The 144,179-nt window shown below is 38.3% G+C and overlaps 1 long non-coding RNA gene across 1 annotated transcript; it reads right to left on the reverse strand.

Moving 5' to 3' along the window:
- Positions 1-50,592: 50,592 nt before the first annotated feature.
- On the reverse strand, positions 50,593-107,519 carry LOC138918133 (uncharacterized). Its single transcript, XR_011427129.1, has 3 exons — positions 107,309-107,519; positions 103,226-103,307; positions 50,593-51,573 (listed from the first exon to the last, which is right to left on the reverse strand). It is a non-coding gene; the product is annotated as an uncharacterized lncRNA (long non-coding RNA).
- Positions 107,520-144,179: the final 36,660 nt, after the last annotated feature.

Below are 144,179 nucleotides of genomic sequence, written 5' to 3' on the forward strand. Positions count from 1 at the left end.
TTGAGCCCTCCTCCATCCCTCCATCCCCCTGCTTTCTTTTTCTTTAGAGCAGGTAACACCACTCAATGTGTTATATCTTGAAGTGTTTCTTTGTTTACTGTCAGAAATCTTTTAGAACGTAATCTGTGAAAGCAGGAATTGGTTTTGTTTAATGCTGTATCTCCAGCACCTAGAACAGTATCTGACCCGTAATGGGTACTCAACAGTGTTGTTTGAATGAACGGCTAGATGAAGGAGTCACCCAGCACACACACAGTGTAGTGTTCGCTAACTGAGAGGCAGCCTAGCATACAGGCTGTGCGTTCAGTCTCTGAAGTTAGACTGCCTTGGTTTATTTCTGCCCTGCCACTTATTAACAATGACTTTGGGCAAACCATCTAAACCTTTTCCCCTCAGTTTCTTCACTTGTAAATTAGTAATTACAATAATACTATCTACCTCAGGGCTTTGGGAGTCTTTTGAGGGTTAAACGAGCTAAAATATGTGAAGTGCTTGGCACGGAAGAAACACAGTTTGAGTGTTTTCTGTTCTCTATCTCCATTGCTTCCCCAGCCCCCTCCCACAGACACATGACACTCCAGCTCCTTCCCTGCTATGCTCTAACAGGATTGCAGCAAAATCAGCCAACTGGATATTCTTCATATAGAACGTGAGCACTAGCACGTAAAGTAACGTTGTGTGAACTAGAAGAGGTGGCTACTCTGAGTGGATAAATTAGTAAAAGAGATCCCTTTTTTCTAGGCTGATGCAGGATCTGTTCCTCCAAGCGGGTGACCTTATGCAAGATAAAACGCACAACTTTACCCTGCCCTTGTAATTTTCCTTGCCCTGCCAATTTTTCCTCTCTCGTTTCTCCCAAAAGGTGAGCTTCAGCTAATTCAACACAAGCCCTAGCAGGTGCATCGATCAGTATAGGCAGTAACAGAAAATCTCAAATCTCAGTGGCTTAAAAACACAAAGCATAGTGTCTTCCTTCTGCTAAGTGTTCATCCCCCATCAGGAGAGAGACTTTGCTTCATCTGGTGTGCGGGGGCTGAGACTGAGTGACCGGCGTCGTGAAATCTCCATGTCAGAGGGAGGAGAGCGCTCTGGACGGTCTCACGGCAGCATTAAATGCTCTGGCGTGGACATGGCACTTACCACCTCCTCTCACAGCTCATTGGCCAGCTCTAGTAACATGATTCCATCCAATCACAAAGAAGTAAGAAATTACATTCCTACCACGAGCCTGGGGTGTGGAGAACCAAAAATATTTGGCCAGCAGCACTAATGAGTGCTGTAGAAACTGAGTCTCCGTGTCAGCTTGTTCTTCCCTAGGATTGCTCCAACTCTGTCCCGGGATATAACAATAATATCAAGTCGTTTCTTTGGGCATTATCTCCCATCTGTTTTCATGTCCGAAACTAGACTTCACATTTATTGAAGACAGTAATTGAGCTTTTTCACAGTCATTCTCATAACTGTACATTGTCATACACAGAAAACACAATAACAATAATTTTTTTACATACGCATGTGTAAAACAGTGACTTCACATTTTAGCCTTAACTTTGATAGTAAGTGCATTATACAAGGTTCTCCAGAGAAACAGAACCAATAAGACATATATAGAAGAGGAGGAGTTTGTTATAGTAATCAGCTCACGCGATTATGGAAAACGAGCAGTACCACAATCTACCAGCTGCAAGCTGGAGACCCAGTAAAGCCAGTAGTGTAACTCCATCAGAGTCCAAAGGCCCAAGGATCAGAAGACTGATGGTGTAAAGCCTCGTCAGAATCTGGAGGCCTGAGAACCAGGAACACCAACGTTCAGTGGATGTCCCGGCTCAAGCGAAAAAAGCAAATTTTCCCTTCCTCCACCTTTTTGTTCTACTTCAGTCTGTAGACTAGTGGCTGCTCACATAGTGGCTTCTCACTCCTGCCTTCCTCCTTGCCCGAAAAATTACCACTTAAAAACTCCGATTCCATAGTCAAGTTCCAGGTCTTCCCCATATCTCTGTTCCCTTTACAATAAGTTGTCTGGCCCCATTATCACCAGTTTCACTACTTCGTGGTCACTTGAAGCCATGCCAATCAGGATTTTACTCCTATTACTCCACCAAGATACCTCTTGTCAAAGTCACAAATGACACCCACATTGCTAAATCCAATGAACACCACTTGGCTCTCAGTTTAACTGATCTTTTAGTAGCAGTTGATACTGCTGATCACCTCCTTCTTCTTGAAGCATTTCTGCGCTTCACTCCCAGGACAGCACTCTGTCTTGATTCTCTTCCCGTCGTCCATTCCTTTGCATTTTCATGGCATAGAATTACTAAACAGATACTTACCATGTGATTGAGCAATTGCATTTCTCAATCTATACCCAAAAGAATTGAAGGCAGAGCTCAAACTGATATTTGTACATCCATGTTCATAGCTGAAAAGTGGAGCAACCCAAGCATCCATTCAAGATGGATGAATAGACAATGTGCAGTATATACACAGTGGAATTTTATTCAGCCTTAAAAAGGAAGGTAAATCTGACACATGTTATGACATGGATGAACCTTGAGGACATTATGCCAAATGAAATAAGCCAGTCACAGAAGGACAATTATTATATGATTCCGCTTACATTGGGTACCTAGAGTAGTCAAATTCACCGAGACAGAAAGTAGAACAGTGGTTGCCACGGGCTGGGGAGGGAGAGGCAATGAACAGTTAGTGTTTAATGAGACAGAGTTTCTGCAGGAGAGGATGAAAATGCTCTGGAGATGGATGGTGGTGACGGTTCCACAACAGCATGAACGTACTAATGCCACAGAAAATGTGCTGAAAGATGGTTAAAATGGTAAATTTGAGGTTATGTATATTTTACCACAATAAAACAAAACGAACAGGCATTCTGAATGCATTTTGAAGGTAGAGCCCCAAATCTGAAGGATTTTATGTGAGTATGAAAGAAAGAGGGGTTTGGAGTTTGGGCCAACAAAATAACTCGGAAGACTGCAGGAGCTGGAGATCTGGGGAGAAACTTGGAGACAGCTGAGACTGAAGTGAAGCGGACAACTGGATCGTTGTCATCGACTGACTGCTCACTGGCTTTCCCAATTCTGCCCTTGCCGTAAGGTCAAATCTCAACAGAGGACACATCCTTTACCTCGTGTGTCTTCTTCACAGAGTGTAAACTCCTTGAGGGCGGGGATATTCTGCCTAGCTCCCTGACGTCTCCAAAGGATAAAAGAGTATCGCATCTGACAAATGCGCGCTCTTCTGTCTCAGTGTTAAATGCGCCTTTTCTGACTGCTCTAGAGAGTGTTCAGAGCTGACTGCTCCCTGCTCTTAATTTCTAGTAAAATAAGAACTGGGACTGCCCTGCTTTCTTCTCCACTGTTTCCTTTAATTATTTACTACTTAATCTTAAATAGATTGTATTAGCAATATCACACCTAAAATAAGATGAAACATCTGGTCAGTATTTACATTTCCACTGGTCTCAGAGCTGTAACTGTACAGGTTATTTGAATCAGGATCCACATGAGGCCCTTACATTGGCTGGTCAGGCTTCTAAATCTCTTTTCAATTTTCCCCTGCCCCATTGTTTGGCTTATAATTTTGGCTCGCAATTTTTTTTGTTGAAGAGATTGAGTTATTTACCTACGGAGTTTCCCCTAGTTAGAATTGCACTGATTACACCCCCATGGGAGGTGTGAATTGTTCCTCTGTTCTCGATATTCCCTATGGACTTGTCATCAAGTCTCAAAGCTTCATCAGATCCAGGTGGGATATTTTTGGGCATCACCACTTCTGAGGGGGTGCAGCGTTCTCCCCTCAGCCAGCACTTCATGTGCTCTTTCCTCCCCTTCCTAATTCCTTTCCCATTTTTCCTTTGTCAAGGGTACTTTCTTTCTACTTATGTTTTTACACTTTGACTATATACTCATGTATCCATAAATAGCTTATTTTATATTAACAGAGTAGTATATTTATACTATCATAAATGATACCATATTTTATGTCTGATACTGAAACTTACTTTTCCCACTCAACTTTTTTTGCCCATCTATTAATGCTTTTATCTATTTCACTTATTTTAATAGGCATATGATATCCCATAATATGAATATGCCATGATATATATTTGTTTCCAATTTAATTAATGCTGCGATATGTTATTTGATAACGTCTTGCCAAATTGTTTTCCAAAGCCTTGATACAAGTTGAAACTCCCACCAGCATTGTTCTCCCAAATCTACACTGATGCTTGGCATCGTCAGACTTTACATTTTTGACAATCCGATATTTCTCAAACGTTTTATCATTTTTGTTTTCCTTTGAATTTCCCTGCTAATGAAATTGAGCACCTGGGTGTGTTTGCTGGCACTTCAAGTTTCTTTTACAAGTGACCTGTTCATATTGTTTAGCCATTTTTTTCTGTTAAGGTTTTTAAAAAAATCTTTTTCTTATTAATTTGTAGGAGTGCTTTATTTATTCTGCGAAGCAATCCTTGGTCAGCTATTGCACTGAAAATACCTTCTCCTAGACTTTACCCTGTCTTCTCATTGTGTTTATGTTGCTTTTTGTCGAGCCATGTTATTTCTCCCTTAAGATTTGTGCTTGCTGGCTTGTTTAAAAAAACTCTTGCCTCCCCTAAACTCATAAAAACAGTCTATATTTTTCTTAAAGATTTTAGATTCTTTTATTCCAATTTCAGTCCTTAGTCAATTCTGTTTTTTCCTGTGGCGTGACATATGAATTTTCTTCCATACAGATAACCGAACGGTCCCAAAATGATCACTGGTCAGTCTTTCCCTTCCCCCACTGATTCGTAATGCCACCTCTGTGGTTGACCAGTTTCCCAGATAATGGGGAGTCGTCTGCGATCTCTATTCTGTGCCATTCATGTAATCGTCTATCCTTTTATGCAGGCACTATTTACTATTTTGGATGAAGAGTGCACAAAGAAATTTTTTTAACTAAGACAGCCAAACATTAAAGGTCCTCTCATAGCTGACATCTCTGTTTCCAACCATCTACCAATAAACTATCCAGTAATAAGCGATTACTTCATCTATTTGTGTGTCCTTGTGTACTTGCCCAAATCCTGGACGTGCTGCAAGTACATACATTGTGTATTCCCTCTCTCCGACAAATTCGCCACCTGACATCTCTCCCCTCCCCCACCCTGCCGGCCTGGCCAGGCGGCTTACATATTCATGGCTCACATGAGCCAACACATGTCACAGTTCACCAACTTCCCTGGATTATTTACTTGGTTTTCTTCCCCCATGAACATTTTTTTTTTCCTGTTGCCTGTGAACTCTGAAATACGTGTCACGACTGAAGAAATGATGAACACAATATCACAAATCCGGCCGTGTTTATTGAGGGGCACATCTGATGAACATGGGACATTTGTGGTTCAAGATTTATACTTTCGCCAGAGAATGAAGGGAAATTTACCTATATAATTTGTATGCAAAAAACCTAGCAGAAATGAAGATTGCTATAAATATTTCCTTTCTACTCCTTTTTGGATTTATCTATTCGACCTCCTTTCTAGTCGCTGACATTTTTTTGGCCAACTTAGTGCTAATATGTCACCAGTCAAGCCAGCAACACCAAGGAAATCCTATTGTAGGAAAAAAAAAATTAAAGGCTTTAAAATATTGTTGATTGAGGAACATAGAAAACATCATTTAAAAGCCTTTTAAATTACCATTCCCTCCATTTCTGCTAAATTTCCCTTTGTCTCATTTCATGCAGCTGGTCTGAATGATGACAGAGTGGCTTGTGATTATGTGGGTAACATCAGGCGCCAGCTGAAATGGACACTAAAGGAAGGATCCAGCATCCTGCATTTATAATTCCTGCTACATTTGGCGCTGCACCAACTTTACAAATATGCCGCCCCCACCCCCCCTCTTTTTTTTTTTTCTTTCTTGTAAATCCCATGGCCAATGAATGCTGCTATGGCAACGAAAGCCGGGGAAAGCCAGGGGGGCCTTGGCTATAGAAAGAGTTTTTCGAGCATCATGGTATCTGGGAGCTAGTGCAGACTCTCAGGCAACCACACACTGTCAAGCGTCCTGTCTAGAAGCAAACGCTTCTACCAAATTTATTTACCTGTGTTGTTGAATCACTTGCTCCAGAATTCTAAGGGCTCTTATTGCTATGACGGTTTTCATTGTCAATTATTGTATGCTTCATTCAAATCACACAGGTACATTTCCAACAGTTATAAGAAGCTTCCTAAAATAGACTTTTAGAAACTGAGCACAGCTGTCAAAATAATGTTATCGTCTTCGAGAATCTGTTTTGAAGATAGTTATTCCAAAGAAATTTAAAAGTTATATTCCTATATTAGCACACTAAGTAGTTCATACCAGTTTAGTAAATCAAATATTCCATACTGCTACCTTAATAAGATGGGGAGTCATGCATGAAATGACTGCCAGGTTAATGACATAGGGAGCCATGCATGGCATGTATTTGCATATAACAGCACAGAATGTTCTCCTAAATCCTTTAAATTACTCATCAATTCTTAAACAGGCATTTAACTAAATCCTCATTCAGAATCAGGAAGAAAGTTTTTTTTAGAAAAACACCTACATGTTCAAAGCGATTAGATTGGAGCTAAACAAAACCTAAAGGATTATATTTGGTTGGAAATTCTAGCCTTGGGGAAAGAATTACAGATCTTCACAAAGAAACAAATACATCTCTGGGGCCAGGGTAGGGCACACACCAGCAACCAGCCTGTCGCCCAGGACTGCCTCCACCATATGCACAGTGAGCGCACGTCAGAAGTTTCACGCTAGCCTCAGAAATAAAGATGCATACCTAAAGCAGGGCAAAACATGCAGATTACATCTAGAATTGTTTATTGTACACAGTGTTTGATGGCCCCAATTCTGAATAAAATGAACAGGTTTTCTTTCACCTGACAACCTGTACTTTCAAGGTATTAAGGAACATTTTTACTCCCAAATCACCTTGTTTTTACTGGTTGTGTAACCTTCTCTACAAAATGAGCAGACTGTTTACAATCAGAACAGTTATAAGCCCCAGCTGTCACTTGGAAATCAGGAAGTACCCACATCACACAAAGGCTATTTTCCCTGTTTGAGAGGGACGGTGTACCAAGAGCGTCATTAATCCTCACAAATGCCCGTTGTGAAATGAGATGTACATACAGCTCTAAAACCAAAGCCCATCCAATGAAGGAAGGGAAAGAAAAAAATGCAAAGACTTAGGTAATTGGTCTTCTCTTCCTTCAGTGTCTAATAATAATGGCGACTAAGCGCTGAGCACAAATTCTACGCCGAGTGCATCGAGTGCCCCCCGACACCTTCAGTGTACTGTTATCTCCGTTTTACAGATAAGGAAACTGAGGCTCACAAAGGTTAAGTAACTTGCTCAAGTGAGGCTGAAGCCCAGATTTAAACTCTCTTTTGTCTCAATTTATATTCCATTCCCTTTCCACTAACCACACTCTCTCTCCAAGACACATTGATTAGCAGAGAATAAATCGTGTCTTGAGAGACTAGGAGAAATAGGCTCAAGAATTTTTAAAGAGTGTTCTTGATTTGCTAGATTTCTGACACTATCATTCATATTCTGTGCCAATACGGAGGAAAGATGAACCCCAACACCAATCCCTTCCCGTGATATAGCTACTCTCTCTGGGAGTTGTAATTGTTTTTAAGTGATTGATCACAAGCTAAATGGGCAATAGGGTGTATTTTGTTACTCACCAACATCTTGAAGCAGTTCTAAAGCACAGTTCCAGAAATACAAAGCAGAAGCCCACTCATTGACAAAAAAGGCAGGAAGTGTCCGTGTGAATATTTACGTATGGTCAGTGGGTTGACGTAAATTCCACGAAGCAATGTTCCCCTCAAGTACAGCACTTCCTCAAGTGTTCGTTATGTCTGATTGAAAAACGAGCTCCTTTCTAGGAAGATGAGTGGCCTTGCTGTCGGACGAAATAGTAGCCATGGCTATAGCCACATGTGTCTCTGACTAAGGTGGGTTGGCAGTCAGCTGCTGGAACATAAATGATCTGCAGCATTTATTTCATATTCATGCAATAAACATAACTGTGGATTTTTTTTAAGTTGTAAACTATAGCTGCACAAAAGTATAAGAAGCATGGTGTTTTTTTCTACTTGATTCATAACTTGCACACAAAGAAATGCATTTATAAATGAAGAAAACATAGGAATCTGATATGGAGTCAAACAAAGACGATAAAAAAATGAATGAAGCATAGTTCTTTGCTCTTCTGGAGTAGACAGCCTAACAGTGAAAAAAAATCTCAAAACATTTAATCTTCTAGATTCTACAATATAGAGGTACTGGAGCAGAGAGAGAGAAATTTAGCCCAGGCAGATGGGGGTGGTAGGGAGGTTGGGGAAGGTTTCCCAGGTGACATCTAGGTTGGAAATGACAGGATACAGAGGACTTAGGCAGGCAAGTGTAAGGGGAGGGAGCGTAGTGTGTCAGTCACACACTTTGGAGTGAGATCCAGCCAGGAAAGCGTGCACGGGAATGACATGTGGCTCAGGGATGCCTGGAGGAGCAATGGTGGTGTCAAGACCAAGGCAGTGTTCACCTCTAGAAAAAGCTATAATGGCATAAATGTTGAAACTCAGCACTTAGTTTTGTTAAATGTCGTTATAATGGGTATATTTTCTGATCCAAAAAAAGTGGAATAAATTAGCTCACAAGGTTGACCACTGTGTGCAATGGGGTAAACTGTTGAGGTCTGACTACCTCATTGCTGTCAAAGAAAAGTAAATTTGAGCTGCGTTAGGTGACACATTACACATAATCTCTGTTCCTTGTATAGTCTAGAGATACTAGTTTCTTGTTGATTTAACTTCATATATATATAATTTATCTTTATTTTTTTAAATTTTTTTGCTGAGAAAGATTTGCCCTGAGCTAACATCTGTTGCCAACCCTCCTCTTTTTTTTGCTTGAGGAAGATCAGCCCTGAGCTAACATCTGTGCCAGTCTTCCTCTGTTGTTTTGTATGTGGGACACCACCACAGCATGGCTAGTGGGTGGAGTAGGTCCACACCCAGGATCCAAACTCGGGAACCTGGGATTCCACAGCAGAGCACACAGAACTTTGACCACTTAGCCACAGGGCTGGGCCTAACTTTTTTTTTCTTAAACTGCAATTCAATGCACAAAATTGGGCTATCTGTGATCCTTGATTCCTGCTTACCTACAATTGGACTATACATGTCCTGCTTGCTTGCTTTCACCCATTTAGTCATTTTTGGTAACATACTAACCACCTGGAAACCCACCAACCCAAAAGAAAAGCTGAGACCTAGATAACCTACATCTGATTTTAGAGTATCACCTCAAAGCAGGTGACAATCGACCTCAATCCTATTTGTTATTTTTTGTATAATAAATGTAGGCGCTGTGGCCAATTAATCTGGGATGAAAGTCATAAACAAGAACACGTGATAACTCTTTTTATAGATAATTCGTTGAGTTTCACTGAAATTTATATTTGGCCCTTGTCAACCCCTTCAAGCTCGCAGCTAATCAGAAAGAAGCTCCTTCAACAGTTCATCCTCGTGCACAACTTGGCAGCTCATTTCAGTAACTACTCAGTATTTTTCCATCAGTGCCTTTTCTGCTCAGATTAGCTAGAGTTTGTTTCTGCTCTTTGCAAATAAGGACCCTAAGTAGTGCAATTTCCAAAACTGTAAAGGAAAAAATATGTGGAAGAAATGAAACTTAAAAAAATCTAAAAGAAGCTAGAAAAGAAAAGAAAAAAGAAACAAAGAGGGAACAATAATCAGAAAACACAAAATAATATGGCAAAAATGTGTATAAATACTTTTGTCTAAATATAAATAGAAAAATATCTCTAAATATAAAGCACAATAAATGTGACTGGGTTAAATCTAATTATTAAAAGACTAAGACTCAAATAAAAAGTCTAAGACTCACAGACATGGTTTTTAAAAATTTGACTCTATGCTATTTCTATTTACTAGGTTCCAACCAAATGCAAAATAGCATATAAAGTTTGGAGATAAAGAAATGAATATATATATATGTATATATATAATAGGAAAACTGTAACTAAAAGCACATTTTTGTTCGCTTTCTAAAAACAATTACTGAACTTGTATTCCATTTGCTCTTACCTCTGCCCACATTTTTGCATACAGCATCGAATTATCACACTCATTATTTATGTGAAATAATGAGGCTCTTCGCTTTGTTAGTTGAAATAGGAACATTTTCATTCCCAAACTTCCCTAACACCTCAATTAAGTTAAATTGTTGATCCTTATCTTAAGATTTCTTTTTAAGAAGGGGAAATCCTAAAAAAGGGCCACTGAGCAGCACTCAGAATCCTCTTATCTGAGAACTTCCATTTTGGAGTGCAGACAAAAGAGTTGACGTTCTGTTAAGGGAGCTTAGGAAAAAGAACACGGACTCTGAAATCGGACAGACCTGGGTTTGAATCCAGACTCTGCCGCTGACTGGGTATGTGACATTGACTAAAGTCTCTGATTCTGTTGGACCTAGGTTTCTTCTGTACAAAATGGAAATGAATATTTCTACTTTCAGGGTTTTTATAAAGATTTAATGAGAGAATTAATCAAAGCAGTTGTTCTCAACTTAATTGGAATCACCTTGGGAGCTTTAGAAAGTACTAGTGCTGAGTCCCTCCCCCAGAGATTCTGATGTAATTGGTCTGAAATAGAACCTGGGCCTTTGGTTTTTTAAAAGCTATCCATGTGATGCTAACATGCAGCTGAGGTTGAGAAGCACTGATCTAAACATGTAGTCCAGCCACTGCGTGGTGTGCAGAAGGCAGCCGAAATTGTAACTAGGGAGATGATGAGGAGGAGGATGATAAAGGTGATAAATTTCAGCTATAAAATCAAGGCTGTGAAATTGGTCTCCTGTGATTATTCCTCCACAGAACTAAAGAGAGAAAGAAGCCACCTAGCAGGGAGGTTATCAGAAACTTCAAAATAGTGTATACATATATATGTATATACCTAATAATATATATATTATTTTCATAGCTCTTAACTTCTAATCTTCTATACAGCCTATGAGACAAATATCACAGGGGTTTAGGAGTGAGAAATACTCAGAAAGTTTAATTGCTTTGAAAAGGAGATTGGTTAGGGAGTAGCTGGGCCAGAATGCAAATTTCACATCTTAATTCCAAATTCAGTACTATTTCCACTGTGCCACAATTGTCCACAGTGGGCAAAAGTAGGGTCCTGCTTATTCATATATAGAGTTTGTAGAAAATTTTCTAAGCTTGGAAATCACTCCTAAATCACATAATGACTGGAGCAAAGTGTGCAATTACTACAGTCGCTAATGACCTCATTGGCTTGTGAGTAGTTTGAAACCAAAGACTATTTTATTCATCATTACATCCCTAGTGACTTCACAGTGGCTGGCACTTAACTGGTGCTCAATAAATGTTTGTTGAATGAATATGAGAATGGTCTAAAGCAAATCGCTTTTAACAATTTAAGAAAAGTCAGAAACAAAATAGTGTCAATATCTGAGAATAAAAACTTTAAATTCGTTATTTTCAATTAAGATTAATGATCATAAGAATTTATTCCAAGTTTATCAATCAAAGAAAATTTTACAAATCTTGTATGTTATCATTAAAACATGTGCATGATGCTTCCCCTGCTTCAATTATTGATTGAAATTAGATATGTAAGCTTTTTAGCTTCAATTACTGTAAGACTACCTAAGATTTTACCTATAGATAGGAATAAAAGTCAATATTACTGCCTACATAGATGGAGTATAAAGTTGTTAGACAGCTAAAATTAGAAAAAACTTTTAATGGAAATGAAAGGTAAGTAGGAAGCAAACTTGTTATTCTAAAGAAATGTAATTGCCTACCTAAAGCAAATTATTAATAAAGATGTAGATGCTTCGCCTATAATATAAAGAGCCACAATAATATGAAATATACAGCACATGAGCTTTCTGTGTAAATACTAAAAATGTACCACATATATCACAGTAATTACACATCATTTAGCTGGCATTATTGATGTGATGCATTTGTGTGGTGGTCTTTTACCATCTCTAGTGAGATGCTTGAGAAGCAGAATAGGCACATGGTTTCTCAGTGAGTAAAGAATATAAAGATTCAGATAATTCAGAAACCATACTTCAGAATATAGTAATACAGCTTTTTGAGGGCAAGGAGAAAGGAGAATCGTAATGTTTTATCCACCACTTAGAGGCAGGCTTTCAGTAACATGGATAGTTCACATGATATCACTTGACTTCAAAAGGCCACCTGACCTTGGGGTGGTCAGGAGAAACTTTGTGGACAAGGCAGGACTGAGCTTGGCTTGAAGGAAGCAAAAACTTTGAAGGAGAAAGGAAAATGGGTTGGGAATTCCAAGAAGTATAACAAAGTGATCAACAGTGATTCTGGAGTAAGTTACAGAGGAAGGAGAGCAGATGTGCAGGAGATGGGCTCATCCAAGAAAAGAGTTGGACACAGGCTTGGGAAGTGGAGTTAGGCCCACGTGGAGGGGGATTTTGAAGGAAAGACTCAAGAAATTTAATTTCATCCTGGTTCCAGTTAAGAACCTGAATGACACAGGGTAGACTAAGTCATGCTGAGGTTTAAAACAAAAATTTTAGTAGCTTAAAACAAAAGAAAAGGTTTATCTGTGGTTCCTGCTACATGTTTACCTCAAGTCGGTGAGGAGTTTTCTTCATGTGGTCCTCATCCAGGATGCAGTCTGAACTACTTAAAATGTCTCCACCATCTAAAACATCATTATGGAAGGGGACAGGAAAAGCTATGCATGCACACATGAGCGCTATGGCTTCCACCCATAAGTGACGTTTACTCACCTACATCTCATTGACCAAAGCAAGTCCCACAGTCATGTCTAATTTCACGAAAGAGGGAAGGGCAATTGCACCATAAGCCAGAGGCAGGAGAAGTGGGCATATTGGTGAAGAACAACAATGACCAGTCTGGTGGCTTTGATAAGGTGTGTTGTATTATATAATTTGAAATGTTTAGGAAGAATACTTGACTATGGAGTGCAAAATAGATGGCAGGAAAGAGCTGGAGAGGAGGAAGCCAGCATTACAATCATCTAGGTGTAGCACCGAAAATCTGAACTGCAGAAAAGGAAGGAAGTTCACCGTGAGAGACATTGTGAGAGAAGAAATGAGAAAACCTGACTGACGGGCATCAGATGTGAAGGAAAGGAAAATCTTGATAGGATCAAGAGATCTCAAGCTTATATAAATGATGTTTCCCTTAAGAGAGAAGAGAGGGCCGGCCCCATGGTGTAGTGGTGAAGTTCAGCGTGCTCTGCTTCAGCAGCCCGGGTTTGAGCATTCAGATCCCAGGCACAAACCTACACCACCATCAGCCATGCTGTGGCAGTGACCCACATACAAAATAGAGAAAGATTGGCACAGATGTTAGCTCAGGGCAAATCTTCCTCAAGCCAAAAAAAAAAAAAAAAGAGAGAGAGAGAAGAGGTAGTAGTTTTGGGGAAAGATGAGTTCAGTTTTATACATGAGAACTTTCAGGTGGAAGAACAGGGAAGAAGCGAGACTGGGCAGCTGGAGAATTCAAGGTGCACAGTAGTCTCACTGGAAGCTTCAGGTGACCCACAGGAACTTATGAAAAAGGGAGGTCCCTTCAGAGCTGGCCTGGGCCAGGGCAAGAGGGTGGGCCTCCAAATCTGTAAGAGGTGTGGCCCCAGGCAGTGTGGCTCTCTTGACTGAGACACTCCCCGAAGAGGGCCGACTGCTGGCGGTACTCTCACCAGCTGGGGTGACAAGCCCTTCTCCCTTGAAGGGACATCTGAGCAGCATATCACAGCATCCGCGCCATTACGGATGCCTAGATTTAACACAGGTGAAGATGGGAGACAAGACTGGAGGAAAAAAATGTTTAGAATACCTAAAGAAAATATAAATATTTTGTGAGATAAACCATTTTCTTGGGATTGGTATTCCCATAGGTTAAACTTTCACTGATCTGAGGAGATCCTATGTATAATTCACAAGCATGACATCCCTCGGGGCAAAATCATAGAGCATGGCCTCCATGTCAAGCAGCTTGAGAAGTAGATGGATTCAAGCTATCAAGCCTTCTTGTTATGTTAATGGCTCCCTCAGGTCTCACCGCTGAGATTTTCGTCAAGCACCTATATGATCTCAGGACTAACAGACTGGGCATATTAAAATTTGATGGAGTTGGTTCCATTTCTTGGGTGGCTTAATTACTATCTGGCATTTAATATTAATTGAGGATTTGGCGATGAAACATTGGCAGAAGTAATGAGGAATCTTTGTCTTTACTGCTCAAACATCAGGCACGTGCTCATCATTCTCAAGAAGTGGGGACTTAAAAACAGAGGGAGAATTTGTTTCGAGGTCAAGGGAGAAGGGCGTGCTAGGGTAACGGCCAAAGTAAGGGACACGCATTTAAACAAAAAAGAAAAAACGCAATTCTAAAAAATATCAAACCAATTTGTATTATTTATTTCCATTTTGGAAAAATTTGTGTGTATCAAAGCAGAAAAACCCATAGATGAATATCTACTGATACATAGGTTATCTATGATGTACCAAGGGAACCAAGGCAGAAGTAAGTTGAAAGGAAATGCGTATTTTATGCTACTATTCTGATAATAAAATAACCAACGTACCAAACTACATTCTTTTTTTCCTTTGCATTTATGTGCTTGTATTCATTTGCGTGAGCAAGTAGAAAAGCAAAATTAGTAATCTTTCGAGAATGGGAGTGACAGGAATGTGTGACAATTGGCATTTTTATCACATCTTTGTTATATGTTGTTTCATCAGTTTCAATAAGCAAGTGTTCATTTTTTAAGTTGAACACAAATTCACAGAAAGGCAAAAAAGATATAACACTTGAATCCTATTCTTGAAGTCTGAACTTGAGAACCACTTTTTAAAAGCAAAGCTGGGAGCCGTTTAGAAGAACCGGAACCCCTCTCAGGAGCTTGACATGCACAACAAGCACAGATGGTGCCCGGATAAATACGAGCAGTTTGGTCTAGAGCAAGCGATGCAGCCCTGATCTGAGTAGCAGCCAAGCTCACCAGCCTGTCCCAGAGCTGTAAGACCAAAGGCGGTTCAGAGTGGACCAAAGTTTTACCAAAAGTGGTGCAATGACCAGAGGAAAATAATTAGAGAATGATTTCATGAATTCAGGGTCAGTTTGGATAGAAGGTTTGTTTCCGATTTTCCTCCTGAAGTACTTTAGTTCAGTTACTGTTGCTCTGTAGGAGCGGCTTAAAGATCTTTAAAAGAATGTAATGTGAGTAGAAAAATATGAAGAAGGAGCTTTCCAGATGGGAAATTCTAATGGAGGAGGAAAATTATGATCGCCAGTGGAAAAACGAAATGTACCGGGTTAACTGAGGCTTTACGTGGACCAATTTAAAAGACACTGGATGGCCCCTCTTACAATTCCTCTAAAGGGTCCATGGGTGGATCCCGTTTTGTAAGTGGAAAACCTGAACGGCACACAGATGTCTGGATTATGAATTATAGCAAAACTCTTTAAATCTATTAGAATAAATTAAAATAGAATGAGCCTCATATATAAAGACTGCACTAAATTTCTTTCAGTGTTCAGAAATTTAAACTTCATAATAATGTTTAAAATATCCCCAAATGTCAGTTTTCATAGTTCCCTGCTTAATTCAATGTGAAAGTTTTCTTCCAAAAATGAATTGTGCACAATCACGTTCCATAAAGATTTCTATATCAAAAATACCTAATAAATTTGGTGCTATCTTATGTATCTGGCTCCTACCTAGCCAGGCCTTCAGTTTGCATGGATTTAGTAATGAAGTAAATCTATTTTCTTAAAAACGTGGCTAATACATAAGAAGAAAATTCTATTAGGGAAAAGCACCTATAATCTTAGCTGAGTGATCTAAAAAGTTGCATCCACTTTTCATGAAATGAAAACCACGGGACTTTATAAATTCTTCCTTCATAGAGTACAACTTGGTGTGTCTGAAAGCATGGTCTATCTGTACAATACATAAAAAGAAATCAGAACAGACCAGGCAAGCCAGCCAGGGCGAGGAGAGGTCCCCCTGTGCCAACCTGAATCCCATGCAGACAATTCCAGGATTATTTATTGCGCCTTAGTGTCGCAGGGAATAAAGGCGACTAATTGTGCACAATCGTTTTTCAATGGCTTCCACATCAAAAATACCCATTAAATTCAGCACTACATGATTTTTCTGGTTCCCAGTTATCCAAGTCTCTAGTTTATGTTGATTTATTTCTCCTGCAACCTTCTGAGTCCTGCAAGTGCCAAGCACTTGGCTAGGCACGCTCGCATGTACGTTGTCTGTTCCATTATGGGTACGTTATACGTTATGTAATTCAGTCTCTAGCACAGACCTCCCATGTGGGTTTCCTTCTCCCCATTTTAGAGTTAAATAAACCGAAGGCAAGAAACATTAAGCAACTTGTCCAAGGTCATACAACTGGGGGAGTTTGGAGCCTCAGTGACTCTGACTTCAAAGCCTTGCGTATTTCCACGGTAGCACGCTGTCTCCAGGGAGTATCTGTTCAAAGCACCTCTCCTGTTACACATTAAAAAAAAAATCAAAATAGTTAGGTTGAATTCTTAGCTTTCCTTTATTTTTATTCAGGAGATGGATGGACAAATGAGCCTGGTATGACCACTTAATGAAACCACTGGTCATTCAATGAAGACACTGCTGAGATATTTTACAGAATAACCAAATTCGCTGTATTTCATCACATTTTAAAAAAATTCTACAAATATGCCTATATACATAATTTTACACAATTATATACATAGAATCCTCCCTCTCATCCAGCCACCACCAGACCCCTACCCTCACCAGCAGACGCCTCCACATTCCCTCTCCAACACTTGGCAATATGTTGTTGGCCTTTGAAGTACAACATTTTGGTAGTCCTCTCTTCCTCTTTGCCTTCTCATCTTCCCAGTCAACAATGTCCCATGTTAACAACCTAGTAAATATCCTTCTATAATTTTCCACATTCATATAATTATGTGAAATACATGAATATTCATACCTACCATTACATATAATACCTACAAATGTAGGAAGGCATGTCCTTCTTTTACAAATATTGGATGCTATCATACCCGCCTTTTCTCTACTCTTTCTCACTCAACAATACCTAGGGCCAACTTCTCCAAGTTGACTCATGTACTCTCTAATTCATTATTTTTGTTAGTTTCATGATATTTACCAATGCAGTAGTAAACATCTATGTATGTGTATTTTTATTTGCTGGTGTTTTTGTTTCTGTGAAGGAGCTTCCAGGAATTGAATTGCTAAGATACAGTCTCTGTAGTGTTAATTTTAATAGGCACTGTCAGATTGTTTTCCCAGAAAGCTGTACCATTCACATCACCAGCTGCAATGTAGGAAAGTAACTTTCCCTCTGCATTCTGGCAGCAAGAGTTCTTATAAAGTTTTGCCAGGTTGACGGGAGTAAAGTGATATATCCCTGTTACCTTAATTTGCATGTCCCTTGCTACTATTGCATTTGGACATCTTTTCACAAGATTTTTGGCCACTTGGATTTAGTCTTTGCTCATTTTCTATAGAATTGTTTATTTTCTTATTCTATAAGCATTTTATTTTGTATATTCTAGACAGTAACCCTTTGCTCAATAAAGACATGCTTTCTTTTTGCTTTGTTTTTTAGAAAAGATTATCATTTATCTACTGTTTTTGAGGGATCTGGCAGAAATTTTAAATTTAATTTAGTCAAATAAGTCTATCTTTCCTTTTTAAAATTTCTATGTCTTCTGCCTTGGTTAAAAAACTTTTCCCTACTCGTATGTTATCAATACTATCGCCTAGGTAGTATTTTAAGATTATTCTTGCCTTATTTTTTACATTTAGATCTTTAACTTAATCTGAAATTTTAAAAAATAGTATAGGATAGGAAACAAATTTTATTTTTTTCTAGATTGATAGCAAGTTGCTGGCATTGTTTATTACATAAACCATTCTTTCCTGCTGAATTGAAATTTTAACTTTCGTTGTACATAAAATTCATAAACATGCTGGCATCTCTTTCTGGAATGTTGTAATTTAGGATCCCATATTATCCCAAAAGCACAAGTGGCACCAATTTTCCTCCAGACTTTGTCACTTGCCAAGCATGAGTTGAGTGTAACATGGAATAAGCTATTAAAATACAAGGGAGCGTGGTAACTCCTGTCCCACAGGGCTTTATCAGCTATTTGGCCATAACAAGATGATATATTATACACACATGAAATGTTAATCAGCAGTACCAGGTGTAATCTGTGATGGCAAGATACAAACTTGGGAGAGGCAGTTAGTGATCTACGGTTTCATATCAGGAGTGAACACAGTGCCAAGCGGGATGTGCAGTACACTTTGGAGGAAGGGGGACTGACATAGCTCTTGAAATGAAATTAGATGATTAATAGCAGAATTTAAGAGCTTTGGATTTTTTAGCACCCAAATATGTTCCTGTCGTTCTGTTCATGTAGGAAAAATAAGAAAATATTTTTATGATGATAACATCATAGCTGATAACTGATATCAATTTTCCATTTGGAATGCATAATTTAAACTAATATTCAACAGTGATGGCTTCATTGTTTACAATTTAATCTTAAAGGTATTTGTTCATACTTTTTTGAATTATGATATTGCCTTAAAATCCTATTTTATAACCTTTAAAAAATATCAACCTAAGTAAGTAATGGCATCTCTGAAGAGTGAGATACAACAACTTTCTACTCTCATTTATGTAAAATTCTGTAATACGTGGGAACAGGAGAGGACAGGACTCAGCCTTGGTTTTCGTTTCTGTTTTTTTCGCTTGTGGTGTGTGAAGACTGCCGCCAATTGGCCGTGGAGGTACTCCATCACGACACCATAATAGATCTCACCAGAACAAGGGTTCATTACTGTGGATATTGGATGATGCCCTGCCAGAAGGCCTTCGATACCCTAAGGATAAGATGCGCTAAGTCCCCAGATTAGGTCCAGCAGTCTTTGGGTAAGAATTTGAGGGTTTATACTGAGTTCGAGGAGCCTTGATCAAGATATCTCCCTAGGGTGACAAACCTATAATTGCACTTATCAGCTCTAGGCTGCCTTGATTAATGCCACCATCTGTGATTGATCACCTAGACTATTCTTAAACAGGTGCTCTCCTCATTGAATAGACTAGAGATTTTCAAGAATGACCATAGAGGCTTGTTTCATTTATTTGTTTGGTGAAATTTCCTGAGAACGTATTACAAGCAAAACTATCCAGTCATTTTGTAGAAGCTTGGGGTTAGCTGATGTCAGACTGGGCTGTTTCCCACCTAGCCTCCTGAATGCTTTAAAAGGAAGTCTCTGGTTTTTCTTGTGCTGCTCTCCTACCACCACAAGGCTGTCCTCACATTCAAAGCACAGTGCTTTGGACCCTAGATTTTTCTATCCTTGGGCAATTTTTCAGATCCAGGAAAGTTGCCTAGTGAGTAAGAATCAAAATGTAGCATACTAGAGAGACTTGACAGAAAAATCACACACACACACACACACAACACGGGCCCAAATTAATGAAAGATTATAAGCTATGGAAGAATGTATTATGCATCTAAGCTGAATGTGCAGATGGTATACAGCCACGCACACCAATTTTACCATTTGAGCACTATGTGTAGTCCGGATCCAGCTGCAGTTACAGATTCCATTCGACTACTTTAAAGTTCTGTCAAACATATTTCTATAGGGCAGCAGTACATCATACTGAGTGGCAAATGTCCCAGCTTGTGCACCTGGCTCCACCAATGACTAGCTGGGTGGCCTTGGGCAAATTACTTAACTGCTCTGTGCCTAAATTATCTCATCTGTGAAATGGAGCTGATAACTATCTACTTCACGAGGTTATTCTGAAGATTAAATCAGAAAAGATATGTGGAGAGCTTTTGCTATTTTAATATTTTTTAAAAACTGGAGCACCATTTAACCTACCGAGGGACTATGAACTGTCTTAAATTGCAAGCACCTTCTATTTGCTTAAAATCAATTAAAGAGCAGCTGACTTTGGTTCTTATCTATTCATTAAAGCAGGTCAGAGGGACAATACTTATCAGCGCTGTGGTATTTAATCCATAAACTGGGACGCAATAAAAATTTTATTTTTAAAGAACTGGTCTGTCTAACCTAGGCTGTCATTAGAAATGCTAGTTTCTCACTAGGGAAGAGAGAGTTTGACATAGGCTGGTACTACACCACATGGGGGTCTTGACATTTTAAACTGTGTTGAAAGAGGAGATGATGTGTCATCAGCAAACCTGAGACTTCTAGAAAGCCCTGTGAGCTAAGCAAAGACGTGATTATTTTCTGGTCGTGAGAGAAGAAAGGGAACATTTAGCGGTTCGGGTTGCCCGCCAGTTCTGGGAATTGTATGCAGTCTACAGTGTGACTCCACAGGCTCATCATGCCCAAAGCTGCAGCGTGTCAGAGTCTGGTCCAGAGTTTCTTAGAAGTAGTGTCTTGAACTCCACCCAGAACTACAGAATCAGTATCTTCAAGGATGTGACCCTGAAATATGCATTTTGAAAAAATTCTCACAGTAGTTCTTGTGTACAACCGTATTTGGGAATCAAGAAACAATAAAGTTATTTTTTAATAAACTTGTCAACTTAAGAATAACTTTAGATTGACAAAAACGTTGCAAAAAGAGTAGAGTTTCCAGATGCCTTTCACTGTTTCCACTAATGTTAACATCTTATATGATAATCACAGCATATTTGTCAAAACCAAGAAATTAACATTGGTAAATTGCTATCAGCTAATCTGCACACTTTGTTCCGATTTCCCCATTTTCCCACTAATGTCTTCTTTGTTGTTCTAGAATCCCATAGAGGATACCGTGATGCCTTCTGTCATCACATCTCCTTCATCTTCTCTGGTCCATGGCAGTTTCTCAGTTTGTCTTTGTTTTCATAACTTCGAGAATTTTGAAGAGGGCTGGTCATGTATTTTGCAGAATGTCCTCAGTACAGGCTGCTGTGATGTCTTCCTCATGTTTAGACTGGGGTTCTGGGTCTTGAAGAAGAATATCCTGGAAGTGAAGTGCCCCTCTCATCACATCATATCAGGGGTTCATGATATCCATATCCTTATCACTAGTGATGTTAATCCTCATCACTTGGTTAAGGCAGATCACTCCACTGCAAAGTTACTGTTTTCCATTTCCATTCTCCGTTCTAAGAAGTGAGTCACTGAATCCAGTGAAGGGTTGGGTGTTTGCTGGGGAGAGGGCAGGGGGTGGGTTAAACTCCACCTCCTGGGTGGAAGCGTATCAGTGAAGGTTTTGAATCAAAGCATTACTTGAAGAAAATTGAATTGAGGTCTGGCCCAGTGGTGTAGTGGTTAAGTTCATGTGCTCTGCTTTGGCAGCACAGGGTTCGTGGGTTCAGATCCCGGGTGTGGCCCTAGCACCACTCATCAAGCCACACTGTGGTGGCATCCCACGTACAAAATAGAGGAAGATTGCCACAGATATTAGCTCAGCAACAAAGCTCTTTTTCCTCAAGAAAAAGAGGAACATTGGCAACAGATGTTAGCTCAGGGCCAATCCTCTTCACCAAAAAAGAAAGAAAGAAAGAAAGAAAATTGAATTGATAAGATACACAAGAGGGGAAGAGACTGCTGGTTGAGAGATCAGTCAAAAAATTCAAAGCCTGAAGAGATGAGGCAGTGGTGAAGAAAAGCACACATCTAAAAATATTATGGAAGTGAAAGAAACCATGGCTACTGATTGGAAATGGAGGGGAAGTGAGAAAGGAAACCCCGAGACATGTTGAGGTTTGAGCCTGAGAACTTAGACAAGGGTAATATGATAGAAAACAGAGAAGGTGGACACTTTTGGTTGGGACATACAGACTTGAGGTTCCTGGGGGCATGGCAGAGAACACATGGAACAAGCAGTTAGAAAGGGAACCACAAAACAATTCACCTCCTTGGGAAATTTGCTACCTTCTAGGACCCATTCCATGGCACAGGGCTGCTCTTTCCTGCTCTCCAGTCACACTTTCAAGAACACTGTTCGCTCCTCCAGGCAAGGCTCCAGTTCTGTGTTAGGGATAGTGGTAGCGGTCAGGAAAAATACTCAAAGGATTGATTTGGATCATCCCATCTCTCCTATAAATGAGGCTTGGCATTTGCTCAGTAATCACCACCTCACTGTAAAAAATAATGAGTCCACCTTCATCATGAAAATTTGGGGCCTGTAATTAATGAGTACAATTACCTTATAGATGGGACATCCAGGAGTTTTCATTACCTATGTGAAGAGATGGTCCAAAGATATTTGCCATCTAGCATTTCTCAGCTCGGGGAAAATGGTGATAGACAGGGAATCTCTCATTAGCATTTCCATTTTGCATTTCAAATAGAAGGGGTGTGTGTTAAAAACTGAGCCTGCTCAAGCTTTAAAGCATTCTTTAATTATATGTTTGGTAACGCCTGGAAGGCAGCAGAGTCCCTGGAAAAAAGAAGAGTGTTGACTAAATATCTGCCTTTGCAGGGTGGATGGGAAGAACGGGAGCAATCTCAAAATCCCAGGGTGGAAGGAGGCTGCCAAGGTGCCTTGTTCTTTTCCATCCCGCGACCCTGGTGAGGGCAAGGGAGAGATGGAAGGCTATACACTGTCCCAGGGTAGTGCGGCTCTGCCCAATTTTAAAGGGCCATCTTGCTCAGAGACCCACAGGCTTCTGGCAGGCTGCTCCAGCATCTGCTGACTGAGCTCCAGAATTCACTTCTCTCCTGTCACTTAAATAGCTCAGAGTTTATAATCGCTCCTTTTGTCCTATTAATGATAAACCGCTTGTACAGACCACTTTAATTTCCAAAAGATATAGTGCAAAATACAAGATGCACGGATCAGGCACATAGACTTTGATTTCTTTCTTCCCATTCTTTCTGTTTTACACAAACCATTTTTGCTTCTTCTTCTCTTTTCCTCATTTATCATTTTATTTCTCATTTACAGTGTTACTTTTCTGTTTGTCTTAATAACAGCATAGTATCAGTTCCAAAGCCTCCAATAACGTACTTTTTGTGAACTTAGAAACTAAATAGTAGGTGTCTGGGAGCTTTTCCTAGAAGTACCTGATATTACAGAACTTTTCATGCAAATTGCCTAGATTAAGAACAAATGAGAAAGACTTCCTGAGAAGGTTGACCTTATGATGTTATATCTTGTAAGCATCCTGCAGCCACTGGCCGCCCACTTTCTCCCAACTCTACCAGCCGACCACTGCTTCCCTTTCAGCACTGTTCTCCCACTTGCACTCTGCTCAGCACCTCCAGCTGGTCCAGCCACCACCAGACGGCTATCTTCACCTACAACCTCCTCCACGCCCACTCTCCAACACACGGAACTTCACGTTTTGTTATTTTTCTCCTGCCTCTCATTTTCATTTTCACTTGCTATTACCCTTTCCTACTTCTCCCTGACCCTTTCTGGGCACATTATTAATGTGTGACTGTCCTTCTCAGCCGCAGAATGGAGCCTGCCCTCCACTTCTCCTAAAAAATTCAGTAGGGATTAAAAAGGAATAAACCATTGAAAAAGAGATCGCCCGAAGGATATACGGTTCTTTCAGTCTAGACCAGTGATTATTAATTCTTTTGCAGTGATGGAGTCCTTTGAGAATTTGCTGAAAACTAGGAACATTTCCTCAGAAAAGTGCACACAATTGCATAATATGCAGATCTGAGTACATAGATCCCCCGGCACAGGTTAGCGCTTCTTTTCCAGGTGTGCTAAATTACATCTTGGATTAAGAGAGCCAGTTAGACGTCCTTGTCCCTGGAGAGCATCGTTTATTGCTCCCTCATGTGAAGCCTGTGAGGTACAGTGGGAACGCCTTAAGAACACCACGGGACAGACTCAGGATTGTGGGCGAAGAAGAGATACTGTTGAGGAGGATGTCCGCTGGCTCACATCTCCTTCAGCGGCAGAAATCCCTCTTTGCTTATCACCCAGAAATCTGGGCAAGAGACTCTCCCACTGGCTAATCCTGCTGACTGCCTTTGGGTTCCTTCAGAGATCTCAGTGTTGACACTCTCACTTCCTTGAGGTCTTTCCTCAATGACCACTTTCTCAGTGAGGCCACCTCATTTTAAAACTGCAAGGACTCCCACCCCCAGCACAACTCCCAGCTTCTCTTCCTTGCTTTGCTTTCCCTTGTGGCGCTCTCCAAATCCAGAGGCCCTGAGTCCACTGAGTTTGTTTATTGTCTCTCTCCTCCCTCTGAATGGGAGGGTGCTCTGTGTTGTTCACTGATCTATCCCCAGCCCCTAGACTAGTGCTTGGCACATAGGAGATGCTCGCATATTTGTTGAAGAGTAAGTAGACAGTGAGATGAATGTATCACTCTTTGCACTAACTCCAGGAAAGCTCAGGATGAAATTTTCAGTTGATTGATACAATGTGTGCAGAACTTTGTTTGGTGTGCATTTTCCATATTCACCTCACTTATGGCTTCATCTTATTTTTTTCTACCTTTTTATGCCCTTTCCATCATTTTCTCAGTCGCATGTTTTGTATTTTTGCGTACTATATATAATCTTGTAAAGCCTTTCAAATCTGTTTTTAAGGAGGCATGGGATTGATGCCATCATTGTTTTCTTCTGTCATTGTATCTCTCTTTACGTTTCTCACCACTTGTGTATATTTAAAAATATTTCTCTCACTATTTTCTGCTCTTTCCCACTATTTTGCATTTTTTTTATCACATTGTCTGATGTATAGAAACATACATGCTAACGTGAGTAGTGAATGTGGTGGTCTGTGCGTATATATATAGATAGAGATCCGTGAATAAATGCCTAGTAACAGCTGCACTCTAAATAGAGAGAAGTTTTCATTTCTAAATTTAACTGAAAAAAAATCTGCTTTTCTAATAGTCCAGTGAAAATGATCATCCAAAGGCTTCCCTTCCTTCTTGTGTGACTTAGTGAGGTGTGTTTCCAAAAACGTCTCCACCAACGTGCCCATGATGGCAGAAAGAGAGAGCAATGGTGTGACTGCAGGATTTTTATTATAAGACCCGTATTTTCTCTTAAAAATCCATACGAAGTTGGCTTTCTATTACATTTTATATAAAGGGAGTACTTTAAATTACTTGTCATTGAAAGAAATGGACTGTTCATGAGCATGCATCCAGTAGGTCCAGGCCTTGTGATACTGACCCAGTGCATCACTAGAGAGGAACCCAGCACATCACTAGAGAAGAACCTAGCACATCACTAGAGAGGAACACAGAACATCACTAAAGAGGAACCCTGCACATCACTAGAGAGGAACCTAGCACAACACTAGAGAGGAACTCTAAGGTTCTTGAGTTCCATGGAGAAAGAAGAGCTCAGCAATAGAAGAGTCACTGCCTATTATAACTCTTGTTTTTAAGTCTCTAAATACTTCTATTTGAAAACAATTTTTGAAAATTTTCTTTAACTCTATGTTCACGTGAGAAAATCCTTCTAAGTCCAGCACCAATGTTGCTTCTTCCATGACCACAATCCATTTTCTAATTCCCATGAAAAGAAGTAATTGCACCTTCTCCTGATAAGTAAGTGAATTAAAATTAACTGAGATGGTAAAACGTAAAAGAGCTGATTGAGGAATAGGAAGTAAGCGCACTAACATTTGCTGAATTCCTGTAACATACCAGCATGTTCATAAATGATCTTATTTAATGCTTGTACCAATTCCATGAGATTTCTACTGTTATTCTCAAAGAAAGAAGCATAAGCCGGAGGTTGAATAGCTTGCCCTGACTCACACTGCTAGAAAGTGGCAAAGATAGTTCGACGTTTGGGTTTGTTTGGTTTCAAAATCCCTAATTTATTACATCTAGGTCAGCTCTTTGGCCTCGATAGCATTTGCCTCTCGTAAGGCCCTATTACTTCTAAAAATAGAAATGCTAATTAGAGTTGATATTGATTTTGTATTTTAGCATGTTTCATCAATGAAGGAATCACTTTGTAAGCCACTTTTTACTTCTTTGCAAAAATTTCTCTCTGCACCGTTTTCATCCATCAAGAAGTAGCATATCACTAAAGAATGCAAAGTAGAATGGAAGGAACTTGCTTCACAATTTGTAGCTATCGATGCTCTGGGCAGCCTGAAGTACTGCCAGACTCCTTAAATCTCTACGTGCGTCTCAAATTGTTTGCAAGTTGACTAATGCGTCTCATGGAAACATTAAATAGTCTGGTTTTATGTTATTTAGCAAATGTTCAAAGAGATATACCCAGTTATAAATACAAATTTAACTAAACATTTTACTGAATTGAGAGGAATTTTTAGGCCTTGAGTACTTTCCTCCTTTAATGGATGTTTAAAGGATAACTGACAACACAGACACAATCAAGAATTTTATTTTATTTTAGAAAGTAGTTTCAGTGCTGATAAAGGTTGGGGACTCCTAGAATAGAAAAAAAAATAGGGAATTTTGTCCCATGTGGTTTTCCAAAGTCAACGCAATTTCCTTCTGCACTGCACTGCATTTTCTCTATCTCTGCAAACATTCTGAAGTACACGGTGGATTTAATCCGATTAATCTTTGGAAATATGATGAGTGGTTCAGTTTCTGATTTTCATAATCAGCTGTTCTAGCTGTAAGATATTACTGCCTTATAGGGACATCTGCTGGTAGGTAAATAAAGGTCTGGAACAATAAAATACTCGTCGGAGTCTGCCGGGGCGTCCTTTTGAGGCGGCAGCCTTCCTCGTAGTCATCTGTTTTAGATAGCGCATGGCCGTTAAAATTCTAAATATTCTCTCCTTTCATGGTCCAGTCCTTCTCAGGTCACATAAAACTTGCCTTCACTACACATGTGCCTTGTTTCCACAACAGATTCATAAATGTATTTAATTTTCTTTTCAGACTGACCATATATTATCCTGGAAGCTTTGGGCTTTCTGGAAGCTTACGTGCTCTGGGGCAGACGGCGTGAAAATTGTGGCACTTGGAGAACGCACTCTCCACAATAAGCCATCACCTGTGCTGTTCCTGGCCTTGGATTTCCAGGTCAGCATCATCATCTGGGACATGCAGGGGGAAAAAGAAGGCCACTCTCTTTCAGTTCCTAAACTGCAGAAACGAAAGTAAAATAAATTTGATGATGTTATAAATATCTTAAGTTTCACAAGAGGGGGAAAAGCACCTTAATAATTTTATCGTTCAGTTGAAATGGTCCTCTTGCACTCAGCTACGCAAGCTTTTCCAGTAATAATTAGCTGCAGCGAATTAATTATCACCTTTCATTTGAAAAATGATTACTTGGTGAAAGCAAAGCAACCAGTAGTATTATTTCTACTAACTCTAACCATCACCAGAAGGATGAAATAATTTATTTTCTTTGGGTGTTTCATTGAACAAGGATCAACTCCATACTCCATCTTTGGAAAAGCAGAACTGTGTTAAATCATACATTGCAGACTTAAAATTAAATTGCCCATGAAAGCCAATATTACCAACAGGACAGTGTGGCAGCTTATTCATGTCACTTCTTTAAACTCACCGCACATTAATGTGCTAACGTGATGAAAAATAAGGAGACATCACGTGCCTTCCAAGGGCTTTTTTTCTCTATTGTTTATATATGTATATTTTTAAAGTGAGTAGAAGATTGTTTCATCAGTTAAGGCATTCCCTGCCAAAAGAAATGACACAATCATTAACTAATTACAACTAAATAATAGCATTGCACATTTTGACAGGTTAACGCACATTCTGTGAAGAGTTGAAAGCTCAAGAAAGAGAATAACAAAGCTACTTCTCTCACAAAATCCTCATATGCCAATATGGGAAATGAACTCTCCAAGGGTTTTCACCAACCATATGTCTTCCTTTTTCCCTCTTGCTCTCATTGTATAAAAGAGCATCTGAATTTGTATTAACGTTCTAAACTAACTCACTAAGCAACAACTCATTTTTACCAGTTTTATCCAATCATAAATCACAGAATCTACTGACAGTCACAGTCTCGACATGCTAAAATCGTCATTTTAGCTGCTTCCCCATCACCAGGGAGGCAGCAAGAAACACACCGTGACTCTCAGATGCAAAAAGAATCAGGACCCAAGTCAAGAGAGGAAGATCAGTGTTTTCAAATGCAATCTAGCTCGTTCCAACGCCATCAGCGAAACTCAAAGACACTGAAATATCAGGCGCGTGACTGATATTGTCTCTGAAGAGCCTCACAACTCAATTGAAAAATAATTTTGGAAAGATTAATGCAAAATTAACTTGTCTATTTTGTGATTTCTTACACAATGACTCAAATATGTTTGACTATAGCAGAGTGTATTATTGTTTTCCATCTCCTCACACATATTCCACCAAAATTCTTCTGAAAAGAGAAAGAAAAAAAAAATAGAGAATTTCTTTCTAAACTTTGTTCTTTAGCAAGCATAAAAGGACAATTAAAGAATATGTTCTCTAGCGTTGTAGGTACCATAGACTGTTGAAGCCCATACAATGTGACTGCAGAAGGAACCAGCACATGTTAAATAGCATGAATGTAGGTACAGAATATCTAGTTGTTGTTTTGGTTTTTTGTTTTGTTTTGAAGAAGATTGGCCCTGAGCTAACATCTCCTGCCAATCCTCCTCTTTTTGCTGAGGAAGACTGGCACTGAGCTAACATCCATGCCCATTTTCCTCTACTTTATATGTGAGACACCTGCCACAGCATGGCTTGACAAGCAGTGTTGTGCAGGTCTGCACCCAGGATCTGAACTGGCCAACCCTCGGCCGCCGAAGTGGAACGTGCAAACTAACGTTGGAACTTAACTGCTGTGCCACTGGGCCAGCCCTTAGTTGTTTTATTTAAATTTTCTTATTGTAGCTTGAGAATATTTCCCTCTTAATGCTACTATCACGAAACTTAATAGTAAGTCTAATAGTAGACTTATGAAGTTGGCTAGTTTGCTGCTAGAGAAACGAGGAAAGAGAAGGTACATAGCAAAGACGATTAAGAGATTTTGCACTAAACATTGGAAACCAATTACAATATAACAGAAGTAGAAAGTCATTTAATGTATTTCCCTTTTGCAACTTGGGTACAGAACAATAAAATTTGTTCAACAAATGACTATACATTTTTCTTGTGAAAGACAAATGAATCATTATTTAGCATATATCAAAAGGGAGCTCAAAAGGAAAACATGTTAACATCAGAAGGTGGAGTGAGATCTATGCACTGAAAGGTGGTATCAGTATTGCAAATCACAAAAAAATGTAGAAAAAATTTAAATTATTTACCTTTCTAGTTCAGCACAAATGTCCTACAGCTAATTATCATGAGATATTGCCTGGAAATTAACCAGTCATGTTGTGTTTCTATCTCCAGATTTACAATTAGTAATGCTATTAATGTGGTTCCTGTACTTAGCGTTACTAATTATATTGCTATGAACTAATGGTGTTAAAAATAGCAATAGCCATCAACTACCAATTAATGCTTAATGAGAGCATATAAACCCTGGCATTGTAATGAATTTCAAAATTATTGTTGCTTGTGTTCCTCTTGTAATCGTGCAAAAATGGGTGTAACCAGTAACCATTGAAGTAAGGCATTGATTGAAAGCATAGTTACCAGATCATTGCAGGAAAATCAAGCAATAAATGGTTCCTTGAAGGAATATATATTCCATTTTAACCTTAGAATTCAACACACAGGTTTTAGGGAAGAATCTTTTCTGGTTACACAATATAAAAAAACTTGAAACATAACTTGCAAAGATGGTTGTTCCAAATGCATGAATAAAAAAAAGAGATCTTAAAAAAAATTTGGAAGAGGAGTTTTTTATGGAGGAATCATTCAATAAGTCATCTCTCCTAGAATTTACAGAAGGCCTAATACCCCAGAAGTTCGCTATGTACCGGAAGGCAGATGTAAGATAGGAATACTCCGTATCAGCTAGGACAGGCTAGGATGCGCTGCAGTAACAAACACCTGTCAGTGGCTTAACGTGCACAAATTTGTGTCTTGCTCACATTTCATGTCCAGCACAGTCCCTCAGGGGCTATTGCTCACTACAGTCCCTCAGGAACCCAGGTCTAAAGAGAGTCCATCTTGTCACGTGCTGCTATAACCTTCAGAGGCAATTTGCAAAATTGTCCTTCGCCTCTTACTTTTATGCAGAAGTGACATATCATTTAAGATGCTGTTTCATTGGAGAAAACAAATCACATGACTGTGTCTGAGTTCCAAATGATAAAAATGTTTCCCAGAAAGAGAATAACTGAACTATTAGTAAACAACCTCATATGTTTTAGTACTTTGGCCTGGTTTTAATGACCATAGCAAGAAGACTTTGTCCATGGAGGACCTCAACGAGGAACTGCCTAGTGGTGGAGGGACACTCGTAGAACATCAGTACATTTCTTTGAGTCTCCAGAAATATGTTCTTTGGCCTTATCATTAAAATAGCCATTTCCACCAATGGGCTAATGGTTTTACCCTTTTAGTATATAGTGTTGCAGTATATTTAATGCAAATTTATCTTTTCAACTTTAGAAATGTACTTTGAAGTTTTATCTTGGCAGCAGCCTTTTTAACCGTTGGTCCTAGTCCAAACCATAGTGTATTTCAAGAGTATGAAAGAGCAGAAGTCACCATATATGGAGTAAGAAAAGGAGTAACTTAGCCAATAAAGAGGCTAACGATGTGCACGTGCGTGTGTGAGTATATTCTCAAACCAGCATAAAAATGTGCCTAGGGCATCCACACTAACAGTGGCAATCAGACACCAAAGAAAATTAAAAAAGACACTAAGAAGACTCACAGGACTCAGCCACAAGGTTTACAAATCTACACTTTATTGTGGGAAAAGGATACTGGCTACGGCACCAGTATTAGAGTAAGGGTGTGCATCAGAACCGAAAGCTGCTCACAGCACGGGGTCCAGAGAGATCCAGTGAGACTCCACTGGCCACCCTTTGCAGAGTCATCCTGGGGGTACTTTCCGTCGTGGGTCAGGAATCTCTGATATGTGTATGAAGTACCTCAGAAACAGGCGCCCAGAATGGCACCTCAGTTGAGTATTCTTCTACTCCGCTAGTCAGGTAGGCACATCATTGCTGTGTGACCAGCCCCAATATCAGAGCCCCCAGGCATTGCACCAAAACCAGGTACAAACCACCAATATTGCTGTTATCAATAAAGAATACTGACAAGCTGGTACAAACTGCCCTGAAACTTGTCTCGGAACCATGGTTATAAACCAATACTATTAGTCAGGCCTATTTCATGCATTGGCTGGAGATCTATGCCACGAAGGGCTATGTCTTATAAAACAGCTGAGGCCAATACCAGGCCTGATGGAAGTAGCCCTCACAACACAATGTCCAAACAGGTTTCACAAAAAGCTGAGCATTTTGACTTAGAAGAACATCTATATTATTAATATTTTTGCAATATTGGGGCCTAGAGAAAGACACTTCTCTGGGCCAAGGGGCATATCTGAATTTCCTGAAGTTGTTTTAAAACTGCACCCGCCCCTAGCCCAGCCCCCTCTGAAACGTAACAACTGTCATTAAGTCGTTAAGGGACGTCACTTCTGAAGAGGGTATGTTTTAGGCATACTTGTTCCAGTTACCGTCCCTGTGTATAACATAGTGCCCCATAACTTAAAAGCTTACAACAACCGTTCATTAGACTCACGAAAGTTATGCTTCAGGAATCTGGAAAGAGCACATCGTAGTGGTGTTGATAATAGATACTCCACTATGTTTGGGGCCCAGTAGGAAGGACTTGAAGGCAGGGAGCTGAAATCATCTCGAAGGCTGCTTCACTCACACGTCTGACGACTGACGCTGGCTGTCAGCCAGGACGCAGCTGGGCTCAGCCAGAACAGCTACTCCTCTCTGTGGTCACTTCTCCATGGCCGGCAGCCTCCCATTTCTCACATGGTGCCTCAGGGCTCCAAAGCTGAGTGCCCAAAGAGACAGGGACTAGAAGTACCAGTTTCTTATGGCCAGGGCTTGGAAGCTAGTCCTGTATGCATTTCGCTGTGCTCCACGGTCAGGCATTCTCAGGGCCCAGATTCAAGGGGACGGGACGGAACGTACACTCCCACGTTTCAGTGGGAGGAATGCCAAAGTTTTGAGGATTATGTTTTAAAACTAGGTCATCTGCCTATCATAAAATGTTTTCCATGTTCTGCTTCCAGGCCAATGTATGTTCTATTTCTCCAGGTATCTAGCTTAAGATCAGCACAGTTGCTTTCTTTGGAAGTTTGTAATTAGAATTCACCCAAGCAGCTTTTTATTTTTTAATCTGGTGAGTAGCAAGACTGGGAAGCTGACAGGGAACATGGCAAGTTCCACTATGCGTCCTTAAGAAAAGTTACTGAAAACTGCTGAGCTAAGACTGGAAATGCAATTCAGGGATTAATGGGCAACCATAACTAGTGAAAACTGTTAATTAATTTACATAAATTCTCTTCTACAGAAAAAGCAGGAAAGCTCAATGACCATGATTTGAATTCATTTATCTAACAGAGCACAGACAAGTCTCAAATGGATGATATTCATTTTGTGACCTCTGATTTTTAAAAGGAGCCAAAAAGTGTCAGTGATTGTTATATTCTATTATTGTGAATGGTCAAATAAACTGGGTCCATCATAAAAGTTGCTAAAATAGTAAAGATAAGAATTTTGTTTTATGTAGCTACAGCTAGAGATTAAAACCTTTAAATATATTTTCAAAATTTGATGTCATTGAGAAGACACTAGTTCGAGAGAGAATGATAATGTGTATTGACTCCACATTGTAAGATATATCCATATCTAAATTACTGTAAAAGGCCATCCAAATAAAAGAATATATAATAATGAATTATATTGCCTTTATATTTAAAAATACCTTAGTCTGAGTATCATCAGTCAAGAAATAAATCCAATATGATTTTATTAATTGATATCCTTATCAAACGCCATTTAGGACAAGCACAGTAATTGAAGTTCTACCAGTTCTTACACAGGGAATTTGGAAATACATATTGGAGTTATTTTCACCAACTAATATTGTATATAGTAGGGTGCTAGGCATCCTGAATGGATTGAGAATTTTCTGAAGGTGCTATTTGTCTCCTTATTGGCTTCCAGGATTTATTGCAATGAATTGACTGGCTAGGAGTTACTTCTCATTTTTTTCCACACTTTTTGTGCGTTATCTTCAACAGTGGGCAGCTGGTTGACGGGCTGTTCCACCCGGATAAAGAACACTATTCTTTAGGCAAGGGTATACGTACAGCTGATCTGCAGTGTTTCCTTATGTTTATGTTTCCTTAGATTTAAGGTTGAACCATTCGACACTTTTCAAGACAGAAGAAAATGACATACTCACACAAAATATTGATAATTCTACAATGACATGTTAATGAGATAAATGCCTCCAACTTACAATAAAACATTATGCCTTAGAAAGGGGAAGGAAAATCTATTTATACAAGCAAACAAAAATATCAAAAACTTCAGAGAATTTCATAAAAACGAAGTATAGGACCTATGAGAAAAAAGCTGTAATATTTTATTAAAGAATGTAACCATGTTTCTTAATGAGAAAAAGATTTTCTGTATAAAAAGATTATATATATTACAACTGGTATGTTACAATTCCAAATATAATTACATTGAAGTTGATAAAATTATACTAAAATTCACACAAAACAAACAAAAATATAGACAAATAAAAGGCAGTTTTTGAAAAAGAAGAATCTGGGAGGAGGAGGATTGGAAGCACCTTACCAGATACAAAAACATACCATAAAGCTATTGTAATAAAATAATAGTTGTGAGCATCTAAATAGCAAAATAAGCCACTGGAACCAAATAAAGAATCCCCTAACACATAATAATATTTAGGAAAACAGCAAATAACATAGATGACATTTTATTTCAAAAGTGTTATAACTGTCTATCCATGCAGAATAAAAAAGTTAGGGGCTGGCCCAGTGGCATAGTGCTTAAGTTCACGTGCTGCACTCCAGTGGCTGGGGATTCACAGGTTCACATCCCTGACGTGGACCTACACATGACTCATCAAGCCATGGCGTGGTGGGGTCCCACATATAAAATAAAGGAAGATTGGCAACAGATGTTAGCTCAGGGCCAATCTTCCTCACCTTAAAAAAAAAGAATTTAGAATGCCCACCTCAAAACATTTTAAAAAACCACTAAAAAAATTCCAAATATTTAAAATGCTCCAAATAGAATAAACTGCTAAACTTCATTTAAAAAGTTAGAAAAATATAGGGAAATATTTTTTCCTCTCAGAGTAAAGAAAATCTTAAAATAATAATGAAACAAAAACAATTATAGGAAAGAATGTATATGACTACGCAAGAACTGAAAACTACGTATCACAAAAACATGAATAACAATATCTGAAACACATATGACAAAAGATTAATAGCTATAAAGTTACAAAAGTGCCTGCAAACTGATGAGGAAAGGAGTTACACAAGAAGAAATGCACATGGGCAACAAGCAAAAAATAAGATTCTCAACCTCACTAGTAATCAGGAAAACACACATTTAAACAACGCAAAGTGCCATTTTTTTTAACTATTAAACTAATAAAAATTAAAAGAACTATAATATCCAGCATGAGTGAGTTTTACGGGTAGGAGTGTGAGATCGTAAAGCTCCTTATGAAATAACAGAGCGTGATGAGTAAAAATGAGACCCACACGCGCATTCACTGACCCCGCACTTTCTACGATGGAGAAGCGACAGAGCCACCAGTGCTCTGGGTCTCAGGAGACAGGGCTTCATTGCAGCATGGCTTGAGGGTCACAAATGCTGCAAGTAACAACAGCAACGAAAGCCATTATGCCCACTTCTAGGAGAACGACTGCATAGCTCCCAGAATATCCGCACCATGGAATATTATGTCATTATTTAAAAGAAAGTCAGAGCTGTGTGTATTGACTTGTGAGAGTGTCCATGCGATTTTAACTAAAAAGGCAGTTGCACAGTAATTTCTCTAGTAGGATCCCATATCTGTTTAATAAAAGAAGAGGAGAAAGGAAAATATGTATACGAATAAAGTTTGTACAAGCTTAACCAACGATGCGGCAGGACGGCATCACAGTTCATTACATTTGAGGGGCGGGATCCGGAGGCTGACAGGACAGCGAGATGATGAGCAATTTTTTCTTTCTCTCTTACTTATTTCCCTAAGCATGCATTGCACTGTAATTAAAAACAAACAAAAAAACTCAAAAAAGGATAGAGTGCCTTGAATTCAGTTTTTAAAGCAAGTTTACTTAGCACATTGTGCTTATTTTAGCTTTTGCGCAGATTCCTCTCACCTCAGGTTAAAATTTGGAAAGAAAAAAATCAAAGGATTTCCATTTTGTGGTTATAACACTTTTCCTCCACATGCTCAGTAAAGATGAATGCAGCTGAAAATAACCACTTGTGCCTTCTAATTGTATGAGCAAAGGATATTTGTACTCTTAAGAGTGAAGGAGAAGCAGACAGTTTGGCATCTAGGGTAAATATATGTTCTTAAACCGGGTCACCAAGTGCCCCAGGTGTAACAGGCCTGTTATATAGCCTGGGCCTGTTTTCCCTGGGTCTTGAGGTAGTCCTCTGAGAAACGTTACTGATGCTTTTGTGTCTCTTCCTAAGTTCAAGAGAAACAGAAGGCAGACAGAAGTTAATTGTCATGTATAGGTGTTATGTTCTAAAGAAAATAAATAATCAAGAAAGGAGAAGGCCTCAGGACTAGAAGGTGATTTCTATGGAGTCTGCTATAAATACATAAAGACATGTGAGTGTGTGTGTGTGTGTATCTTCTTCTGTGTTTTTTCCAGGTTGGTTAACATGACAAAGTCTCTCAATTTATTTCATCTCCCATCCGGTAAGACTCCAGAACAGACCATGTGTGATCTGTAGAGCTCTTGGGACAATGAGAATCTGTCTTCACCGCATTTCACACCACAAATAAAAAATAGTTCGCTAATCCTCAATGGATATCTATAAGAAACTGCACCAAAAGTGTCTGATGTACGCGGATGAAGTTGTGCTTCTAGATGCAGGGAGAGAGACTACAGACAGAGGAAGAGTAGATAGCAGTCACTGTCTGGGGTGCAGAGTGGGGAACCGAGGAGAAATCAGTCCCTTCCGATTGTCCAAAGCTCAGAAAAGTAGATAATTAAGCAATAGGTGAATTATTTATTCCACTGTTTACATCATCAAAATACGTAATCCAGCCCAACAAGTAGAAATTATTATACTAGTCCAGGAGGATTGACACAGGCCTGAATCCTGGGCCAGCTGAGGGCTGCTGCTGGAGAACCGACCATGTTTCACGCGTGGCCGGAGAGAACTGAGGAATGAGCTAAGGTTGTTTTGCTCTTGTAGCCGGTGGCAGGCAGGAGTGTTGCCAGAGTCCCTGTGCAGCTGGGAGGAGTTCTTGGGAGGATATAAAAATCTCTGAAAACGTGAAACAGGGATTGCTCCTATCACCTGGCGCCTTCCTCACCCCACACAGGTGGGTTCCTGAAGAGCTGACTCCTCGTGGGATCTCTGAGGGTCTGAGAAGCAGCTTCTCTCTCGGGGAGTGTGCTGTGTTAATGCCTTCTCTGCCTAATCTCTGCAAAGGTACCTTCACCTTGTATTATTAAAGAAATTGTACGTCTTTGGAAGGCATCTGTCGGTGGCCGTCTGTCAATCACAATACTCGTTGTGACAAGAATGCATTTATGACATGAACTTTGAAGAAAATATAAACAACGTGGTTTATTTTCAAAGTAAGCTGGACAAATAGTCATTAATTTTTTAAAAAGTGATTTGTTTTCTAAGGCTAGTAATCAACTGGCAGAATTCCCGTTTTCATGCACACAAGCCAGTAAAATTATATTTGCAAGTAGGATGATATTCAAAATATTTAACAGCTAGTATGGCTTGGCATGGACCCTTCAGAACAGTTACCATCCGTAAACAACTAGTAATGCTGGGTAGCATTCTAATACCAGTCCTATTGACAAGTATTTGTGGATAATAAGTACAAAGGTAAAAAATAAAAATGTGCATCAATGAGTGATTGATGGCATCAATCAGTGGTATATAAATGCTTCTCTGGCAGGTTGTTAAATGGTCAAAAGACATTGCTAAAATAAATAACGTATTGTGCTAAATTACTTGCCTCTGCCTTCAGAATTTCCAACACAATAGAATTTATGATGAGAATACATTGGCAGCAACTGGGAGAAATATAGCAGTATCGATGCACTTAAAATATGGAATTTGAATATTACTAATCTGTTTATTTGTATATGTATTTATTTTTCTCTCACCTTGTTTTATGTAAACTTTAGATAGGCTATAAAATTTGATAACTTCGCTGACTGCGCTTAATAATTCTTGAAAGCGTAGTGAGTAAAATGTGGCATAACTTGAGCCAAGTGTATTTGTGTTATACTGAGAAATATACTCTATTTAGTACTCCATTGATAAATGATCTGATTTTACTTATTAGTGCCCATTTGAAACTCATTCAAATGAAGCTCAACAAAGTCAATAAAACATCTTTACAAATATTCTATAATTTTCTCCATTCAGTCAAGCCATACCTTTTATTTTTGTTTATAAATGATTTTGCTGTACATCTACCAACACTTTAAGCGTAAACCCATTTTGAGGTTAATTTTTCAAAATGGTAAATAATATCGACTATGTTCTTGCTTCCACCTATTTTCCTCAAAGATTAAAGTGAAAGATTACAGTTTGATCTCTATACCTATATAATCCTTGACCTCTTTATTCATCACACAAAAACTTGTGCTAATTAAAATAATAGATTTTTTTAATGTAGCAAATTACAGCTAACTCCAGAATCACAGAATAGTAATTTGCACCATATGAGGAAGAGATTTCATCAAACGATTGGGTAGGTCTATATAGTTGAGCACTTTTACTGTATTTCTTTAGAAAATGCAGCTGTTAGGTATATTTTGAGTCCATAAGTCCTGCAGTAAATTATTTACATTATTAATATTGCTCTCTTTCCCTGAGGTCTCAACCTTATCTTAATGAATTTGTTTATAATTACAATGTATTTTTATGTTGTTTCTTCATGTCGAATACTATAATATCTCATCCTTTTATTGATCTTTCTATTTACCATTATTTCGCAGTTCATTATAATTTCTCACAGAACTTGGCATTTTGTTACCTGTATATGGGTTTGTGGTCAAATTAAGTCATTAGCGTATGCTGTGTGGCTCTTCTTAAAATATGTGTGACTCTTCTTAATTAAAATAAATGCTTTTGTATGAAGTCACATAGGTTGTCTAATTCCTTGAACATTAAGAGACATAAAAAATACACACTATCACATTGAATAACTTTGGCATGACAACTGTGCTGAGTTTAACCTTTGGATTCAAAGATCTATTCCCATTGTAATCCATATGTATGGACGTGTCAACAAATGTCTATGATCAGAGAGACCATCATGTATATTATATTCACATTACACACTTATCTTTCAAAAAGGTCATGCATAAAGGAGAAATATTAACATGAATAAATAAAATCTATACATACAATATAAAATATTCATCTTTGCCAATATTTCTAATCTCTATCTCACCAAATCCTCCCCAAATTGTTAATAAGCAGCAAAATGGACAGACTCAAAGGTCACACCCTTGCCTTGCCCAAGCTCTAGAGAAAGTGCTAATGAGCATGAAATTAGCCAAAAGTTGGCAGCAGTTAGAAGGAAGAGAAGCAGGGGGCCTGCGGACGCTTCGCAAACTAATCAGCTTCTGAGTAATTGGAATTAGGCCACCATCATTTTAAACTTAGTTACATTCCAGTATGCGATTCTCCCATGAGCATCTTTGCTAAGCATTGCATAATATCTATTTCCAATCCTGCCATGCAGATATGTCCACATATTAAGCCTGAAAGATATTATAATGATTTAAACAAAAGCTAATAATGTAAAAATTCAAAAACACACTTCCACATCACCTACCCTGTGCCAGGATAAAGTCAAGGTTCTAGGGTTACTGAGATGAACAAGATAAATTTTCTTTCTTCCTGGCACTTATATTCTGGTGGAGAAGACCTATAATAAACAGATAACTAAGTGGTCCCTTGCAAATTACTCTATTGCTGAGCAACATAATTGGAAACAGTTACGGAAGCCTCATTGAGTTGGCTGAGAAGAAAACAGGGGATGCATAAATACAGGCAATGAATATATACTCTTCATTCCAGAAGCTCAGAGTTTAGAAGAACAGAAAGAGGTTTCTTGTTCTAACGCAATGTTTTCTCTACAACTTCTTCCAGACAAGTTGCCTTTCTGATTGCAACTATTTTTTCCCTACATTTATCCATCTTTACCTGCTAAAGAAATCTTCCTAAAATGTCATTTAAATATACAATTGCTCTGCTCTGGAATCTGTCACAAAGAGAGTCAGCTCCTAGTTTGCATGGCTTCCAAGACCTTCTGTTTCTGGCCCAAAGTCCTACTCAACTTGATAGACAACACACGTCTCTGACCCATCAGGCAAGGCTTCTCATGTGCCTGTTCATTCCCCCACTGAGCTTCTGTTGCTGACCCCTGCCCTCTGTTGATTTCAAGCCAACACACTTTTGGAAACTCAGCTTGAGTACCACCTCTGGCTTTCCCTAACACGGTGGCACAACGGAAAGAACATGAGCTCTGGAGTCAAATTCTCAAAAGCCACTTGGCCTCTCTGATAATCACCTTTGTCATCTGTAAAATGGGATGAAATAATTCCTAACTCGCAGGGATACTGAGTCCACACTAATCTTTCTTTTGCTTTAATTTCTTTTGCATTTATTGACCTATAACACTGACCAATAATATTGATGATATTTGTTAATTCTGGCACCCAAGCACACTTGCAAATTCTGTGAAGATATAAGCCACGTTTCTCACCCTTTTTGTGTTCCCTACTGCAGTCCTGGACACCCTGTAAGTGCTCAAGAAGTACATACTTGTAAATTGGTTCATCGCATAGATGTCTGCAAATAAATAGAAAAGGAAATGTTGAAGAACAAATGAATGTTTTGGATATGTTGCAAAACTGCTTCATCATAAGCACAGCTGGCTAGCCATGAAATCCAGCTATGACAAAACATAAAAATAAGAGAAAGAAAATAATTTAAAAGAAATAGAATGTTTTACCAGAAATTAAAATAAAAAGCACCGAACTCATAGATACTGAGAACCGATTGGCAGTACCAGAGGTGGGGGCTGGGGGGCAGGGGGGGCAAAACAGGTGAAGGTGGTCAAAAGGTACAAACTTCCAGTTATAAGATAAATAAGTTCTGGGGGTGCATGTACAGCATGGTGACTATAGTTAATACTACTGTATTGTGTATTTGAATGGTACTAAGAGAGTAGATCTTAACGGTTCTCATTTCAAGAAAAATAATTGTAACTACATGCGGTGATGGATGTTAACTAATAGGTTCAATAAACGTTAACTTAACAAACATTAGCTATTTTGACCTGAAACTATCCTAATCCAATGTTGAATTTCGACCTTAAACCAAGGGTACACAGATTACAGTTGCTTGGGAAATAACATGGCTTTCCTGCAAAGGGTGGTCATCATCTCTACAATCACAACTCAAAAACTAGATATCAAGGCTTTCTGTTTACACATTTAGAAAAAAGCTGAACAAGAAGAAAATACACATTTTTAAAAATACAGAATTTTCCAGTTTCTGCAAGGTAAAGAATATGTTTCATGTTAAATCAAATATGAAAATATCCATCTTCCCAAGTAAAGGTCAGCTGTGAGACGACCCACTCTCCATTCTGCTGAGATAAAGCAAGTGTATTTCCCATTTCATCTTTGGCAATAAACACAAAACACCGTCTGAGGAGGCCTGCGGATATTTCATTCCAATAGTGATTCAGAGAGGCCTGTAAAGGCGTTAAAAAGATATAGTCAAGATTCCTGCATAGCATCAAAGGCTAGTCTGTGTGATCAGAGGATCTGTTTTGTCTCCAGCTCAAATAAGGTATTGCTTGACAAGTACTCGTTTATCTGATTACAAGACAAAATTCTAGCTCATTTATTCTTGAATCTGTTTCTCTAGGTATCAAAGACATACATACTCAACATACTTGAACTCATAACAAAGGTCCTACTTTCAGCGACTTCCTCATTCGAGCTCTCATAATATTCCCCAACAAATTCTTAAGGCACTCACAGTCTTTTATTTAAAATAATTATTTATAGAAAATTCAATATAGAAGTGTTGTTATCAGTTTCTGGCTTGCAAGTAATAGGACATGAATTCAAATCCTGGCTTTTCCTTTTGCCAATCATATTCCTTTGAAGAAGTTACTTAACGTCTTCAAACCTTATACTTACCACTTATAAAACAAAATTAATAATAGCACCTTACAGAGCTGTTGGAAGAATTAAATACTCAATATATATTTTTAACTATTAAAATGACCTACTTCCTGACCTGAAAACTGCAAACCTTAAGGATGTGAATAGAGTTCAACCTCTCCCAGTACCTGGTAGAGTGCTGACAGATAATATAGATTTAATAAAAATTTGTTGAATAAATTGGGAGCTGAATGCGGAATATTAAGGTATGCCCATACACCTGCAGGGTTCCATCCAAAAAAAGCTTTTCAGGATGCCGTGTTATCCTAAGGACTTGGTCAGGATGGAGAGAGAGAGAGAATTAAAGAGACAAGAGGTCCACTACAACTTTACTTCAGACATTTGGACAAGATTGTACTGAATTTCGAGTCTACTCATGTAAATTCCAAATCTACTCACAAATAGGTGTAAAAACTCTCCTATGTTATTCTAATGAAACAAACAATTAAATATATTGCTTTCAGAATTCATCCAGGACAAAGAAAACAAAATGATTTTTAAACTATATGAGAATGAAAGACAGCAGGTGAGTATAGGAAGGAAACAAAACCATCTCAACAATTTGGATTATAAAAAATTGTCACATGGATAAGTTATTGAGTTAAGTTTTACTTGAGAAAAGACATAAAATGTGAAGATTAAAATTTTAATTATTGCCTACACTAAAAAAGTAGAACACATCGTGTTCAAATAACTTGTAACTTTTTCATTCAACAGATATTTTTCTAAGGCATTTTGTAGACCCACCCTGTCCATACAGTAGCCACTAGCCACATGCGACTATTTAAATTTTTTACGTTAAATACAATTTAAAATTTAGTTTCACAGTCACACTAGCCACATCTCAATTGCTCAATAGCCACACATGGCGAGCGGCTGCCATACTGGACCATGCAGAGAACATTTCTACCACTGCAGGAAGTCCGACAGCATAAGCACTCTTCTCGACAGTTTAGATGTGAAAAGGGGTTGAGACCAGGAACCTGTAGCCAAAGAAGTGAAGACGCGCTGGAGGAGACAAGAGCAAAATCACTTTAATACAAAATAATTTTAATTTTACAAAGCCATGTACCCAAGGCATCCTGAGGATGAGGTGACCACAGAAGAAGTGATATTAAGATTTGAGTTGAATTTTGAAGAATGAACAAGATTACATTTGCATCAGTTGCAGGACTTTAAATTTCCCACGTTAGGTAAAAAATAAAATCCTCAGGGCAGTGATTCCACTAAAGTGAAAGTTTGTAATGCTATTTGACTAATGTTTCCTCTACTTCATAAATACTCATGATTTTCTAGAAACATTTAGGTGAATTTATTTTCAATTTAAAATAGTTGATATTAGATGGTTTCTAAACAACTCTTGTTTGTTGAATACTCAGGAAATAATGTACTTTTAAGTTATTTCAAACTCAAGATTGCTTCATTGAGATTTGATAGTTAACCTGGCCCAAGTTAAAAAAAAATGAGTAGAATGTGTTAAATGCAAAATCAACTTAGGATCGGAGCTATGAGCATAGCTTACAGAATTCTTTCCCGAGATAAAATTATTTATATTAAAAGGTACAAAAATTTTTTGTGTGGTCTGATTAATCATCTCTTTATTTTGTTTTTTCTCTGTCTTTCCTAGAACATAAATACAGCTAATACATAATACGGCTAAGAGTGTAAACTGACTGAGAAGTTACTGCACTTGCCTGTTTTCCTTAGTAGTGTTACAGACAGGCTCTCATTTACTACAACGCCACGGGCCTCCCTTAGGTGTCCCGGGAAGGTGTAATAACTTACCAACACAAGGTGGTGCTCTGTTCTTATAAAACAGCCTGTCTTTGATTTGGTTCTAGGCAGCAGAGGTCAAACATCCTTATTGCTTGACCAATTTTTTGGAAGGTTCTAAAAACTGTTAATGTATGATTCTTATTTTAAAACCTCATTGTAACCATTTAAAAATCCTTCTTAGAAAGCCATCGTAATAATAATCCAACAACTTCGGGAGAATCCAATTTATCTCATTGTACTCAACAGTACTCATTCTGATGGCAGTAGGCGAGGGATCTCTCTGATTGCTTCCTTTCATTTTCTGTTTGTGATTCCTTTTGATCAGATAGTTCTTAACACTTTTCTTTGGTTTGTTTCAAGCCCATTGTGTCTGTGAATTGATCAGACGTTTTCCAGATGAAGTCTTCCAGGTTGACCTCCAAATGGCTAGAACGATTTGGACTCCCCTTCAAGCAAGCAAGCAAGCAAGCAAGCAAGCAAGCAAACAATTAATCATTCTTTGTTTCATTCTGCTTCTTACATAAGTATGAACAGATATATAATAGCCATATGATTGTATATTTCTATATTTACCCAATGAAAATCGCTACCTCCACCTTTCCTCTAGGAAAACCCTGACAGCATAATTTGAAAATGTGACTTATGCGGAGTTAATCACATTTATTCCTTGTGGCTGGAGAGGCAGCAGGCCAATGCCATATTCCATCAACAAAATATATTTTTTCTCCTAGAGAATAATTCAATATAACTTCAAATTCCAGTGTTTTCGTTTTTCTTTTACCTGCTTCCATAGTCACTGGACCATTAGGAAGTTTAGAATACAGATATATATCCCCTGCGAGAACTAAAGAAATGATTATAACATTACATAATTTCACATGTGCCAAGCCTGCTCGCGAAATGGAATCTGCTAGCCTATCCCACCAGGTAGGCATGTATTTATTTTTAATATTTCTCAAGGAAGCTTTCCATAATTGCTTTAAATTTCTGGGATTTGATCCCAAAATAATCTCAACCCATATTCTTCTATTCTGAATCTTATGAAAACGTTTATCTTGTTTACAAATGGTTAAAATTTTTCTCAAGAAATCAGACTGGGAGAAGTTGCATATTTCTCAAATATTTTAAAATTGCAAAACAAATAAATTCAAGAAAAAAGATGAGAAAACGTTCCACTTGTTTGGAATTATGTTCTATAATCACATCTCTAATAAAGTTTGCTGATGCCATGACAATGCCATGGGTTCAGCTCTTCAAAGAACATACTGTCTGGTTACTATCGCATTTCTATATTTGGATTAATTAGAAACGGAAATGTGGATAGCATTAGCTTCGAAATTAAATGAGCCCCCTAACGGGGAAGCTAATTACTGAATTCATTTTGACGTTCTGTTTTACCAGTGAAAATTTAGGTTATTGAATTGAACAATATGTACTCAGGTCTAGAAATGGAAATCAAGGCGTCCTTGCACAGAGCAGAGTGGAACCAGTGGCTCTTACCAAGGCAGCCCTGATATTAGTCTTTTGTTACAGAGGATTATTATTGCTAATATTGTCACCTTTATGACAAAGGTTCTAATATGAAGAGCACTTGGAATTCTTAAAAAGCTTCCATTAGTCTATTCAATACCCTACTTCTGGCGCCCATTAACGCGTCCTTCCCACTGTGTGATCAGGCGGCTCCACCGGAAGCCATAATCTGGACGCGCTGGGGAAGATTGAGGGAGACACTTCCATGAGCTTGAAAGACAAAATGGTAATTTATGTGGGTTTCAGTATAAAAATATTTCTTCTCCTTGGGGTTTCATTTTCTGAACAGAAATTTGTAGTGAACAAAGACTATATGCATAGCATTGTGGTTTTCAAGCAAGAGCCCCCCACCCCCACACCACCACGTAGACAACCACGATAATAGCAGGAGGCAGGTGACGGTTTGGGAAAGTGCAGCCGTCTTTGTTCTGCTATTTAAATAATGGCACATATAGCATTAATATCCATGGCCATTTGAAAATCCAGTGGTAGTATCTGTGTGACTTCACTAAAGCGCTCAGGTTCTTAGGAACTAGAGAGTTTTACACGGCATCACGTCGGATACGCCGCTAGTACTTCACAAAGCTAATACTTCTGATTATGCAGATCTTTTGATCACTTTTGGGATGAAGATCCAAGTCAATGCCTAAATCCTGATTCAGCAAAGCAGTGTGTGGAAAATGCTGGCCTAGAAGGATATTTATGATAGAAACTGATATTTGTTGTTCTTGACAGAGCTTTGTGCGAAACACATGGTTTCCCAGCCACTCCAGGATCATCCCAATTGCCTGCTCTCCCTCAATCTCCCAAATTGGGATAATCTGTAGAATTCTCCCCCAAAGGAGATAAAACATCTGCTTAGTGTATTTCCTATCAATCTTTATTCTATGCTTCTTTTTTCTGGGTTCTCCACTATTCAGAGAGTTTCCAGCCATTTACTTGTTGTGTGGGCCACAGGATGCCACTCATTTTTTTTAAGAGTCTTGAGTCATAAGGAACTAATAAGGTCTTTGATATGGCATAAGTCTCCCATTGTTTAGGTGAGTTAAATTATTTGTAAATTATGTATCAAACACACTAATGTAAAGCATACAATTTTCTGCTTTACTTCCTCACATTTGTCTTATATTCACATTCCATAATTGGAAAACTAAAGGTTGGCTACATGCTGATGTACTTTTTATCATAGACTTATGGAGTATTAATGTATAACAATTTTAATATATAGCTGCCTTATTTTACCTATAAAAATGTCTGGATGATTTTTTTGTTAAGATCCCTTAGCTGAGAACTCCAGAGGTTTCAGGCCCAGGAAACAGGAATCTTATCAAGAGATGGGTTCTGACATGGGCTAGCTAACAAAAGAAAGAAAGAAGGAAAGAGAGAAGAGGTAGGGTCGTGGAAGTGAGGTAAGAACTCTTGCACAGAGTCGGGAAAGCCAGGCATAAAGAGGCTGATTCTGAGTTGCAGAATCATTGGCCTGTGGTTCCTGCTCCGCCTTCTAGATGAACGGTCAGAATGTTCTGGCCAGCATGTGGGAAATGACATTGTATATGTACATATGATAATACGTTATGCAATAATTTAAAATATTTTGGAACTGCTGTCATGCCATTGGAAAATGTTCATGCTAAAGAGGCAATATTATAAAAGGCTTAATGCAAAAATTAAGATACGTGGTGTTATCTCAACTATAATTATATAAAACTTAAAAAACTAAACTAAACTTAAAAAAAAATTTACCTAAGGAACAAAACTAGAAGAAACTATGCCAAAATGCCAAGAGTGGTCAGGATTTTAGGTGGTAAACTTAGGCCCTGCAAAGCTGGCCACCGGTACCTCTCTGAGGTCACCCTTTACTACTGCCCCTCCCTCCCTTCACTCTGCTACAGCCATGCTGCTGCCCTTCCCGTCCCCGGAACACACCAGGAACATGACCCCCGAACACTCAAACCTTCCCAACCTCACACTTGCCGTCTCTTCTGCCTGGAATGCTCTTCACCCAGATATCTGCAGAGCTTGGCCCTCAATTTCTTCCGGCTTTCTCTAACATGCCACCCATCTATAAGAGGCCTAAATAAAATTAGACCCACACTCTATTCCTCTCCCGTGCTTTGTTTTTCTCCATAGCTGTTAACATTACTTAACATAATAGAGTTTACTTATTTACTCCTTTTTTGCTAGTCTCCTCCCAGAAGAGGATGGTTTCCAAGAGAGGATGAGAAAAGAAGCTGAGGGCGGATGGAGGCAAGGGAGTAACTAAATAATTGACCGTGGAATTTCAGCTGATGAAGAAGGAAGTGAGAATATTTGAGATGTCAGGCAGTAAACAGGAGAGCAATAATTGTATCATGCACCAAAAAGAATTTTGGGGACCAGGGAACTAGGGCGAGTGGACCTGGAAAAATAAGAAGCACCTGGAGACAGATTTGTTAGAAACTGGGATTATGGAGGGATAGCAAGTACTGAAAATGAGAACGCCCACTGCAGCTTCCTGACCCTCCCAGAGACCCTGCCTAGGCTTTTGGACCACGCTATTCAGAAAGGGAAGAGAACGGAAAGGATAAACCAGGAGCCACTGTTACCATTTTGAGGTATATCATCATCAAGCTTTTGTCCATGCAGGTATCCACCTCTACAGATGTGTCTTCCATTTGAAAAAATAGCAATAAAAATTGGAGCAAATGAGATAAGATTTTCCAAACTGTGTTTCACGCACTCAGTGATTTCATGTTAACACATATTTTAAAAACTATATGATACCCCACTGTATGTAAAGACTATAGTATATTTAGCCAATAACTGATTGGGGAGCATCCACGTCTTTTTCCTCATCCTTCACTCTTGTGGATAATGATCTGTAAATATATTTACATTTTGCATAATTGTTTACATCCGTAGGGTACATTTTTAGGTGTGGAACTGTATAGCAAAAGACTATATAGAAGTCAAAAGTTTACATTAGTTTCTTGAACAAGTATTTATTAAGAACTTACAATGTGCCAGGCACTACTGTGGGACTTGTGAATACAGAAATAAGTAAAAGAGAAGAGAATGGCAGACGTCACGGAGATGAAGTTCCGGTAGAAACACAGTTGAGATGGTTCTATAGACAGTTGCATCAATTTGCATTCCCACTAATGCCACATCAGCGTCCATTGCCTCACATCCTCACCAGCACTGGGTATTTCCAAACGTTTACTATTTCAGCTAATCAGTTTATTTGTGCGTATTTTAATTGTTTCAATAATTTCCATTATTTGATTACTAGAGAAGTTAGACAGTGGGTGTTGTATTTATACAGTGTATTTACATGCAGCTTGCTCAATTTTTTTCTGTTGGACTGTCTGTCCTTTCCTTATTTGATTTCCAAAAGCTATTTAAATGTAAAAGGATTAACGTCTTAGCAGAAAATAGTTGTTTGGGCTGCCCAGCAAACAAATTCCCTTTCTAATTTGAGAGAATTCCACCATGCTTCCCACTCTGGAAGCCAAATGGAAATAATATTTTCTCTCTTCATCCCCCAGCAAGTATCTGAGAGTCACATGATCTAAGGATGGCCAATCAGATGCTTTTGCTGGGGATGTTGAATCTAGGGGGCGTGATGTCAAGACAGAGAGTTTGTCAGAAAATTTGAGGCAGCTGTGGTGGAGGAAAGGTCTAGAAGCTTCACAATGACCACTTGGCAAGAAGATGCTATTCCAGTACAGAACCTTGGCTGCACCTGTTTTCCTTGCTTCTGATTCAAACCTGCTTCTCAAGCCTTCCTGTTGGCTCTTCCAGCAGCTCTCAAAACTACACTCCTGCTTATATTAACCGATCATTTTCTGTTGTTTGTAACTAAGACATTACTGCTTTAGATACTTTACAAATATATATCTCTAGCAATGTTTTTCTAATTTTCATACTGTATTTCGCATATGCAATTTTTACTTAATCAAATATAACAATATTTACTCTATGTAGTCTATCATTGATGTGTGTTTAGAAGGCTTTGTAATACCAAATCATCAAAATGTTGATCTAACATCTCTTTTAGGACTTGTATTACATCTTTAATACTTTTGGAATTCATGTTGATATGAGGTATGACTTAGAGCTCTATTTATTTTATTTATTTTAGTTCTCCAATAGATAATTGCCTCACACTTTTTTTTTTTTTTTTTTTTGGTGAGGAAGATTGGCCCTGAGCTAATATCTGTTGCCAGTCTTCCTCCTTTTGCTTGAGGAAGATTGTTGCTTAGCTAACATGTGTGCCAATCTTCCTCTACTTTGTATGTGGGACACTGCCACAGCATGGCTTGATGAGTGGTATGTAAGTCCATGCCCGGGATTCAAACCTATAAACCCTGGGCTGCCAAAGGGGAGTGCATGAACTTAACCACTATGCCACTGGGGCCAGCCCCTTCTTTTTGTTTTTTAATAACCAAACTCTTGCTCAATGATTCAAAAAGCTATTTTTGTCAGATATTAATCTGCTGTCGATTTATGGAGACTGTTCTGTTTCATTGATTAGTCTATTCTTGGAGTCTCACTACACTTTGAATCATTGTAGCTAAATTATACTTTATATTTGCTAAGTTTAGTGCTTACATTACATGTCTTTCTCAGAATTTTACTGCATATTTTTAGCCACTTATTTTTCTAGATATATTTTACAAATTTTTCAAATAAAAAAAACTTTGCAATTTTGATTTCTATTGTATAAAATACACAGCTTAATTTGGAGAAAATTGACAAATATTTCTACCCAAGACCATGTAATGTTACTCTATTTACTTGCCTTCTTTGTATATTTCTCAGTAGAATTTTCTTCTTATGTATGTTCTACACATTTCTTGGTAAGTATATGTATTTCCAATTTGATCTTTATTTAATTGTATTTTAAAACTGATTATTGTTACCTTTCAAGGGAGTTATTGGGGTTTTTTTGTATATTTACTTTGTATTAGTTTACTGAACTCACATTTTAATTCTAGTAGTTTGGTTTCCTTGGTATATAATCATATCATACATAAATATTTATAATTTCATATTCTTTCAACTCTGGTCTTGTTTTCCTATGTGATTGGAAAGCTCTTTATCATTTTAAAGTTGTAGTTAGTGAGAAAAATCTCTATCTTGTCCTACCTAACCTAATCGGTCATGACCAAGGATTTTTGTTTGTTTGCTTGCTTGTTTTTCTTTTATGGTTAACATTAAACTTGATGCTTTGGGTCAGCGGAGGTATTCTGAATTTTAAGCATGATGTAGATTCATATTATTAATAACATTACTTAAGGAATTTGTAGGAGGTCTTTCCTAGCTGTGGGAGTTGCGGCATTCTTGTCTCTGTTGGTCGTTTCTTTATATTCGTTAAAACTTCTACAACAGGAGCCCACCCAGCCTAAATGGGGAGGAAGGAGGGTTGTACGACCTTTGGAAAGTACACTCCAATCTTTGGTTACTCTCCTGCATTGCCAGTGGACAGTACGTTGATGATTCATTGACAGTACATTGAACAGAAGATTTGCAGTTTAAGGCTTTCCGTTTATGATTCCTCACTTTTGTGTTATTGGTCCACTGCTGTAAAAAGCAGCTTCAAACAGACTGTTTTCATCTCTTCTACATTCCTCCCCAGTCAGAGCCAATTTCATGAGATCTTGGAATGTCTCCTTGAAAACCTACACCAACATGAACATCATAGCATGTATCGAGTGACCAGCCTCTTTCGCAAGGTTTCAGACAAAATATGGAAATTTTATTCAAATGGTATCTTGAAAAACCGAGCCAGAGTATAAATAATTTTAGCAAAGGTGACAAAGCAAGACTGATAACTGCTGATTTCCAAAGAATATCTTGCTGAACATGCATTTTACAACATACATATAGAGGTTAACGTATTCAAACTATTCACTGGAATATGTCAATTGCTAGAAGAATCACCAAAAGAGCTTTAGTTTGCCACTCCCTTTTGGGGGTAGGAAGTATATGGTTTATGGAAAAAACAAACAAATATGTATATAAACATAGATTGTATGTGTGCCCGCGTGTGTGTGTGGAAAGTGGGCATACATGTTCCCTCTAATAAGTAAAACCTGTTTAGACACTTAGTCCCTCTGTAAAGAATGACCCAAATTCAACCTTTTCTGTTATATAAAATACAACTGACTACACGCACAAAAAGACAACTATCAAAAGATTAGAGCTAGAAGCCTAACAGGCAGTAGGGTGATCCACTTCCTGGTCTCTGTTCACTCTTTCCACGTTTCTGAAGTGATTCAGCCACTCCAACAGCAGCTCTGAAGGGAAGACAGTGACCCACCCAAATGGCCAGTGATTGTTGTGGACCATTTTCTACAGAGCTGGGTAACTCTGAGGGCTGTGGAGATAGTGTGAAAGGCATAGACACACATCTTCGACTTTACTCCAGTTTGCCGCTTTTCTTTTTGCCTCTACATCTAAGATCCACAATACATTTAAGAAACATGATGTACAACAATCTATACAAAGGCAGTATCTGGCAAAAAGTGTTATTGATTTGTTTGTTTGCCTCCCCAAAGGGCAGTGGATCAAAAAACAATAACTTCCAGGAAATAATGAGACACAGTCAGATCCCTTCTCTTCCAGTTCTGCCCGACATGAGATGCTACCGATCTTCAGTGGAAGAAAGAGCTTCCATCTTGCCTATGAAGTCTCCAAATCAGGGCGTTTATTGGGATTTGTTGGAATTTTCTCCACTTATTTCTCACAACCATGTGCTGACATCCTGAGAAAAGAAGTTGAGTATCAGTTCCCAAAGTCATCTTTAAATTTGTTATGAATATCTGGGGGGGGATGCTTTGAATTTTAATAAGAATAGTTGCTACTATTCCTTATTCATTGTTGATGACATTTTATTCCACCAATTCCTTCTTTTTAAATCATTTGGACAGATCCTAGGAGTGAGTGAAGGGAGTTCTAAGGCAATATCTTTGGCTCCATCTTTTCAAAAAGTTCCATTCAATTTTTCAGATCTGTTTTGTTCACTACTTTGGCTTTTTAACACAGTCAGTTTCTGGGAGCTAAACTGTGACCAGGAAAGCAAATAATGAGATGAGCTCTCTCTTCTCTTGGGAAAAAAGAAAAGTATCCAGGTATTTCATGGTAAATAACTGCAACTAAGAGAAGGAGGTAATTAGAACTCATATTATCATAAGCCAAAGATTTTTTACAGATAATGGACATTGTGCAAGGATGTAATCGGTCTCTTTTATTGAAAATCAATTCTGTCTCTCTACTTCTAAAGATTGTGTGGTAGGAGCTCCGGCAAATTGAGGATTGTTTTCAATGAGGAAACCTGGTGAGGAAATTGTTCTGCTGTGAATGGTAACAAATTAAAACTACAAATTAACATGAATCCACAGGAAATATTGAATATCACTTTATCTTCATCATTTAGCCAGAAGTACTCCAGATTACGCTGAATTTACAACAGTAGAAACAGGACAATAACCACTGCCACACTTTTTGTTGTGTTTTCAATAGAAATAAAAATGGAGAATTTGGCTTTTGTAATATTTCCTCATACGATGAGCTACCTGGGTTTTCACCTAAGTTCATTTCTAAAAAGGAATTTTCATCTATTTAAACAAAATCTCATCTTTTAAAGAACTGGTTTTTCAAGGAATAGCAAATTTACAACAATATTGCACAGTGTTGTTTTAAATATTAGCCCTTTACTTTTTTTTAATTTCTACATTCTCTTCATCATATGAACACACGCACAATTATTTCTCTACATGAATGGCTGTACATTTTTAGAATGATAGATAAAATTTGTAAGACATACCTTGCATTTTTCCTAATGTATCTACAGTTATGAATAAAAAATATTTTGGCACCAAATTTCGATGGGTTTGTTAGCCATACATGCCACATAATAAATTTTCTCTTAAAGCAAGGCTTGTTGATTGTTTTCCAAAATAAAGCAAATGGAACCAATATATTTAATAGAAATTCTTCATTCATAGTCACATATCTTATTTAATAACAAGACTCAAGAATATATACTAATGTAATTTATTTCTCCCATCAATCATACTTCCTATATTTCCACACTTTTAAATATATATATATATTTCATATATAAATATACACATATTTATATTTCTCTCCTACTTGGTAAACACCTTTCTCTTTTCTTAATTGATGTTTTGTGATCATTCCATCAGTTAGTTGAAGTCTTACAAGTCTAGAATTCCTTAACTCTAGTCACTAATTATTCTAGTTATCCTTTGTACTCGGCCATTACTCTGCCTTTCTGCCATTTTACTTAATATACATACATGCATAAATACATATATATCCCTCTATAATTATAGCTTATGATTTGCTTTAACTTTTGTTTTGACTATGCCTGTAATTAAAAATTATACCATTACTAGTGTCCATAGCATTTGTTTTTATACTTCTATTATCAAAGTTAATTATTTGTTTAAGTAATAAGTCTTCTTCTAATTACAGGACTTGGGTAAAGGGAAGTGGTTAGAATTTCACAAATCTCACATTTCACACCAGGAAGCCATGTTAACACCTTTGATCTAGGTAGAAGTCCTTAATTACAATAAATGTATTACAATAGAGGTGTTCACAAAGCACAATTAATGAATCTGTTAATTGGATTTCTTCTTTATTGTGGATGAAGCAGCATTAGTTCTTTATTTGTAAAACAGAGTTCTTAAGGTCTGGAACTCCATCTTACTCTTTAAAAATCCATAATTTCTAGCACAGTGTCTAACATATAGTAGGCACTCCTCAAAGGTTGTTAAATGAAATTTTAATGGATTCATAATATAAATATGAAGATCTGTCCTGTTTTCCTTATTAGAATATGAGTTTCTTAAGAACAATGGCCACATTTTCTACTTCTTATTGCCTATATTACAGTGCTCATTTCCAATAAATAACTGAATAATTTTGGAGTGACGTCAGCAACATGGCAGAGTAAGCTATTCCCTTCATCTCTCCCTCTTTTGACTACAACTACATGCACACTCACTGACCACATAGCACAATAGGACGCCTGAGAGACACACTGAGCTATACATCTGAGGGTGGATGGACTGGCCCCCCGGGAAGTGGTAGAGATGAGGGAGCACATCCTACTCTCCCCCAGTATCCCTTTGCACACACACAAATGTTTTCCAACTTGGTGCAAGCACCTGGAAAGTGGGAACCCACAGCAGGGGGACCATAAGAGAAGGAGGCAGTAACCCTCTTCCCGTGCTTGTGGTCTCTTTCCCAGAGAAGAGAGGGAGCCCACCATGCCCCTGTCTTGTAAAGGAGCAGCCATAGACCAGGTCCAAGCAGGGAAGCCTCACCCGCCAGGCTCAGCAGACTTGCTGACTGTGGATCGTAAACAGGGACCTCAGCATATTTCTGTGCTGGGGCAAACACTTCCGAGGCATGCACAAGTGCAGCTGTGCTCCCAGAGAGGGAACATGTCCCAGGTGGCTGCGGGAATAGGTGCAGTAGCTTTGAGCCAACTGGTGATCACTTTCTGGTGGCGAGGGGGAGCTAGCCTAGCCAGAAAGCCCTGCCTGACAAGGGCAGTCCACACAAGTGCCTGAACATGTCCCAGGCTGGGGCAAGCACCCATAATACCCCCACAGCTTCCAGCAGATGGGGTGGGGCCAGAAACACTGCTCTGGCTCCCCTCTAGCACTAACAGGCGGAATCTGCATCCTAAGAATTCCACAAATGCTGTGACAAAAGATTAGTTCATCAAACACCATGAGAAACTGCAGCAACAATTCATACCAGAAGGAAATGACAATTCTCCAGAAACCAACACTGGAGACACAGAAATATACAACCTAAATGACAGAGAATTCAAAATAGCCATCATAAGGAAACTCAATGACTTACAAGAAAACACGGAAAGACAATTCTAGGAGATCAGCAATAAAATGAATCTCTTCACCAAAGAGATTGAAACTATAAAAAAAAATCAAGCAGAAATTCTGGATATGAAAAACACAGTTAATGAAATAAATAAATATGAAATAGAATCATTAAGAAATAGAATTGAGGGGCCAGGCCAGTGGCACAGCAGTTAAATTCACATATTCCACTTCGGTAGCCCGGGGTTCACTGGCTCAGATCCCTGGTGCAGACCCATGCACTGCTTGTCAAGCCATGCTCTGGCAAGCATCCCACATATAAAGTAGAGGAAGATGGGCGTGGATGTTAGCTCAGGGCGAGTCTTCCTCAGCAAAAAGAGGAGGATTGGCAACAGATGTTAGCTCAGGGCTAATCTTCCTCAAAAAACAAACAAACAAACAATAAATAGAATTGATCTTATGGAGGAAAGAATTAGTCTTCTTGAGGAGAAAAATGTAGAAATTGTACAGGTGGAGAAGGAGACAGAACTAAGTTTTTTAAAAAATGAAGTTCTTCAAGAAATATCTGACTCAATTAGAAAAAGCAACATAAGGATTATAGGTATCCCAGAGGGAGAAGAGTGGGAGAAAAGAGCAGAGAGCTTATTCAAAGAAATAACTGCTGAGAATTTCCCAAACATGGGGATGGTTTCAGATTTACAGATAAATGAAGTTAATCAAACACCCAATTTTATCAATGCAAAAAGACCCTCTCCAAGGCATATAATAGTAAAAATTGAAAAGTTTGGGATAAAGAAAGAATATTAGGAGCAGCAAGGCAGAAGAAAATAACCTACAAAGGAAACCCTATCAGGCTTTCAGTGAATTTCTCACCAGAAATCCTACAGGCTAGGAGACAGTAGACTGATATATTCAAAATACTGAAAGACAAAAACTTTCAGTTAAGAATACTCTATCCAGTGAAACTTTCCTTCAGATACAATGGATAAATAAAAGCTTTCCCAGACAAACAAAAGCTGAGGGAGTTCATCCCCACTAGCCTTGCCCTAAAGAAACAATTAAAGATGCCCTCACACAGGCAACAAAAAGGCAAAGGTCTACAAAGCTCTGAGCAAGGAGATAAATAGACAGACATGATCAGAAACCTGAAGCTCTCTACTAGAACAAGGAGGCAAAGACTCAATCACAGCCTAAAAGAGAAAGAGAAAGAAAGCATCAAAAGTAATGTTAAACACTTCAACTTAGCCACAAACTCACAAAATTAAAAACAGAACAGTATGTAACAGCAATTACTCAGAAGAGGAGAGGGAGGGGAAGGAACCTGCTTAGGTTGATGGAGATAATAGGCTAAAAGAAAATGGACGATCTCACCTCCAGTATCTTTCATACAATCCTCACAGTAATCACTAAACGAAAAATCAGAGCAGAGCCACAATTCACAAAAAGAGAGAGAACTGAGAAATATCCCTCTCATAAAACCCACAAAATGAAATGGCATTTAGAAATACAAAGGAAGAGAAACAGTGGAAACAAACAACCAGAAAACAAGAGATAAAATGGCAGCATTAAGCCCTCATATAACAATAATCTTTCTAAATGTAAATGGACTGAGCTCTCCAATCAAAAGACACAGAGTAGCTGCATGGGTTAAAAAACAAGACCCAACAATATGCTGCCTCCAGGAAATGCACCTCAGCTACAAAGACAAATATAGTCTTAGAGTGAAGGGATGGAAGACAATACTCCAAGCTAATGCCAAGAAAAGAAAGCAGGTGTTGCCATACTTTTTTCAGACAAAGCAGACTTCAAGTTAAAAAAGACAACGAGAGACAAATAGGGGCAGTATTTAATGATAAAAGGGACATTCTACCAAGAGGACATGACACTCATTAGTATTTATGCACCTAACACAGGGGCTCCAAAGTACATAAAGCAATTATCATCAGACCTAAAGGGAGAAATTAACAGCAACACCATAATAGTAGCGGACTTCAACACCCCACTTACTTCAATGGACAGATCAGCTAGACAAAAAGTCAACAAGGAAATAGTAGATTTAAATGAAATACTTGACCAGATGGACTTAATAGACATATATAGAGCATTCCACCTAAAAACAGCAGAATGTACATTATTCTCAAGTTCCCATGGAAGATTCTCAAAGATAGACCATATCCTGGGTACCAGGGCAAGCCTCAATAAATTCAAGAAGATTGAAATCATCCCAACCAACTTTTCTGACCACAATGCTATGAAGCTAGAAATCAACAACAAGAACAAAACTGGGAAAGTCAGAAATATGTGGAAACTAAACAACATGCTATTGAACAACATTGGATCATTGAAGAAATCAAAGAGGAAATTTAAAAAAATACCTGGAGACAAAAATGAAAATACAACATACCAACTCTTATGGCATACAGCAAAAGCAGTCATAAGAGGGAAATTCACAGCAATACAGGCCAACCTCAACAAGCAAGAAAAATCTCAAAGAAGTAATCTTAAAATGCACCTAACAGAGCTAGAAAAAGAAGAACAGACAAAGCCCAAAGTCAGCAGAAGGAGGGAAATAATAAAAATCAGAGAAGAAATAAATGAAATAGAGACTGAAAAAAAAAAAACAGTAAAAAGGATCAATGAAACTGAGGCAGTTCTTTGAGAAGATAAACAAAATTGACAAGCCCTTAGCCAGACTCACCAAGAAAAAAAGAGAGAAGGCTCAAAGAAATAAAATTAGAAATGAAAGAGGAGAAATGGCAACAGATACTGCAGAAATACAAAGGATTATCAGAGAATATTATGAAAAACTATAAGCCACAAATTTTAAAGCTAGAAGAAATGGATGAATTCCTAGACTCATACAACCTTCCCAAACTGAATCAAGAAGAAACAGAGAATCTGAACAGACAACTCATAAGTACAGAGATTGAAACAGTAATCAAAAATCTCCCAAAAAATAAAAGTCCAGGACCAGATGGCTTCTCTGGAGAATTCTACCAAACACTCAAAGAAGATTTAGTACCTATTCTTCTCAAACTATTCCGAAAAATTGAAGAAGATGGAACACTTCCTTACACATTCTATGAGGCCAACATTATCCTGATACCAAAACCAGACAAGGACAACATGAAGAAGGAAAACTACAGGCCAATATCCCTGATGAACTTAGATGCAAAAATCCTCAACAAAATATTGGCAAACTGAATACAGGAATATATTAAAAGAATTGTACACCACAATCAAGTGGGATTTATTCCAGGAACTCAGGGATGATTCAGCTTCTGCAAATCAATCAATGTGATACATCACTTTAACAAAATGAGGAATAAAAATGACACGATCATCTCAATAGATTCAGGGAAAGCATTTGACAAGATCCAACATCCATTTATGATAAAAACTCTCAATAAAATGGGTATAGAAGGAAAGTACCTCAACATAATAAGGGCCACATATGACAAACCCATAGCCAACTTAATACTTAATGATGAAAAACTGAAAGCCATCCCTCTGAGAACAGGAACAAGACAGGGGTGACCACTCTTGCTACTCTTATTCAACATAGTCCTGGAGGTACTGGCCAGAGCAATTAGGCAAGAAAAAGAAATAAAAGGAATCCAAATTGGAAAGGAAGAAATGAAACTTTCACTATCTGCAAATGATATGATTTTATATATAGAAAACCCTAAAGAAGCCACCAGAAAACTAATAGAAGTCATCAATAACTACAGCAAAGTTGCAGGATACAAAATCAATTTTAAAAAAATCAGTTGCATTCCTATACACTAAAAATGAACTAGCAGAAAAAGAAATCAAGAATACAATCCCATTTACAACTGCAACAAGAAGAATAAAATACCTAGGAATAAACTTAACCAAAGAGGAGAAAGACCTGTACACTGAAAACTATAAGCCATTACTGAAAGAAATTAAGGAAGACATAAAGAAATGGGAAGATATTGCATGTTAATGGGCTGGAAGAATAAACATAGTCAAAATGTCCATACTACCTCAAGCAATCTACAGATTCATTGCAATCCCAATAATAATCCCAATGACATTCTTCACAGAAATAGAACAAAGAATCCAAAAATTTATATGAAACAACAAAGACCCTGAACAGTCAAAGCAATCCTGAGAAAAAAGAACAAAGCTGGAGGCATCACAATCTCCAACTTCAAAACATACTACAAAGCTATAGCAATCAAAACAGCACAGTACTGGCACAAAAACAGACAAACAGATCAATGGATCAGAATCAAAAGCCCAGAAATAAAACCACACATCTATGGACAGTTAATCTTTGACAAAGGAGCCAAGAACATACAATGGAGAAAGGAAAATCTCTTCAATAAATGGTGTTGGGAAAACTGGACAGCTACACGAAAAAGAATGAAATTAAATCATTATCTTGCACCATACACAAAAATTAACCCCAAATGGATTAAAGATTTGAATGTAAGAACTGAAACCGTAAAACTCCTAGAAGAAAATATAGGCAGTACACTCTTTGACATTGGTCTTCGTCACATCTTTTCAAATACCAGGCCTTCTCGGGTAGGCAAACAAAAGAAAAAGTTAACAAATAGGACTACATCAGACTAAAAGCTTATACACAGCAATGGAAACTGTCAACAAAATGGAAAGACAACCCACAAACTGGGAGAAAATATTTGCAAATCATTTATCAGACAAGGGATTGATATCCAAAGTATATAAAGAAGTCATACAACTCAACAACAACAACAAAAAAAAACCCAATCAAAAAATAGGCAGAAGATAAGAAGAGACATTTTTCAAAAGAAGATATACAGATGGCCAACAGGCACATAAAAAGATGCTCAACATCACTAATCATTAGGGAAATGCAAATCAAAACTGCAATGAGATATCACCTTACACCAGTCAGAATGGTTGTAATTACCAAGAACAAAAACAACAAATGTTGGAGAGGATGTGGAGAAAAGGGAACCCTCATACACTGCTGGTGGGAATGCAAACGGGTGCAGGCACTATAGAAAACAGTATGGAGATTCCTCAAAAAACTAAAAATAGAAATACCATATGACCCAGCTATCCCACTACTGGGTATTTACCTAAACAACTTAAAATCAATGATCCAAAGTAACATATGTACCCCTATGTTCATTGCAGCACTTCTCACAATAGCCAAGACATGGAAACAATCCACGTGCCCATTGACTGATGATTAGATAAAGAAGATGTGGTATATATACAATGGAATACTCCTCAGCCATAAAAAAAGACAAAATCATCCCATTTGCAACAACATGGATGGACCTGGAGGGTATTATGCCAAGTGAAATAAGCCAGACTGAGAAAGACAAACACGAGATGATTTCATGCATATGTGGAATATAAACACATGGACAAAGAAAATAGTTCAGTGGTTACCAGGGGAAGGGGGGTAGAGGGTGGGCACCAAGGGTGAAGGGGAGCACTTACGTGGTAACAGACAAGAAATAATGTACAACTGAAATATCTCAATGACGTAAACTATTATGAATCTCAATTAAAAAAAGAAAAAATAAATAACTGAATAATTTCAAATAAAATACATTCTAATTTGTTTAGGTACAATTTTAAACTGGCATCTTTAAAAGAAAAATGTCAAATAGAAAAACACAAAGGTATACATAATCAGAAATTAAAATCTTGATAGCATTCAATTTAAATAGCTTAGAAATTTCTGTAGACATATCCAGAGTTTTGCATTAATTTGTTCACTAAGAAAAATTACCTGTTGGGTTGCTCCTATAAAGCAGGAATGAAGAGATGAAGGACAGTGTCCCTGAACCTAAATGGTCTACAGTCTGATGCAGAGATATTATGCAACTATAACAGAGTAATATAATTTCTACAAGGATGCTGAATGCATGCTATGTTGAGAGCCTGGTGACAATTGCCTAAGTCTGCCCTGATGGGAAGGCAGAGGTCTGAAAAGTCTTCTAAGAAGAGATGAGTAATGCACAATAAGATCTACCTGCAAAACTGAAACTTTGAAGTCAGGAATCCTACTTATTCCTTTGTTTCCACTAAGAATATCTAGCAGATTGTTGCCACACAGTAGGTACCAAATAAACATTTATTAATTAAAATTCTAATGAATCTATAACACATAATTAGAATACAGAATAAGCAGACAGATTAGATAAAGAGATTAATAGATCATTAGATAGATCTAAGACAAGTGCAACTTCAGTGAAAAAAAAAGTGAAGTGGCTCCATTTCTGGAGATAGATAGATGATAGAAAGTAGGCATTGGAAATAGAGAAGGAAGGTAGCACAAAGAGCTTGTCCCATTACAAAGGTGAGTGAGAAGGCACGACCCCTTTGGAAAGGTATATGAAATTTAATATTTTGAGAGTTCAAAGTGAGAATAGGAACAAGCTGATGTCAAACAAAGGTGAAGACCTGATGAAAGAGATCTTTAAAGGAAGTGAATGGAAGGGAGGAGAGATGAGAGTGAGGAAGACCAGAAACAAGGTACTGCAACAGTCTAGACAACTGATGATGCAACTAAGATGGTGACAGAGGGCCAGCAGAGGAGCAGTTATCTGCAAGAAAGTATCAGTAGGATCAACAGGACCTGTGAGTGATTAGATATAGTAAGCGGGGAAGAATGAGTCTAGTATGAGTCCCAGTTTCTCATTTAAGCAACTGGCTGGGGTGATTAACTGAGATTGAAAGTATGGGAGGAATGTTAGATTTGGAAGGACATTGCTAAATTTATTTTAGATTTGTTGAACTTGAAGCACATTTCAGTTAATGAATTCTAATTAACAGTTGGATATATGGATTTAGGGTTAAAGAAAGAAATGTAATATGGAGATAAAAATTGGAAGTCATAGGAATGTATGTAGTCATTGATACCCTAGAAAAACTTGAGCTTGTCTAAGGTGGAAAAGAAATCCCCCCCAAAAAATAGGGCTGAAGATGAATCCTGTGTAAAATGAGCATTCAGTGAGCCGCAGAGGAAGATAATCCAATGGATCAAACTGGGACGCGACAGCCAGAAGGTTGTGGTGAACAGAATCCAAATGGCAATGGATTGGCAATCAACCACCGGAAGTAGGGAAAGATGAAGACTACGGATGTGGCAAATAGAGCATTACAAGTGACCACAGCAAGAGCAGCTCCAGGAGAAAAGAGGGGAAATGGCTACATCTCAAGAGCCTAAGGACTAACCAGGGGCTAAGGAAGTAAAGGAAAAGTTAACTGCTCAACAAATTATTCAATACGACGTCGGTGCAATGCTGATAATAATTTTCTCCTTGCCCCCAAATAAAATTAGACATAATCTCATGGACGCACAAGCCAAAATTATTACTTTCCTGATAAAAGCTCAGCGAAAGATTTACTGTGTGTTGTAGACTTTCATGGTATATGCATAAAAATTATATAAAACATGGGTCAATCACACAAATTTGAGTTTACATTTTAAGGTTATACATATAATACATTATATATAATGCTAAGTTTGAGGAATAATATGGAACTACACCTCATAATGGAAATTTCTTACACACTATATTTATTCCCAATTCATTTCATGTCTTAGACTGAAGGAGAAAAAACCAGTCACCAATAGAAATAAAGATCTAACATATAACCAGAGAATTGAGGAAAGGTCATACAAGCAGTTTTGAGAATTCAAGACAAACCTGGATTTCTCCTTTTTAAAACCTAAGCTTTCCAAACAGATATCTGAGGTGGTTCCATGCTTAGGATTTGTATAATGGGGTCACTGGATTAAAACTAGATATTTAAATTGTTTACTAAAATATTACTTATCTGGATGTTGATGGTCTAAGGCATTTCTATTTACCAAAAAGAAAGAAAGAAAAAGGCAACCCCTAAATTTGTTCAACTGCCTCTGGAAAATGTGATTTTGCCAAGATTGGAACCAGTCTGACCTTTCTGAACTGGCTTTAAATCTTTGGGGAATTGTACTTGTTTATCCTTAGAAAACTATGACTTCCTGTTTAAGAGGAAAATCTCTAAAAAGCCAAAGGGCTTCATAGGCATCAGGTAGTTAGTGCCACAAATAACTTTTTCAGGAGCCATGCATTACTTAATTATAAACATATGGACTTTATTTCCTCTAAAAGGACAATTTTTTTAATAAGGGAAAATATTGGCAAAATGCCTTTCAAATTTTGCTACACATAACACTCGGAAACGAAGTTTTAGAAATAGAACACGTGTCATCTCTACTTGAAAATGGAATGTGATTTACCTTAAACAATTGTGGTGTGCTAAAACACTACATTCATACACTAGGATTGCCCAGTATTCGTATAGCACTAAATTTATAGAGAATTCTCGAGGCTTGTGGCATTCGAAGATTTAACACTCTAAGTTTCTACTTGATTCCACTCATCTGAAAGGTCAGTGTCATACTATAATATCACTTTTGCTAAGGCACACAAGTCAGGAAACAAATCTCTAGTATCTACATCTCAATGTATCTTCGTGGTTTTTCTACTCAGCTTGTGATGGTAACACTTAACGGAGTAAAATATTTTGTCCTTTGAGAAAAGTGTCCGTAAAGAAAGAAGTGTCAGTTAAAAAAATGAAAAAGTAATTAAATTGTTGTCTGAGCAAATGCACAGGAAGCACATGACTCAGCTTCGGGAGCTGAAAAAGCTGGGACCCTCTATAAACATTTCCACATTTGCAAATTTGGGAAGAGATGTTCTTAGGAAGAATTGCTCTTGAAAGCCCACGGCCTTCTTTCACTCGCTATCTTCACTGCAAGCAACTAAATGATATTGGAACTTCAAAATGGAAGAGAGAAATTCAAAAGACTGCCATTTAAAGTGGATCCACTTGCCATAAGGTAACAAGACTAAAAATAGCAGCTATTTACTATTTACTGGGCACTTCCTGTGTGCCCACTGCGTCAGCACTTCCTGTAATCCACACAATAACCCAGTGAGATAGGCCTGTTATTTCCCTCCTTATACACCCGGGAAAAACGGAGGCTCAAAGAGGTTACAGAGCCTCCCCAGAAAGGGCAATGTCATCCGAGCTCATCAGCCATGTCTGTTGGACTTTAATCTGGTGTTTGTGAGTATTAGTATAAAAATATATATTTCAGACATGGGATATATTGATTGCCTCTGGCTGAGCTCATTTACTAGTTTCTACATAAAATATATTTAAGGTAAATGTTGAAGGCTTGATATTATTACTGAGTAGACAATAGGTTACATGAGTGGGCTCTGGAAACTGGAGTGTGTGACCGCAAACCCTGGGTCGGCCTCATTCTGGCTAGGTCATTTTGGACATGTCACTTATAAACCCTGGCCTCAGTTTCCTCACTTGTAAGATGTGGATAACGATGGTACATACCTCAGAGTGTAGGTCCTTGAAATGCACTTAAGACACTGCAAGGCACATTGGGCTCCATTGTGTCATTATCTAACTCTCTGGTATTGTTTTCCTCACTCTCCCTCGATTTTAGTCAATATGGTCAGATATAATAACCAATGAATTAATAATTGTTTAGTTGGGTTAAGACTTTTACAGGGAAAGATATACTTTTAAAGGTTTTAAATGTAATTCTGACCACTTATTTACTACAAATATTTTCACTATTTATCGTAATATTTATTTTGCAAATTCATCAGATTACATGTGAAAATAAGTTTTAAATAAACCTCTTTAATAAGTTTATTTGAATATAATTAATAGAATATAGTGTAATATAATAAAACATTCAGTCTGAGAAGAACTGGAAATAAATTTTCAAGTACCACAAAGACAAAGTCACTGGATTTGACATAATCTGAATTAAGCAGTTTGAATTCCCTTTAAAATGACATTTACCCAGCAGACAGAAAGACAAGGAAGCTGAGTCAACTTGGAAACTTCCTATATTTTGCAGCAACGGTGTTGCAATCCTTCAAGTAAAAGGAGATCAGTTTGATGCCATTTTGAGCTCACTGTGCATTGGAGCATAAAAGGAAGAGGTGGGTGGGAGCAAAGCTGAGCCAGGAGCCGACTGGAATGAGACCCGGCAGGAGGCGAATGGAGCAGTTAGACAGATGGGTGGATGAAAAGACTGGGGCACACAGAAAGATGTTCAATGATGACGCAGCTAAGGAGGGGAAAAGGTTATGATATGACCCAATTACCACAAATAGCCAAAGAAATAATAACTGAGAGAATAAAATGCAAAAGGAGAGATTAAAGGCTCATTGGGATCTTTTCTGGAATTCCTTTTGCAGTCCTCCTCAGACTAAGTCACCCAACTATAATTAACTCAATTGATCTGACAATTCTTCACTTGTGTTCGTGTCTCTCTGTACAAATAATATACATGAATATAATTTTTGTTTCTTTCTCATTGGATTACAGTTTATAAAGGGCTAAAATTGTATCTTTTACTTCAGTATTTCTCCATGCTGATGGGAGTCTTAAAATGCTGTTTCTCGCCACTAAGAGACAATACTTCAAACATTGGTAAGAATTTTTTCATCATTGTGGGTTATTTAGGTCGGATTCACAGATAAAGAGAAATTATCTGGAATTTGGATATTGATAAAAATATTTGCATATTTTAGCGACTGCCTTTCATTGTTCATAATAGACAGTTGTATTTTAATAATAATAATAATAGTTATATATAGAATACCAGCTTGAAATTTCAGAAAATTTCAGTCATTTTATAAAATTATTATTAGACTCAATCAAAAGTTTCTCACCTAAATATTTAAAAATTTGTATTTATATATTTGGAAATTAATTAGTTAAATAATTCTTGAGCACCCTGCATATGTGATAAATGCTCTGCCAGGGTCTTTTGACTCCATGTTTAAAACTAAACTTTCATTTTCTGTGTTTAAAGATTTTGTAATACAAAGAGAATACAAACAGATGAAGACACATTCCCAAAGACCCAATACAATCATTGCATAACTACCTCCCTATCTAGTTCGTATATTTATTGTTGCACTTATCACACCATATAATTTAGTACATTTTTGTGTGTTTGTTTCCCATACTAGACAATGAGATCCTTTGAGGGAAAAGTTGATTTTATCATTGGCAATCTATAGTATAGGACTTGACACATAGGAGGATTCAAAAATAATTGATGGAAGGAAAGTAAGAAAGAAGGAGGAGAGGGGAAGGGAGGGGAAGGGAGAGAGAAGAAAACAAGGGAGTCAGGTATGTGTGAACAAGAGAAAATGAATGTTGTCATCAAACCTGCCTCCATTTTCTTTTTGTGATAGTTCTGTAGGACAGGGTTCCATCGGATTCAGTGTCATTGAAGGGTAAAACCAATTAAGTAGTGTCTTGCATGTATACAGCACATTATAATTTAAACAATTCTTTCATATGTGTTATTTTGTTTGATCTTCACAGTAACTCCAGGAGAAGGAAATCATTTTCAGCCCACTTTTACAAAAGAAGAAACTGAGGCTCAGATGGTTTAAGTGACTTTCCCAAGTGTACCCAAATAACAGCAGAGTTAGAATCAAACTACCATCTTCTGAGTCCATAAATTTCTCAGGAATATAGTCTATGTTTAATTTTATTAAATTAATTGTAAACAGTATGAATTCCTTGAGAAGAGGTCTAAAGTTTGTTTTGTACATACCAAAGAATTATAATAGTAACGATAACAACAACAAGAACATAGCTAACATGTATTGACTGCTTACAACTTACAGACACTGTTCTAAGGGTTTATATGTATTTACCTATTTGGTCTTCACAATAACTCTATGAAAAAGGTGCCATTATTATGCTTATTTTATACATGAGAAAAATGAAGTGCTGAAAGGTGAAGTAACTTATCTAAGGCCACGCAGTAACAGTAAAGCTGACGTCTAGCCATTATCATCTTCTATTAAAACATCTTTGTCCTTGATATAGTATAAGTATGCACTTCAATTGAGAGAAATCGCAGTTAACTCCAAATGTCAATCTGGAAACTTTAGACCAGTCTCTGAAGCCAGTTAGCTGTGTTTTTTGGCAAAGCACTAAGCCTGCTTTGTTATCTGCTTCTTTCCCATGAAATGATGCTAAATGGGATGATGCCCTAGCTGCCTCTGAGTTCTAAAAGTTCTAGGGTGAAAATCTGCACCTGATCTTCACAGCACTGCAGTGGAAGACCATGAAAGAAGAAGTCAGGCTGGAAAATTCAGCATATCTATTAGGAAAATTATGAGTCAAGAGAAGAATTAAGCCTCAAAAATGAAATATTTATACATTCTGCAATTCTTTTAGTGCCCCATATTTATCCTGATATAACTGCCTGCAGCCATTCAGGGCAAACCACTTTTAAGGATATATTTGTGATCCTTTATTTTAACCCTGAATAACTCTAGAACTTTGAAGATGGGACTCAGACCAGACAGCAGGTCACAATGATCAAGTCTCACATGGAAGCGGGAGAGAAAGAGAGACACTGTGGAGGGCCAAGTGACTCTCAGGTACATTGGGCACACTGGCTCCAATGCAACCTACCCCAGTGTCAATAGCTGAGGATCATTTGAGGGTAGCTTCTCCAAGTCTGCTTTTCCACATTGGCTTTCGGTACTAAATTGCTTTGATTTTCATCTTTCCTTTCAACTCCTCTGTTTCTTGTTTTGATTTCTCTTTTCTGATTTCTCAGTTTCTTAATCTCATTTTTAAACACGAGAATCCTCCAAGGTCTAGTTCTCGACCCTTTGTCCTTCATTTGCTTGACCGTCCCTTGGGAAACTTGCACAATCTAAACGACTAACTAGAATGTATGAGATTATGAATGAGATCTCTGCCTGCCTAGTAGTACATTTCATTGAGATGTCCCAGCATTGTGGCAACTTAAGAAGGTATAAAATCTGAAACAATACATGATCCCCAAGCCAGTGTTGTGTCTGGAATGCCCTGTATAGCTCTGCAATTTATCTTTTACTTCTTCCTCTTCCTTCCACAACATAGTCCTTTCATTTCTTCTTTTTAGAATATATGTGGATGGGCGAAACAGCAAATGCATTACTTTTTATGCTGTGTTCTATTCTTGACCTAAATAATTATTTCCAAATCTTTTGAATGAAGAACTTTGAAGAGAGAACTGATCTAATTTCAGCCCCAAATCCGGAAAAGATAAAATTTTAAAAAATATTAAATGACGAAAGAGAACAGTTGGAAGAGCAGTTTGTACGGCCTCTCCTGAGTTCTCTGCCTCTTGTAGATCTGCACTGACAGTCACATGTAAGGGGGAAGAATACATGTGCTATTAGTCAAAAGATACTTTTGGAAGATATTGACTATATATATACTTTTTTCCCCTCTCTCTCTTTCTTTGGTTGGATTACCCTAACTATTGCTTTGTGTGTTTTCAAGGGATACCATGACTGTTGAATAACATTGAAGCTTAAGTGATGGACATGAACTGACTTTTATAAAATATAGTTTGAATAGTGCTCACTGTCTCAGTTTTTGTTGAAGTGCTGACATCAGATTGAGCTCTGAACCCTGAGACTCCTGGGGGCATTTTAGAGCTGAAAACACACTATTTGATGGGAATCAGGTATTGACAGGCCACAAGTAAGCTTGATGAGCTTTTTTTAAAAAAAACATTGGCACCTGAGCTAACATCTGTTGCCAATCTCTTTCTTTTTCCTTTTCTTCTTCTTCTCCCCAAAGACCCCCAGTACCTACTTGTATGTAGTTGTGGCCCTGCTGGTTGTGCTATGTGGGACGCCACCTCAGCATGGCCTGATGAGCAGTGCTATGTCCGCGCCCAGGATGCGAACCAGTGAAACCCTGGGCTGCTGAAGCAGAGGGTGCGAACTTAATCACTTGGCCATGGGGCAGACACTGATGACTTTTTTTAAAAAGTACTAAATTCTTTGAGTTTCATTGTCCTCATCTTCAGAGTGGGGCATTGGGCAAAACAATTCCTCACATACTTACCAGTTCTAGGATGACGTCCTTCTCAATCTTGTTCTCAGACTGGTCTTGCTCAGATATAGCAGTGAATGAATAAGAATAAAAGAAGTAAAAATAGATTGGGAAAGCATATCGTTAAAGCTTAAAACATGAATTATAAATACAGAGGCATTTGGTGCCCCTCCAGAAGAGACTTCAGAACGATCAGGTAAAACACATAGTTATCTGCAGACGTGTGAGGCTGCGCTCAGCCACTTTTAGAACTGTTCTTGACTACTCAGTAGGGGGAAAGTACTTTTGTATATTTTAAAATTTGTCATCAGCTTGAGGATATATCCAATTTAGGTGTCATGTCTCATCTCAAGTGGAAAAACAAAGGTAAAAAGCCTAGTGGTACAATAGCATTTAGCAGCTGATAATAGTGTTTCTGCCTGATTTGGTGTAATTACCCAGATTGAACATGCTCAGCTTCAGAATTATAGGCAACCAGTAATTAGCTGTTCCCTACCCCAAAGTGTATATATTTTTCCTGAGCTTTTAGGGTTAGGAGTCAAAAAGAAGTACAGCAGTTTGTTTTATTTAAACTTTAGTTTGTGGATATTTTACAAGACTTTTGAGACACAAGTAATTCTGAATACAACACTACTGACCTTAGCTAGTATTGCATAAAAAAGAAATATGCCAACTTAACTCGCCAACTCTATGGACTTCAATGATGTCTGTAAATGAGAATTTTGTTCCTTAAATATCTCACTGTATTACAACATTTCACATCTTCATTCAATGATGTCTGTAAATGAGAATTTTGTTCCTTAAATATCTCACTGTATTACAACATTTCACATCTTCATTCTACCTGTAAATAAAGCCAAATCCTATAAAAATCTGGTAACTTAAACCAGTGATATGGGAAAAAATGCTTTTTTTCCACCCCCACCCACCCATGGGTATGAGATAGTGAAAGAAAAAGACGCAAAGGGAAACAAATTAAGAAGTTCTGTTGTGTGAATGCAATCACTTTCAGCATTTTTCTCTAAACACTACAGTAAAAACTTAAATTGCCATTCAATTATTGTAAATGCCAGATTCATATTTCATTGACTGCAACAGTGAGCCAGGACATGGTAACTTGGCTTTATATAACCAGTGCAAAACTGTGAGGTGTCACTAGCTGGTGTCACTGGATCTTCTGTGATAGCATATCCAAAAGTAAAGTGCATCCTCTTCTAGAACCTTGAAATACAGTGGTACAGGTTGTGCTCTGCACAGAGATGCCTTGCTAAGAAACATGACTGGGAGCTGAAATCAGCCTGAGTTTGTTGCTCCAAGTCCTGGGGCTGTGGCATGTTCCTGCATCCCATTCTGCAAGGAACGGCTTTTTCTAACCTCTCCACCCAGAGAAGGAGCCTTTTCCTAACGTGCACTAAGGAGCTGTGGGTGAAAGCAAAGGACCTTGCCTCTTTTATCACTAGCATAATTCTCTGTCTAAAGTTTTTATTAAATTTGATGCTCTATTAGAAAAGGGATGATGTCCTATTTGTCCTTGTTTTCCCATCCTTGAGCACATGTCAGGTTCCTAGCAGATACTGAATATGTGTTTGTGGAATTAGTGGAATCTGGAGATCACGGAGCAAGGCACTTAAGTTCAAAGCTAAGATTTGCACAACTGCAGGCCATGCCATTTACTTGCAATGCTCTGGAAATGGCACCCCTTGGAGTTGTGCAACACTGTTATATAACCTTAGATGGACTCCTAATTCTATAGTGGTGTACATGGCATATTTTTTAAGAATAAATATAGAAATTAAAAGGGGATAATGTACTTTTCATGGACAATATCTCATTTATTCTTCACAGTTAGCAAGAAAAGATTTTTATCACTATTTTTTAGGTGAATTAACTGAGTCTCAGAGAATTAAAATTACTTCTTGCCTAAGATCACACAGCCAGTATTTTTCAGAGCCAAAATCCAAACACAGGTTAGTTTGATGCCAAGGCATATGAGATTATTAACCATATTCTTTTGTATAAATAGTTTAAAGAATTTTATAGATGACAGAGCTCTATATACAATTAAGTCCTAAGGGAACAGATTTGTCATGACAATTACACTAATAATACCAGTAAGACATTTAAGTAATCTTTCAATTAGTAAAATACTGTGTCTTGCTAAATTGTAACACACGAAAGTGCACACCAACATATTTTGACTCTGATTTTTGGTAAAATAACAAAGTTCTGGAATATTCATTAAAGTTTGTTTTTAACACAAGGTCAAAACAAAACAAATAACCACATAAAGTCCATCTGATTTTAGCTTGGTAGATATTCATTTAGATGAGGATTCCAAAGATGCTGAAAAATAGAAGAGATTCTGTTACTGTTGTCATACTAACCTCATAATACTTAAAAATACCTTCTTTCACGTTATTCTATTTGATCCTATTTAATAGATGCAGAGAAGACTGATTACTTCCAAAAGGTAATGATGCTAGTAACAGGAAAGTGATATCAAGACTTGAACACTGGTCTTCTGACTCTAAATTAAGAATAAAACCTATTTCATCAAGAATATTTTTGGCTGCTACTGACCATTGAGCAGACTGAGTAAATGAAATATGTTTTCTTAATACAGGTTCTTTTTTATTAGGGAAGATGCCTACCAAGGGTTGGGCAATTTCACCTGTTTAGATTTAGCTGGAAATCTTACATAGATCAAAGCAAAGCAATTGTTATTAAGTTATCTTGCTGACTTTTCATGTCCAATGAGGCAGTGGAAATAACAAAGGTTACTGCTTCTCGAGAGTTAATTATTACAAAGAAGAATTTGTTAATGAAATGAAAGTGGCAGAAAGCTTAAAAAAATAATATCTCATCACTTTAGAGAAGGAAGGGAACGCTAGCATTGGTCTCCCATCATCCCATCTTGCAGGGTGGGATGTGGGGCAGTGCAGGCTTCATGCCACAGCCCCGTGGAATCACAGCCTGCATGACTTGGAGAGCTAAACTCAGGCTGATTTCAGCTCTGAACCATGATTCCTTAGCAAGGCACCTTTGTGCAGAGCACGACGTGTATAACTGTACTTGGAGATCTTGAACTGAAGGTTATAGAAGAAGATGCACTTTACCTTTGGATGTGCTATCAGAGAAGAAGACTTAAGAAAAATTGATTTCCAGGAGATGGGAAGGATTCTTGCTATTATCAAATATACTCAGAGGCAAGATATTTCAATTAAAGAGAAAATGTAATGGCTGTGTATGATCCTAATAAGGATGTATATACATATACCCAGTGAAATGATTACTACAGTCAAGCTAATTGACACATCATCTCCTCACATGGTACCATTTTCAGTATTCCATACAATATTATTAACTATAGTCATCATGCTGTGTATTAGCTCTCTAGACTTACTCATCCTACATAAGTGCATCTTTGTACCCTTTGATTAACATTTCTCCATTTACCCCTCCTCCCCACCCCTGGTCACCACCGTTCTACTCTCTGTCTCTATGTTTTTTACTTTTTTGATTCCACATACTAATGGGATTATGCAGTTTTTTCCTCTCCGTGTCTGGTTTACTTCACTTATCATAATTTCATTTAAAATGTGGGTCCCCAGGGATCTTTGATGATTTTAGGAAAGGGATATATGGATAAGTGGAAGAAGAAACACCTAAAAAGGGCAACGAGAAGCTGGCCCTGATGGCCCAGTGGTTAAAGTTTGGTGCGCTCCACTTCGGCAGCCCAAGTTCGGTTCCCAGGTGTGGAAACACACCACTCATCTGTCAGTAGCTGTGCTGTGTGGTGACTCACATGGAAGAACCAGAAGGACTTACAACTAGAATATACAGCTATGTACTGGGACTTTGGGGGGAAGAAAAGAAAAAGAAGAAGATTGGCAACAGTTGTCAGCTCAGGGCAAATCTTGCCCAGCAAAGAAAAAGGGCGGCAGAGAATCCGTAAGTTTATGATAAATGTATGAAATGTACAGAAAGGATAGTTGTGAATGAGTCTTAGGATGAACAACAGCATAAAGGGAATTTATTCATATGTTTAAAGCTAAAAGAAATGAAGAAGAAAAGAACGTTCTCCAGCATTGGGGGAAGGCAGTGTATTACGCTTCCGTGAGGATTGCACAGTCATATGCATCCACTGACGGAATTAGGATCCAGCTGTGGGCAATAGAAAATAAGCATTACTTCTGAACCCTATTTTGCTTTTGGCTTCTCTATTAAGAAGAATGACCTTAAAACCAAAACTGGCACAGTCAACTGGTTAATGAGGGACAGAATTTCAAATTAAGTAAGGCTGATGAATCAGAGTTGTAAACGATAGTGCAAACTTTAGATTGAAATACTGATACTTCTATTCATGAGTTGTGAGCTTTCAAGAACTCATTGGAACTCTCTGTTCAGCAGCTTCCTCTTCTATAAAATGAGTGGCATTAACCTCTTGATACTGAGAGGATACAATGAGCATCTAGGAGGCAAACGTCTGATATGTAGTTCTGGTATTCAGGCAACACTCAGTTCCTTTAACTATGATTATTATAAGACTTGAAGTCTGAGAAAGCAAAATCTCTATCTAGTTATTAGAGCTTCATCCCAAACACTTAGAGTTTAAATAAACATTTGGTGAACAAATAAACAACAAAAAAACCCAAAGTAATACGAGAGCATTGAGCTGTTTTAAATCACTTCAAGATCCTGGATTCTGACTAATTACACCCCGGGAAACAAAATCTATAGATATGATCATGGAACCAACTGTTAGTAATTATTGAAGAATTTTGACAACTATGACAAATTCAAGAAATATAGAATAAGGAAGTATTCCAATTTTTAACATGAGAAAATGATAGATTCGAAAAACTACTGACTAGCAATTTAGAGGCTGATTCACAGCATAATTCTAGACTGAAGTGTTGAATACAAGGCTGTGAGCACTTCAGGAAATTGCATTCTCAAAAGAAAGCCAAACACTTGAAGAAAGCAGAAGAAATATTATATAATCAAATGTTACTAAAAAGAAAAGTGATAACGTCTCAAGATAGCTTTATAAACGCAAGAAAAACCTAGGCAGGACAACAGAAGTAATATGGATTCTTGGGTGCTCAAATGACAATAAACAGACAGGGTTTATTATTGGTCTTATCAGGAGGGTGTTCGCACATGCTTGCACAATATGGGTGCTGCTTCTGATTCTCTGCCTTTAAAGAAGCTTTATGGAAGATTAGAGCCACATAAAGATAGAAACCATGTACATGAGAGATGTCAACCAGTTTTCCTTTCAGGCCTAGCCCTGTTGTGATGGAATTTTCCACGTCATACATATAATCTCACTGTCTCTAACCATGGTGCCATGAAATTCATAAATCGAGACACCTAGGAGACATTGAGGGTTCTCCCTAATTCCTGGCTTTCCTGTTCTCAAAACTTTGTTTCCTATCAGTTTTTCAACAACAAGGTGTAACTAAGCTGCTGATACAGAAAAGATCCAGAGGGGAGGGGTTATTCTCAAGCCATGTCAGTCTAACATAGTGTTCACGTTCTGGGGACCCTTGTGCCAGACACAGCATGCAGATATGTTGTAGTTGGCCTATTAGTGTTAATTTGTTTTGTTTTGTTTTTAATTGAAATCTATTTGCACAACCGAGGGTGAATGAACCTATGGGCAGATAAAAGAGCAATTTCCTGGATCATCCAGTGGTTGGAGCTGAGTAAAGGTTACCTCCTGTAGAGAGGGTATGTGCTCTTCAAAGAAGCTCCCTTCACTAGCCTGGTCGTCTTCATCCTCAAACTCAGCTGAGAACCAAAGGAGAGAAGTTATGAGGAGACAGGTCCCAATTTGTTACAAAGAAGTGTTAACATTAAGAAAGATTCAAAATTTGTAGGACTTCCAGGTTCAAGATGGGATTTGAGCCCATGTGTTTACCTCCATCCTTCTAAAGTGCCATTGAAATAACCATATCTATGTAAAAATAAATATTAATTCATTATGTTGTGAAGTAGTAAGCTCCTCGCTAAGGAGTTTGTAAAGAAAGATTAGCAAACATTTGTCAGGATGCTGCAGAAATCATTTCAGAATTGGATAAAAGTTGAATGAGATGCTCTATATTTGTTCAAAACAAAAATTGTATAATTTTTTAAATAAAAAATGGTTTTATATTCCAATTGATCAATCTATAAATATTTATTGTTTATGCTATGTGCATGGCAGTAAGTATTAGTGTGATATACTAATTTGTGGCCTCTCCAGTCACAGCTGTTCCAGCTCCACTGTCACACTCACCTTCCAGCTAATAGGAAGGAGGGCTTATCCCCTCCCTTGACAGACATTTGAGGAAGTTACATACACTATGTCTGCTGATATCCCATTAACCACAACTTAGCCACATGCCACCCAATTGTAAGGGATTCTGGGAAGTATCCTTACTGAGGACCACTATGACTCAGCTAAAAGTTGGGTGGCCTGTTATCACGGAAGAAAGGAGAATGAATAACCAGAGACAGCCAGCAGCCTCTGGCCGTGGACCCAAACCACAGACCGGAATATAAATAGGGTTTGGGAGAATGACAGCCTTCCTTCTGCTGGTAAAAGCTGCAAGGAAGATGGTTTCCTCAAGGATGAGCCTGTGCTCACTTCAGGGCAAGCATTGCCAGGAAGGATCAGTGAGGTGACTGAGGATGAAGGGGAGTCTAATAATCAAAGAACAGAAGGTTCCCAGGGCACACATTTGAAAGTTTGGGAACTGATCAGGGAGAACAGAGAGGGCTGAGAAAACTAAAGAGAAAATAGATGATCTAAGGAACTTACATCTTTAGTGACGGTTGGAGAAAATAAGGCCACGGTTGGGTCAACTTGCTGCAAGTGTGTCAAGATAAAAAGAATTGACCTATACCCTCAGCTCCTCAGGACTCAGCTGCATCTTGGAAAGCACTGAGAATGTGAGCTGTGAGAGCTCGTGCACATTTGACAGCAGCTCTGCATGGTAGAGATACTGGAAGCTCAGGAAGGAGGACGGGGCAGCTGAGACCGCCCAGTTTATGGCACAAGGGTCTAACGTTTCACGAAAAGTTGAAATTGATAGTCTTCAACAAAATCTGCAAAATCGTCTCTGATCTCAAATGCATGAGTAGAGAAAAGACTGGCTTCTCCTACTTCCTATTAACAGAAATATCCTCTAACAAGAAGGGAAACAGGCAACATTCAACGTGTATACAGCACCTGCGATGGCGGTGTATGAGCACATGTAGACTGGATCATGTGGGTGCCCCAAGGAGGCCAACAGTTTGCTACTTCTTTTAATAGACATTGTGCAAATATTTTAAATATTTATTTAGAGAGGAGACTGAGAGTCTCACGTCAGACAGCGCAAATGAGGGCTACTGGTGGCAGAGCTCAAACTCCTCTTCTACCTTGCTCTGAGCCCTTCTGCCACTCTGCTGTTTGGCAAACTTGTACCCTGCACTGGGGAACACTAAAACCCTACAGTTAAAAAAAAACCCATGTTCCTTAGAAGATGATTTGCTAGTCATCTGTTATCGCCTGAGCATACTCATTAAGGTGCAGGTGCCCACCTGGGAACATATGAAAGCATCCCTTCTGAGAGAGCGCATCGGTCTCCTAAGAGGAAGCTAGGGAAGTACAATTTTGCCCATCCTACTGCATTTCCAGAGATATCCGGGCACCCCTAGAAACTGGCACCTCCGCTCTTGCTGTGTAGACAGACCCCCGGTTTCTCTGTATTTAGAGCTCAACTTGGACTCTAGAAACAGGAAGAATAATATGTGGCCCTTTTCCTCAGAAAATTTACAGGTTTTCCAAAGTAGACTTTGAGACTCTTTATCTCTGTAGAAATAAAGGAACACACAAATTTGCTTCTCCTGTTTTGTAAATAATCGAAATTTGCCTGTTCTTTAAAGTAATGCTTTACAGTAATTATTTGCAGACACCATGCTAAATTCTATGAGGATAGTTTTACTACTCAACCCCATTTTTTCTCACAATTTGCTTGTCTGCCTTCAGGTTGAGTATATTTTTTTCCTCCAAAGTTCCATCCAACAGCTGCTTTTCTACTCCAAAGGAAAGGGTTCTATTTTTCTCTTCAGAATATCATTTTCAGACTTTTCATCAAATATTCTTTTCTTATAATTTTTTACCTTCCCCTTAGCTCCTCATGACATTTTGTCATCTGAAAGTTCACTTGTGAAACTCTGCAGACTCCAGAAAGAAATTTTCCTACTGGAAAATAGAGCTTTTCAACATGAGTAAAAATGGTATTAGCAACAATCTTTCAGAAAATGCTGTCTCTTTCTGAAGAGCGGCACTCATAGGATTCAGATCCAGCCAAATCTTGCTAAATACTCAAAGGCAACTTTCCTAGAATGAATTCGTTTGTTTCTAAAAGTGTGAAACAAAAGTAATGCCATCTCTAGCCTACTTGACGAGAGAGAAAAAAAGTCTTGTTTAAAGTTATAATGAGTTGGAACTAATTCTGTGTCTTTGTTTCTACTGTGCATGCACAGTCTAATTGTTCTGGTATGTATACCCTTCTAAAGACACTGCTATGAATAAGATCTGAGTGGGAAAGTCTCAGTTCACAGCCTATGGAATCTATTTGCATCTCCACGGAAATAGTTGTTTACTCCTCTGTTGTCATTTGTTCAGAGCACAACACAAGTGAATCCCGTCAACATTCATAGTCTTGCAGCCTCCAGAGGCTCCCTGTGTGGCTGTGCTCCATTAGCTCTAAATCTGTATTCCCATATAGATTGAAAGAAGAGAGCTAGGGAAATTTGGAAGTCTTTTGTTCTCAGTCACAGTAATATTTAAATAGTCCACTGGGTATACGAGTATTGCCAATTCCTTTATTGCTTTGTTATAAAAGATCCACCTTAGGGAAACATAACCCTTTTTGTTTTCTTCATTTCATATTCTGAAAAATCTTTACCTCTACCCTTACTGGCTTAGCTATAAATCAATTTTGTTTCCTAAATTCACACAAAATCAGGCATATACAATTCTTTTTAATGCTGAGGTTATGTCCTGAGCTTCTACTCTCTCCCCGGTGGTCCTGCACTTACTCGACGCTTTAAGCCTGGACTTCCATAGAGTCTTCTTATTATTAAACACCACAAAATATTTGGTATACCTATAATTATTCAGTGAAAAATACGTCATGAGTTGTGATGACCACAGACCAGCGAAAAAAAATCTAGGGTATATGTCAAATAATTGGAAGTAAGAGTTTACCTGAAAATTAGCATTCTGCATATGTATATTATTTTGAAGCATATATTCAGCAAACTCTATGGATTGTGTATGTGTATACAACAGGGAGAGATTTGCTCTGCTCCTGTAATCGGAGGGAGACGTGAAATTTCCCTTTTATTGTGTCATTGTTCTTATATGTATATATATACCTACAAGAATTTTTATTTAAATAGATACATTGCATTAGAATTCCAAATTCCTCTAAATATTTATCTAAGAATTTCTTACATATAGAATGATATGATATGCCATAGGTAAAACTAAAAAAAAATGAGCTTAAAACTTAGTGGCATAATACAAAGAGGTGATTCTTGGTGATAAGATAATGAAAATATGAAGCTAGACACCAATGAAGGGTCTGGAATGCTGTTCTACAGGGGCTTTTTTCAAAAAGAATTTGTGCCACTTGCCTAGAACGGGTTAGAAAATGTAAACCTAAAAATATATGGAGGGAAGCAAGGAAATGAGATAAACAGAAGAAATAATCTAATATAATCTCTTCAATTTGCCTTGAACGTTCTGGTGCTAGTTCAGATGAGAATAACCATACTTCATCATGTCTCTCCTACTGAATACAACTAAGAACTGAGACAGATGTGTCAAGCAGCCATCTGAAGGCTCTGAGAAGTGAGACAGTAGCACAGACCCTCAGTGGACTGAGAGCAGTGCAAGAGCAGAATTGTGCTCTGGGTGAGAGTCGGAAAGAGTCCCAAGAGAAGACCTTGATTTGCAGTCTGAACATCAGGGAAGGGAGCCCTCAGGGTCAGAGAGCGGGAAAATTCCCTGTAGTTGTTTTTGTTTTTTCCACTCTCTCTCCTAGTCCCAGCCACCACGGCGGGGGGTGGGACTGGTCAGGCACCAGAACTCTGAGGGAAAGGAACTCTTCCTTCTACCAAGAGAAACTGTGGTCCTGAGAATGTGGGGGATTATCCCAATTCTTTTTCTCTCTCTATAGTCCTGCTGCTTGAACCCAGAGACAGACACAACTGTGGGAAGTACACAGCCAAGTGAGGAAACTAAAGCTCCAGCTTTCTAGACAGAAAAGAAGAAAGGGTGCCTCTGAGAGTCAGAAAGTGTCAGAGAGACTGCAAAGAGGAGGGAATTAGAGAAAATGACCCCATAAAGTTGTACATAATCATAAAGCTGCATAGCTACATACGCAAGAATGTGACCTTAACAGCATCCCAAAGGTCTGAGAACTGAACTATTGGTAAAGCCACTCTGAAGGTCTCAGACTGGCCTCTGGATGGCATACACATGGGACAGAGCCAAATAGCACTGAAAACTCCTTAGAAAACAAGCCAACTTAGAACCATAGCCCACAGAAGGTAGTTTGGAACTTTCAGCCTTAACCGAGCCAAGAGCATTAATTGATAACACTCCCCGCCCCCCCCCCCACACACACATAATTGCAAATCTCTACAGGAATTAAACAGGACTCAGAATGTCATAACACAATATACCAAATGTCTAGGATACAATCCAAAATTAGTCAGCATATGAAAAACCAGAAGAACCTCAATAACTTAAAAAGAATAGAAAAGCAGCAGATGTCAATCCTGAGATGATGCAGATGTTGAAATTATCTGACAAAGACTTGAAAGCAGTTGTTATAACCAAGCTTCAAGAATTAAAGGTGAACATTTTTGAAAAGGATGGAAATAGAGAACGTATCTGCAAGGACATAAATGATATAAAAAAGAACCAAATAAAAATTTTAAAACTAAAATGTACAATAACTAAAACAAAAAATTCCCTGGAGCTATTCAACCACAAAGAGAAGACAGAGGAAAGAGTAAGTGAATTGAAGATAATTCAGCAGAAATTACCCAATCAGAACAAGAAGAAGAAAAGACATCAACAGGTCTAATATTTGTGTGGTCAGCATTCCAGAGGAAAGGAGAAAACAATGTGCAGAAAAAAATTTGAAGACAAAATGGCTGGAAACTTAAAAAATTGGTGAAATACATAAACTTGAAGATTCAGGAATCTCAGCTAACCACAAATAAAATAAATACAAAGAAATTCAATTTCTGAAAATTAAAGCCAAAAAGAAATCTTAAAAGTAGGTAGAGAGAAATAGGAGGCCATTGTCTGAATGACAGTGGATTTCTATCAGAAACCATAGGTACTGGAACGACATTTTTAAGGTGCTGAGAGGGAAGAATTGTCAAGCAAGATCATTCAGGAATGAAAGCAAGACAAGCACATTCTCAGGTGAAGGGACCTGAGAGAATTTATTGTTGGCATATCTGCTCTAAAAGAAATGCTAAAGGAAGTTCTTCAGACAGAAGGGAAATTAGTGTAGAGGGAAAATGGTAACTTTAGGAAAGGAAGAACAATAGAAATGGTAAATATCTGTGTAAATGTAATAGACTATTTTTCTTCCCTAACGTTCTTTAAAATATTGATGGTTGAAAGCAAATATTATAACATCACTAGGAATAGAAGGGAAGTTCCTTAATATGATAAAAAGCATTTATGAAAAACCCACAGCTGGCATCATACTCAATGGTGAAAGACTGGAAGCTTCCTCTGTCAGAACAAGACAAGATACTTGCTTTTATCACTGTTATTCAACATTGTACTGGAAGTTCTAGCCAGAGCAATTAGACAATAAAGAGAAATAAAAGGCATCCAAACTGGAAAGGAAGAAGTAAAATTCTTTCTATTCACTGATGAAATGATCCTACATATGGAAAATCCCAAAGAAGCCACAAGAAAATTATTAGAACTATTAACGAATTCTTCAAAGTCTCAGGGTACAAGATCAACACACAAAAGTCTGTTGTGTTTCTACACACAATCACTGAATAATCTGAAAAGTAAACTAAGAAAGTAACTCCATTTACAAGAACATCTGAAAGAATAAAACACCTAGAAATAAATTTAACCAAGGAGGTGAAAACATTGTGCATTGAAAACTACAAGACATTGCTAAAAGATGTTAAATAAGTGGAAATGCATCCCATGTTCATAGATAGGAAAATTTAATAGTGTTAAGATTTCAATACCACCCAAACAATCTACAGATTCAATGTAATCCCTATCAAAATTCCAACAGTCTTTTTTGCAGAAAGAGAAAAACTGATCCTCAAATTCATATGAAATGCAACTGGTCCAGACGACAAAGATACAGTAATCAAAAGAGTGTGGTACTGGCATATGGATAGACATATAGACCAATGGATTAGAATTAACAGTCCAAAAGCAAACCCATTCATTTATGGCTAATTGATTTTTGACAAGGGCACCAAGTTCATTCAGTAAGCAAAGAACTGTGTCTTCAACAGATGGTACTGAAACAACTGGATTTCTGCAAAAGAATGAAGTTGGACCCTCTAGCCCACACCATATGCAAAAATTAACTCAAAATGGAGTAATGACATAAATATAAAACCAAAAAACTCTTAGAAGAAAACATCAGGATAAATACAAACTTGGATTTGACAAAGAATTCTTAGTTATCACACTAAAAGCACAAGCAACAAAAGAAAAAATAGGTAAATTAAAAACTTTTGTTCCTCAAAGGGCATTATTAAGTAAGTGAAAAGGCAACCTACAAGAAGAGAGAAAATTTTTGCAAATCATATATTTGATAATTGTTTAATATCTGGAATATATAAAGAACTTCTAAAACTCAACCACAAAAAAGTAAACAACCCAATCCAAAAATTGACAAAGGACTTGAATAGACACTTCTCCAAAGATATACTAATGGCCAAATAAATACATGAAAAGGTGCTTAAAATCACATTACATCTAGTAGGATGGTTATGATAAAAACACCTGGGAAATAGCAAATGTAATATATAAAGAACTTTAAGAGAAAGACACCCCAATTTAAAAAATGGGCAAATAACTTGAAGAGACATTTCTCCAAAGAAGATATACAAATAGACAAGTGCGTAAAAAGATGCTCAACAGCATTAGTCATCAGGGGAAAGTAAATCAAAGCTGCAAAGAGATATCACTTCATACCCATTCGATGGCTATACTAAAACTATGATAACAAGTGTTGGTGAGGAAGCATTGTTAATGGAAATGTAAAATTGTGCAGCATTTTTGAAAAACAGTTGACTGTTCCTCAAAATGTTACACATAGAATCACCATATGATCCTGCAATTTTACTCCCAGGTATATATCTGACAGAACTGAAAACGTATGTCCTTACAAAAAGTTATAAACAAACGTTCATAGCAGCATCTTCTAATAGTCAAAAATCGGTAACAGCCCAAATGTTAATCAACTGATGAATAGATAAATAAAATGTGGTTACCCACACAAAGTATATTATCTGGAAATAAAAAGAAATGAAATACTGATGCATGCTACCATGTTGCTGAGCTTTCAAAGCATTTTGCTAAGTGAAAGAATCAAATCACAAAAGACACATTTTATATGATTTGATTTCTTTGAAATATCCAGCATGAGCAAATCCATAGAGACAGAAAGTAGATTAATTGTAGCTTAGGAGTGGAGGAGAGAGGAAGGGAGATGGGGTTGATTGCTTAGCACGGATGGTAGGGGGCTTCTTTTAAGAGGAGTGAAAAAGTTCTAAAATCAGATAGTAGTGATGGCTGCACAGCCATGTGAATATGTTTTAAAACATTAAGTTGCATATTTTAAATGGGTGAATTTTTATGTTAATTATATCTCAATGAAACAGTTTAAAAACATGGTTTCTCTGCTGTAAAACATATAAACATACTGTATAATTTCTATGTCTCCTGCAAGCTTTAAAACTGTAGGCCTTGGGGCCAGCCCCCTGGCCGAGTGGTTAAATCCTCGTGTTCTGCTTCGGTGGCCCAGGGTTCGCATCCTGGATGCGGACATGGCACCTCTCATTAGGCCATGTTGAGGCGGCGTCCCACATGCCACAACTAGAAGGACCCACAACTAAAATGTATACAACTATGTACTGGGGGGATCTGGGGAGAAAAAAGCAGGAAGGAAAAAAAAAAAAGAAGATTGGCAACTGTTGTCAGCTCAGGTGCCAATCTTTAAAAAATAAATAAATAAATAAAACTATAGGCCTCTAAGTTATGCCCCTTAGTTGGAACTTCTAACAGAGCCTGTTTACTGTCAGAATCACCCCAAATTCTAAACTACACAAGTCAAAACGGATGTGTTGGTAGTAAAAGATATCATTGTTAATTTAAAAATTAACATAGAATGTTTAATACTAAAGTCACAAAGAACTTAAAAATTTAACATAAATATCTTAAGCAACATTTTCCTATAGTCATTTTTGCATTGTAAGGAGGCAACAAATATTTTGCAGTAAAACTGCTCATGTGAAAATTACTTGTGATGCAAACTTTCAGGAAGAGGAAAAATATAAAGGAATCTAGGGTACAGAATAAAAGCCTAACAGCATAAACCAGTCTTGCACAATAGCATAGAACAGACACCCAACATGCGTAGATGACTTCGGCTTTGGGGATGAATTTAATCTCATAAAGGACAAGCCTTTCTTTGATTCTGTAATCTACATTAGTATCATTCTCATGGAATGTCAGTGAAGGAAAGAAGACTGACCAGCCAGTGACAATGTTTATATATAAGAAAATAGTGATTTAACGACAAAAGATTAAGGGATCTACAAAATTCAGAGAGCTAGATTGTGAAAAGGTTTAGAGGAAAATCAAGGGTTCCTGATGACTTTGCTTTTCTTTCCACCAGACTCATGTTACCTAATTTGTTAAGTCCACTGGCTGGAAAAGGGAATGTAACTAAACCTTAGCATCACTTTAGAATTGACCCTGTCAGCTATTTTTTCCTTGTGTGCAGCTGCTTAAATGTATTGTCTTCAGCAAAAAAGCAATGTAAGTAATTGCATAGCATAAAAGTAAATGTTAAATTATAATTAAATTATTCTGCAAGCCTATCGCGCTAAGTTTATGGCCATTTCATCATCTTGCAGCAGCACGCACAGCAACAATTAGAGAGAAAGAAATGTTCTAAATTGAGATCACAACTTTCTGAGAACTCGTCTCCTTGAAGGCATCTCCCGACACTATTTATGTCATTACTTTTCGTTTTAGTTTCTCAACTGTCAGCTTTTCTTTTATATACACATTTATTGTGATCCTTTTCCCTTCAGCAGACAGCCAGACAGTTGAAGATTTCAAATTAAATGCCTCCTGTTTTAACTTAGTACAGAAAGGTCCTGATTCATCATTCACGATTTACCTGGTGATTTTTTCTTCTCTTAGATTTTTCCAGTCATTTATTAGCTTTTCCCGAGGACTATCCTGTCAAGGTCATTTTCAGCATATTTATTTGACAGATGAGAACACAGGCCTTAATTGAGAAAATTATTTTGACTGAGGTGGCAGAATAAGTTTAGCTCAGAGTCCAGAATAATGTCCAAGGTCATGTTAGCACACTTAATTTCACGTTTTTTCCTCATCTCTCTGATCTTCAATGGAGAAGCACAACCTGTTCATTTTGTGAATCCCTTTTTCTCCCGGCTGCTCCTCTTAGACCCCCAACTTTCCACAGGAACCAGCACTGCTCACACAGTGCCTTTTACTTAACCCAACTAAATCCCTGCCAGATACACAAAATTGTGACAGCCATACCAATTACCTAGAAAATATTTGTGTGTGTGGACATGTGTGCAAGTGGAGGGGGATGATTTATCCAAAATGTATTCGCTCAACAATAGCTTTGGGAAGCCTACCATATGACATGTACAATATGAGGTTCTGAGGGCACTAAGGCAAATAAAACACAGTTCCTGCCTTTAAGAAGCTAAAAACCTCCTGGAGAAGCAGAGAGTATGACAATAAGCAGACAATGACATATATATGCATATACATTCAAAAAAAATAAACACACAACAATGTAAAGTCTTGGTGACATCAAAATGTCCAGGATGTTTATGGGAGTTCCAAGAAGAGGAAAGCCCAGAAATCAGTGACATCTTCGAGAAGGAAGGGCATATCTACACAGCTTTAGATCGGCATATTTTGTGGGTGAAAATTGTGGGAGAGGAGTAGCTCAGAGTCAATTTCTCCTCATGGCTCTCCTCTCTTCCTGCTGCACACTAGCACTGTGAAAAGGTGAGGGAATACAAAAGAAATCTTAGGCATACAGTATGCCCACCTGAATTATCAAGATAACTCAGATTTTCGCCTTCCACTGTCACCACAGCAGGAAGAGCAAGTGACTTCATCTTCCATAACACTGAATATCATGAATAAAATAATAAAAATAAGTCCTAGGAATATATTGTATATAAACTACTTAGCTCATTGCCAGACACAGAGTAATTGCTTAATAAATGTTAGCTATTGTAGCTGCAGTTGATATCTCGACTAATTGTATAAATAGCTCTTTTCAAATGTACTTCATGCTTCCATCTCAAAAGAATAAGTAGAAAGAAGAAGAAAATGAGGGAAACCCTTAGAAAATGTTGGCATTTGTGTTTTAAGTGGAAAAATAACATGAGATAGAATCTATCATTTATGTTACCCTATTTTTGTGCTATTCATTATGCTAGACACATATACGTTATTTTATTTACTTCTTACAACAATGAGAGAGGTAGGTAGACTTAACTCCATTTTACAACAAAGAAAAATAAAGATCAAAGAAGTTTAAATAATTTTACAAGGTCGTATAGTTAGTAAAAGTGGCACCAGAACTGGATCATTTCTTCAAACTCCATTCATGCTGTTTTTATATAATCTCTTCTCAAATTCAAAAAATAGGAGAACTATGGCTTAGTTCAACAAATATCTTCTGAATTCCTACTATGTGTCAGGAACTATGTGCAAGGTTCTACAGAAAGAACAGTGATCCTTCAGATATGGTCTCTGACCTTGTGTGGCTAAAAATACAAAGGAAGATGGACAGATAAGAGGCAGTTACAAAGCAGAAACACAGGGCTCTGTGGGGACCCATGGTAGGAGTATTCAACCCACGGAAGGTTGAGGTGGAATCTCAGAAGGAGTGATATCTAAGCTGAGACGTGAAGCATGAGTATAAAGTGGCACAAAGTGAAAGGAGGTGAGTAGGTGAGTGATGTAGGCAAAGAGAACAGCCTGTGTGAAGGCTCAGAGACAAAACCAGGTATGAAGATTCTGAGAATAAGATTCTCCACCATAGGATGGGGCTGTGGAGTGGACGAGTGATGAAGTTGAGGGGTCCAGGTCACACAGTCGCCTTGACTGCCCCAATAAAAAATGATAGTTTTACCGGATATGGAGCCCATGACACATTTTAGGCAAGAAAACGAAGTACTTAGGCATATTTTAGAATGAACCTTTTCAGTAAAGGGATAAATTAGAGAAAAAAAGAAGATGGCAGTCACATCTTGTTTTCCTGAACTTAGCTTTTATAAAAGTGATCAGGCTTGTATAAATAATGAGTAAGAGAACAGCCCTACAGTGAAATAGTCAGGCCAGTGAAAACTGCTATGACTTATGCAATCTTCAAAGCTAACAGCCTTGGCCTGACAAGATGTTCCGGTGAAGTTAACTGTGGAAGGCCATCTGTTTAGTGATCGTTGAGGAGGTTTTAAAGAGAAACATGCATTTAGCACTCGGTTGGAATCCTGTGACAGGTTGCTTGCCATGGCTTTCTGCTTGTGGAGAAAGACTCACACCAGGGAAGGCAATTCAGGTAGCTGAGAGTCAGCCATTTACCGAGCATCCTGAAGCTGGATCCATTCCAATAAAGAGGAAAATGTCTTGATTTCAATTTCAGCCTTTCATTTCTGTTCCCAAGCTCCTAACCTGACACCTTACCTTCAGCAGACAATTTTGCCTCCTAATTCCACCGTGTGGATTTCTTCAGCTGCCCTCTCTGCCACATACAGACCTCTATTCCGTCCCTCCCCAATTCATCCTTCACGTCACACTTGAGGTTGAAGGTAATCCTGCCTCTTAGTCAGGTTTTGTCCATGATCTTAATTTTCCTTCCATCCTCTCCCTCTGGGATGAGAGACTCACTAAACCCATTATCTTCCTCTTTCTCCTGTCTTCTGTCTCTCCCTTTTTGCTTGATCTCTCCTCAAGGCCTATTCATATACTCAAGTCTTTCTCATCTAAAAAAAAATGTTTTTTAAAGTTTTGTTGCATAAAGACGGAAATGTTGGCTGGAGTTCGATTTTACAGAACTCACGACTGCACCAGAATTTGAGTAAGAGGGGCACAGTGATGAAGAGGAAGGGAGAAAACAGCTTCCTTGGTCTCATACTTTCCTATTACTGCACTCTCTTTCAAACATCTTGGCTATGGTCTAAACTGGGCACTGCCATTGCCCCATCTTCCAGCATTCCAATTCATCCTACTGAAATCTGGACTCTATCCTTGTAATAATTGCTTTCCTGGCAAAGATGATTGCAGATTGCCTGTCTGGTGGATGTTTTGAAAGTCAGGTGGGAGAGGATGTCTAGGGTGGGCTGGAATTGGGTATTTCCCTTCCCCTGGGTCAGTTGGGCTCTGATAAAAACCCCAGCAGGTTAGGTTCTGGTTACCTAGTTTCCCCTGAGGGCAGGCCTTGTTAAGAACAGAGTGCTCTGGTATATTTCAAAATGGTTCCTTTTCCCCTCCTCCTGCCGGTAGCTCTAGGGGATTTTTCTCCCATATTTACTGCTGGAGCTTGGTTGAGCTCCTAGAGGTAAATCTCACAAAATTTGGGGGCTCCCCTGTGACTGGTTGCCCCCGGAGCTTTTGACTCTCAGACTTGTCCACACTGAGCATCCAGCAATTTGTCGATTACATTTCAGGTTTTCCTGACCTGGTGCTGGTTCCCATGGAGGTTTCTGCTTGTGCATCTCTGCTCTAGTAAGCCATGACTTCGGGTTCAGCTCTGTCTCTCTGATCTTGGGGGCAGTGGTTTGCCCTATGGCCTCATCTCTCTAAGGATCCAAGAAGAGTTGTTGATTTTTCAGTCTGTTCAGCTTTTTGCTTGTTGTTAGGATGGAGCAGTAACTTCCCATCTCTTTAGATGCAACCTGGGAACCAAAGTCCCTAAGTTGATTCTTGTATCTGCTACTTTCTTAGACTCTTATCAGGCCTGGTAGTTTTTCACGATGGATTTTCTATTTAGAAGATATCACCTGTAATACTTTTATTTCTTCTATTTAATCCTTACAGTTTTTATGCTTTTTTACCTTACCTTATAACATTGTCCAGAACTTCTAGTAATAAGGAATCAGGGGAAGTAAAAATCGGCATCTATCTTATTCTTTGCCTTGATGGGAATATGAGTAGATTTCTCTATTAAAGATTGTGTGTTTAATAGATTTTTTTCCATATGTATCTTCAAGTTAATGAGCTACCTTCCAAACCCCGTTTTCTGATTATTGTTATAATAAAGAATTGTTGAACATTGTTTAATGCATCTATTTAATGATTTTTTTTTCAATTTGGTCCATTAATGTGATAAATTACATTCATGGGTTTTTCTGATTTTGAACCATCCTTGACATCGTATTAAACTCTATTTGATTATCACGTATTCTTTTTTTAAAACATGGTTCAATTTGGTTAGCTAACATCTTTAGTATTTTACAGCTATGTTCGTAAGTTAAATGGACTCGTAATTTTATCTTATTTACCCTCTTATCTACTTTTGGAATCAAGATTCGAGTATTTCATAAAATTAGTTGGGCAACCCTCCCACATTTATTTTCTGGGGCACGTTATAAGAGCTGGAATATCTCTTCCTTGAAAGTTTGATAAAATGCACCTATTAAACTACTGTGCCAGGACTTTCTGAAGAGGGAAGGTCTTTGCTGTTTCAATTTTTTTTAATGATTAATTACTTATTTAAGTTTTCTGTTATTTTTCTTGCCCCAATTTTGGCCTTTTATATTTTTTTTGTTTGTATAGATAAATAAATCCTCTTTAAGTTATAAGTTAATGAGTAGACAGTTGTTGATAATAATTTATTATGTTATCTCACTTGTGTCAATAGTTTATTCCTTTATTTCCTTCTGCATTTTTGCTTAATTTGCATCTTCCCTTTCCATTGATTATCCCAGCTAGAAGGTTTTCTGGCCTATTAATATTTTCAAAGAAGAGCTAGGGTTTGCTATTATGTCTATTATCCCTTTTTTTATTTTATGATATCTACATATCTTTAGAATTCTTTTTTTATTTTTGAGGAAGCTAACATCCGCTGCCAATCCTCCTCTTTTTGCTGAGGAAGACTGGCCCTGAGCTAATATCCGTGCCCATCTTCCTCTACTTTATATGTGGGACACCTGCCACAACATGGCTTGATAAGCGGTGGTAGGTCCGTGCCTGGGATGCAAACCAGGAACCCCAGGCCATGGAAGCAGAGCATGTGAACTTAACTGCCACGCCATCAGACCAGCCCCTAGAATTCTTTATTTGAAAGTGTGTTTCATTACTCATTTACTATCAGATGTAGAGTAAAATACAGTGATACATATAGAAAATAAGTTAGTATATGGTGTTTTAAAAAAATAAAAGATGGAATTAAAAACAACCTAAATATTCACCAACAGAAATGAGTGACTAATTTGTGAGATATACTAGATAGTAGCGAAAATGAGTGAATTTAGAGCATACATATAAACAGGGATGAATCTCACAAATACAGAGTTGAACAAAAACCTCAATTTTCAAACAAATGCATAAAGTATTATTTTGTTCATACAAAGTTTAAAAACGTGCAAAGCAGCTGAGCAAGAGCTTCCAGTCTGTGGACAGGCACTTCACCACCTCCTGTATGGTCCCCGCATGACATCAGGTTCAAATATTTACAGTCAAAAATGACTGAATAGCTCTGGTTCTGGAATGGGATAGTAGAGACTCACTTTTCCTTTCTTCTCTCCTCTAAAAACAGCCAAATGCCCTGAAAATTACCCATCAGACAATGATAAAATGACTGAAAGCTGGATGGAAGAAGAAAGACTCACTGGGAACCTCAGGACTTGGGGAATAACAACATGGTTAGATTCGGGGTTTCTTTTAATCAACCATATACTGATAGAAAGGGCGACAGAAGGGTCTGTCGTCAGGAAGCCCCAACATGCACACACAAATACATCACCCAGAAAATTCCGCTCTCTATGACCAGAGGACCCATAAAGGGGAAGCCTGCACAGACCGGGGGGAGCCCCACCCCCTGCTTTACAATGCAGGCCCCAGCTGCAGCCTTATCCATCAGCAACGAGGCCTCTGGTTCACCATCAGGACGTCAGTGGCTGGACGGATCCCCTGCTACCCAGGGTCAGTGTAAGCAGCCCCCAAGTCTCCCAGTGACATAAGGAGATCGAGGCCCAGGTCCCTCCCACCATGGCAAAAGGTAGCCCAGTGACACGAGCACCTCTCATCCTACAGATGCCACCAGCAGGGATGGAAGAGGAGGACCCGTGGCACCTGAGAACAAAGCACACTCGGGTAGCATCGCGAGGGTTCTGCAACTAAGTTGTCGTGGGAACTAAAGCCACAAACGTAGACCAGGACCTAGACACTGAACCTAAATTGAGCAACCACCTGCTGAAATAGGAGAATTCACTCAGATCACAAGTCTCCAAAACCATCAGAACGATGTCCATGATGCAACTGAAAACCGCCTGTCACGTCAAAACCCGGAAAAATCGCAACTGGAATGGGCAAAGACAATCGACTCAGCCAATTCTGCGATGAACCAAGTGTTAGAATTTCTGACGAGAATTTTCAAGTAGCTGTCATAAAAATGACTCGACAATTACAAATTCTTTTCAAACAAATAAAAAACTTCACAAAGAAGTAGAAGCAATAAAAAATCAAACGAAAATTACATTACTAAAAAACACTATAAACAAAGTGAAAAACTCTCTGAAGGGTCTCAGTGGGAAGGTGGAGTTGACGCAGGATAGAAACAGTGGGCTTAAAGACAGATCAACAGATCAATAGAATTTAGCAATATGAAAATCAGAGCAAAAATAGACCAAAAAAAAGAAAAATGAGCAGAGCCTCAGTGAAACAACAGCAGCTCTAACCTCCGCATCATCGGAGTCCCAGAAGCTGAGGAGAAGAAAAGTAAGACTGAAGGAGGATACAAAAGAGGTAAGGGTTGAAAACTTCGTAAATTCAGTGAAAAACTGCTGGTGGGAACATAAAATGATACAACCACTCTGAAAAATACTTGGGCAGTTCCTTTCAAAACTAGAATGGTCTGACCATACTACCTAGTAATTGCACTCTTGGGCTCTTATCTGAGAGAGATGAGAAGTGAGCTCTCCGCAAAAGCTTGTACACAGATGTTCACAGCAGCTTTATCTGTAGTAGTTGAAAACAACTAAAAACAACTCAGATGTCCTTCAACAGATGAACGGTAGCACAGACTGTGACATAGCCGTAGGATGGAATACTACTCATCAATAAAAAGGAACAAATTATTGCCATAGGCAACAACTTGCGCGAACTTCAAGGAAATTATACTGAGTGAAACTATTTCCAGAGGATACCTACTGCGTGAGTCCATGTATGTAATATTCAAAAAATAACACAGTTATAGAGATGGAGAACAGATCAGCAGTAGCCAGCGGCTAGGGCCAGGGGGAGAGCATGGGTATTGCTATAAAGAGGAAGCATGAGGAGTCAGTGGTAATGGGACAGGTAAGATCTTGATTGTGGTGTTGATTATGCAAAGTGTACACGTGACAAAATTTCTATAAACACACACACATATGAGTACATGTATATATTGTGAAATTTAAGCTCTAGAAGTTGTATCAATGTCAATTTCTTGGTTTTGATATCGTGGTATAGTTGTATAGGACATTAACATTGGGTGACCCTGGGCGGAGGATGCATGGGGCATTCCTGTACATTTGTTTACAACCTCTTGTAAATCTATAATTATTTCAAAATATAATATGTTTAAAATGAATAAACACCACAGGAAAACTGTAGCAGACCATTGGGAATCAACAATCTTAAAACAGCTTTGTGAGATGCCATTTACTCCAGACTTCTAGAAGTTGGGGCAAAATTGAACAAATACGATTGAGTTCATGCTTGAAAAGTGAGAAAGCTACTAGGGAACTCTTTTCTATCAGGAAAAATAGCAGAAGTTAAGCTCTTGCTGAAGATACTGGAACTGTCGGCCCATCACATCGTGAGAAAGTTAGCTGATCAACATGACTGCATGAGGGAAATATACCAAAGCTACTTGAGGAGTGAAAATGGAACCCTGAAATATATCATTATGAAGCAACTTAGTCTCAGCATTATATGTCTTAAATTAGTGATAGAGAGAAGATTTAAAATAGAAAACGTTAGTAATATCCATGAGAAAATAGATATTTCTTTTATAACTATGATATTGGAGCTAAAGTTCCATCCCCTTATCAATGATTGTAGACAAACACAATTTATACCTTTTACACAATCCACTGTCGATTTTTAAACTAGAGTCTAGCTAAAATGTTCGGAGGTCCTAATACCATCTGCGGTGAAAAGTAGTTCTAAGGACACGTATTTTAAGGCTGACATTATTCTCTGTAAGGAACTTAAATAATATTGCAACATGGAGCTCCTGACAGTATATTAAGGAAGCGTCCTCTGGAAATAACTGGAGTGGAAATAAATTTTGTTAAGCTGCCAGCACCAGAAGATATGCAATATTATCTTAATATTTCCATATACTTCTTTGGCTACTACCGCTTCTTACAAATGAAGAAACATCCCTGCACCAGAATAAATGACAGTTTAATAATGAGAGTAAAACAGCTGACTTCCTTATTTTTTAAAAAAATGCACTAAAATATGATATATTGTCTAGAAATGCATCCACAAGTACTACAATGATGAAGACATTTATGGAAGAATGCTCACCAAATTCCTACGCTGGGAAGGAATTTGATTTGGTGTGGGCAAGCAAAGTGCTTCCATGAGAAATGCAATGATTTATCCTTTCATAACCTGGATACTAGATATACGATGTTTATTTTATTATTGTTTTTTTTTACGTCACCAATATTTAATAATAATAAAAAATAAAGACAATCCCATGTTCAAATTCTTTTCCTTCTCAGTTGTGACCTTATTCTTGCTTCCCAGTGTCTTTACAGGAAAGTCTGAGATTCATCTCGTTCCCTTTGTGAAGATCAGATCTGTCTACAAGCTTTAAGAATTTTCTCATTACTGTTGATGTTCTTAAATTTCACCGTAATGTGTCTACCTGTGAGCTTTTCTTCATTTTTCCTATTGGGCATTCTAGGAATCTTCAATATGATTTATTTAACCTTGCTTAGTTCTGGGAAATTGTGCATTGTTATTTACTCAATAATTTCCTCTCCATCCAATTTTTTCCTCTTCTTTGTCTCTTAATATTTAAATTTTGATGTGTCTACCGTCTTAACTTTTATACTTTATCTTCCCAATTATTTCCATGAGAATGTCTTGACCTGATCATCTAGTTCATTTATTTTCAGTTGTAATTATTCTGCTTTTTATTCCCTCTGTTATTTAATTATTATCTTTTTACACTCGATTTTTCACTTTGTGTTTCTTTATAACGGCTTGCTGTTTCTTCATTTCAGCATTATTCTCTCATGTATTCGAGGATATTATGTTTATTTTTATTCTTGATCTGCCTGCTTCATGAAGTCTGGTTCCTCTAGTCTTGCTCGCTCATTTACTGTCCTTTATCAGGACTCTGTCCCTCAAATGTCTAGCTCCTGTTGGCAGTGAGTACATCTCCCCTGGGGGTACCCGGCATCTCGGCTGGTAACGTGGATGGGGCCGAGCGGCATGTGCTGCTCCCAGCTTGGCTGAGGTAGGAGGACTGCAGCTCCGGGCAGAGGCTGTGGACACACATTCTGGGCTTGGTCCTCCCTCTTCTGTCCCCCAACAGGTGGCACTGCCCCTCAGGGAGCCTCTGCTCCAACACTACTCTCTCCCTGGAGCCTTTCTCCATTGGTTTGGTTATCTGGAGCTCAGGGGAGCTGAGGAGTCGAGGAGGAGAGGGGAGCAGTGCTTGCCTAGAAGCCGGCAACTAGCCTGCGTGACGTCTGATGTCTGCAGAGCCTGCCTGGCATCACCATGCTGACTGACCCCTGTGGTCCCGGGCAGGTGCAGCTACTTTTCTGGCAGTAATGAAGGGGCAGGCGGCCATCTATGCAGGCAATGTGGCCCTGCAAGAAAGGAATACAACTCCGAAGCTCGTCCCTCAGCCAGTCTACACGCTTGTGCGTGTGACCTCTCCGGCCCTGCCAGCTATTGCCATCCACAACAGCAGAGTCTACTCCCGCTGCACGGAATTTTCTCTCAGTCTTGACTTCAGTTCTTCAGACTCCAACTTTTTGGTTTTCTTAACTGCTGCATCATTTCTGGAGTTGAGCTAGAGGAGGAAGTTAGGTAAACAGATCACGAAGTCTGATCAGGATTGCAACGCTGACAAGCAAGATGGCTTGGACTGGGCTGTATTTGCATTGTTTGTTTTGCTAAAACTCATAAGCAGGCAATGCAAACGATCCGCGCAAACAGGGAAGGGAGCACCGTTCCCCAGGACCTCTCAAGACCCTCAGGAAGGGTGCCTCAAGTCTGGTGGACCACAGAGTGGAGGAGAGTGCCAATCCAGCCAGAGCAGCCCAGGGCCAGGGCAGGCTGCCTTTGCCATTAGGCTGGAGGAGGGGCCACAGCCCCATATAAGGGTTTACCTGCATCTGAGGCAATTCCTTGCTACACCTGTGCTATCTCTTTCTGCTTCATGGGGCCCACAGCGTCCTCTGCACCTTGTGATCTGTCTCTACTGGGGCAGGCACCCTACTTCTTTTCTTTTTTTTTCTTTCCATATTTGTTTCCTTACCACACTCAAGTGCAGAAGCCCTATTTATTTTTGTATCTCCAACAGTTGGCACATTGTTAGCACTCAAGAAACACTTGTTTTTGTTATTATTGTTTTGTTGTTTATGAGCCAATGGAGGGAAGTAATGGGTTAACGAGATAAGTGTTAAATAGTTGAAATCACAATTCACAAGTGAGACGTGTCTGTGGAGCAGTTCACACCTGAGGTGTCGGTCTTGGCATGAATTTTATTGCAGAGTTAGGAAGGGAGAATACTCCACAAAACCAAGGGGGGAATCCAAAGGTCACAAGCGACTTAGGAGCATGGGGGACATCAGTAAGAGAAAATGTAGGCTAGTTGTCAGTGTTCTATGCAAAAGTGAAGGGGGAAGCCAGAGTTGAGTTTGTTCAAGTCAGTTAATAGAATTGGGGGACCTCAGTAGAGTGACTGCGGAAAACGAACATAACACATAAAACAAAATGACACATGTCCAGCAACATCTGAGGGGACCCCTGACCTCTCTTTTATCCGTGCAGGGTCTGGGCAACCCATGGGTGGGCAGATCTTACCCCTGAAAGAGGGAGAACACCACCTAAAACACCAAAGGAACTGCTGAGAAGACAGCCTGCCTTGGTGCACTCTCTTCCCGACCACCACCGCTACAAGCCTCGGGGGGGTCTGGGATGATGGCGCAGTCACCCGGTAAGGTCTGTGGGACAGGTTAGGGCCATCACTTCTGTAACGCCCAGGTAGATAAGAAAATATTTTCCTTGCAGTGTTAGAAAGTTTTCCAATCTCTAAAATTCTGTATCTACATTCAAATTTAATGAGGCTATTAACTAAAGTCACCTCATGTTTGAGAGTTGTTTTTAAGGCATACATAAAAAATAAATTAAATGATGGGTATACACAATCAAGTAAAGGGTCATTACCCTCCTTTGAACGACCAATATGCAGTAATTAATGGGGATTTCTCAGTTTAGAAATATTTTCAAACAGCAAGACTAAATTACTAAGGGAAAAATAGAAAGTTAATTGGTTACTTTTGGCCTATGCTGGGCATGATTGTTATGCAATCTTTTGAGGTCATCTTTAGAAACAGGATGCCCTCGTGTCGAAGGTGCTAAGCCCATCCGCTTGTTCTTGGGGTTCTAATTAACTTCCGTGCTGGTTTGATTAACACTGGCATTTGTTTTTTCCTAGTAGAAAGCAGCCTCTGTATGAAAGAGCTTACATGAGTCACCTTTTGTTAGCAGATTAGACAATCATGAGGTTTCCTCCCCCTGTGGCGTCAACCTTCTTTTGTCTGCACTTTGAAATACATAACTTTTCTTAGGTTACATAAAATGCATACTTCTTTTATTTCTTCTCAAAAAGTCAAGCGGCACTATTACCATGTTTCTATGAAGAAAGGCATAGAAACCACATAAAATAGGTCGTTTCATTTACATTCAGTTCATGACATTATAATATTAAAATAACCAGCACATTTTATACTTTCAGTGTCCACCTATGGACAGCCTATGCAACGCAGTGATTTCTCAGCTTCTTAACCTATCTCTAGGGTCCTTCTCTCTCCATCTCAGCCACCCGTCTAGTCTCCTGCCCTGGACATATTGTCAACTCGCTACTCTACTGTCAAAACCACCAATCAAGCACCCGCTTCATAACCACAGTACCTTCCCTTGACAGCTACAGGCATCATCAGTGATTCTAGCTCTCAGGTTGACCTGGAGAGGACAGAGACCACTTAAAAGCCATTTCAGTGACAGAAAAGAGAATGAATGAGATTCTGAACCAAAGAGGTAGTGAGGAGAAGGTGAAAGATGGGAGTAGGAAGTATCACGTAGGCAGAAGAGCAAATGTGGACACTGAAGGAACACAAGGGTATTATTCTTCTATTACTACATAACAAATCACCATAGAGTGGCTTAAAATGACACCTGGTTATGATCTCTGGTTTCAGTAAGTCAGAAGTTTGCTCACGGCTTTGCTGGCGCTCTGCTCAAGGTTTCACGGAGCTGAAATAAAAGTGGCAGTTTGGCTGTGTTCTCATCTGGAGGCTTGACTAGGAAGGGATCCACCCAAGTTTCCTCAGGTTGTTGGCAAGATTCTTTTCCCTGAGACTGTAGGATTCATGGCAGCTTCTTTCTTCAAGCCAGTGAGGGAGAAAATGTCTGCTGTTTCCAGCATCTTCTTTCAGAGAAGTCCTAGACCCTCTTTCAAAGGGCTCACATGATTAAGTCAGGCCCACCCAAGATGAGTTCCCTTTTGACTAACTCTTGACTAACACCCCTTTTGACTTCCCTTTTGAGGCAACTGGTTAGGGACTTAGTACATTCCAGCAATCCCTTCGCTTCTGCCATGTTGTACTGGCTAGAAGTGAGTCACAAGTTCTGCCTGAACCCCAAAGGAGGGGATTACAAAAAGGTGTGTATTTCAGGGAGTAGGTACCACGGGAGCCATTTCAGACTCCTGCCTACTGCAGGAAGAAAGAAGCACAGGTCTAAGGACTTGACTGGGGAAACGGTGGTACCAGTAAAAAGAGACCCACAAATCAATGTATAAAAGAGTTTGGGAGAGCAGATAAATTCAGTTTTATTTGTACTTTTACTGAGATGCCAAACTATAAGAAGAAGTGCCCGGAGGAATTGCAAATATAAGATGGAACAAAAGATGGAAGTCCAAAGCAGAAACATTGATTTATCCACAGAGATTACATGTCAAAGTCATGAGACTGGGTTACCTCAGACAGAATAAAGAAAATAAAGCTTTGGGGGATGGGGGATAGAAGCCAGAAAAGAGGAAAGCAATTAGAAATCTAAAAGTAGAAAAAGCATCATGCTGTATTTGAACAAAAAGGACTAGAAATATAGGGGAAAATAGAAGAAAGCAGATGGTACATAGCATGGAGGCCAGTGGGGTACTTGGGGTACATAAGGATGATGCCTGGGAGAACGTCTTAAGATGCAGATTCCCAGGCCCACTCATGGAGATTCTGCAGTGAGGCCCGTCCATCTTCCTTGCTGACAAGCACGCGGGTGATTCCTAGTCAACAATTTCAGAAACATTCTTCCAAGGATTAGTAAATAAGATCCACATAAAACGAAGGGGTAGAGCCCTCTTGGAGAGGGCATCACAAAGTTGGAATCTAAATATGCCCCAGAAGAGATATCAAAGAGATTTTGAAGGATTCAGATTGTTGGACTTTACTTCAGAACTACTGACGCTGAATCCGCATTTTAATAAACTCCACAGGAGATTTTCATGCCTTGTAATTTTGAGACCAAAGTGTGGTTTGTGAGCTGCTAGAATGCTTCTATTACTTCTCTGGAAAAAGATAAGTACAGAAATTGAAAATAAATGTTTAGAAACATTTATAGCAATTCAACTTTGCCGTGATGGCCAAGTGCACAATCAGTGGTCTTGTGTCATTGGCGGGGTACAGAGCAGATTGGGTGTTGACTGCTCACCGCATTGTGTTACAATGTGTGACATTTTAAGGTTAATTCATCAACCATAACTCAAAAGCATATTAAAATATGAGAAAAGTAATTGTCTATATTTTTATATCTTATTTTTATAATAATTTTAATTTTTAATCAAGCTTGTTATAAAATTTATAATTCAACATCATGAAATAAATTAGGAAAATAAAATTTGTATTTATTTTTAACTCTAATTTACAGAAGGCGAAATAAGTTTCTCTAGACTTTTAGGCAAGAAAAGACATAGTTTGCTTACGCAGCCATAATAGCAAACCAAATGATATCAGTGGTTTCCTCCAAAAAATGAAGATCGGTAGAGTTCATGATGGTTTTACCACAAAGCATATTCAATTCCTTGCATATTGAATTTAGTTTTTCAGTCAGCATTGGTGGCGAAGGGCTAAAACCAAAGCGTATTGTTTCAGAGATGTGCTGGCTAACAAAGGATCAAAACCATAAAGAAACTTAACATAAAGAACACAAGTTAATTAAAATCACAAGAATTCTTTGAAAGAGTGTTGAATTCAAAAGCTGACAGAAGTAGATATTCAATAATTCTCACTTAAGCATTATCATTTGATGACTTCTTACAGGGTAGCACTTTAGTTTGCTATGAATTAAAAATCTATATTAAGTCCCAAGATATAAGTAAAAGACTACATCAAAGATGTTTGTTTGAAAATATTGGGTGTATCTGTGGCAAAAAAAAAAAAAAAAAAAAAGGCAGCTCAAGTACCACTTTCCATTAATACCATAGCTCAAAAATTGGGAACCGGCTAATGGTAAGAAGGAGATACACACAGACGAAATACAGCTAGTGACACGTTTTTAATTGCAATTTGTTGAATGCACAGATATGGTTAACATGGCATTTCTTTTAGTGGAACTGTGATTCAAACAGGATGCTGATGTGAAGAGAGGTTTTCTTTTTTCTCAGCTTTATTGCCGAGAAACACAACTAACTCTGAAATGGATAAAAGTAGTCAAAAAAATGCGGTTTGGATTTTAAGCTTTGTGTAGAAGGATTTTCTGAGGGCACATCTCACAGGTGCGAGAACAGGGAAACATTCTGGGGTTATTGCCCAGATTTCAGAGCTTGAGCCAGAAGTCCAAATCACGATAGAGCTCCCTTCATCAAGAAAGTCTTCCTACGAAAAAGTTTTCAGCTGAACTAGACAGAAACTTGGTGTCATAGCAAAAATTGTAATTATGTAAAAGCTAATGTATTAACTTTGAGATTATTCTCTATTATTTTATAAATATAGAAGCTGATTATTGAAAAAATGGTCATGTGGGAATCATGATATTTATTAAGGGGAAAAGTTCTGTTGAAAATGTTTAAACTAGAGAAGAAACTCCGCATGCATTTCCAGTTTGGTCCCAACTTTCTCAAGATGTAATTTTACAGCCGCGTTTGCTTACTTGTCTGATATCTTTGGTATTTTTAATTATCTTATACTTCCATGAAAAGACAGAATGGAACTTTTTTATTTTAAAGATTGGCACCTGCGCTAACATCTGTTGCCAATCTCCTTTTTTTTTTCTTCTCCCCAAAACCCCCAGGTATATAGCTGTATATTCTAGTTGTGAGTGCCTCTGGTTCTGCTATATGGGACCCCACCTCAACATGACCTGACGATCTGTGCCATGTCCGCGCCCAGGATCAGAACCGGCAAAACCCTGGGCTGCCAAAGCAGAGCGCGCGAACTTAACCCCTTGGCCACAGGGCAGGCCCCTGGAACATATTTTTTGATGGCAGATGAATCACATGGAAAAAATAACATTTAGAAGCTTGAAAAAACAAAATTCCTACACGTTGTTATGCTATGTTCCATGGTTTAATAATAATTATCATTGAAAACAGTGATTGCCTTGATATTACTCATCTTTGAAAAGTTATCACCAAATATCTCATTCATTTGCTAGAATATTGTGAATTTCATCTTCCATCAAAAGAAGAATATACAAAAATTTCCATACATGGGAAATTTATAGCTCTGGAGTCCATTTCTTTCAGCTAAATATAATTTAAATTTAACTATAACTTTATAGGATAAATTATTAAAATCAGCTACTGATGAAGAATTGAACACAAATTTTGAAAACAGATCATCGCTTCATTTAGGATTAAAGTTAAAAACAAATATCCTAAGCTTGATGAAGTTACTTTAAATCTCTTCTCACGTTCCTGCCAACATACCTCTGTGAGACTAGTTTCTCTACTCTAAGTGTTATGAAAGGATAATATAGAAACAATTTAGATATGCATTGTCTCATACAAGTACATGGTTATCAATACCCTCTAGATTACTTAAATTAACAGGCAAGAAGCAAGCTTATTTTCCACATTAAAGGCAAACAATTTATATTCATAGTGCTTATTCAGAGTGAACATACACGGGGTTAATATAAGGAATGGCTTTTTCAGTTAAAACTGTTCGTTCCTGTGTTTAGTTATGACTGCAGAATACTACACAGCTATGAGTAAAGTAGCTATACTCTATATTCATCACTTACAAGCATATTTCCAATGTATTATGTTTGATTTTTGTAATTCTTTTATCCTATTTTTTGACTATATTCGTTGAAATATAATTTTATGTTGAATCTTACAGTAAAAATTTTGCTTTGTATTTAGTATTGTGGTTTTTTTTTACTTTTAACTCCTCTAAAATTCGTATTTATTGTAATTTACTAAAGTATCAGTTGACCATGGCTTTGGAAATAAAAACTGGTCCTTCACCTCATAGATAGTTTGAGAAACACTGCTCTAGAGTGTTGCTAACGACTCAGAGAAGAGGCTAAAATACAAAGAGCATAGAGAAAGTGAGAGACAGAGAGACAGATGAGAGTGAGAACAGGTGTGGGAGGAATAAGGGGGGGAAACATCGGGAGGGAAGAGAGGTAGAGTCACAATGTGGGAGTTTGGAGTTCATCATCTTCCGTCTAGTCAGTTTCAGGGAATTTCAAGGTTCAAGGTGTTGTCATACTTAAGGGAGGCTATGGGTTACGATATTGGAGGCCATTGACGTTGAGGGTGAAACTAGTTTGCCTGATGACAGCAACATGGACAATAAAGTCTGTGAGAGAAATAATCCCTGCAAGTCATAAAAATAAAGTGGTAATGAAAATGAAGACTGTGAGGGTGTGGTCCTTGAAGCAAACGGATCTTGTCAAGAATGGAGAGAAAAAGTAACCAACAGCTGTTATCAGCTTGAAGAGGGCCTGTTAAATGTGGTGGTGGAATAATGGGCTAAAAGGAATCAAGGGGGGCCAGCCTAGTGGTGCAGCCGTGAAGTTTGCGTACTCTGCTCCGGGGGCCCAGGGTTCTCGGGTTTGGATGCCAGGTGTGGATCCTGGGTGTGGACATACACACCGCTCATCAAGCCATGCTGTGGCAGCGTCCCATATGCAGAGTAGAGGAAGATTGGCACAGGTGTTAGTTCAAGGACAATCTTCCTCAAGCAAAAAGAGGAAGATTGGCAACATATGTTAGCTCAGGGTCAATCTTCCTCACCAAATAAATAAATAAATAAATGGCATCAAGGAATAAGGAGCAGGCTGCCCCTCCCTGTGCCGTGAGACATGGAAAAAGAATTTACTCCATTGTAAGATCTTCTGAAAGAAATGGCACCTCCACGAGAAAGTTGTGCTTCAGTTTCAGGGAAACGAAGAAGTGTGGGCTGGAAGTAGTTTTTCCATCTCACATGGGGGAGAAGGTAAGGAAAAGCCCAGAGTTTACAAAGTAGGTGTGTGGTGAGAGGTTGGGAAGTTACAGCAGCATTAATTTCGGCAGAAAAGCAGAAGTGCTGATGGAAACAGACCGGAGGATGCAATTGCTGGCTTCAAAGATGGAGGAGAGAGCCATGGACCAAGGAATGCAGACAGCCTCTGGAAGACGGAAAAGGCAAGAAACAAGATGCTCCCTTGAAGCCTCCAACAGAAAGGTGAACTTGCTCACACTTTGATTTTAACCTGTGAACCCATTCGAGATTGCTCCCCGCCAGAACCGAAAGATAAGAAATGTGTATGGTCTTACGCCATTTTGTGGTATTTTGATCCAGAGCAATAGGAAACTAAAACACCACTACTAGCTTTTAATTAAAAAGTTTAATTATAACGATAAAACCATGACCCCTTCTGTACACAAACACACACACACACACACACACAAATACATACACAACACACGTACAATCACAGAAGATTTGCAAAATCCTGCGTTACAACCAAGATGTAAGCTAGTGCAAAATTAAACGATTTTACTTACTGGTTTTCCCTGGATTTTCAAGTTTTGTATAAAGTTGATAGGTTAAAAAACTGGCTTCTATTTAGTTAATCTAACCATAATGAAAAATAATACTGAAAGTATGGATACAGAACAAATATAGTCAATTTCCTCATCTTAAAAGAATTGCTAAGGTAAAAGTGTAAGATACTCAAAATTAACATTTAAAAGAAAAGCCTTCCAAAGGAGATAATTTCAACATAATGACATAAAAATTTTCATAAGGACACAACTCAAATGTAAAAACGGATACAAGTCATTGCTGAAAACTTTTAAATTGCTTAGAAATTTATTGATTTCAAAAAATGAGTGGGAATGTCACCACGGAAAGAGATACCCAAAAGCCTTTGCACAGACATCTGCTTTTACTGGGCTCCTCCTACAGCAATACAACCCTGGTTGTCCCAAGGCAAGCCCTTAGGAAGTGCTCACCAACAGTTCAAACAGTCATTGCATTGCAATGTACTGTGTTTTCATCTCTGCCCTAAGGAAGTCCCACAGCAAGTCAGTACTTTTTTATTTATGTGCTTATTAAAGTCACACAGGTAAAACGTTTCCGAATGTTTTCAGAACACGTTTTATTTTAGTGCTTTCAAACGTTTTGAGGATAATTGTTAGAGGGATGAAAAAATATAGGAGCTCAGTCTGAGAATAAAAATCTGTTTTGGCATTTTAATGTCTAAAGGCTCAAGAACTGCCAAATGTTTGCTAATCAAGAAGCAGTAGAAATTCACAATCAGTCCCCAAAATATAAAACAATTCTATTCACTGTAAAAATATGTTTACAGCATTTACTTACCGGCTGTTTAGCACAAATGTTTTTTGTCCCAAAGCAGAAAAGCTGGCAATTCTTTAATTTCCAAGGTGCTCAGAGAGTGCAGCTGTAGACAGACGAAGCTTTTGTTAATGGCCTACCCAGGTACCATTTGCTTGCCTTTTGTCAGATTCCGCCTTTATTTGAAGTCAACAGCAGCCCTCTCCCTTTTCCCTCCGGCCCCATTTGTAGTCATTGTGTTCCAGAGAAAGCACCGGCTTTAGGCCATGGACTCATTTTGCTCTGAACTTGTTCAGATGCAGTGTTGACATTTTTGGGTAACTTTATATCTTTTGCTTTCAGATGTACCGGAGTCTTCAAAAATAGCCCAGAGTATTGCATTTGGGACTCACTGGCGTTAAAATATCTGCTCCCCAGACTAAAATTCCCACAATAACTACGATTTTTAACAGCTCAAAGCACACACCTTGTACTTGAAGGAATTTCATTATCTTTTTGTAAAAGAGAATTTCTTTAGTTGAGGCACAGTCTCACCTCCCTTCCTGGATCCCAAATTTCCTTTTTGAGTCTGAATTTTAGGGATGAGTGGACTAGCGCTTGCTGATGTAATCTCAGCCTCTCAATGGATGCATAGTCAGCAGAGGAAAAGATTACCTTTAATGTGTGAGAATAATGACTCCAGGAATGAGCAAGATAATTCTGTTGGCCATGAAACTAAATCCAGATTACAGCTGTCTTAACCCCTCTTTTAGAATAGAGGTTTAGTGTCGAAGAGAGAGAGAAAAAATTGTGAAAAGAGTACATTTTTTAGTAGTCCCAATATTCAGTAACTCCATTTGGGTGCACAACTGTAGAAGGAAAGAACCAATAAGAAAAAGGCTTGAAAGGGTTAAGTCTATAAATGCGCTCTTGGCAGTATAAGCGTGAACACATGAATCAGAGGGGCCTCACCGTGTTTCCTGGGGTTCAGCCCGCCAGCAAGGCAGGCGCTAGCTGAAGAGATGCTGAGGGTGCCTTCAAATGAGAGCACCTTTCTCAGAAAGCCAAGCTTTGCAGCTGCCACCAGTTCAGCACCCTTTTCACTCACATTTTGCTCCCATCTCTTCTTAAGAGACTTCAAAGAAACCACCAAAATAACCACTATAGAAGTCTTCGGGGTTGTTACCTTGAGTGAAGTTCAGATTCATCCAAAAGAGCTCACATATCTGATTAGCAATATTCCTCTGAGTAAAATAGGAAGTTCAAAAAGATGTTTGATGGAACAGGTATTTGGGGTACTTATTTCTAAGGCCACTTTAAACTTCACAATAAGCCTCTAAGGGAAATAAAACTCCTATTAAAGCCTTAATTAAGTTAAAAAGAACTCTAACAGGAAAACATAAAAGCCGCACAGCCGCTGCTGACTCCAGGCATCGAGTCCTAGAAAAAATTACCTAAAAGGCAGAGGTGGGGCTGGAACATTCCGAGATGCGTGGATCTAAATTTCTGCTTCCACACTGCGTTTTCCAGCCACTATGTTGTGCAATACTAAAGACTGTAGAAGATTATCAAGCATTAATCATTCGACAACATGCTGCGAAGACTATTTCCCATCACTTCTTTTCTTCCAGCCCTAGAAGCTTGCTTACTATAAAAGGTGACGATGGTGGTTGTGTATGGACGTAGCTCACATCAGTGCTGACAGGTCAAGAGAGAAGAAGCTTCAAAACTAAACAAATTTCCAATTATAAGATGAATAAGTGCTGGAGATCTGAGGTACAGCATGGTGATTATAGTTAGTAATACTGTATTATATACCTGAAAGTTGCTAAGGGAGTAGATCTTAAATGGTCTCACCACAAAAAAGAAGTGGCGACATGAGCAAGTGTTAGCTAAGACTATGGTGTAATCATTTTGCAAAATACAATATGCTATCAAATCGACACGTTGTACACCTTAAGTTACACAGTGTTGTATGTCAATTACATGTCAATAAAGCAGGAAAAAAATTTATGGAGTGTATGTTAACATGGTCCAAGATCCCTTGAACTTCTGACTTCATTTCACCCCCAATTTTCCTTAAAGATAATCAACAAAACACATTTTGAAAAGTTGATGGCATACTGGAGAAGCACATTTGAGTGGACCCCGAATTCAGCCTCCAGTGTGTGTCTGTGTCTGTGAATGGAGAAGAGGGGAGGTGGAGGAAAGCGGAGCCGGGATGTGAGCTCTTGTTGTGACAACAGCCACACACCCCGACAGCTCCTCGCTCAGCCTCCCAACTGATGGATCAAATGCGAAACTGTTTTCCTCTGTTTCAGAACTGATTGACATTTTAATTATTCTACAGCTGGAAGTGCTAATCACACCAGAGAAGGAGGGGGTAATTCCCAGCTGGTAAAATTCACACAATAGCTTGGCAGACACCGACATGCAGATAGTTTACACCATTTGTTAAAGAAAAAAGTCAATATTTAAAATCCCTTCACAAGTCAAACCAGCAACAGTAGATCTGTACTTAAAAATCTCCTCCATTGTGGCCTGCACTTCTTATTTTTGACCGTCAGAGAGTCAAAACACTTCATGAATCTGGGGAAATTACAAATGTAAATACGACTCATTTGAATAGTGTGAGATGATTTAAAAAATTAAGATAATTGAATTTAGTTTTGTTTATAAAATGTAAACTTTATTACTATTCAAACTGTTGAATTATTTTTATTAATACAAGCCTCTCAGAAAGCCCATGTTGTCTTTTACTCATTAAATATCTTGAAAGACATATTCAATTCAGAGAAACATCTCAGTTGGTTCTGTACATATTTATCTGATCATAAGAATCACCTAGAGTATTATTGCACACTCCTTAGAGCTTCTGATTTGATAACTCTGGAATAAGTCCTGGGAATCTGAATTATCAAAAGGGGACTCTAGGTGATGCTTAAAATTAGACAAGTTTGAAAAATACTGGAATGCACATTTGGAATTTTTCTTTTCAGGGAAAGTTTTGCCCTGAGCTAACATCTGTTGCCAATGTTCCTCTTTTTTTTTCCTTCCCTTAAAACGCCAGTGCATGGTTGTATATCCTAGTTGCAAGTCCTTCTATTTCTTCTACGTGAGCCACCGCCACAGCATGGCTACTGACAGACAGGTGGTGTGGTTTCAAGACCAGAAAATGAACCCAGGCCACTGAGGCAGTGAGAGCAATGAACCTTAACCACTAGGCCGAAAGGGCTGGCTCTTGGATTTTTAAATTAAACTTTATTTAGTTCTATTTGCATATATAGAAAACATCTGTTTTTTCCCAAGTACTAAAAGGTAGAGAAAACTACCAGAATTAACTAAAATATAAAATTTCTGGGCATTAGTTTAGGTGATGAAAAATACACTTAAAATTTTTCCCATCAAATTCTCATAAAAATTCTAGCTTTGGCATGTGATAAAACTTTTGGCAGTCAAATGTTTTTGTTTTGACCTTAGTTGTAAACCCTGAGAATGTGAATGTGCTTTCTTTTTAACAAAAGGAAAAGTTTTCATCAGAAAACACATTCTAAGAAGAACACTGTTAACTTAAATATTAACATTTTGCCTTCAAAGCTAATTTTTCTCTAGATTTTCTTTAATCTGTATGAAAGTGTCAAGATTCAAAACTCATTATAAAGATGTTCTGAATCCATGTGAAACACACAGCAACAGAGGTGTGCCAGGGTCCCACATTAACTGGGAAACTCTTTGAGGAAAAAGCTGTCCACCCCTTGATTCTAGACACTGTGCACCAGATTTTATTCTAAGTCAAAAAGCAACCTTGAAGTAGCTATTATTATTGTCACCATTACAATTCCCACTTTTCAGACAAGGAGAGGAAAATATAATGAAGATAAATAATCCAAGATTACACATTTATTGTCATTAACTAGCAGATCTGGGAACTGAACCTATGAAGTCTGGGTAAAAAAACAAAAAACAAAAAACACTTGTATCTTTCCCTCTATGCTACACTACTACCTCACTTTTTATCTTACTCCTAAAGATGTTAATAAAATACGATCATCATTAAGTTGGTATCCTTCATAATCCAATAGACATTTTTTTTTTCCAATTCAGAGATAAAAATCTAGAAAAACTGACCGCGTTCTGACGGGCTGTGGAGCCCCCGGCACATCAGAGGGAGGCCAGGACGTTTGTCCAGCTGCTGCTGCCATGGGAGCTGCTGGTTTTAAACCTAGGAAGGTAAGCAAAGATTGCCACGTCAGTCAATAGAACTGACTTTCAAAACTAAAGGTTTATGAAGATATTCTCGGGACGTCTTCAAGGTATAAAATAAACGAATCTGCCTGGGTTATTTTTCAGGGATCCCATCCCTAAACTGAGGCAACAGGGACTAGCTTGGTGGGGATCTCCTTACTGGAGCTGGCTCCCCTTCCCATTATTCCACACCCATTTCCTCCTTCCCATCCTTTTGCTTCCACTTTTAGGTATAATGAGGAAGAAGCAGCTTCTTGTTCTGTCATCCAACTTAAAGGGGAAAATGATTTTTAAAAGATTAACATCATTCTGTCTCCAAGACCTGTGTTGTTTTATTCCAACAAAGAAGTAAGCCTGGCCTTACTTTTAAAATAGGAATATAGTTCTCTATGAGTGTTGTACCTTTTGATTTTTTTTCTTAAGCAAACTGACTCTGCTCCAGGTCGTGTAGCTCTTAGGCCCTTGGGTTGCTGATTTACAAGCTTGGTGTCAACATGCTGCGTCTTTTTATGTCCTTGTTTACAATGCAGTTATGCAGGCCTCTTAAGCTATTAAGACATCATCACTGACGTTGCAATTTGTGTATATGTTTTATACCTCATTAAATCCTCATCCTTCCAGCTCACAGCAATAGGCTTCTGGCCTCGGCTACAGCGTAATCTCATAACATGATGAAAGATGTGAAATCATCACACAGAGAGTTGAGAGTTGAAATCTTTATCCCCAATCAATTGATTTATTGGCTTGAATGGTTTTATAGTCAAATAGTAATTCATCCACGTCCCCACTCAGGTAATTTCTAAAAGCAGAAGTTCACCATCCTGTCCGTAAATCTCTCTGTTTTAAAAAAAGAGCTGTATCAATGGCGCCCAGAGTAACAGCGTGGCTGTTGCTCTACAAAAGGATAAAGCTGTAGGTTCTCTAGTCAGTGGATCCATTTGTAATTGCTGCACTTTCCCGCTTCTGAGTTTATAATTCAGGAGGCGATTCTTCCCTCGCATTCTTACGATGTCATCATGAGGAAATGTCTCATGTGACTCCAGACAGTAAAGGTTGTTTGGAATTTTCGCTGACCAGGTGATTGATCCCAGCCCCTGACTCAGTGCCGCAGATGCGGTGGGAGGCCTAGAAAGATCCGCTGGCTGAAAACAGCCAATTCATTCAACTTGATTAACTGTTACTTAAAATTTAAAAACCACTGCACAAAGTCCACAGGAGGAAAGAACAATTAACAAATTAAGAGATTCATTAATTATCCCTGCATGCTTCTATTTACAAAGCTATCCATCTATGTGTTGAAACATATATGTATTTTTTCTTTTTTAAGTAATTTTGCAAAACATCTGTGGAGGCTAGATTCCTTATACGAAGTGAAAAAAGTTGTTTTCACAATTCAAAAACTGAAGTAAATCTCTTTTCATACATAAAAATATTAGTATTTTTAATAGACATGTAGAGAAAACGTCATTATAATCTCTTATAAGAGAATATTTTTCCAATCTGGATATAAAGTGACAAATATTTGTCTCAGGGCTTTGACCTAGTTCCTTCCACCAACTATGACAATCACTTTTAGTAGGTAAAGATAAGAGTAAACAAGACAGGGGTTAAACAAATGATAGAGATTGCCAACAAAATAGTAATATTTGGCAAAGAATAAACATTTGCCAAAGAACAGATGCCTACTACAGATAAATATATTAGATTTGAGGCAAAAAGAGAAAAGAAAAAAATAAAGTACTCTTTGCAGAATGGTTCTTCATGAAAAATGCTTTCATCACTTTTTTTTCTTTTCTATGGCTCCTAACCCAGATTTTTCCAACCAGTTTCGGTCAAGGACCAAAGTTAAGGAGAATATCGATCGGCTGCAAATAAAACACCTGTGAGTCCTTCACAGCCAGGGTCAATCCCTGAGTGCCTCGTGTCTGCTGCAGTGTCAAGGACATAGTAGCCAACCAATAAACTTTTGCAAAGTTAAAAATGCAGTCATGTACCATGGTGAGGAAGAACGCTATTACCAAAAAACTTCAGCCTTTTAGCAAGCTGATCAGAGAGGTAATCCACTGGCACTGTGAGGCATCATTTACCCACAAATCCTGTGGAATTGATGTTAACACAATCACACCAACAGTTCTTTGCAAGAGAAAATTTGGTTCACACGTCTAATTTACTTCTGCTCTGATAATCAGGAGTATTTTACAAAGGTCACAACAGCCCAAGAGGGTTTTTAAAATACTTCCTTAAGAACTATTTAAAGCCCTGTTTTTACTATAAATTGGTATAATCTTTTTCTTAGCATGAATAATTTTCCTATATACGTTACATATTTTTCTGAAAAGGATCTGAACTCTGACTTCACATTTGTTTGTCTATTTTGGGAAGCTGGTATACAAAGAGTGACTATGACACAGAATGCAGACACCCACAGGCACGAGTCTGACCGTACCTGGTTTATGCGTCTCAAACACAGTCACGACTGTAAGATAATACCATACGTTTTTGAACTCTTGATCATCTAAGCTGCTGCTATTTGTATGACTACGGCATACTTCCTCTCATAAGGCACAAAGTAATGTACTCAAAATATTGTGTTCCATAGTAATGACTGCATACTCAGCAATCACTGTAAATTGAACCAATTTCTAACTTTAGGGAAAAAAATTTTGTTTACTATTCTACTGCTGGTAGTTTTCGTCTTGGACTACGTGCAAATGAAGAATGAGTTACGAGCAAGATAGACGGGAGTACTTCATGTTCTGGATAGAGGGTCATGCGTCTTCTGGAATTGATGTTGATAATAAAAGAACTGAGGAATTCCGCAATCAACATCTGGCGAAAGTGACGACTCAGGAGAAAGAGCTTACCCAGGGGTCTGCTTTATTTCTGCGGCAGTTTTGAGAAGGAGGGTGGGGAGCATGTGCTCACATTTCTCAAGACCTGGGTGTGTTTTTCACTGTTGGAACATGAATAGGAATGGCTGGTTAGCATCCAACTAGCATGCCCAGTCAGCCAGTGGGGAGGAAGGGCTGACACGCTGCCCTCAGCCAGTTTCCACCAGTGCAGTCTAAGTGGAGGAACAGAGCTCATAACAAGGCAGGCACTGCATTTCCTAGAAATGAAACAAAAGGTCAGAGCAAAACCAGAGGAAAATGGACTATGTCGGTCAGTCTCTCTGAGAACTCAGTTACACGTGTTTAAACTGCCCTGCATTGAAGTTAGAAGTGGTCCCAGATCCTAGAGCAGCACCGACCCCAGGGATGGGCAGGGGGTGAGGAGAAGGCACCTGGAACAGACAAGAATCCCGGGCAGGAGAAAACTGTTGATTTTACCCTCGGCTCCTGCCTTTTCTTCTTCTTTGAGTTTTAGACCAGTTTCTAGCACTTCTTTTAGATCATGTCTGCGTTCTAAAGCTAATAGGACTTTTGAAATGCCAAGGGGCAACTTGGTAGCTTGAGTGTGCCCAGCCCCTCTGAAAGGAAAACAAAATTCTTTCAGACCCCAGGACTTCATTGATATGCCCTAATTTTAGTGGGGAGAAAAGATCTGATAGATGACTAAAGAGATGCTAATGTTGGGATACTATTACTTCTGAGTGATTTATCAGAATTCTCGAACCCTTAGGAAATGAAAAATAAAAGAATGGACCTTTTACTTAGGAAATACTTCTATAGGGCGCAGCGTTGCACTGGGCACTGAAATAGAGCGGTGAGCTGAACAGTCAGGCTGCCTGTCCTTCGGAAGATTACAGTCCAGCAGGGAAGGTCGACGAGTAAGGAGCCGATTGCAACTGTTATGAGAGAGGACAGGCAAAGTTCCGTGGGAGCTCACAGCCCAGCACCTTGTCTGCAGAGAGTCCCGGTTAGCTAAGGGCATGACATGACATGACGGAGGCCCAGGGCTGCGGGAGGTGGCAGCTGAGTATTTCAGGCAGAAGGGACACTGTGCGTGGAGGTCTAGAAGCAGGAGGGCGAATGATACCCGGGAAGAACCGAAACTTCAGCCTTCCTGGAACTCAGAGCACCAAACAGTTTGGGGAGTTATGGGAGGGGAGGCTCCAGAATCGGGAGGACCAAGTCAGTTTCTACTCACGGAGCTGTGACGGAATCTAGGCATCTATATTTTCTAAAGTCAATTCTTACACTTAAAAGAATTGAGAATCTGTTCTTAAAAGGCCCCCTTCATGCCATGAAATTCTTAAAGGTTTAAAACCCATCACTCACTGGCGTCTCAGGTTAGCTGCCTTTGCCGTCACCGCACTGCTGCCTGGGCCTTGGTGAGTGGACCCCAGGAAGGTGGGAATGAGTTCCTTGCTGATCTTTCAGCGACTGTGGTCCCTAAAGTTCCCCTGACAAGATACCCTGACCATATACCTGGCGTTCCACCCAGCTCATTTCAACAAGCATCCCCAGGTGATTGCGATGCTCTTGCTGGAGGACCAAGTTGTAACGCACAGACTTACACATTTGAAGCAGGTCACAGACAGTTTATGCCTTTAAAAGGAATGTTTATTTTTTAGAAATTTTAATTGTTTTTTCATATATTTTATTTGAAATTTTAAAATGCCAATTGAAAATACAAATGCAGGATTTTGATATGTTAGGATTTTCTCTCTTTATGCTAAAAACTCTCTCTGAAAGCAAATCGATTATTTTTTCGCCTTTCAAGTCAAGGGATAGCTTTAGGAATATCATTGAAATATTTAGCAAACATTTTAAGCAATAAATTTTTTTAATATTTGTTTTTACTCTTTTCCAAATGTTTGTTTTTTCATGATAGTGAAAACACTTAATCCACTCAGGGGATTAATTTCTTGTAAAGTTTTATGTTTTAAAGCTGAATTCATTTCTTCACTGGCATTGAACACAACAACATCTGCAGGCCATTAAAAGGAAATTCCTTTGGAAAGCTCTCGAGTTTGACTCTCCTGAATGATTTTTCCCTTGGAATAAAGTCATTCATATGTTTCATGTTTCAAAAAGCACTTATGACCTAAATTAATAAGAATAAATTTTATTCTGGTCAATATATTGTAAATCAGTTTTAAGAAACTATTTTTCTAATACTTGCTGTGTTCTTGAAAGTCTTTGGATATGAATTTTATATTAAAATTGTTGTTATTAAAATTATCATTGTTTAAAGAGACACTCTGAAATAGTAAAGGAATTCTTTGAAAAAAATTATCCCTCGTGTTACCAGCTAGAAAATAATTCTGCATAATAACATCCTATCCTTTCCCACAATAAAATGTATTTTACATAGCTGTACAGTGCCTTTAGAAATAGGACATACAACACATCCCGTTTTCCCACATGTTTCAAAACTAATTTTAGAGCAATGTAGATTCTAAACACATACGTTTACATACATGGAATTATGCCCCCAGAATATGTTAAAAGTCACACATATGAAAGCCTAATATTCATGTGACCTGTGTACAGTGGGTATTCTTTAACAACAGGAAACACTAAATTTGGAAAATGTGGTCAACTTTTTTGGATCTTTTTTCCTTAACAAAAACTAGTACTAAAACACATGAATTATTTAAGTGAACTCTTCTTTTTTTCTTATCCCATACTAAATTCCTTCTATCCCTACAATCCTGCTTATGCATGAATTTGTGTCCCTCTGTATTTGCATACTTACTGGAAACAAGCATGAAAAGAAGGAAGACATTTAAGGAGAAGATGAATTATCCTCCTTTCCTACGACAACAGAAATATATGTATCATTTCCAGAAACTATTCAATAGTTTTATAAGAAACTGCATAACTTTAGGAAGCATTAATAAATGATCTAAACTGAAAACTTGCTTGCTTGCATGGTGCTCGACATTCTGAAGTCTTTCTTGAAATGCTCTAAAGTCTTTGACTTGTACCCATTCCACTGCTGAGTCAGGAGATACAACACATTTTAACTTAGAAGTAGGAAATATGAGGTCAGACGAAGTGAAAGGGGGAAATGTTCCCATAGCCTCTGTCAGAATTTGATCTCAAGGTAATACAGGCAAACATGGACACCCCACTCCCAGAAACACATGTTAATTTGTTTAAAAATAGAGTCCTTGTTAACCACATATTGGAATGTTGATAGCTGTGGACCTGGGGAGGGGGACCATTGCTCCTTCATCAATCCTGAACAGCAAACAGAGAAAAAAATTACATCTCTATCTCTCTATTTCTATTTACCTATCCATCTAATCACCCACTATGAAAAAGTAAAAACCCTTATAACCCTTCTACCATGGACCAACATTGACCAATTTTTTTTAAAAAAAGTGTTTTAATTCTTACCTAAATCTTCCAGAAAGAAGAGTTATTGGACACCCTCTTTCCTCTTCTTTTGTCCAAGGAGAGAAGAACAAAACAGTTTTTATGATAAGTAAGAAGAGTTTTATTTTACTTAACTGAGGATTCCAGCTTTTCATAACAACCCCACCATCTGCTGGAATTTATGAATATCATTGCTGAAAGCTTTGGAAGCCCTGGGTTGCATTTTTACAACTATTGGCCTAAAGGGGCTTTTATTGTATATTTTTAAACAGCACTAAAGAACCATTTCCAAAGTGGAGGAGTTTACTTACAGTTGCAATCCCCCCACTCAAGTCATGCAAACTGAGGGAAAAGTAAAAGAATAGCTTTAACTTCTCCCTCTCTCAATTAACTTCCTGGATCCCCCCTCCTCCTCTTATTTATTGATATACAGAATAATCCATTCATTCAAAAACTAGCCATTGACCTTTGACTGCATGTTAAGAAATAGGCTACACGTTAAGAACACACATTAAATAAGATACTGTTGTCCGGGTCTTAGTCTAGGGGAGAACCAGACCTCTGAAGAAACAATGGCTTTACGATGTGGCAAGTGCCACCATGGGGCTATGGTCAGGCCACCGGAGCTAAGCAATGAGGCTCATCCCTCTGCCAGACTAGGGAGGGGTTGTGGGGAGGGCACCTGTATGTAAATATTTGGGGAAGGGGGTTTTCCTGAGGAGAAGATGAATATCCTGAGGCTTAAAATTCCCGTTGGAATTAGGCAGGGCGAGGACAAGTACATTTTGGAGAGCTTGACAAGCGAGATCTGGGAGCAAAGCTTTCACATCACAGTCACCCGTGCATGTTCTCAGCTTCACTTCCTTGTTCTTCTACTTGTTCAACTGACGACGTTGAGCATCTTTAGAGACCAAGCTAGGAAAGAGACTATAAAATAAATAACTGCAAAACATACGATAAGTGTGATAAAAATTTGTACAGTCAGGACATCCATTCATTTATCAGCTCTGACTTGGGAGATGTCTAGCCTCTAGAGATAAGCTGATGTCATCTAGGCCTTCAAGGAACAGGAGAAACACATGTCTAAACAGTCACATAAAATACAATGTGATCATTTCATCTCACTCTACACAAAGGGAGCAAATTGAATTGCCTATAGTAGCAGGTTCCACGGAGGATAGTCAGCAATTGCTAAATTAATTAAACAAGGAGGCCACTAGACTGAGGTGGCTCTAATGCCATGGCACCCACATAAACAAACCAAAATCTAAGCCTGTAACTGCCTCAAGGTTACGAAACTGAAGCCTAAGGGGGACAACCAACCACAGCCAGCCAGCTAGACTTTCAGCTATAGCCAACCCAATAATTCCTTTGCTTTGCTTCCGTGCTTTCTCTACACAAAACTTTCCCCTGGTTCCTGTGGGCGGAGCGCTCCTAACCACTTCTGGTTTGGTGCTGCCAGATTCAAATCAATTTTTGCTCAAATACACTCAAAATTTTTCCTGTGCCTCAGTTTATCTTTTAACATCATACAGATTTTGAACAAAAGTTAGCATTCACTAGTTAGATAAGACAGGATGGTAGAAGGTTAATATGCTTGAGATCTCCAGTCAAAGGGCTGAATCAGTTTCCACACTAGTTGTATGACCATGGGAAAGTGCATCCATCTCTCAGAGCCTTAGTTTCGTGTATTGTCAAACGGGGATGATAACAGTACTTGCTCCTAGGGTAACTGTGAGGTTAGCTAAAGAAGGCATGTAAAGTGCTGAGCACAGTGCCTGGTTCAGCTGGCCCTTGATAAATGCTGGTCTTTCTTCTTCCTTTCCTCTTCCTCGTCTTCTAACTGTATGCAGCTAGTCAGAGCACTGCCATTCAGAAGGAAATCACAGAGCTTGTTACAAGCTAACCCGGACTGCAGGCCTGATGAGGAAACTGCCCGTGACGAGATACCCATCCAGACCACCTGCCCGTCAGTCAGTCAACAAATACTGAGTGCCTCGTTTGTATCAAGCGCAGCCTCTGGTGTTCTAACATGTTCTATGGGCTGTGATTGAAAAATGTGCAGGATACAAAGAGAATCAAGTAAACCAGCGGCCCATTTTGCCTGGTTAGGAGTTTGCTGAGAAAGGCTTCATAGAAAAAGCTCACGTTTGAGCCCCTCACTAGAGGAGTAGAGAGCTCAGCTGGTTTTCTGTGCTGGGGATTGAAGGGCATCCCAGGGACCTTAGTTCAAAGGTGGGAAACGTGGCCTGGGTGCACGGATCGTAAAGAACGTTCACATTAATATAGAGAAAAAGCTCTATGCCTTGGCTTAGCACATGAAGAGCAACATAAGAAGGCAATGTCAGATGACGTAAGGGCGACAAACTCGGGAAGCCTGGAAGCCCTTGATAGGGTAATGAAATGGAATCTCCAGCCCATAGATAACCTTTCTCTGTTATGAGATGTGAAGACCTGCATTAGATGGAGTTTTATACACCAAGGGTCAAATTCCATCTTCTGAAATAAAACAACTACATATAGAAATTTTAATAAAAGGCGTAACACTGCTAGTATATCAAGTTATTGTCACCAACCCTAGGGTCCCCTCACAGGCAGGTTACATAAACCATGCAGGAATGCTGACTCTAACTGTCAATTTTATTTCTAAATGTATCCCCTAAGGCTTCCTCTCAATAAATATATTTAATTCCATCTAAAAGAAATCATGCATAAAGTCCTAAATTTGCCGTCACGTGTATCTCTGTGAATACTGTCCTTTTATGAGAATCTTATTCTAGCCATCAGTCATGTTCCTGGAGAACAGTGGGGAAAGTTAAGTGTGGATGTGGATTTGTAGCACACCCATAAAACAATAACTCTTCATGATAAGTGTACATAATGAAAGGACCAAGAAGCTAAGAAAGATCACATTCGGAGAAAGATCACTCAGGCCTTGCTTTAGAAGAAGGTTCTGAACAATTGAGGCAAAAACTAAAAAGGTATTTAAAATGGAAACGTGGGGTGTTTTTTCCCAACAGTTTTCCTTTAAGCATGAGTCTGCCCTTCAGGCCTTGAAGGAGCTTACATATCGCCTTCCGTCTCCCAAGCAATCCTCGGCCTCTCTTTCTTTTCTGACCCTCTGCTGAGTTGGAATTTTCTGTCAGCTTGCAACTGAGTGTGCAGTTGCCTTTGTCAGGCTTAGGAGCAAGGAAGTGGGAAGGTGGCGGTCTCATTGTGGTGTTGGCTGACTTGACCTCTGGGGACAAGGAGGGCTTTGAAATCGCCCCACTCAACTTGATCATTCCAACAACAGCAGTTAAAGGAAGTTTGTCATTATCTACCCCTTTTCTTCACTGTGGTGCAGCAAATATTAAAAGCATCTGAGACAAAATTCAGGCCAGTAATAAATTAACTAGGGTCTCACTACAAAGAAAAATAAGACAATAAATAGGAAATAAATGGCTGAAAGGGTTTTCTCAAGCAGCAGAAATCCAAGAAGGCAGAATGCACAAAAGAAGAACATAAAGAAGAGAGATACAAAGAGAACATGAGCGGCACCATGGAGGGGCCCGTGAAACAGAGTCTTAAAAAAAATACAAAGACGACCAAAGAAAGAATCAGTGTCGTGAAGGACTCTGGAAAAACAAAATCAGAAAGGAAAAGTATAAAAATTCAAAGACAGAAAAGGAACATTAAAGATACTGAGCTCTCACGTGAGGCCACCACACCAGGAAACCCTGTCTTTTTGCCAAGACTTTGAAAACACAAAAACGCTCAAAACGTGTTGTCATTAGGCATCGGATTAAAGTTCCAGAAGACTTTCAGATACACATGCTTTTAAATATCATGATAAATTATGCATCTATGACACAGATTGGGATGGCTTGGCCTTCGGGTAATCAATAATTCAACAACTATGAACATGAACCTAATCCAAACGGGAGTTTCAAAGTTAGAGTTTGAAAGGACTCGTACCATTAATAAGAAAGGTGTGCCCAGCAAACTATTTCCCATCCCTCATAAAGAAAAAGGAGTAGCTTTAGGATGCACTTTTATACCACATGCTGGGATATTTCAGCTGAACATTTTGTGCTAAATTGTCAGATGAATTATTCATGGATTTTCAAACTTTGCCTTTTTTTTTAATTGTAAATTTTCCATCAAGACTCTAGAACCATTGGCTACATGACATCTCATAGACGATTTCCATTTCTTGGAACAATGCCGGGGTGAGTGTTGAGCCAGCTCACTGAAGAAAGGAGGAAGAGTCTTCTAGCCTAGCAACACCCAAAATATGACCAGACATTTTATCTAATATGCTGATGTGTCAACATAAAGAAAACATGGTGACACTAATGGTTATTTTGCAGTTTCCATTTCTACTCAAAATATTTTCCTCTAGACTTAAACAGAGTGAAGCTGTTACCAAGTGACGTACAAGGCGGTTGCTACATTTATGAGAGATGTTGTATCGACTTTAAATCTGACATTTGAAATTGCTTCTAATTGAATAGCTGCAAGTTGTAGTTTCAATAATACAGTTTTTCCATGCACAAACTCCCTTCTTGAGAAGTAGCAAAGTGAAGATGCTTCTTTCTCCAAAATTAACCTGTGCTATCTTCTGGGATAATAGCATCCAAACTTAATTTTAGTCTCAGTTTTTTATCTAATAAGTGGGAATTCTGTTTTTAAGGAGTTTCTTCATCAACTATCTACATCAAGTCACAATCAGTAGCCTTATTTCAAAACCATAGGCATGGACTAGTAGGAACTTTGTAAATTGGCCTTACAACGTATTTGTTAAATATGTGGATTAAACCAGTCTCTCTTCCCTTACATTCTCAAACATAAATTTCTCGCCTTAACTGCAGGTGTGGTGATTTTCTCTGTGTCTCAATTTCCAGTAGTTAAAATTCCATTTAACTAGGGCATTTTAGCTGCTCAATATTATGCTGCTGCAATTGCATTACAGAAATTATGTGCTAAGGATGCAGTGATTAAAATTGATATTTGACTTAATTACAGGGTACAGTACATGGATATTTGAATGTAACTTAATGGAAAACAAGATGCTTTATTTGTAGCAATTTCCAAAGCTCTTATCCTGCAGAAAACTTGCTTGTTAGTAGCTGTTGGCCAATTCTCAAGCTACTGACTCTCTTCAGGAGGAATACAGAAGAATGCGCATGAATATGAAGTTGATGACGCGGTTATCCAGCTAAATGCATTAAATGTTCACCATAATCCTTTCTAAATAGTGTCTTTCTTAATGAATCGTCTTAATTCCATCACACCTAAACATTTTAGTCAGCTGACTAATTTTCGTAGCACTATACATCAAAGAGATAATATATTATGTGAAATATGTCGGCATTTTGACTAATAAAGAAAAAAGTGGAAAAGCTGTGGCTACAGGAAGGAAATATATTCCCATAATTCTCTAGAATTCAATTAAGTACGTCTAGAAGCCATTTTTTATTCAATGAGAAAAGATCTGGTTCTAAGAGTGCAATTATTTATGTTTTTTCTTCTTCTTTCTTTCCTTTTTTTTTTTTTGCAAAACCACATTTCAAAGTAATGTTTTCTATTTAAAATACAATAAAGCATTTAAAAGTCTATTTAATAGCTTCAAATGTATGCTTCTAAAACATTCACTGTTTTAAACAACTAGATCACTATTAACAGCCATTCGGTTTACAGTTTCAAATTCCGCTCTTTCACTAAATAGACATACATTCCAATTACCCTAATTTTTGAAGTGCAAAGCAATAATAAATTTTAAATAAATTTGAATATGGATTTCTCTACTTATTCTCAAAGCATTTGATTCAAATTGATAATATAACTCTCACAAATTTCAAAGAATTGAACTAGCTTTAATGTGGACCAAAATATGACAACAGGAAGAGACAACTTCATTCAATAGGGGTTGTGATTCAAATGAAACTTCATTCTAAAAACATACTCAACTTCGTTTTTCCATGAGTCACTTATCCAGCAACCTCCACTGTAAGAACACATCTGGGACAGTGTCTGAAGACCTTAAATAGATGTTACAAAGTTGAACAACCACTTGCTGATCACAAAATTACTCTTGTGTTATACAAAGTCCTAATAATCTTAGTCACCTGGTCCAGCAGACTCAGTATATCAAAGGAGATAAACATAAAAGAGTAGAGAAAGAGAAGATGAGAGTAGAGCATGGGTTTAGCATCAAGAAGGGGTAACAATAAGCTTACCGTTGAGGAAGGAAACAGAAACTGAAAGGAAGAATTCAAAAAGATTTGCCCCTTCTGAACTCTGGGACTTTGGCCAATGTACTTATCTCTCTGGGCCTCGGTGTTCTCATTTTACCCCATAGATACCTCATATTACCTCATAGGATTGCTGAAGATGAAATGGACTAACATATGTAAAGCACTTGGAACGGTGCCCGGAGCATACTGAGTACTCAATAAGCATTAGTTAGAAAATGCCTGAGACTCAGACTCGAATTAGAAAGGAAAACGGCTCTGTTCATCCCCGTAATCCAAGGGGCATCTGCCATCCTCAGGAATGGAATGCCGATCTTTCCATCATTTCATGTGATCACTCCGTGCTATTGTGGCTTTTGAAACTTGCAAAACTCTTGCAAAAGAAAGAATGAGAAGAGACTGTGTGATATTGTAATTTATAATAAGCAATACATATTTGGTCTTTGTCCCCATTTCTGGCACAGAACTCCTAAAACCCTCGGAATTTCCTGTGTCAAGAGCAATAAATATGTCTTTTGTAATGTTAATAGGTGACTTTTAGACCCAACCTAAAGGTGGGGTCTGGTTGTCAGGAAAGCCAGTTGTATGGTTAGAGGGTTGAAACGTTCAGTCCCTCCCCTCTGACCTCTGGGGAGGGGAGAGGGAATGAAGGTTGAATCAATCGCCAATGGCCAATGACTTAATCAATCACGCCTATGAAATGAAGCCTCCATAAAAACCCAAAAGGATGGGGTTAGGAGAGCTTCTGGGTTGGTAATCACATGAAGATTGGCGAGAGTGGCAAGACTGGAGAGGGCATGGAAACTTCGCACCGTTTCCCCATGCCTTGCCCTATACACCTCTCCCATCTGGCTGTTCCTGAGTTAACATTCTTTTATAATAAACCAGTAATCTAGTAAGGAAAATGTTCCTCTTAGTTCTGTGAGCTACTCTAGTAAATTAATGGAACCCAAGCAGGAGGTTGTGGGAAGCTCTGTTTTCAGGCAACTGTCAGAAGCACAGGTAACAACCTGGATTTACCATTGGTGTCTGAAGTGTGTGTGTGAGGGGGAGGCAGTCTTGTGGGACAGAGCCTTTAACCCTGTGGAATCTGACACTATCTACCCAAAGATAGTGTCAGAATTGAGTTAAACTGTAGGACACCCAGCTGGTGTTTGAGAATTGCTTGGTGGTGTGGAAAAAAACACTCACATTGGTAATTAGTCCCAGAACCTTTAGATCTGATTTCTGATTGTGTCTGCTCTGGTGAAATAAAGCTCAAAGTCAAGAGGGGCAATCTATGGTATTTTAATTTGTGTTTCCCAGAGGCAGAGTTGAGGATTCCACTGGAAGAAATCTACTTACTGGGGAGATGAGCTACAGAAATGCCAGTAGGGTTATGGGGGACTGAGACAGGGAAGCAAGAACAGCCAACAAAGGGGGTGTTATCAAGCCAGTTCACCACCCTGAGCAGTGGGAGCTCGGCCTCGCTGGGGAAGAGGGCAGAACAAGGGTTCTGGCAGAGGCAGCCCACCTGAGGGAGATGGGGCTGAGGTGTTTATGCATCAGCTCCCATCACCCTTAGCTGAGGGATCTATCCCTCAGAGGACTTTAATTCTCCAGCATTCCAGCCTGCTGAGCAGAGCAGGTTCCAGTGTAAGAGAAAGTCCTCACACAGTTGGAAGTCCCAGGCTGTCTTCCACTGCAATAGTAGGGCCTTGAGGGTCATGCAAGGAGCACAGACAGCACCCGTTACAGTCAACTTCTTGTTCAGATCTACCTATGACCCACGTCAAGTTCACTCCATCCTGGTAAAGCTCCTCCAAAACGGTAACAAGATCTAATTTTTTTTAAAAAAGTCTTACAATAAATAGAGGAGTTTAATGGGACAAGCTCTAGTATCAACTGCTGTAGTTGGTCTTGAGACCACAATTAATACTCATCCTATTCCTACTTTATTACCCATTCTAGTTTCCTATCACTCTCAACCAACACTTCTGCCAGTCAAAGTTGCTTGTCCATTGGGATAATCCAGACAGAAGAGTCTGAGCTGCAGGTATCCTGCGTCAGGTTGAGGCAGCTGTAACTGTTCACTCAGTTATCAATGAGCTTGGAAGCAACTGTGAAAATAAAAGAAAACCTCTCTTAAAACAGTCAGGTAGCCCTGAAGGGGGAGCCCTCACACACCGACCGCTCACAGCCTGCATAACCAGCAGGAAGAAGCAAGATAAGAATTATTTTAACAAGGTCTGTTTGTACAGAATTCTTTCTATAAAATTCTCTCGGTCTCAACTTCTTATCCATGACAACAGGAACGTTACTTTTCTTCTGGCACAAGGGAGGGCATTTTTTACATGGGAACTTCATCTCCTGCTTTTAAGAAAGGGAAGGAAGATCCCTGCCTACCCCAACAACAAAACACTAACCACCGCTTACAGTCAGTAAGCAACCACCACGTCTTCGAACTTTTGTTCTTTTCCGATGAACTTTTATTTAAAACAACCCACCCCAATTTTCTCCTAAAACCTAGTAAACGCTGACCTTCCCTTTGTCTCTTTGGACTTGCCTATGGTTTGCCATGGTTTGCTTGTCTCAAATTGCAATTTCTCTGCTGTTCCTGAATAAACTCATTTTGCTGGTAAAATAGCTAGTTATTTTGTTTCTAAGGTTGACTCACTAAAATGTGACCAAGTGCCTCTCTAGGTTTTAGACATACTCCTCCCTGCCCACATTGTGTAGCATACAGCCACAGTATCTCCTCATCATATTCATGGTATGCATACACCAATTATTATACGATTGTAATAGTATAGTCACTTTTTCTTGCTACTTGTCTACTGGCATGACAACATTAAAATGACTGCACAGTGGTTACGTCACTGCCTTGGAAAATAGGACCTGGAGTCCAACACAAATTCACCAAGGTGGGTCATGGCGGGTGATGACAAAGAAGGCACTCCTACTTCACCTCTGGTTCTCAGATTTGTACGTTTCACCTTTCATGGAAAGAGCATCATACAATGCCTATTGGTTCTAAGCAGTGTTCTATTAGGCTGGCAACCTTTAGGTGATGTGGTAAATGGTAGGACCAATGGATCTCTTGAACATATGCCATTATTATACTGCATTTGCTGTAAAGCAGATCATTTGATCTAAGATGATATGTATGACATGTATGATCCTGTCACAATAAATCAGATATACTATGAGACCTCAGATAGTAGTTCTGGACAAGGCACTATGGCATGGAAGGCAAGCCTACTTAGAATATCAATTGCACTGAGGACAATTACTGACCCTTCTAGGATGGAAGGAGTCTAATACTATCAACTTGAAGCCAAGAGTCTGGTTGGACTCCTCAGAGGAGACTAAATTGAGTGCATAGAGCTGGTCTCAGCTGCTGACAGGTTGGACTCTTTCTCAGTGGTGACAGAGGCTAAATCAGCTTTGGTGAGAGGCAGCCCGTGCTGTTGAGCTCATGCACAGTCTCTACATCTGCTACTCCATTTATTGGTCCATTTTGCTATCACTTGGGTAACTAAGGACTGGAGGTGGCTGACACCCATCAGCTGATTCATTTTATTCACGTGGTTATTCTGTGGTTGATACCCAATAGGTATCGATCAGAGATACACTCCTACAGGTTCATCCACATGCTTTTTCTCTAGATTGTTACTCATCTTCCCTATATGGTTTCTTTCAGATCTTTGGCCATCAGCCTAGCTATTCATCACTGCCCAAGAGTCCCATGTATATCCTTAACCTAACTACTTCTCCTTTTGTATGAAGTTAATTACCAAGTGCTGCTTCAATATCTGCCCTTTTGGGGAATGTATTCCCCTGAACTGCCTTTAAGGGCCACTCTTGAGTAGAGCTAGAGTGTGGTGGCAGCAGTCCCCGTTTGTCTTTCATCAACATACTCAGTCAACCCATCTGAGAACTAGCATTGGATTTGTTTTTTCCCTCTTCTATCATCTAGTCTCAAGTATCCTCTCACAAGGTCGTAGCTGTGGGTGAAAGGAAAATGTTGTTTCAACAGAGACATGTGACATAGGATCTGGTCCCATTTGTGTCACTATTTATGCCCTCCAGAACTTCATGAGCCAAAATTCTGAATGTACCACTTCCATCATACAGTGAATTGCTGCTGCTACCTGATCTTATGACTGGGTGGATATGAATATATTCATTTTGTGATGAGTACTTCTGGTTGCATAGCTACTTGATACTTCTTTCTAAGGAGTTTCCTGTCCTATGGCCAGGGAACAGTGACATTCTAGAAGCTATTTTTCAGCTGGTAATATTTCTGTGCTTCAGATGGCAAGGTGTTGCTCCAGAACCCAAGAGCTGAGTGCTATGACTTTCCTATTGGAGCTGAAGGAGATTCCAATAGCATCATTATATACTACGGATACTGGCAGTATACTTGGTCATCGTGCAAAGGGAAAAGTAGTTGAGTTAAAGAAATCCATGGACTCATGGCACTGATGAATGGCTTGGATGGCTGTCAAAAGTCTGGAAGAAGGATGCTATGTCTTGTGTTGGGGCTTAGAGAGACTCCATGTAACATCCTTAACTACTATCCACCATGGTATCTGCCAGGTCATATGATCATGCAACAAGGTAGCCTAAACCTACTGCAAAACCCTCTCTTGTTCTGGATCTCACTCAAAACTAGCAATCTTGGGGCCGGCCCCATGGCCGAGTAGTTAAGTTCACATGCTCCGCTTCGGCAGCCCAGGGTTTCACTGGTTCAGATCCTGGGTGCAGACATGGCACCACTTGTCAGGCCACATTGAGGCGGCGTCCCCCATGCCACAACTAGAAGGATCCACAGCTAAAATATGCAACTATGTACTGGGGGGATTTGGGGAGAAAAAACAGAAAAAAAAAAAAAGAAAAGATTGGCAACAGTTGTTAGCTCAGGTGCCAATCTTTTAAAAAAAAACAACTAGCAATCTTCTTAGTCACTCAATAAATAGGTTGGAGCAGTATAAGGGAAATGGTATGTGCTCTCTTTAAAATCCAAAGTGACCTACCAAATACTCTTTCTTTCTTATTGATAGGAGGCACTAAGTGTAACTTATCCCTTACCTTGGAAAATATGTCTCAGCATGACCCAGATCATCTGATCCCTAAAATCTTACTCAAAGGGGCAGACCCTTGAATCTTTGCTGGGCTTCCTCCTATGTCCTGACTCACATTCAGATTACTTACAATTCCTGGTCACCAGATCTGATTAATACGATGTCATCAATATATTGGACCAGTAAGATATTCTGTGGAATGTCCAGATGATCAAGATCCCTTCATACTATATTGAGATAGAAAGTAGGAGAATTAACACAGCCCTGAGGCAAGATCATGACTGCATGCTGCTATCCATTGACTATGAATGTGAATTGCTTCTGAAACAGGAGTTTCTTATGGGGATGGAAAGCATGTGTTTAGAGAATAAATAGGTTCATACCCAATGGCAGAGTCTATGTTGATTTGTCTAGTAAAGAACTGCACCCTACACAGCAGCTACCATTGGGGCTACCACTGGGTGAAATTTGCAGTAGTCCATGATCACCTTCCATAAACTATCTGGATGTGGGTTTTTCAGGGACTATACAGGATCACCATCTCCACATCCTTGAAGTCACTGAGGCTGGTACTAATCTCTGCCGTTCCACTCGGCATGCACTGAGGATTACTTACAATACACCACCGTGGTTTGGAGGAGGACACTTCAGGGGCTTCCAATTGGCCTTTCCTATAATTATAATTCTTACTCCACTGGCCAGGCAAACAATTCAAGAGATTTTTCCAGCTGCTAAGCATGTCCATCTTCATTAGAAACTCAAGTAATGAGGAAATGACCATAGCATGAGGCCATAAACCCATATTGGGTGCATTATGAAACAGACTTGGGTCTTTATCTCTGGGCCTTCCTACTTCCTCATTCTAACAAGGCTGCCACGATGGCATTTTGGATCCACTGGTGTCAGCTTCAGATCCTGTATTCAACAGCTTTTTAAAAACCTAGATAATTCCCTTTTCCCAGCAGACAGTTGCTCTGACAAGTGTCCATAAATATCTTTACAGAAGAATTGAGGATCCTTGCTGTGTCCTTACATGGAGAACTGACCTTCCCTTCAAATGATGGCCTCCCGGTTAGAGAACTGGCTCAGGTCTAGAAATGGGGCAATAGAGCATGATATTTCCATTGCAGTTTTTTGGCCACCCACTACATTAGTTATCTATTGCTGTGTAACAAATTATCCACAAACCGGTGGCTTAAAACCACAAACATTTATTGTGTCACAGTTACTGTGGGTCAGGAATCCAGGAGCAGCTTAGATGGGTAGCTCTGGCTCAGGGTGTCTCATGATGTTGCAGGTAAGACATAGGCCAGATATTCAGAAATATGGGGGCCCAACTGGGAGCAAAGGATCCACTTCCAATCTCACTCATGTGGTTCTTGACAGCCCTCTGTTCTCATTGGCTATTCACAGCATCACTTTCCAATGTATCCACCTCAGGTATGGCTTTTTCATGGTTTCGAGGCAACGAAAAGCTGTTGTCCTCTAGCAAGAGGAGTTTCTCTGGCTGCCAGAACTTTCTTTGCCAAGTTACAGGATCCACATCAAGTTCATCTAGCAATGACACCATCTCAGGTCACGGGGCCCAGTCCCACTTGTATGCTCTCCGACTTTACATAGGCAGCTGGCAGGAGTGAGAATTCACCTTTCATGGTAAATCTACCACTGTCACAATCACTAATCTTAAGCACAGTCTACTCATCAGTTGTAGGAGATGCCATGCCCTGAATTAGTTCACCGATCAAAGCTTGTCATTTTCTTCCTTCAAGACATTGATGGCACTTAGCAACAATTCATCAACTCCACAGTCCTTAACCATATTGCCCCATGTCACTCAAATGCTAAAGATACTGTAAAAGCCAATGTTTTTTCTTTCTTCTGTACCTTATTTTAACTCACTATCAGGTGAGAGATTTCGTAATTGTCACAGTTACTTAGTAGTTGTGATGTTTTAATAACACAAGATTTAGCACCATCCTTTATCACCAACAATGGGTTCCTTTTTGCCATGTGACTTGCAAGTATTTAATTCCAAATTCCCATTCTAAGAATCTGCTTTCTTGGGCCCCTTCTGCAACAAAATATCTTAGTTTGTATATTGCCAAAAGCAGATTCCGTAGCAAGAATTCTAGTGCAAGTAGTATATTTTGGAATTAACCCCAGGAAACACTAGTAGGGACAGGGGAACTAAGACGGGGAAGGAAGGACAACAAATAAAATGTCTGTTACTAAGTCAGTTACCACTAATGGAGCCACCGGAGCTTAATCACACCAGGAAACCATAGGGGGCTCTAAGTTACTCCACCCAGTGGGCAAGAAAATGAGGGTGTTTACACAACAAGTCTCATCAGTCATCAGTTAAGGGTGTTTCTGGGAGTCACTAATTCCCAGGACTTCCAGCCTGATTTGCAAGTGAGCAGAGGAGGCTCCAGAAGCTGAGGAAAGCCACCAGAGTATAATGTACTACAGTGGTAAGATGCTAAGGGGGTAAGGACAGGGCTCCAACAGCATATTCTACTTGTTTTGTATTTAATAAGAAAACATTTTTGCATACACCAGAGGTATGCATTCAAAATAGTCTAAAAAACATGCTTAAAAATGCAGATATGGATGCAATTACATATGGATCTGTTTATCCCTGGTCAGGCGTGTTTTGCTTTGTTTTTCAAACATAAGCATTTTAAATCTCTGTACCACTGAATGAAGAAGTTTTATAAATCAATCATGTTCGATAAAATATTAAATTACCTTTATTTCAATGGAAAATGATGTTACAAAATCATTGTCACAAGGAGGGAATGGGAAGTCAGTAGGAATATACCTTTTAATAACAAGATTAACAAAACTGGAAAAAATACATTCTTTTCAATGCACATGGAACATTCACTATACAAAACAATTTTCTGGGCCAGAAAGCAATTTTTTTGAGACTTTCAAGAAATTTCAAAGGATTGAAACCATACAGAGCATATTCTCTGGCTACAGTAGAATTAAGCTAGAAATCAACAAGAAAAAGTTAACTAAAATGTTCCAAAAATTGTTTGAAAATTAAATAACACACTTATAATCTGGATCAAAAAATAAATTGCAGTGGGAATTAGAAAATACTTTGAAATGAATAATGAAAATACAATAAATCAAAAATGTGTGGAAAGCAGCCAAAGCAGCACTTAGAGGGAAATATATAGCCTTCAACACATATATTCACATTGAAAAAGATCATCAAACTGTACACTTAAGATCTCTGCACTTTACTGTATATTTATTGTTTCAATTTTAAAAGTTTAGAAAACTAGAAATCATTTGACTTAATGAATTTACTTTAAAATACAAATGAATGATAACATTCAACTATATCAACATTTTAAGAAAGATTTGTCTAACTAAAATGATTTTTTACATTCGCACTTTCAAGCAAAATGCCATTACAAACTGGAAAATTTCAGATGGTCAATGTAGGAGAGCTTAGAAGCCTTTCAAATGGACCTTAGGCCAACCCATTCAGCAGGAGGTTATGCAAAACTTGCATTTTAGGGATACACTTGGATGACATAGTGCTTAGAAAGTAAGATGTTAATGAATAATAGAAGAAAGAGAAGAGTAGGAAAAATAACATCCCAATATATTTTCTTGGTTCAGACTTAAACAAGGTAAGTAGAAACCTAGGGCGCTCTTTACTGGTGTCAACTGCACTATTTCTAGGATAATGCTTGGGAGAAATCTCCTTCAATTCTCAGTTGCCTTCCAGTTTATTTCTCTATAATTCCACAGAGAATATAATTCTCTGTAATTCCTATCCTGCCTCTTTCCACCACTGGTTATTTGATAGAGTCAAATAATTTGATTTGAAGTTCATCTCAATATTAACCTTAGTTAAATATTACTATTTGTAATTGTGGTGCCATACACATAGTTAACTCACGAAACTATTTGTTTATTGAAAACAATATATACTTTCTTAGTCCATTGCAGAGTCAAATCTAATTTGGTCCAAATGAATCTCGTTGGTCCTTCTTCAAATGCATTGACACTTGAGCTATTATTTAATCTAAAATTTAGTTTACCTCCCCTCCCTTCCAGCAAGTTAAGAAGAAATGTCTCAAAATTACATATAATTTGAATGTGATCTTTTAATTTTATCTTTTACTGCAATGCACTTACCAAGATACTTTCTTCTTCCTCCCTCCTCCATAAACAACTATTTCTTGTTCTTCCTCTTTCTCCATCAAGAAGTTTAAAGCCAGTTCATCAATCTGGTAGCACTTGCCTGCTTACACAGGAAATATTACAATAAGAACAAAGGAGCATAGCTTTCAGAACTATAGGTACAAGTGGATCACCATGTTGACTCAGAATGATGTTTAGAGGCATTTGGAACATGAAAGAGAACAACTTCTTAACTTTGAATTTGAGTTGCCATTCATAGCTGTGAGGGAAATCTAATATCTAAACCCTACCCCAGAACATTTTGTGAACATGATAGCAAAAATCCATTTTATAAAATACAACCACAGCTTAAAAGACCAGTCATTAGTAAGTTGACAGACAAGTTCTCACGTCATGGGGTTCTTGAGTTTCTAGCACACTCTGGGTTAGGGATGGTTTACACACAGGACCACTAGTAACCATTTCTGCATTTCTGGCAAATGCATACTAACTGGTGTCAGAGAACAACTGGTTTAGCATCTAATAGGGAAAAAAGTCATCGTCTAAATATAGAAAATAAATATTGTATCTTGAATATACCCAGTGGTTCATCACTTTAAAATCATAATATGCCCAATACAACATCAAAAACTTGGGAAACTCTCTATACCCTTTTAGCATAGTGTTTATTTGGATTTTTTCTTTCTAAAATAAAGTTTAATAGATTTGTTCTATTATAAAAGTAGCACATTCCCATTATAGACAATTTGGAAAATACAGAAAGCTTGAAAAACTAATCATACATACTTCCATCATCTAGAAACAATTCTTATTATGTTAATTTTTATTGATAGTCCTTCCTGTTTATTATTATTTTGAGTACTTTGGGGGGTTTATTGCATGGTTATGATTGCATTGTTTAAATCTTTTTATGCTATTTATATCAGTTTTTCATGCTGTTTATATCGTAGATTTTTTCATGTTGGTAAAGTTTTTCCTAAACTTCGTTTATATGGCTTCCTATTTCATCACAAATTAGCTATGCAACAGTTTGCTTAAGCATTTCCCTATGCTTAAATTCTTAATTTGTTTCTACTGCTCTTTTTATGATTTAAAGTTTTTTTTTTTAAATATTTATACTTTTTCCTTTGGGTAGATTTTTAGAAGTACAATAAATAAATCAAAGGGTACAAATATTCCTAGGACTTTTATTTTTTGTTACCAAATTGATTTTGATAAAGTTTGTGTCAGTCTATGCAATTACCAGGAACAAATGAGAGTACCACTTTTGATCATCTCCCCCCTAAATTAATTTTAATAAATGCTAATTTGGCACTGAAATATAGTTAGGTGTCAGTGTTTTGTTTTTGTGTTTCACTAACAGGTGATGGCTTTGTTAGACAATTGTCTTTAAAATCTTCAGGTTTATATTTACTATTTGCTAATTTGGTAATGAAATACAGTTAGATATCAGTGCTATTCTTTACTTGGCTTGAGAAACTACTTCATATTCAAGTAAAGCATTGACAAAAGCCTAATCATTTTGATAACAAACTTCTATAAGACATAGGTTCAATGGTCTTTCTAGAATTCACTCAAAAGTTCACCGACTGCCCTCAGTTAGACATCCCCAAGAGTCCAGATCCTTAAACTCCCTTTGCATTTCAGCTGTTCAAATAAACTCATCAAAAAATTTAAGCAGTTTAAAGAAAAATACTCATGATCTATGTTTCCAACTGCAAAAGCCAACAGAATTATATCAGGAACATCTACTCCAGCAGCGTTGAAATTGAAACACCATTATTTATATGCTTATTTACAGCAGTTTTTTATTCGTTTGGGCTATACCTACTTATCATTAAAAAAAAAATTTCAACACGTAATTCAAAGCAATTTAAAGTTTCTATTGTCCCTAACTGTCATCCTGTAGGGAAGATAACTATTTTATTCTGTGACAAAACAGCACATTATGCAGTTAGCACAACAACTCATGTCTCAAACGTACTCTTTGAAATATTACACATAGACTCCGCTAGTCTCCATGTGGTACACATACACCTGTCTTCACTTGTTCAGTTGCCAAAATAAAATACTGCTCCAATGATAGCATACTTCCAAATGAGACAGAAATGGTTTAACTCTTCCTTTTATAATTGAAACTTGCCATCCTTAAGTGCCTAAATGTAATTATGGAAGAAAGGAAATTTCCTCTGCCTGTATACAGAATAATATTTTATTGTAATAATTAGTCATCTGGAATTGAAATGAATTTATGTGTGCAGTGTGGCCAGCATGCATTTTAATCCTATTTCCTGTATAAACAGCGATTCAGAGTCTAAGACAAGGAGGCAATATTTCTGTAGTGTTACCAAGGACAGAGCATGTTGTTCACATAATATCCTCTGTCACTTACCCTTCTTGCAGGAATCGTAGCTCTTCCTTGCCTCATTAAAACTCAGGGAACATGCTGATGTAATTTTCAGTCACTCACTGGAGCTTATCATTTTTAAGTGAATCAGAGTACTTGGACTTAAAATTTTTAAGATTTATTTTCTGTATTTCCATGCTTATTTTTCTTAGTTATTTGTGCATTTTTCTGTCTTATCCATTTTTTAAAAGCCAGTTTGGCTTTGCACTTAAAATAAGTACTAATGTTCATGACTGAAAAGATCAGGAGAAAAGGAGCAGCGATGTGAGTACAAATATTGCTTTATTCTTGAACATTTGTATATGCCTCCCTACAGGGCGGCCACCTCAGGGAAAGTGCTCCACCTTTCCTCCATGGCCTCTTTTTGTTCATTTGCTTTATTTCTATTAACAGTTTATGTTTATAATTATTATTACCAAATATTGAGCAAATGCAAACAAATACTTAGAAAATAGGTGTGGCTATGAAACACCAAAAACCATGAATACCCACATCTTCCCCAGTTTAGGAAATGAATTTTGCCATTATTTGGAAGACTCCTAAGGGCACCTCCCTGTTCCTACCCAGTTGCCTGCTCCCTCACATATAACCGCTTCCCTGAATGCTCATTTTATTACTCCCTTATTTCTTCCATATCACTTTACCACTTTTGTCACATATATTTATTTCCTTCAATAAAACACACTTTAGTTTTTAGTAATATGTTTAACTATTGTGCAGTTTTCTGACTAATCCTATTTCCTAGATTTGTGCATGTCGTGTTTGGCTACAGTTCATTCATTTCACTGTTGCACGGTATTCATTTAGGCCATCAGTTATTCATAAGCACATGGATTGTTTTCAGTACTTTGCTGTTATAAAAAGACGCTGTAAACCTATTTGTACACGTCCTTGGTACTCGTGAGCAGATCTTTCTCCGGTGCAGTGGTTCTCACGTTTTAGCCATATCAGTCTCCTAGAAGGCTTGTTAAAACACCAGTGTTTAGTCTGGGATGGGGCCTGTATTAAGGTTCTCCAGAGAAACAGAATCAATAATATACGCATAGAGAGATGAGTAGTTAGAAGAGGAGATTCATTATAGGAATGGGCCCATGCAGTCATGGAGGCGGAGAAGGCCTGCGACCTGCCGTCTCAAGCTAGAGCTAGTGGCGTAATTCGATCCAAGGCCAGAGGCCTGAGAAGGCGAGGAAGGGACACACTGGGGTAAATCCCAGAGTCCGAAGGCCCCAGAACTGGGAGCTCCAACATCTGATATCCAACAGCAGGAGAAGATGGATGTCCCAGCTCAAGAGGAGAGAAGGAATTTGCTCTTCCTCTGTTTCTTTGTTCTATTCGGGCCCTCAGTGGATTGGATGATGCCCTGCACATTTGTGAGGGCTGACCTTCTTACTCAATCTACTGATTCAAATGCTAATCTCTTGGGAACACCCTCAGAAATAATGATTTATTTATTGCATTCCTAACAAGTTCCAAGGTGACTCAGATGCTGCAGGTCCAGGGACCAACTTTGAGAACAACTGCTCTAGAGTACGTAGCTAGGAGTAGAATTGCTGGGTCACAGGGAAACAGCAATTTCAAATGTTTCATATAATGTCATGTTGTTTTCCAACATGTTTATACCAATATAGACTTCTACCAGCAGTGTGTATAAACGTTTTCATTTCTCCATGTCTTTGCCAACACCTGTTGGTGTTAAACTTTTTAGTTTCTAACAGGGGAGTGTGATGCTATCTCCTGGTAGTTTTAATTTTAATTTCCCTGATTACACAATAGAGTTGGGTATTTTCAAGTGTTTATTAGCTGTATATTCTTCCTCTTAGTTCCTTTTCTCCATTTTTCCATTGGCTTTTTCTTTTTCTTGCCAATATATAGTTTTTCTATGGTCTCCTCATGAAGACCCTTACGTGACTATTTTTAATACTTGCTAATTTTGTCTTACAGGGTTAAGGAGAAAATTGTTTCTAGTTTCTATCCTTTTTGCCTCATGACTGAACATATGGCTTCTTTTTGCTGCTTAATACAGACTCGATGAGAATAACGGAATTATTTATTAAAACCCTGCCCCTACCAAGTACTACATTATTGATGATAGCTCATCCACTCTCTCACCACTCCCAAGTCAAAGTCACAGCTTTGTCTCCTGCACCCCTATGTTAGCCTCCCCCCAATCCCACCCCACCTCCTCTTCTCCTGCTCCCATCCCTGCCTCCCCACTCAATAGCAAGACTAGTCTTTGCAAAGCACAAATCAAACCGTGTCCTCCTCTGTGTAAATTCCTCCAGTGGTTTCCCATTATTACACTTAGAATAAAATCTCAACTCCCTACTGTGGCAACAGGGCTGAGGAAATCCCTCTCCATTCTCAGCTCTGCCCCTCTCCCCCTAAATCCCCAAAGCCTGGCCCCTCTTGCCTTGTTGCTGTTTCTCAAACACTCCAAATACGTTCCTCCTTCAGCAATGCCCGTCTCCCAGACATTTCCCAGAAAGGACGCCAGACTAACCTATCTGGAGTAGCTCCCTTTCTTCCTCTTCAAACTCATAGATTCTCTTTCCCCAATCTTGCCTTATTTGCCTTCACAGAGTGTATCAATACCTGACGTTACTTTTGACATTATAATTGTTTTTCAAAGATTTTATTTTTCTTTCTTCTCCCCAAAGCCCCCCAGTACATAGTTGTATATTTAAGTTGTGGGTCCTTCTAGTTGTGGCATGTGGGACGCCACCTCCCCATGGCCTAATGAGTGGTGCCATGTCAGCGCACAGGATCCAAACCGGTGAAACCCTGGGCAGCCGAAGCCGCAGCAAAGCGCGCGAACTTAACCACTCGGCCACGGGGCTGCCCCAACATTATAATTTTTAATCAGCTCTCTTTGTCCCCTACTAAAATGTAATACCATAGGCTAACAAGACTGTTTTGTTCATCTCAATATCTCAGTGCCTAGGAGAGTTCCTAATAACAATTATATTCTCTATAAATATTTATTAAATACATGAATGCATTACTCTCAAATGATCCTTATATAATCCTTTTTATATAGCTATATAATCCTTTAAGGCAGAGACTGGATAGCATTCATCTTCGATCCCCCAGAATCTTAATTCATGGTCTACAGACATTGTAACCACTCAATAAAAGTGTATTAAGTTAATAATGCACATCAGTAAGGTTATGCTCATTTTACAGTTGAGGAAACTAGGAATTGAAGTAGTTGCTCAAAGAGGCAGGAGTCGGCGGTAGGTCTCCAAGGCTGCTCCATGGTGCCTTGTTCTCTCTCACCTTGACATCATGGCACACCAACAGGACATTGCAATCAGATGAGTAGATTGATTATGACGGTTCACGCCAATATTATAGCCTGTAAAACCTGTGATACCAAAGAGCCCTAGAGATGACTTACAATCCTCAGTTTCCTCAATTTCTGAAGGAAGGTCTCTTCCTCATCTTCTACCACTTAGAAACTCCTTAGGGAGAGGACAGTGCCTCATTTGCTCAAATAGCCATGTGCTCTTGTAGTATTTGGAGAGAATGGTATGTTTAGTAATGTCTAAATTTTATTAAGACGCGCTTCTTGTTTCTAACGGTGATTTGAGTGCTAATGGTTAATTCTCTCCTCTTCCAGGTTCCCACGGAAATGACAAACACAGAAATATTTAGAAAAAGTCTGTATAAATCCTGGAAACAAGCAAATGAAGCCATATACACACCAGAAATTTTGGGAACTTTCTGTTAAAAATATTTCATGCAAGTCCAGATGAAGGTAATTGTTAATTCCTCTGTGATTGGGAATATGCGAATGAACAGGATATCTAATATAGGTACAAAAGGAGTGCAGATCAAGGAGAAGCAGTAATCAAAACAGAAAAAAAATCCCTAAACTGAAGACAGAATTGAAGCCTCATATCAAAAAAGTTCTTCAAGTGACGGGTTAAAGTTTTCCTTTTGCTTGTTTTGAATTTCAATACCAAATATAAAGATAAAAATCTACACACTTCCAAGCGGAAAAAGTGGCCCTTAAAAGAAAAGAATCTGTTTGTCATTGGATTTCTCTTCCTTACAAAAAAACCAAAATGCTAGGAAAGAATAAAGCACTGTCTTAAGAATGTGACACCTACTTAAGGGATCATTTGTAAGTGAGAAAAGAAAAAGATCAGAACTGTAATAAAAGTGCTTGAGAATAGCAAGGAAGTGGTATGAACATTGGTGGTGAGTAATACAATTAATGAAACTTTACGTTGGGTTTAAAATTCCTCTTAGAAGAGTTATAAAACAAAAGTTTCCAAAAAAATTCTATAAAGAAAAAAGACTTACAAAATAACAAATCTAATTCTGGAGATCATCCAAAAAAAACTCTTGGAGATGATGAGAAAGGAGACAAAGAAAACCATCAGATTTATCATTTTATCCAAAGGGAAGGTGTGCCAGTCCTGGGCCAATTTGTCCTCAGATCCATTGCTTGCAGTTACCTTGGTCTGCCCTGTACGGCTGGGAGGGATTCCTACAGACTGCGTTTCTGGCTGGCGTGAGCATATTAAAGATATTAAAAGGAGCCTGGAGCTCCCCAGATGAAAGGAAAGTCCAGGAAATTTCTCCTTCACCTCTCTGTCTCGAGTGGCATGTCCCATAGCAGTTACATCCCCTTCCTGGCTCCAGCTGCCACCAGGCAGGTCCATCATGGTACCAGCTTCAGCCAGGTGACCTGGACAAAGATAAAAATATCCTTATCTTTAGAAGAAGAAGAAGACGAGTTATGTCATCTTTCAAAATATAATTATCTAGGTGGAAATGTTATGACTCAAAATTAAATATTACATCTAAAAGCCATTCCTATAAATATATGAAAATCAATATTAGACACAGAAAACAATGTTATTGTAGATTTATTGCTGGCATTTTATAAAATTTCTCATTCTAAAAGAGTCTTTTCTTAGATGCTTATCTCTTAGAAAAAGGTTTATCATATTTCAGGTTATTGTTATACTAAATATAGCATTTCTCTATTAATATTTGTTTATCTGTTCATGTTGGTTTTTAATTTTTACTACTATGAAAATACATAATATTATATACATAATATATTTACATAAAACATAATAATGCAGTAAGCATCCTTGAGAGTGTGTATGTGTGTGTGTGTGCAAATCAATGCAGGTGATTTTAATTTATGGATTGTATTTCCAAGGGTGGAATTGTTGTGTCAAAGATATGTATATATACTTTTTTTTTCTTGGTGAGGAAGGTTGGCCCTGAGTAACATCTGCCAATCTTCCTCTATTTTGTTTGTGGGATGCCACCACAGCATGGCTTGATGAGTGGTATCTAGGTCCCAGCCCGGGATCCAAATCCATGAACCCCAGGCTGCTGAAGCAGAGCATATGAACTTAACCACTATGCCACAGTGGCAGCCCCAAAGATATGTATATTTTAAAGCTTAATAGACATTGCCAGATCATTTTCCAAAAAGGACTGAAATTTTTTACCTAACCACTAGCAATGAATGAGAATATTCTTCTTTCTGCATCCACACCACCAGTACATATTTCGCTGTACTTTTTCATTTTTGCCAACCTTATGGGTATAAAGAGATACCTAGCTTTTGCTTCAGTTTGTGTCTCCATGGTTTCTACAGAAATATGGAGTCTTTTTACACTGCAATTTGGATATGCAAATCTGTGAATTATCTTTCATACCCATTTTTCTATTGGGCTATTTGACTTTTTCATGCTAGTTCATGAGAGCTCTTTGTATATTATAGATTAGGGATTCCAAATGCTTTTCACTTCATGACACTCAGAAAATTATGTTTGTGTGTCATCATGGGGTAAACAGACTATGAGGCTGCCAGTGACTGCACTGGACCAACCTGGGGATTCTAGCTCCCTCCCTGCTGAAAGGAAGCCTAAGAGGATCATCATCTTACTGGAGATGGTCCCAACTGGACCAGATATAATTGATATTATAAAAAGTTTCCAAATTTGTTATTTAAATATTGATTTAATCTTTACCCATCTATTCTTTATATTGTCTAAAATTTTTATGTTTTTTGTTTTGGCTTCTAGATTTCATGTCTTTTAAGAAATTCCCCTCCACAACTGAATTTTGCTGTAGTTTTTAAAGATTGTCATCTAAGATTTTTGCAAATCACGCATGATAAAACGTTAACATTATTCTCACTGAGTAAGAACATTGTGGAAGTAAATTTTGTATGTAGAACATACTAAAGTCAAAAACAAAAACATAAGATGCTTCCAACTTCCAAAAAATTATAGATATTTGCACTAGCTGAGACAAAACGATCAGGAGCAAAGTGCTCAGAAATACTTTGAGTTAAGCAATATTTTCATGGCAGGAAACCTGGTATCACCTGACAATCCTTTCCCTGGGAATTAAGGAGTCTGTTCTAGGTGTGGCTCAGTCTCTGCCTTGGCAAAGCTCCGTTTCTCTTGACCTCAGGATAGGCACTGCTAAAGAGGTATATTGAGTTACACAACATCAGAGACGTTTCCTTCTGTTCTGACTTTCTACAGTTGTCCTGTTTTGCTCAGTTATATGTTCATCAGTCAGAAGGAACCAAAGGAAATACATTTCTCAAAATACTGGTGGCATTTCCTTTGGGGAAGCCTGATGAAGATAATTCCCAGTGTTAGAAACTTAAATTTATTTTTTCCTCTTTCTTTATGAGAAAATAATATCTTGATGAAAGGCTTTTAAGGACTATTTAAGTTCATTGTTGAAGTGACCGAGATTATGGCCTGACCCAGGGGATTTCACAATTTACAAAAATTACTATCTCGGGGATATGCATTAAAAAAGGAATTCAGAAGAAATGAATTATGGAAAACTAAGCAGCTTTGAGGGCCATTTTGTCAATTCTTTCCATGTTATGCAACAGAGTTTCATGAGTCCAGATCAGGGTTCAAAATAAAATGAGGCATCAAAGCCATGTAAGTGTAACTGAAAGTTGCATGGCTTCTTAGGGTTAGTGGAACTTGGGCTGATTATTTTAAAAAACTAAGATGCTTCTGCAACAGACCAGAACCCAACCTCACTTGATTCTGGTAATATTTCATTAGTCTCCCATCAGCTTAAAAGTTTTACTGATTTTGCTAAAATTTATCATTTATCAGAATTTATCATTTTTATTACATAACCAAGGAAAAAGGGTAAATAGGACATTATTCCTATAATAAAATTCTGCTAAATTCCCATCAATATCAGCATCTGAACAGAATCTTGCTATAGTCATAGACGAGTTGCCTCTCCTCCCTTTCCTGTTCTAGAAACGTCTTACCAGCTTCTGAAGGATCTTTCTTAGCTCTCTCTATCTCTGTCCAAAGGAAATTTATTTAAACAACGGGGCATGGATGACCCTAAGAGAAAAATTCCAAGTATCTACTTTTGAAGGTGTAACCCTCGTTTTGATCCTTTCCCTTCAAGAACTCTTTTCAGATCACCTAAGTCATAGTGTTGTCTCTGTCCTCTGAATTCAAGAAACTGGTTGTCCACATCGTTCATTTGGAAACTAATAACAATTTCTCATTTTCATGTTTACTTTCAGCCCAGGCTTTCTTGTTTTCATGTTTTGCTTTCAGGCTTATATTTCTCTTTAATCTTCCAAACCTTTGTATGTTTTTTCCCCAAGTAGTCTCTAAGGTAGTCAGGGATAGAACTTTTGTTCCAAGTCTCAGACCCAACTCCAATCAGTTGAAGCAACACCAGAGCAACAGGGAAGATCAGGTGGACTTGGCCCAATGGACATTGGAAGCTGGTATCTGGAAGACACCAAGGTTCCCCCCTTCCAACTGTTGTCTCCTTTAAAGTGGCTTTAACTCTTTTCTGCCCCAAATAGCTGGGAGGGGCAGGGAACTGTGGGTATGAAAAATAGCCATGGATAGTTACCCACTTAGGTTTTATTTAGCAATTCACCAGAGATAAAAGAGATCTTACCTCAAGCTCCAATCAGAGAAGTCCTAGGACAGAAGACTTCTTGCCCAATTGGATGACATTCTCTGCAGATGGAGCCCTATGGACCAGATGATTTGGTGGCTCAGCTGCAGAGTCCAACCTGTGTTTAGGGGAGAGGAGTTGTTCCCATCAACTTTATGACATGATTGTAAAGGAATATTTTTCCAGGAGAGAGTTACTGCAGTGGACAGATATAGCAATGTGGTCAGCAGTATTTGATAATTACCACTATGCTTTTTACACGAAGATGCTAAAAAAATACTTATTGTTATTACATTATCACACTACTAGATTTTTTAACAACTCTATTGAGATATAATTCATACACAATAACATTTACATGTTTAGAGTAATTTTTACTATATTCAGAGTTGTACATAATCTAATGTGGCTCTAATAATCTAATTTTAGTATATTTTCATTACCCAAAATACGTACTACTAGATTTTTGAGAAAAAAATCTTTGACCTATTTGCTGTTTGACTTTGAGGAAGTGATGTTATGGTAGGTAGAAAAATATTCTTCCTCAAAGACGTCCACATTCTAATCTTTAAAACCTGTGAATATGTTACGTGGAATTTCTAAGGTAAAAACTCAGTACTGGCAAAGTTACAATTTAGATTTTAATTTTAATATATCATAGTCAAAATATTTTACAGTTCATATATTTGAAGAAACATCCTATGAAAGGATTATACATAATATAACATTTGCCAAAAATTAAGCCCACTGAGCTTTCTACCACCCTCAAATAATGAATCCTTTTAGAGAACATGGTTTTTTGATAACTGAGAATTAAGCATCAACACTCTTTTTAATTGTAAATGTTTTATAAGGCATTTTGAATTGTATCATACATATTTCAACGTTCTTACATAGAGTACACCAAATGTAAATAAAATGTTTTGGTGACCTAGGGTTGTCATAATGCGTTCCCATTATTACACTCAGCTATAATCTTGTTACACTCTCAGGATCTAGAAGTTTCGTAGGCACTTTCTGCTCCTACACAAAATAAACCCAAGATTTTCATACCTTTTAAATTTTTATGTCTACTTTTTCACTAGATTTCCTGACCCCCACCTTTCTACGAGATTATATTTTTCAAATGTTAACTGTTGCAGCGTGTCTACCTCTAACAATAATAACTAACAATTATTGAGTGCTTACTGTTTGCCAACATTACCTAAGCACCTCACGATATGACTTTATATAATGTTCAAAACCAACCCATGACCTGGGCACCATCTCACAGGTGAAGAAACTGGAGCACAGAGGAATAGGAGCTCTCGAACCCTATGTCACACTGCTAACTATAGCAGCCCCTGTCCACCCGCTGCCCTCCTTACAGTTTTCTGTGGGTTTAAAACAAAAATGAGGAAATGGGACAAAATTATGTGCCAAATATGCATGAAGTAAGGGGTGAAGATTGAGAACGACACGTACAAATTGTATGGCATGGACCCTAGGATCTCCATGAAGATGAATGCAATATGAAGTGCTAGACAGTAAGTTCTGAATGGCTAAAGTGTTAGACACAGATGGTCATGTGTTTTTGTAAAAATTGGTCCATTCAGATTATACTATTAATCGGAAACAGTGCTCTACAAAGACATTTTAAGTTTAATTTAATCAGACACAATGAATAGCCCACCATGTGCGCAGGAAGAACTTTGTAAGTGTATAAAATGTTCCTCCACATGGAACGATCAGAAAGGAAATCCCCAGCTTGACAGTCAGAAGGCATGTTACCACCAGGATTTGCCAGGAGCTAAAGACACAGAGCATCACACATTAAAATTATCTCAAGCATATACGAAGCTGGTAATAACAGCTTAATACTCTATTCAACACGTTACTGCCAGACAAATGGCCCAACACGTTTTCAGTGCTGCCTGCAGAAGTCCATGTACCTATTTTTTCAGTTTGACCAAGAAGGCCAAATTTCTCTGCAATGAGAATAGAGTGAATAACCACTGTAATTCCAGAAGAGAGATTTGGGCAGGTAGCGTGAGTCCACATGGTTTACATTTCACGGTTACAAACAGTAGCTCCAACAAACTTCTGTATATCTGAACTAGGACAGAGTTTTGTTTTGTTTTGTTTTGCGCATTCTGAGGGACAAAAATGACTCTTTCTACATATGTTATTTTACCTAAATTGGATCACATCAAACAGACTAAGGTATTTTAACGGAAAAATTTACATATATTGTTTTGGTTTTGCCTCTCTCCTCCTCTTCAAATTCCCCTTTCCTCAAACATGACCTGTCTCATCCAAGATAATACATGCCAATATCATGTACATGTTTCTTTTTTACTTTTTTCATGTTCATATAAACATGCATGCATATGTATATACAAATTTGCATATATTTGAATACACATATCCCTTCACACAGATATAGATATACACATGCATTTGTCCCCATTTTTGTACAGAATTTTGCTTCTTGCTTTCTTCCAGGAATTGATTTCTTTTTCCAGATCTTGCCACTATTAACAATGCTGAAGTACCCATCTGTGGATGTATATGTTCTTACATTTGCATCTCCTATTTCTGAGGAATAGATTCTCAGGATTAAGGCTGCTTGGTCAAAGAGTTATGTGTATTTTTCATTTTTATATACATTGCTAAATTGCTTTTCCCCCCAAAACCAGGAATTTTTCACATTTTGACCTTTTTTCAGTGTTATTGTGAGCAATGAGTATTACAGCCTAATATGTTTTCCAGTCTGATAAGCATTCAAGAATATCTCATTACCAATTTAATTTGCATTTCCTTAACTGGTAGTGAAGACAACCATCTTCTCGTGTTTGATGGCCATTTGGATTTGCTCTTCTCTGAATTGCTTCTTCATCTTCTTTGATAATTTTCCCATTGGCTAGTATCTTTTTTTTTTGGAGAGAGAATTCTTAAAACAATGTTGTATAAATTTTAATCCTTTGATTGCCATCTGCTTCGCAAACTTTGTTTCCAGATCTACCATTTATCTATTGATTTTGCTAATGTTTCAAATTTCAAGTTTTGGGGGTTTTGTAATATTGTCAACCATGTCTTTACTTTTAAAATAGCTCTGAATTTCTAGTGTTGGTTAAGAAGATCTCTCTAACTTCAATATTATACCTATAACCTCCTAGATTTCTTCTAAGATATTCATTGTTTAATATTCATATTTAAATATGAACCCATCTGGAACGTGCTTTTGACAGTGGTATGAAATGGAAACAATTTTACATATTGTTCTTATATGGAAGCCACTTTGCCACATCATTTGTGCCTTTGCCATCGCACTCAATGGAAAGCCTACCTTTGTGATATTTGAATTCTCATTTATGCCTAGACCTATTTCTGGATTCTCTATTTCATTCCACTGATCTATTTGCTTATTCTCAGGACTACCATTGATTTGATTACAATGGTTTAATAATATGCTCCGGATCTATAAAGAAAGCCTCCCCTTATTCTTCATTGTTTTTACAAGCTTCGTGGCTATTGATGACTTTATTATTCTATATGAAATTCAAGATCATTTTATTCATTTATGAAAAAAGCCTTCTTGATGTTTCTATAAGATTTATAGAGAAAGAGCATTTTTATTACACACATTTTTCAGAAAGGTAATTTTGACCTTAGTTTGAGTTTTCTTTTTCTTATGCTCACTGGAAAAAAATCATACAAACTGGCCTACAGGGAAATGTCTTTATTTGAAGTATAAAGTAGAATATAAATCTCTGGAATAATTCTGGCAACGTGACATTTATTCCTCTGTGTACATGTGAAAAACAGAAGGTTAAGTTTCCATAGAAAACAAAAAGAAAAACATTTAGTTTTATTACTCTCCTTTTGTCTCAAGAGAACAATCTTTCACAATGTTTTGGGGTCAATAATGGGGATACAGTTGAAGAAAATATTGTACTTTTCCTTATTTTCATCATTGACACGTATATTATTTTCCATCCTTTCTTGCCGTGGTCCAGCAGAGCTCACTGTAAGGCGCAGTGATGCTCAGCCAGGATACACAAAGACAATCCTATCGTTCGACACGTCTGTTTTGAGAGCAAGCAAGAATGTCTTCACTTTCTAGTTTTCACTAAGATTACATGTATTTATTTTGCAAACTGCTTTTAAATTCTGTCATGCTTTGGATCTTTGAAAAAACTAAATTTAATTGCAATGAAGAATATCGTTTTGTGGTTTAGCGGGAAGGCCACAGGTTTGGCATTTTACAGACTTGGATTCAGATCCTGACTCAAACTGTGTGACATTTGGCAAGTATGTGAACATTGAGCCTCATGTTCTTCATCTGTAAAATCATGCTATCTTGAGAAATGATTTGCATAATTGCAAGAATTAAATGGGACTGAAAGATGTAATATAGTGCCTGGGAACTGTGATATTCCAAATACAACTACTTTTGTTATAGGCAATAAATACATAAGGCCTTGTCCATAGAATTCTACCGAGTGTCCACTGTACCTATTATTATGACATCTAAGGCCTCACCTACTTCTTCCCAGCAGGCCTCCATGATTTGATTTGTAAAGTCCAATTAGCTCTTTCACTCAAGGTAAATATACCAAGCACTAAATTATGAGCCAGGTACTATCCTACACACCAAGGATATGGAGGAAAATTAGACAGGTG

The sequence above is a fragment of the Equus caballus genome, chromosome 16, assembly GCF_041296265.1.
Source record: "Equus caballus isolate H_3958 breed thoroughbred chromosome 16, TB-T2T, whole genome shotgun sequence".
NCBI classification, from domain to species: domain Eukaryota; kingdom Metazoa; phylum Chordata; class Mammalia; order Perissodactyla; family Equidae; genus Equus; species Equus caballus.